General features: G+C 33.5%; 10 protein-coding genes, 1 long non-coding RNA gene and 1 other non-coding gene across 25 annotated transcripts in view; 4 read left to right on the forward strand and 8 right to left on the reverse strand.

Moving 5' to 3' along the window:
* Positions 1–25,534: 25,534 nt before the first annotated feature.
* LOC102613045 (plastidal glycolate/glycerate translocator 1, chloroplastic) lies at positions 25,535–33,630 on the reverse strand. Of its 2 annotated transcripts, XM_052442708.1 has the most exons (8): positions 32,917–33,630; positions 31,730–31,991; positions 31,482–31,597; positions 30,572–30,681; positions 26,673–26,850; positions 26,282–26,411; positions 25,634–25,831; positions 25,535–25,603 (listed from the first exon to the last, which is right to left on the reverse strand). In XM_052442708.1, the coding sequence occupies exons 1-7, from the start codon at positions 33,539–33,541 to the stop codon at positions 25,681–25,683; spliced, it is 1,572 nt and encodes a 523-aa protein (XP_052298668.1). In that variant the 5' UTR covers positions 33,542–33,630; the 3' UTR covers positions 25,535–25,603; positions 25,634–25,680. The 2 variants fall into 2 exon arrangements, with proteins under 2 accessions (XP_052298668.1, XP_052298667.1); XM_052442707.1 differs by having other exon boundaries at positions 25,535–25,831; positions 32,917–33,629.
* Positions 33,631–46,341: 12,711 nt separating this feature from the next.
* Positions 46,342–49,682, forward strand: LOC102613925 (4-coumarate--CoA ligase-like 6). Its single transcript, XM_006471394.4, has 6 exons — positions 46,342–47,635; positions 47,729–47,918; positions 48,633–48,778; positions 49,040–49,107; positions 49,234–49,336; positions 49,431–49,682. The coding sequence occupies exons 1-6, from the start codon at positions 46,574–46,576 to the stop codon at positions 49,542–49,544; spliced, it is 1,683 nt and encodes a 560-aa protein (XP_006471457.2). The 5' UTR covers positions 46,342–46,573; the 3' UTR covers positions 49,545–49,682.
* Positions 49,683–49,731: 49 nt separating this feature from the next.
* On the reverse strand, positions 49,732–56,620 carry LOC102613628 (CSC1-like protein At1g32090). Its single transcript, XM_006471393.4, has 11 exons — positions 56,003–56,620; positions 54,769–54,921; positions 54,359–54,494; positions 53,669–53,770; positions 53,420–53,539; positions 53,200–53,280; positions 52,650–52,990; positions 52,167–52,412; positions 51,340–51,664; positions 50,723–50,956; positions 49,732–50,267 (listed from the first exon to the last, which is right to left on the reverse strand). Exons 1-11 carry the CDS (start codon positions 56,314–56,316, stop codon positions 49,896–49,898), a joined length of 2,424 nt encoding a protein of 807 aa, XP_006471456.2. The 5' UTR covers positions 56,317–56,620; the 3' UTR covers positions 49,732–49,895.
* A 3,666-nt stretch (positions 56,621–60,286) lies between these two features.
* Positions 60,287–64,036, reverse strand: LOC102614228 (hypothetical protein). Its single transcript, XM_006471395.4, has 7 exons — positions 63,811–64,036; positions 63,536–63,679; positions 62,628–62,695; positions 62,478–62,528; positions 62,335–62,394; positions 61,830–62,255; positions 60,287–60,664 (listed from the first exon to the last, which is right to left on the reverse strand). The coding sequence occupies exons 1-7, from the start codon at positions 63,935–63,937 to the stop codon at positions 60,626–60,628; spliced, it is 915 nt and encodes a 304-aa protein (XP_006471458.2). The 5' UTR covers positions 63,938–64,036; the 3' UTR covers positions 60,287–60,625.
* Positions 64,037–74,310: 10,274 nt separating this feature from the next.
* Positions 74,311–81,676, forward strand: LOC102614699 (DEAD-box ATP-dependent RNA helicase 5). Its single transcript, XM_052441825.1, has 13 exons — positions 74,311–75,039; positions 75,113–75,240; positions 75,827–75,934; positions 76,802–76,882; positions 77,560–77,638; positions 78,231–78,316; positions 78,417–78,473; positions 78,567–78,634; positions 79,629–79,697; positions 79,859–79,952; positions 80,253–80,417; positions 81,061–81,153; positions 81,313–81,676. Exons 1-13 carry the CDS (start codon positions 74,427–74,429, stop codon positions 81,406–81,408), a joined length of 1,737 nt encoding a protein of 578 aa, XP_052297785.1. The 5' UTR covers positions 74,311–74,426; the 3' UTR covers positions 81,409–81,676.
* An 845-nt stretch (positions 81,677–82,521) lies between these two features.
* On the reverse strand, positions 82,522–85,972 carry LOC102615001 (calcium-transporting ATPase 12, plasma membrane-type-like). Its single transcript, XM_052441822.1, has one exon. It carries the CDS (start codon positions 85,751–85,753, stop codon positions 82,679–82,681), a length of 3,075 nt encoding a protein of 1,024 aa, XP_052297782.1. The 5' UTR covers positions 85,754–85,972; the 3' UTR covers positions 82,522–82,678.
* Positions 85,973–95,868: 9,896 nt separating this feature from the next.
* LOC127902916 (small nucleolar RNA snoR109) lies at positions 95,869–95,950 on the reverse strand. Its single transcript, XR_008055553.1, has one exon. It is a non-coding gene; the product is annotated as a small nucleolar RNA snoR109 (small nucleolar RNA).
* A 1,099-nt stretch (positions 95,951–97,049) lies between these two features.
* On the reverse strand, positions 97,050–101,654 carry LOC112497505 (ubiquitin-like-specific protease 1A). Of its 13 annotated transcripts, none has more exons than XR_008054896.1 (13): positions 101,204–101,654; positions 100,856–100,982; positions 100,681–100,732; positions 99,828–100,589; positions 99,594–99,731; positions 98,993–99,506; positions 98,659–98,896; positions 98,477–98,561; positions 98,312–98,404; positions 98,113–98,208; positions 97,891–98,028; positions 97,611–97,796; positions 97,050–97,515 (listed from the first exon to the last, which is right to left on the reverse strand). XR_008054896.1 is itself a non-coding variant. In XM_052441834.1 (12 exons), exons 6-12 carry the CDS (start codon positions 98,694–98,696, stop codon positions 97,470–97,472), a joined length of 675 nt encoding a protein of 224 aa, XP_052297794.1. In that variant the 5' UTR covers positions 98,697–99,506; positions 99,594–99,731; positions 99,828–100,589; positions 100,681–100,732; positions 100,856–100,982; positions 101,204–101,637; the 3' UTR covers positions 97,050–97,469. The 13 variants fall into 13 exon arrangements, 9 of the variants coding, with proteins under 9 accessions (XP_052297794.1, XP_052297792.1, XP_052297791.1 ...); XR_008054895.1 differs by having other exon boundaries at positions 98,990–99,506; XR_008054897.1 differs by having other exon boundaries at positions 97,618–97,796; positions 98,659–99,506.
* Positions 101,655–115,285: 13,631 nt separating this feature from the next.
* LOC127902534 (zinc finger BED domain-containing protein RICESLEEPER 2-like) lies at positions 115,286–118,278 on the reverse strand. Its single transcript, XM_052441823.1, has 3 exons — positions 118,173–118,278; positions 115,602–117,687; positions 115,286–115,496 (listed from the first exon to the last, which is right to left on the reverse strand). The coding sequence occupies exons 2-3, from the start codon at positions 117,685–117,687 to the stop codon at positions 115,453–115,455; spliced, it is 2,130 nt and encodes a 709-aa protein (XP_052297783.1). The 5' UTR covers positions 118,173–118,278; the 3' UTR covers positions 115,286–115,452.
* Positions 118,279–122,817: 4,539 nt separating this feature from the next.
* On the forward strand, positions 122,818–123,540 carry LOC127902319 (secreted RxLR effector protein 161-like). Its single transcript, XM_052441183.1, has one exon. It carries the CDS (start codon positions 122,818–122,820, stop codon positions 123,538–123,540), a length of 723 nt encoding a protein of 240 aa, XP_052297143.1.
* A 7,508-nt stretch (positions 123,541–131,048) lies between these two features.
* Positions 131,049–133,701, forward strand: LOC102615298 (uncharacterized). The gene is made up of 3 exons (XR_008054898.1): positions 131,049–131,718; positions 132,310–132,364; positions 133,056–133,701. It is a non-coding gene; the product is annotated as an uncharacterized LOC102615298 (long non-coding RNA).
* Positions 133,702–143,683: 9,982 nt separating this feature from the next.
* Positions 143,684–144,179, reverse strand: part of LOC102615877 (calcium-transporting ATPase 12, plasma membrane-type-like) — a 3,476-nt gene continuing 2,980 nt past the window's right edge. The window contains exon 1 of the mRNA XM_006471401.4: positions 143,684–144,179. This exon is cut by the window's right edge and continues 2,980 nt beyond it. Coding sequence (XP_006471464.2) covers positions 143,828–144,179 — 352 coding nt within the window. The 3' untranslated portion in view covers positions 143,684–143,827.

Raw genomic sequence — 144,179 nt, forward strand, 5'->3', positions numbered from 1 at the left:
CACTCTCTTTACAAGAATAATGAATTTGGAGTTAGCAAAGTGTATATGAGACTATCTTAAGAAGGAATACCAAGACAATGAAATAACAAAAAATATGCAAGCACTCAATTTGATTAAGGAGTTTGAAATGATGAAAATGAAGGAGACAAAAACCATCAAAGATTACTTTGACAAGTTGCAAAGTATAGCAAATAAGGTGAGGTTGCTTGGTAAGGACTTTTCTAATGAATGAATTGTGAAAAAAATTGTTGTCACTATGCTTGAAATATATGAGTCTAAAATTTCTTCACTAGAAAAATCTAAAGATTTGTTAAGAATATCCTTGGCAAAATTGGTGACTGCATTACAGGTACTAGAGCAAAAGAGAATGATGAGAAAAGAAGAAACGATGGAGGGTGCTCTTTAAGTAAAGGTAGAAAGTTCAGGAGGAGGTAAAGACAGGAACAACAATAATAAGAAAGAAAAGACTGGTAACAATAACAACAGAAACAAGGGTGAGATCTATCTAGCATGCCCACACTGCAAAAAGATAAATCATTCACAAAAGGAAGTGTTGGTGGAGACCTGATGTCAAGCGTAAAAAATGTGGTAAGAATGGACCCATGGAGCGGATTTGCAAGTCTCAACAACATGAACAGGTAAACCCTTCTACAGAGCAACGTGAAGAGGACCAACGTTCTGTTACAACATGCTTCACGACAAGCAATAACTCTAGGGATTCCTGGTTGATTGACAATGGCTGCACAAACCACATGACTAATGACCATGAGCTCTTCAATGAGCTTGATAAAACAATTGTTTCCAAAGTTAAAATTGGAAATGGTGAATTTATTTCAGCCAAAGGGAAAAGAACTGTGGCTATAGAAAACTTAACAGGTTTGAAGTATATTACTGATATTCTATATGTGCCTAATATTGACCAGAACCTGCTTAGTGTTGGCCAACTGATTGAAAAAGGATTCAAAGTTATATTTGAAGACATATGGTGCTTGATCAAAGACGTGGAAGGTAGAGACGTATTCAAGTTGAAAATAAAAGAAAAATGCTTTGCCTTAAATCTATCAGAGGAGGAGCAAATAACATTTTCAAGCACTGTAACTAATGCAGAATTATGGCACAAGAGGCTCGGGTATTTCCACCATGATGGACTTCTATATATGCAGCAATATAATTTGATGAAAGGTGTTCCTTTGCTGGAAGACAAGCTAGCTAATTTTGTGGCTTGTTAATATGGCAAGCAAGCTAGAAAACCTTTCCTTCAAACAATATGGAAATCAACACACAAGCTGCAACTCGTACACACAGATGTTGGAGGACCTCAGAAAACATCATCTTTAAATGGTAGTAAATATTATATTGTATTTATTGGTGATTATACCAGATTTTGCTGGATTTATTTTCTCAAGTTCAAATTTGAGGTTGCTAATATATTTTGGAAATATAAAGCTTTAGTGGAGAATCAAAATGGTTGCAAGATACAAAAGATAAGGTCTGATAATAGGAAAGGATACACAAATGACACTTTTGACAAGTTTTGCGAGGAAGCTGGCATTGAACACCAACTCACAGCTCCTTACACACCACAATAAAATGGTGTAAGTGAGAGAAAAAAATCAAACTATTATGGAAATGACAAGGTGTATGCTGCATGAGAAGGAGTTGCCAAAGAAGTTGTGGACAGAGGCTGCAAACACTATAGATATTTTGTTGAATAGGCTGCCAACAAGGGTTTTGCAAAAAAAAAAAAAAAAACTCCATTTGACGTATGGTTTGGTTACAAACCAAATTTGTAGAACCTAAAGACTTTTGGTTGTCTTTGTTTCTCTTATATGCCACAGGTAAAGAGAGATAAACTCAATAAAAACGCAAAACTAGGAGTTTTTATTGGATACAATGATTCTTCAAAGGCTTACAGAATTTTCCAACTACAAAATGAAAAAAAGTTTTGTAAGCAGAGATGTCAAGTTTATAGAAGATAAATAATGGAACTAGGAGCAGTGTATAAAGAAGCAATTGACAGAGTCATCGCAATATTTTGATGACGACATAGATAATGTCCCAGTTAGAGGTACAAGGCCTTTATTTGATGTCTATGAAAGAAGCAATGTTGCTATTTTTTAGCCTGTTGAATTTAAAAGAACTAGAGAAGGACAACAAGTGGATTGAAGCAATGAAAGAGGAGCTCATAATGATTGCAAAAAATGACACTTGGGAGTTGGTGAATAGGCCTCAACACATAAAGATTGTTTGAGTCAAATGGGTTTACATAACCAAGCTTAATGCAGATGGTTCTATAAATAAATACAAGGCCAGATTAGTAGTGAAGGGGTATAGTCAGGTGTTTGGAGTATATTTCTCAGAAACGTTTTCTCCAACGGCATGCTTGGATACAACCATGATGTTGCTTGCTTTGGCATCACAAAAATGATGGAAGACTTATCAGTTAGATGTAAAATCTACTTTTTTAAATGGTTATCTTCAAGAAGAGATTTTTGTAGAGCAGCTTGAAGGATTTCAAGTCAAAGGACATGAGGAGAAGGTCTACTTGTTGAAGAAGACCTTATATGGTTTGAAACAAGCTTCTAGGGCTTGGTACAACAAGATTGATGAACACTTTCAAAGTCTTGGATTTATTAAAAGTCTAAGTGAAGCTACATTATATGTAAAAGGAACAGATGCTAACTCAATTATAGTTTCTGTTTATGTTGATAATCTCCTTGTTGCAAGAAGTAATGAGAAACTGGTAAAATAGTTTAAAGCTGAAATGTTCAAAGTATTTGAGATGACAGACTTTGGCTTGATGTCCTATTTTTTGGGTATGGAAGTGAAGCAAGATCATGATGGAGTCTTCATAAGCCAAAAGAAGTACACAAGGGAAATACTTAAAAAACTTCACATGGAAGATTGCAAAAGTACTAGCACACCAATGAATCAGAAGGAGAAATTTAGCAAAGATGATGGAGCATAAAAAATTGATGAAAGCAAATATAGAAGCATGATTGGTTGCTTGATGTATCTTACAGCCACCAGACTAGACATAATGTTTGCAGTAAGCTTGCTCTCAATATTCATGCATTATGCGAGTGAAGTGCATTTTCAAGCTGCCAAAAGGATTGTAAGATATATTAAAGGCACAACAAATTATGGCATTAAATATTCTTACTGTCAGAATTTTAAGCTTCATGATTTTTTTGATAGTGATTGGGCAGGCTCTATTGATGATATGAGAAGTACAACTGGTTTTTGTTTCAGTTTTGGATTAGGAATTTTTTCATGGTCTTCAAAGAAGCAAGATGTAATAGCTCAAAGTATAGCAGAGGCAAAATATGTAGTAGCAAATGCTATGGTAAATCAAGGAATTTGGATTAGAAAAATACTTGCAGATTTACATATGGAACAAAATGAGCCAATGCAAATTCATGTAGATAACCAAGCTGCAATTGCAATCTCAAATGATCCTGTTTTTCATGGCAAGACTAAGCATTTCAAGATCAAGTATCACTTGAGAGAAGTACAAAAGAGTGTCAAAATTAAATTGCTTTATTGCAAGACTGAGGAACATGTTGCATATATCTTTACCAAGGCTCTGCCAAAAACTAAATTTGAAATGTTAAGAAACAAATTAGGCCTCTGTAACTACTAAGACAAGGAGGAGTGTTAGAAACGTGTCTTAGTTGCTTCAGTAATAGATTTGCTAAATAATTAGTTGATAGACCAAGTCCTTACGAATATTTGGCTAGATGTGGTATGATATTAGGAATATATTTTGTTTTTCTATAATGTTTTTCAAATCAATATAAAAGAGTATTGTAGTGAATAACAAAATAATTCTAATAAAATCTCTTTCCCTTTCTTTACTTTCAAATATTTTTCTTTTATTGTTATAAATTTTCTGGATTGTTTAGTATAACCTCTATATATAAATAATGTCGGGACCATAGAAATTTATTAATTTAGAGAGATATTAATTAATCGATAAATTAATAATTTATTAATTTATAGAGTGTGTTCACAGTACAAAAAACTAACATTTAATTGACTGAAAATTCATTGTATTTTACAAATATAATCAATAGAATTTAAATAAATTCATCAAATAAATAATTCGAAGGTCCAAAGTTTAGAATAAATTGTTGCTAACATCACTGAAGATCTTGCTGAAGATGAAGTTGAGAATGACACAGTACCTTTAGAGCCTATTTCGCACACTAAAGCACTCAAGTCATCAACAACAATTCATAATCTTTTATTGCAGTACGAGAATTCAACCCCAGAACTTTTAGATGCAATAAGAAAAATTGAAGATGAGATTCAACTATATTTAAACTTCAAGAAAAAAACAAGCTACAATAGACTCATATTTTAATAAATTGACATAGTTAGTTACATTTGTAATTTCACAGTATTTGTAATTTCTACAATTATTAATTTATGCTACAAATGGGACCACAAAGTTATATATGAGTTCTCAGAAAAATTAATATCTTATTAATTTATCGAAATTATTAATTTAGCTTCAGGGTCCAAGTCGGGGCTGCAAAAAAAATTATATTATGGAGATTATTAATTTATCGAATATTAATTTATAGAGGTTATACTGTTCTTTGCAATATATCTACATAAAATTATAAATTGTTGCCAATTACCTACAACTTGCTAGTCAGTACCTTTGTGAGTTGCACCAGTATTCAGATAGCTTAGATTGTTGGTGATAATGTTAGTTGCACCGCTGACCAAATACCAGGCATGAGCATCAGCATTTTTAGTTGCAACAATGTATGTAGACCTCTGACTGTTGTTTGTAGGATTTTGAGGTGGTCCCCTCCGAGGTAGATTATTGTTGTTGTTGTTATTAGTGCTCTTCCTCTGGTTGATGTTGTTTCTGAGTTGCTGAGTAGGGTTGGCAAAATCTGGATTCGGATTCAGATCCGGATTAATAGTTTTACATCCGGATCTGCAAAAAACGATGCAGATCCGGAAGCGAGTAATATCCGCTACAGATGCGGGCGGATATTCTGGATATCCGGATCCGCAAAAAATAAATTTTAATAATTTAATATATAATTAAAATTCAATAATTTACCTAATAATATCAAATAAAATTTAATCATAGTTTAATAATTAATAATTCAACATGAATAACATACAAATTATCTCATAAATTTACAAATAAAATTTAATTTTTTTATTTAATTTTTAATGTATATTTTTAATTTAAAATAAAATTTAATAATTTACCAAATAAAATCACATCAAATTCAATCATAATCCAACAATTAATAATTCAATATGAATAAGATACAACATCATAAATCCAAAAATAAAATTTAATTTTTAATTTTTAATTTAGTTGAATTTAATTTTTAATTTAAAACAAAATTCAATAATTTACCTAATAATATCAAATAAAATTAACTCATAATCCAACAATTAATAATTCAACATAAATAATATACAACAACATCATAAATCCATAAATAAAATTTATTTTTTAATTTTAATTTTTCATTTAATTTTAATATTTATTTTTAATTTAATTTGTAATTTAAAATAAAATTTATCCGGATCCGGATATCCGGTTTTCCGGATGCAAGTGCATCCGGATCCGGATCCGTGCGGATCCCCATCTTTCACATCCGGATCCGGATCTTCCGGATATTTGCGGATCCGAGCCACATCCGGATTTATTTGACATCCCTATTGCTGAGTGTTGAAGTCCTATTGTAGTAATTCCAGCAATCAAAGGCTACATGTCCAAAACCGCTGACAAATCTGACACTATGGTTTGGGCTCATTTTCAGTGGCTTCTCCTCTCCTTTAATCTTGATTTGCACCATTCCCAGCATTTGAGTTCATGCCTCTCTCTGTGTTATTCCAACTTTGATTGTTGCTTGATGGCACTTTCCTAATTCAGCAACATGGAGGTAGACTTCTTGGAGTGTTGAAGTCTCAACTCTTGTTGTAATGTTAACAACAACAGAGTCATATCCTGGGCCTAAACCTACAAGCAAAAGGAAAGTTAGATCTTCATTAGTAACTTCACTGCCAGAGACTTGAGTTCATCTTCTAAAGCTTTGATTTTGTTGCAAAACTCAGTAATGCTGGAGGCTCCTTTTCTTGTGATTTGAATGAGGGTTTTGAGTTGCAAGACTCGACTTGGTTCTTACTGACAGGAGTCTTTATAAGGAATCCCACACTTCTATTGAAGTTAATGCAATCTGTTACTGAGGTTAGAATACCTTCAGTGAATGATGAGAGTAGCCAAGTCATGAGTAATTGGTCTTGTCTGAGCCATGGAAAATATTTAGGGTTGTCAGTTGTGGTGACAGTGCCACCATCGCCCACTGAGATGTGCTTTTTATTTAGGTATGGTCTTGTTCCATTGGGAAAACCTTCTAGGTCATTAGCTCTTACTGTTGGCAGGATTTGAAACCTCTAGATAAATAGTTAGAGTTGTTCAGCTTGACACGAGCTGTAAATACAAATAAAAAGTTATTCTGGAAGTGGGTTGATTTGAAGTGCAAGGATATTTTGAACAGGGTTTGAGAGAGGGTTGTTGCTGGATGAAAGAAGGTTGGTTTGAGTAGTGTTTGGATTATTTTCTGCCATTGAAATGGCTCTAATACCAAGTTAGAATTTTGAATGTTGAGATGATGACAGACCTTTGTTTCTGAAGATTCATTTATGTTATTTCATTCATTAGTATGAATTTATATAAAAGGTTTTTCTGCTCTCCATGAAACTTAAACTGTTAATTTAGCCATAGGTTTGTGTAGCCCTAGCATCAAAGAGCTTACAATATTTATCTGTGCATTGTACTATGTATGTAGAGCGTATTTTGTCTTCATATAACCAGCTGTCCACGTCACCTCCAGCAACATGGTTATTATAGCTTACTTGACAGGTTTCTTCAATTAAGGAGACAATAGCATATGCTGGGCTTCATTGTTTTGGTTAATAAGCTGCACATTGGGCAGAGAATTAGAGTGACCCATTGAGCTATTTCTTACAATCACACTTATAATAGTTGGTTGTATTGCCTCAGACGTGCCATAGACGTTCTCCTTTTACTAATGAGAATATTGAACTTCCACAATTGGGCCAGGTTCACCTTCTCCACACCTCCAATTTCTTCATATTGTGTGATATCATATCAGTGTATATAGACCTGGACAAAGTCTTCATATTGCAATGGCTCTAATACCAAGTTAGAATTTTGAATGTTGAGATGATGACAGACCTTTGTTTTTGAAGATTCATTTATGTTATATCATTACATTAGTATGAATTTATATACAAAGTTTTTCTGCTCTCCATGAAACTTAAACTGTTAATTTAGCCATAGGTTTGTGTAGCCCTAGCATCAAAGAGCTTACAATATTTATCTGTGCATTGTACTATGTATGTAGAGAGTATTTTGTCTTCATATAACCAGCTGTCCACGTCACCTCCAGCAACATGGTTATTATAGCTTATTTGACAGGTTTCTTCAATTAAGGAGACAATAGCATAGTGCTGGGCTTCATTGTTTTGGTTAATAAGCTGCACATTGGGCAGAGAATTAGAGTGACCCATTGAGCTATTTCTTACAATCACACTTATAATAGTTGGTTGTATTGCCTTAGACGTGCCATAGACGTTCTCTATTTACAGGCCAGGTTCACCTTCTCCACGCCTCCAATTTCTTCATATTGTGTGATATCATATCAGTGTATATAGACCTGGACAAAGTCTTGGGTTTGACGGAAATTATGGATGGATTTGCTGGAAATATAGTGTCGCGGATGGATTCTTCTCCAAATGCTGTTGATGCCTTTAACGTTGCTTCTGAAGAGTGGGAAATACTCCCATATCCCTCTTTGAATGTAACGAATTACTTGATTGAGTCTAATGGAATCATCTTATTCTGTGATCTTTGTTGGCAAATTAGTAGATTTTGCCCTTTCTTCCAAATTTAATCGGTCACGGGAAGTGAATTAGCAAACACAATGCATTGGTTTGATTGTAATGGCCGTGATGCACTCACTGAATTTATCCGGAAGCCTCTTGCAAGTGATTCATCAAAATTGGCCCACAACTTCGTGATTATGATAATTTCGAGATGAAGGAGCCCTTATAGAAAATTTGGATCCAGCCTCCAGAAATAAGATCTGTAAATTTTAATTAATTCCTTCTAGATTTATGATTACGATGGAAAGGAAAAAGAAAACTCCTGGAAATATGGATTCTATGGTTATTTATTTAATTATTTTATGTCAAGTCAAAAAATGTACAATTATAATTTATAATGAGAGGCGTTTGTCCTTGATGAGATAGGCCATGCGGTAACTGTGCGTTCGGTCAATTGATACACCGAGGTCATGAATCTAAAACACTATTCAAAATTTTTTGTTTTGGTTTTATCTATTCTTATTCTCAAAAGTTTTTGAACGTATTCTTTGGTTATGACCTAGGCAGGAAAACATCCTAATTGCTGATTGAAAATGGATGGGCAGGAAGTGAATTCTAGAATCTCTTAGATCAATTAAAGTATAATTCAGACTTAGGGCTAGTTTAATAATACTATAACTTTTGAAGTAATTATCATTAACTGTGTTATAAGAATAATCTGCTGTGATTAGTTAAACGATTAGTAGAAATTATTTTTAAGTGTTATGTGTTTTAAAAGTATTTATATGTGTTTGGTAAATCTTATTATTAAGACATTATGAGAATATATATGATTGAAATGGATATAATATTGAATAAACTTTATATACACATTTATATACATACATATATATATATATATATATATATATATAACTATGGCCAATGGGCCGTGCCGTGCCTACTTTTTTTTCAGTTGAGCCCAGCGTGCCGTGCCGTGCCGTGGGCCGTGCCCAAAAAACGCCCACCAACTTTTTTTTTTTAACGTGCTTAAAAAAGCCCACGTGCCTAACGTGCTTTTTTAAGCCCACTAACATTATAATAATAATAATAATATTATTATTATTATTATTATTATTCATAATCATAATCATATTAATTTTTATTAAGAGAGCAATTAACATTTTATTATTAGTTTATCACAATTTCACAACTATATATTTTATTTCACAATAATCAATCATAATTCATAACACAACAATACATAAATTTAATTAAATTTAATTCCATAGATCATAATAATAATTAATTAAAATTAAAATGAAAAATATTTGATATGAAAAATATTCCATTCACAAATGAAACGTATCTCTATTAAATATTAACTAAGTTACGATTTAATATTAATATGAAAATATTTCATATGAAAAATATTTTATTATTAATTTTGTAAAAAAAATTATTTTTTATTTATAATTTATAAATTTATGATATTTATAATTTTATTTATTAAAATCATGATATTTAGTTATTTACTTATTCATTTAATAAATTATAAACATAAATAAATATCATAAATAAAATTAAATATCATAAATAACATTATTCATTCAATAAATATCATAAATAAAATTATGATATTTATAATTTTATTTATTAAAATCATGATATTTACTTATTCATTTAATAAATTATAAACATAAAAATTAGAATATTTATTTAAACTAAGATTTAATGATTTAAATTAATTTTTAAAAGTCTATGCTAAAAAATATATTAAAACATTTAATTTCAAGATATTTTACTTTAATTTCATAACATTTTATATTTACTTTTTGTTAAAAAAATTTACTTAGATATATTTTGGCCCACGTGCTATTGATGACTCACGGGCCGCGTGCTAGCCCACCAATAAACCGTGCTTATTATGTGCTTTTTTGCGTGCCGTGTTTTGGCCCATCTCTAATCGTGCCGTGCTTTAAGGCCCGCGTGCCTAAAATTCTAGGCCCGGTACGGCCCACGTGCGTGCCGTGCCGTGCCTCGTGCCTCACCGAAACGTGCTCGTGTCGTGCCGTACGGACACGTGCTGTGCCACGTGCCGCCCGGCCCATTGGCCATCTTTATATATATATAATATTTTTACTGTATATATATATATATATATATATATATATATATATAATAATTGATAACTAAAATAAATCTTCATTTTATTAATTTTGTTTTTTATTTTGTTATCTCGATATAACTAGTGAAAATAATAATCATTTTTTTACTTCCTAACTGAATAAGGATAATTTTAGATTTTTATAATATATGTAAAGAAATATATAATTATATTAAGTATAAAATTGATTCTCAAATATCATATCCAGATTTGCTTAAATGATTACATAGAACCCTTGGTTTTACAAATGATCACACATACCACTTTTTAATAATTATATCCTTAGATTATAGTCAAAACTTTTATGATAAATATAAATATAATAGTAAAATAAGAAAAATAAATAAAATAACATATAAATACAAATAAAATTTTAAAATAAATATAATTGATAAAACAACATATATATTTGTCATGTAAATTGTTTTTAGTATTATGCTACTATCAGTATGTCTTGATAGATTTCATTAATACTTAAATCGATCCATTAGTCCAAAAACTAATTTCAAATTTATGCTAACATAGACATAATATAGAAAAATGTAAAATAATACTATTAGGGAAAATGACATTTACACCTCCAAAGTTTGAGGAAATGGTTATGTAAATTCTTAAGTTTTCAGTAAGGGACACCAAAACTTGTTTTGAATAAAATACCCTTAGTAGATAGTAATTTAAAAAAATTAATTTAATTTTTTAATAAATATAAATATAATATAAATATTTTAATTTTTCTAGTAAAAATATTAGAACTTTTAATATAGAAAATAATTTTTTAAATATATTATTATATCTATTTGAATAATATATTTGTATTTATTAAGAAAATTTTAAAATAAATCTTTGGATTAAATAGATTTTAAAATTAATAAAATATATCTCATGTATTGATAATATTAAATTATCTTATATAATATTGAAAATAATTTTAAACTTTTATATATTTATTTTAATATTTTGTTTGTATTTATTATAAAATTTAGTTTAACGTAATATAAGATTATAAAGTATTAAAATGTTTTTAAATATTGAAATTATTTTAAATGTATATATTGTTACATTTATTTTAATACTATATGTCTATCTATTAGAAAAAATTGGAATTAAGGTTTTTGGATTAATAGATCCAAAGGGTATTTTAGAGGTTTTGGCCTTATTGAGAATATGAGTGTTTACATGACCAGTTCTAAACCTTATAGGTGTAAGTGTCATTTTCCCAAAATATTGTACATAAAAGGCATAATATCAATTTTGTAAGTTACTTCGAGTGTTAAATACAATTATTTTATATCATTAATCTACGAAACAAAGACAAATTAATAGTATTAAAAATAATTTATTAAATTTTATGTGTTAGGCTTGTATTTTTTATAGTATTTTATATAAAGTCTTTTTGTATTGTTATAATTTAAGGGTTTAATTGTAAAAAAAGAGTCAGTGCGACCATTTATGAAACTAAGGAGTTTATATGACCATTTAAGCAAACTTTAGTATGTGGGTGGCTTATTCACTAAGTTAAAATATCATAACCCATAACTTAAAACCAAACAAGAAAAAAAAAGTAACAAAAATAAGGGAGATTGCCAATTTTTCCCTTACTGTAATCAATATATACCACTTGCCCCTTTACTGTATTTATAATATTACCCTTATTTTCAAATACACTTTTATTCAGATTTATTATAGGTTAAATAAATCACATTAATAGAATTTAAAATAAAAAAATTAAGTATTAAAAACTAGAAATATTTGTTTGATGTGAACAAAAAATTTATTATAAAATATTTTCTTGTACTTTTTTATTTTATAATAAATATATAAGAAAATTATTATAAAATAAATAATAATAAAAATTTCTTGTAGTTTTTACATTTAATTTTAAAATATTTATTAGAAGAAAATGTTTACAAAATAAAAAAAGTACAAGAAAATTTTTTATTATTAATTTTTTTGTTCACATCAAAACATACATTTCTTGTTTTTAATACTTATTTTTTTATTTTATTTTTTGTTCATATGATTTATTTAATTTATAATAACTATAAATAAAAATGTATTTGAAAATCTAGGTAATATTGTAAACGAATATTGTTAATGGTGTTATTGGCTATTATAAAAATAGTAAGAGAGTAAATGGTATATATTAAGTAGAGGAGAAATTGGTAATCTCTCAGAAAATTAGTTATAGCCACCTAAGAAAAGGAGTCCATAAATACAACTCCCAAAGTTTAGTTGAAATCCTATTAGAAAAAGATGTCGCTAGTAATTCTAAATCTTATCAACTTACTTATAGAAAATAAAAATAAATAAAGAAATTTAATCCTACTCATACACTAATTACTAAAATACACATACTACAAGACTTTTAAAAGCTAAGAGCTTACGTGAAAATAAATCTAAATACATACGTGTGTTTGTGCGTACATATATTATGACGACGACTTATCAAAGAATCAATTGCAATGGAAGCGAAAAGGAAGATTGAAAGGCACCAGTCATCATCATTGTTTGATCTTCCATCTGATGTCATAGATATGATTGCCAACCGTCTCTATGGCGTTGATCAATTACGTTTCCGGGAAGTTTGGCAAGAGCTTTCAGGCGGTAAGTATCTTCCGATATGCGGCTAAATTCCCGTGGTTGATGGCCTGTGATTCACAGTCGTGTCATCTCTACGACCCCTCTCTCAAACAAAAGTACACGTTGTCACGTAGTGCTCATACGTGCAGTGAAAATTTTCTTAATGCAAGACCACTTGATTCAAAACAAGATTGGGTTCTTTACTTAAGAAACAAGAACAGAGTTAGTACTTATGCTTCCCTATTCTTCTACTCAGCTTTCGCTAACAAGATCCTTGAACTTCCCGAGTTTCAAAATCGTGGACGCACTAATGCAGCCTTCTCAACGACTCCAATTTCATCAAACTCTGTGGTGTTTGCTACTTCATCAGTAGGTTCCCAAAAGTTTTCTATCAGGATATGTAAACTCGGAGATATAACTTGGACCGTGTTTTTGTATGATAGAAACAATGGACTGGTTGACAGAGTGGTATATGCGGATGGATCAGTTCTTTCACTGATCGGCAAGTGATAGGTGCCTTTAATGTTGTCTCACAAGAGTGGAAAATTCTCCCCTTTGGGCCCTATTCACGTATGAACGATTTCTTGATTGAGTCTGATGGAAACCTTTTGATTGTTACTAGAGGTGGCAGTGATGAGAACATTTCTAGATTTCGGATTCTCAGGCTTAATTGGTCACAAATGGAGTGGATAGAAATTGAAAGCTTGGACGATAGAACTTTGTTCTTCAGTCGAAGTGGTCCATGCATGTCGGTTAGTGTAGACAAGGAGAGTGAATTTGCAAGCACCATACATTGGTTCGATTGCCGCTCCTATAAAGACCTCTCTTATAATGTCCGAAATCGTCTGAACGGTGAGTGCTCATCACGGTTTGGTCCTGAGATTCATGATTATGATGGTTGCATTGAAAAGAACCTGAGGAAAATTTGGATTCAGCCTCCTTTGCTTCAACAGTCACAGGAGGCAATAGAGAGCTAGGAATCCAAGCATGCATATGATTGTGTTGTGAAAAGAATGATCTTCGTTTTCCGAAGTTACATACTTATTTTTTTGTTTTCCTATTTTGAAGTTTTAATCAAGAGCGATGATACAGTCACAAACTCTTGTATAAATTTATTTTGTATAAATTGATTTGGCATTAATTCATTGGTTGAATAAAAATAAAAAATAATAAAAACAAATAATGTTGAGTAAAAGATATTTAATCAAACCAATTTAATCATGCCATATCAATTTGTACAAAAATTATGTATACAAGAGTTTGTAACTATATTATTACTATTTAATGATCAATTGTGTGTATGCTTGCTGATTTTGGTATATATGCATGATGAGTGATGATACAGCTACAAACTTTTGTACAAACTAATGTGACATTAATTCATTGGTTGAATGAAAATATAAAATAATAGAAATAAATCCTGTGGGTCAAGAGATATTTAATTCAACCAATGAATTAACGTCACATCAGTTTGTACAAAATAAGTTTGTACAAGAGTTTGTGGTTATATCATTACTCATGTCTGATAGCTTTTCTTTTTTCTTTGTTGTCTTTTTTCCTTGTGCATGCTTATAAAAATTAACGAAAAGTAACGAGCAAGAGTAGAAATTTGAGAATTCTTGATGAAGGCTGAAAATAGATAACCGCCAAAAATGTCACCTACGATCTTACAAGCAAAAATATCAAACAAACAATAAATAAAAAAATAGATGCAGAATAAAATCAATCATATAACATAAGAATTTACAAGGAAAATTCCTATATTGAAGAAAAACCACGGTTGCCAAGGATGACGAGAGAAAAATCTATTATGTGAAAAATCATTACAATCACTCTAGTATTTTTTCTCATGCCCAAAACCTCAATAACACTCAATTTCTCAATAGACCTATTGTTTCTCTCACACTAAAAATTGTCTGCTTGCAGAGAACTGATTACTATGTGTTATACAAACAAGTGAACCTAACCTCCCTATATATAGTGATTATTTCTTGTAGGAGAAGTATTCTTTTTTTATACTAACAGTATTCATCCTTGAATAAGTCAAGTCCCAAAGGGGAATTACTTATTTTTTAAATGGGAATCCTACAAAAGAAGAAAATATTCTAGGAAATCTATATTAAAAAATAAGACATATTTCTTAAAAATCTCCATCTTGGCGAGTTCTTTAATTAGGCGACAAAGCATAATCTACTGTGCATCCACACAACCATGTCCTCTCCACCAAAACTACACTCACATAGGGCTTACGAGAATCACTACACCACAAATAAAATCTTCTCGTTTATTCAGCAGTTACAATTCTCTACACTAAGAATCATCATATTCCACCTTATCTAAATTACACATATTCGGCACATGTCGATTGTCTTACAGAAAAACCCACTCTCATGTTTGGCTTCCTTGAGAGTCCTCAACCATCAACATAAAAAATTCCACCACACGCCTTGCATAAATGCCAAACCATGCCTCGCGTACAAATCTTGTGGACTGGGTAATAGTAGCATATCCTCTTTCATGGCACTAGTGGCTTGCCATGAGGATGTCTTCATCATCTATTAAAGGGCACCATTGTCTCCCACAATGATGAGAGACTTTCCACTAGTAATTCTATCAGTATCTTCATATACTGACTTGAAGCCACTTGTCGAGCTTGCTCCATTTGCTTTTTGACAATCCTTTTTAAGGTGCCTAATTGTCTACACACCTAGCAAACTCCTTTTTTTTAGAGTTATTTTTCTCCCAATTACCAACTGTCAATGCCGAATCATCAGAAGCTTGATTACTTCCATCACTCAGCTTTCTTTCTTTTGAAAATAAAGTACTAGTAACTCTTCAAGATCCACAATCTCTTTCCCATACATTAAGAGACCACAATAGCATAAACGCCTTGTCTTTGTCTTCAATTTTAACTTAAATTGTTTCTAGTTCTAACACAATGCCATTGAGAACACTAAGATGGTCAGAAACTTTTGTACCTTCAATCATTCTTAGTGTGTGAAAACACTCCTTAAGGTACAAACAATTAGAGATACCCATTGTCTGATACAAATTTTCTAGCCTCTTCCAAAGTTCTTTCGCTGAAAGAAATTTTTCTACATTTGTGAGAACATTCTCTACAAGACAGAATCGTATAGCACTTACAACTCTTTCATCTAATTTTTTCTAATCTTCATCGCTCATAATAGATTTTTCAGAGTTATTGCTAGAAGCAGAGGATGGGTTGCCCTTCAAAGTCTTGTGTAGCCCAAATTGAATCAATACATCCTTGACTTGAATTTGCCACAAGCCAAAATGGATTCTTCTATCAAACTTTTCAACCTCAATCCTCACAGGATTTGAAAATTTATTTGCAAAAATAATTGCTTTTCAGAACAACTTTTAGCTCTGGTACTAATTGTTAGGGGGGCTTGGCCTAGGATATTTAGGTATCCGACCCAAAAAATTAGTCTATTAGGTAGAGTGACTTATTGTGCTTTTAAACCCAAGTGTCTCCCCTTTACTAGCCAATGTGGGACACAACTCAACAAACTCTTTGGATGAAACCATTGTCACACTGGTATTAGAGCTAAACCCTAGTAGCCATACTATGGTGGTAGAACAAATCGAGTTTGTTAGATGAAAAGACTGAGATCCTGTGGTGATTTCATCGGGAGGGGAGGGTGGAGATTGTTGAGTTGTGTTCACATTGGTTAGTAAAGGAGAGATACTTGGGTTTATAAGGCGGATAAGTCACTTTACCTAATAGACTAGTCATTTAGGTTGTATACCTAGATATCCTAGGCCAAGCCCCTCCCAACATCTTAATGATATATTTTAGGGTTTAAGGTGAGAGTGGCATGATTTGAGACAAATCTTTTAATGTCTTCTTATATCTTCTTCATATTGAAAACACTGCAGCGGTTGAAAGAGAACATAGATCTCATTAAGTGTGAAATCACTATAAACATCTTTTCATTGCTTGTTTACAGTTATTAATTATGATGATTTTTTTGTTAAAAATCATGAATAATATTTTTAATGTAAATTTCTCTAAAACCATGCTACAAAGTTAATCTTATAACTGGGAAATGGATATTAAAAAAAAAACGAATCAATTTTTCTCATTCTTAACATTCTTAACTTTAATAGTTAAAACCACCCAAAAAAATCATACACTTCGAATTTGTGTGATTTGTTTTAGCTTACCATTGTATTGCGGGCCACTCGAAAAGACTCATCCCATGACAATTAGCTGTCATTTGACATAAATTTAAATTGGTTAGCAGACAATATATAGTGGGCAAAGTTTCTGCATAAGTTTTCATCTATCAGCTAGTAACAACTAACATCTTACACAAATATCATTGTAAAGAACTACCAAATAAAAGTAAATAATATTTCGCAAGATTCTTTTACATTTCTTATAATTTTGAGACATTTCTTATAATCTTTTAATTGTTTAATTTTTCTGTCTTATTATATATTGAGATATTCGAGGAAACTAGTTGGGGCTATAAAAATTATTTTGAAATTCCACTTTCTGCTACATGGAGAAATTGAGATCTTGCAAATTAAGACCATTCAGTTTAATTAATGCAACTATTTGGATGTTATCAATTTACTTGAAAGGACAAAGGCACATTACAATCCCTATTAAGTGTAACTTTATCTTTTATAATGGATGGACTGGTTGAACCGATTGAATTACTCACAAAAGCACATTTTTTACTTAAGACAAAAAAAAAATTATGGTAGCTAGTAAAAGAAAATTATGATAAAGAGGAAATTAAGCATCATGTGATTCAGTTCTATTCATCCATGTATTCTTGCGACTCGCCAAATTTCCGGGCATATCCGCATCCGAACTCTTTTCCTATTATTGATGATGAGGAGATTCAATATCTTCAGGGGAATGTGGATGATGATGAAATTAAAAGAACTATCTTTGGCATGCACCCTCTCAAGGCCCCGGGTCCAGATGGCCTCCATGCCATTTTCTATCAAACACAGTGGGATACGGTTGGCTCATCTCTTTGCTGCTTAGTGAAAGATGTATTTCAGCATAAACGATTGCCGGGGATTTAAATGCTACATTGCTTGCGCTCATTCCAAAGATTGAGAATCCCACTTCTTTGAAGTTGTACCGTCCCATCTCTCTCTGCAATGTAGCTTACAAGACTATCACCAAGATTATTGCCAATCGGCTCCAATTGATTTTACCTCAACTGATTGGCCCCCACCAAACTAGCTTTGTTCCCGGTCGTCACATAATGGAAAATATTGTGATCGCTCAAGAAGTCATCCATTCCACGAGGAAAAAGACTGGTGCAAAGGTTTTTATGGCGATCAAGGTGGATCTTGAGAAGGCGTATGATCGCCTTAGTTGGGAATTCATCAATGATACTTTGTGCGAAGCTTAAATTCCCCCCGACCTCATTCAGACTATTATGGCTTGTATTACCTCAGTCAAAATGCGGGTTTTGTGGAATGGTGAAGTGACGGATGAGTTCATACCTTCCCGTGGAATTCGCCAGGGTGATCCGTTGTCTCCTTATCTTTTTCTTCTCTGCGTCGAACGCTTGAGCCATGGGATTCATAATGCCGTGACTGCTGGTAAGTGGAAACCGATTCATTTGGCTCGCAATGGTATCCCCCTCTCTCATCTTTTCTTTGCGGATGATCTCCTGTTGTTGGATGCTTATTGTTACGGTTCAGAAGCTAAAGTTAATGTTAACAAGACTATGTTATACTTTTCCAAGAATGTAGGGGGTATAGATGTGGCCAGGATCTCAGGTATTCTTGGTTATTCAGTCACGCAGGATCTTGGGAAGTATCTTGGGGTCCCTCTTTACCACACACAGGTCACCAATAACATGTTCCAGGATATTATTGATAAAGTTGAGATGCGGCTCTCTGGCTGGAACGCTTCCCATTTGTCTCTGGCTGGCCGCATTACCCTGGCTCAGTCGGTCCTTCAGGCTATTCCCATTTACGTCATGCAAACTGTTTCTATTCCGGCTGGGATTCGAGAGAAGATTGATAGGGCATGCAGGCGCTTTATTTGGAGTGGCTCTTCACCTCATCAAAGCCTTAGCATGATCAGCTGGAAGAATATTTGTAAACCAAAGTCAGCCGGGGGGTTGGTGCTTAAATCTTTAGCTATCATGAACCGTACCCTTCATATGAAACTTGCTTGGGGTCTCCTTTCTTCCCCAAACAGCCTATGGGTTCAGGTCCTTGTTTCTAAATATGGGGTTGACATTCGCAATCCGCCTCTTATGCTTCCAACGCGCTATGGTTCACATTTGTAGAAATCTATCAGAAATGTGTGGAGGGATGTTTTGGCAAGTCAACGCTGGTGTTTGGGAGATGGTAAATTCGTTTGGTTTTGGTGGGATCTTTGGGTAACTAGGGATGTCTCCCTTGCAGCTTATACAACCAACAATCTTCCTAGCAATATTTTAAACGGTAAAGTGGCTGATTTTGTCATAGAAGATGGTTCTTGGTACTGGGAGCGTTTTGAACAGTTTCTTCCTGCTAACATCATTATTCAGATTGCGGCTTTTCATCCCCTATCCCCTGATAAGGGCACAGATTCTTTGTTTTGGACTCACTCCAAATCTGGGCGTTTCTCTACTCATTCGGCTTACTTGGCTTTTTCGAATGATACTCCCATGCATGATGACAGGCTTTGGCGTACGGTTTGGAGTTGGAAGGGTCCCCAAAGTGTGAGGATCTTCTTATGGCAAGCGTTTCACGATCGTTTGAAAAGAAAGGCCGAATTAGTTCGTCGTCACATCCCGGTATCAACCTCCTGCGACCGGTGTGGGGCTGCGACTAAGGATGCTATGCATGTCTTGCAGGACTGTGTTTTGGTTAAGCGTTTTTTGGCTCCTGATTCTCCCAGAAAATACACGACAGCAATTCTTTAATTGGCGGCTCCATGATTGGCTTCGTACGAATCTGGGAATCGTCGGAGGGCTAGGGAGTGTATCTAATTGGGCCATCTTCTTTAGTATTGCTCTCTGGAGACTTTGGTTTTGGAGGAACTAATTCATCTTTAATCAAGTTTCTATGGATCCGAATATTGTTTTAATGGATGTTTTTATGCGCACTACGGAAATGCATAAGATTCATTCTCATCCGCTTACCTCAGGACATACAAGGGTGATGAGATGGATCTCTTGGAAACCTCCAGATTGGCCTTGGTGCTCTTTGAACACGGATGGTGCCCATAACAAGGAGGGAATTTCTACTGCTGGGGGATTGATTCGCGATCACATGGGTCGCTGGATTAGTGGTTTTGGGATGATGATTGGTTCCTGCTCTGTTATAGTAGCGGAGCTTTGGGGTTTGTATCAAGGGTTGCAGCTAGCTTGGAATTCTGGTATAAGAAAGCTTAAAGTGGAAATAGATAGTCGTTGTGTGCTGCAATTGGTGACCAAGCCAACATTAGAAATCAATCACTATGCTCCTCTGATTCGAGCTATCAAAGATTATCTAAAGATGGATTGGCAAGTTTCTGTTTCCCATATTTACAGAGAAGCTAACTTCGCAGCGGATTATATGGCGAGCCTATAGCTTTCTCCATCCCTCTTGGTCCTACTATTTACCATACTCCCCCGTTAGGAGCTAGCCCCTTTTTGTTTAAGGATGCTTATGGGGTTGCTCATTCTCGCTCGGTTATTCTTTAGCTCTGCTTAGAGCCCCTTTTTACCTAAAAAAAAAAGTAAAAGAAAATTATGGTAGTAACACGTCCCTAAATTAAATTACTAGTATAGACAAAGCATATACACTCAAATGACAAAAATTTACTCTCATCTTTGAACTATGTAAATCTATTTCATGACACCCTTTAATAAGAAGAAGATTGAACAAAAGTTATATATTAAAAATTTAGATTAATAGTTTATATTCGATTTCACCAAGAAGTTATTCCTAGTCAACCTTCTTTGAATTCGAGCAAAAATTTCTCTCTCCTTTCTTTGTCAGACTCTCTGAATAAATGAATGTGAAAATAAATATTTGTGCTAAAATGTGCAATTTTAATTGCTTAAATTATGTCATTTAGCTTAATTACAAAGACTATATACCTATGGTACGTTTGCTTATAAGGATTCGGAATGAATAAAGTATTTATTTGTGAATTTAAAGATAGGATCCAAATTAAAATATCTGTACAGCCCACAATTTTAGGAATCATTATTGTAGTTTTGATTCCTAAGGAGATTTGGAATCGGAACTCCATTCCTAAGTTTGAATTTCTAACCCTACTGAATTTTCATAATTCTCATTTTATCCATAATTAAAAAAAAAAGATTCCTAGATAGTTGTCACTGCTACTGCTGGACATCATCGATTTTGTTTCTATCGGTCATTGTCGCTTTTGCGTTGCCGGTTGTTGCTACTACTATTATTGGTCATTGCTGCTGCCGTTACTATGTATCCACTGTTGCTATGTTGTTGTTCTTACTGCTATTGTGCCGTTGGTCATGCTGCCGCTGACAGTCAGTTTTTATTTATTTAATTAATTAATTATTGTTGTTGTTGCTGTGATTATCAATAATTTTATTGTTTTTACTAATAATAACTTTTTTAATAATAACTTTTTTAATAATAATGTGACAAATATTATAATAAATGACAATAACAATTACAATAATGAACTATGGGTATTTTAATAACTTGTAATAATTAATTTTGATTTGAAAACAAAATAAATACATCAATGGTAATATGGTTCATTTCAATTCTGATTCTTACACCTTGAGTAACTAAAAAGGATGAAATATCTGTGTGTGAGACCTTAACCAAAAAAAAAAAATTGATAGTAATTGAGAAAGGACTATAGAGAAGAAAAAAGAACGGCTGAAAAAAGTTGGGAAGTTAGAGGGGGTAATTTTTAGGGACCTCCTTTGATGTTTGGTGTGTTGACAAGTTGATTGAATTCATGCGATTGCAGGCCTCTCTTGTCGTTAGTATACAGTTAACTTGACTGTTAGTAGATTGATAAAAAGTCAAAAACGCCCTTAGCTCTAAACATGCTATGATAGCTACAACTTATAATGAATAGTAACTACAATTTGACGCTAAACATCATACTAGAGCACTAAAAAGTCTAAAATAGGGTGGGTAAAAAAGCCCAACCCAGGCCCGCGGGCTTTGGCCCACTATTTTTTAAAAAAATAAATTTATAAATTAGAATAATATAATTAAAATTGAAAAGTAACTTAAAAATAAATTAAAAAAACTTAAATTCTTAATTTATAAATTAATAATGATTCAAAAAAGCTAAAATTATTATACTAAATTCTCTCTTAATTAAAGAAAATTAAATTTATGAGCTTTTATTTGTTTTATTTATTATTTTACTTTGAAATATTCATTTTCTTTAATTTATTTATGATTATAATAACTTGTTGATCATTAATTTATTTCAAATTTATAATAATTTTAAAAAAATTTTAAAATAAATAAAGTTCAAGCCTGACCCAAGCCCTTATGCTAAACTTAAAGTGGGCCCCCAGGCCCAAGCTCGCTTTTTGCCATCGCTTGTCTAAAACATGGAAAACAAATCATTGACATTACATAACATTAAAAAAAGTAATATATATATAAATTAAAAAATCAACAAAGCTACTAATGTATTGAGTATTTACAGCAACAATGGGTATATATACAACCATTGCCAAGCTAAAAAATCACCGTTACAGCCACTGGTTCTTCAACTTTCTTCTCACGATTTTTTCCTTCATCATTCAACACATCTCACAAGCTCAATAATTAGTAAATTTCCATTACAGCTACTGGTTCTTCAACGTTCTTCTCATAATTTCTTCCTTCATCATTCAACGCATTTCAAAAGGTCAATAATTAGTAAACTATTTCAATAAGACAATAAACAATTAATAATTCACTCTTCAATACATTCAAAATAAACAACCAACACAATAGAATCAAATACACACACCTCTGCTAAAAAGAGAACGGAATTCTCATTGATGGTAAAACCACTATTAAAATATCTATTACACTTTTCTCATATAATTTTGACGATTTTCTTTTTAAAAATAGGGGGAAAGCCCTTCTCATCCCTAGGGCTTCATGCAATAACTCATTTCATCCTTACTTTTTAAATAATAGCTCAAAACATCCTTTCGTTAACTTACCGATAATTGAATGTCGTTTGTTATTAATTCATTAAGGATAAAAAAAGGAATTTTCATCAAAGAGAAAATTAGAAAAATAAATAAAGTTAACATATAACTAAAAATGATTTTTATCTAATCTCATTAAATAGGAAATACCGAAAAAGATGAAAAACTTCTATTTCAAGCAATTCTTTTTTCACTTCTTTCTATTTTGGCGGCATGAAAGCCCAATAAACCCTAGATCTAAGTACCAAAAATATCATAATTTTCTTATTCATATAAGTATACTCTCTAATTGCACTGTAAAATGGCTTGAATTGAGTTAAAGATAAAGAAGATATTCAGCACATGCAATAAAATTGGTGGTACTTTTGAGTTTTTCTTCCAATGATTTAAAGATAGGGAAATTATCATTCGTATACCCTATATTTACTCTGTTATAAAAAATACTACAACATTTTGAGGGTGTATCAATCGTCCACCCTAAGTTGACAAAATGTATCAACCGACCACCAAACCGTTAATTGCCATTTGAAAGTTAACGGAATTACAGTGAATTGACGATTTTACCCTTGAAAATTATCACTTGTATACCCTTAAATTCTCTTTTTATCACTTGTATACCCTTAAATTATCACTTGTATCATATGAAAAGACCAGATTACCCTTCTAACGTTATCATATTTAAACGGCAACTAACAGTTTGGTGGTCGGCTGATACATTTTGTCAACTTAGGGTGGACGATTGATACACCCTTAAAGTGTTGTAGTATTTTTGATAATGGAGTAAATTAAGGGTATACAAATGATAATTTTCCTTTAAAGATATTGTGTTAATTACAATTTGTTCCTTATGACAATTATTCAATGGCTATAACAAATTATATCATCGTCGATTTCATTTAAGAAAAAATTAATGAATTTTGCATACTTTGTAGTGTTATTTAATTGTGTAAAAAACTTATTTTAATATAGTTTGTATCACTTTAATGAAAATCATATTTTGCCTTCAATAAATTACTAATTAACAGTTTTACACTAATGGTGAGTTAACGGAAGAACATTTTAGGTTATTATTTGAAAAGTAAAGATGAAATGAGCTATTGCATTAAACTTTATGGATGAAAAAGGCTTTTTCCCTTAAAAATATAAACCATTTTTTTTAATCTGTAAATTTCTCCAAAAGCGTGCTACAAAGTTAATCTTAGATGGAAAAGGGTAAACAAATCAAATTTTCTCACACTTTCTTGGTGTCCTTAATTTTAGTAGTTAAAACCACCAAAAAGAACTATATACTTCGAATTTGTGTGATTTATTTTAGCTGACCATTGGCTGCCATTTGGCGTGCATTAATTCGTTAGACAACAGACTTGAGTATTGTCCCATTGTAGAGTTTCTCCATTAAAATTTCATCTATCTTGATCACAGTTTGTAACAACTTCTCACTTCTCACAGAAACAAATTCATAATTGCAAAAAAACTACTACATAAAAATATATTTCTCAAGTTTCATTTCTTAACTTTTTATTTACATTATATATCTAGAAACATTATATTTATAATATTAAGAAATTCGAGGAAACTAATTATAGTTATATAATTCATTTTGAAATTAACCCAACCAAAGATTTTATTTACTTCATCTACTGCCTTTCCTTTGTTACTTCGCATCTTTGCCTAAAATTTGCTTTGTTTCTAAAATTTTCTCTTGAAACTCATGTATCATGCGCCATGCGCCTGCTGGTTACCATCAAAGCGTGTGGGCAAAGATAGGGAGGACTATCAATCCGCTTGTTTATCGTTATGCACCATTCTTGAACACTCCTACTTCCGCTATTCCTATTTCCGTTATTCTTGTTTTAGATAGAAGTATTGAGGTGAGCAAGTAGGGTCACAAAAGGAAAGATTCCCAAGGAATTTACTTGATTACAATTTTTGTAAGAAAAGCGGAATTTAGAATTTAGATATATGATGAAGTAGCCATCTTGACCGTAGGTGGATCCTTCGATTAATTATTTCATTCTGCCTTTCTTTTATTCTGTATTTTTACTAGATATGTCGTGTTTGATCCTGGAAAGCGGCTTCCTCAAATTTTTGTGGTGACCCTGCTCTGTTTTTAATTTTATTGATGAAAGCCGTATCAAACCGAAATATTTATCATTGATGATCTATTGCAAACAATTATTATTCTCCTTTTTGTTGAAAAAAAAACAAAAAAAAAAAAATTAACCCAACCACATACAGTTACCATCATTGTCGATCAGCGCAAATTTACATGACTCGTGCATGTGCTTTTTGTTCTTCGAGTTCAATAGCCGAATTGAGATCATTAGTTGTTCAAGATAATGACAAGACTCTTTGCTTTGCCTACAATGTTGTCATAAATTTTGACAGGAGCAACTATTGAGTCTTCCATGATGTATCCGCTAGAGAGCTACTTATGCAATCACAAACATCAGTGGCTAGTCAATTTCATTTTTTCATATATACATATATATATTATCCTCAAATATTGTATAAAAATGTTGAAGAAATACATAAAAATAAAGTAATTATAGTGTAACTAAATATTTAAATTTTAATTAAAATTTTAAAATTTTTATTTAATCTAGATCTCTAAATCGATTAATGTTTCATTTGAAATTCGGACTCAGGAGACACTAGTGTTTCCGGCTAAGCTTCTCCAGCTAACAGTGGTAACTTTAACTTAGCACCACTTGATGGAATAAGGAATGCAGATATTTCAAAAAAAAAAAGAATGCTATGACAATAAATATTCCTAATCTAAAAACAAGAATAATGAATAAATGATCAAATATGATGCATTCTTGTAGTTTGCTAGTGTCATTAAAAGCTTATATATGTACAAGTAGCTGATAAGATCCTTATATATGTACAAGTAGCTGATAAGATCAACCAGCTGATGATGATTCAACCAGCGATTGCTAGCAAACTTTGCCTGACTGCCGGAACTGAGCAAATCAAAGAGCCAAATATTCCGGTGAGAGCATAAGCAATGGCACAAAATGGGAGAGCCTCAGGTTCCTTGGCTGACAAAGCTGCTGTTCCCAGTCCATGAGCACTGAAACAATTGGACTACGTCAACTTGAAGCATTCTGAGTAATAAGAAACTATATTTCCTAGATTTTGGACCACCCAAAAGATAAGCATATCTTAGAAATATGACCATACAACTCTATGAATGTGGTCATATGAAACTCGTTTTCACCATGATAGAATGATAAAGAAAAGGCCATATTTCAACACTGTAAAACCAAGTTGATAAATATGTTGAAAGTACTCGAATTACAATAATGCAATTGGCATGTTACGAAGCATTAATGTTAATTGAGACAATATACAAACCAGAAAACACACAAGTCTGATGATTGTACTAATGAGATAAATGCTTGATTATAGAGAAAAAGTTTATAAAATAACCTAATTATCCAAAGGGATTAGAAGTAGAAACTCAGGCAGAAAAGTAATAAGCTTTAAGTTTTCACTGATTCAACAACTGCAGAAGTAATACCTTGATGCGGTTGCTATTCCTCGAGCAATAGGATCACGAAACCGTAATTTGTCAAGTGTTGCTTGCACAAAATTTGCTCCAATCAAGCCAGTTACTACCACAACCGCAGCCGTGAGAGATGAATTGGCACCTACAAACAATACGGCAAATGAATGTTCCTTCAAAGACAGCTCAGAGTTACATAGATATAATTTGTGTACTTATATTACTCTGAATATTGTGTGTAAATGAGAGCTGTAAGAAGTAGATATTATTACCTGGCAGCAGATTAGTATGTCATTTAAAAAAATCATAATAAATAAAGCATTTTGTGGTTGTCTGTATAGAACATATGGACACAACTAAGAAATGATTGCCTACGTAAAACTGCAGAATATAAATGTAATTATACCTTCAAACAATGATACGATGCTAAGGGCTAATGCCACGGTTATACATCTGGGTAGAATAGAAACTGTCAAAGTCGGCTCTAAACCAACAAGACGGCCAGCAAGTGCAGTTGAATACAGTGAGAATAGTGTTGATAGAATGACAGACGTGAAAATTTCAGCCGCGTGCCTTTTAACGAGCTGAAAAAATAGAAAAACCACGTCATTTTGTGAATATATATATAATCATGAATCACAACAAACATAATGTACATGTTGCAAAAGGTATGGCAACCAATTGTTTAAATGTTGCGCAGAATTTAGTGCACAATTTTTGCTGTAGGATAGAATGCATATATACAGTGTACTATGCCAGAAGCTTTACAGTCCAAATTTAGGACCCTCTTGCGTCTAGATGAAGCTGTCTTGAAGATTGTTTCAATTCATTTTCTGCCTTTTCTACTACAGTATGTTCCTTTCAAATAATGAATAAAAAAGTCAACATATTATCGTGTCATGACATGAACAAATTCTGATTGTTGAATTAAAAGATACTCCACTTGAGATATGCTCTGGTTGAGAAAGGCAACAGGTCAGCACTCTCACTCAAAGTTAGCCCAGTGATGGTCCTATGTAACACTACTAGCCATCCATTGAGTAATTACTACTGCCAATGCCGAATAGCAACATCCTCAGATCACAAAATGTGTTGAAAGGTTGACCAAATCAAATTGATTTGGTTTTCCTTATATATTTAGGTGTATATTTGGTGTAAATATAGAGTTATTGCTTCCTAGAAATAGTGTGTAATATTCTGCTTTAATTTTTTCTTTCCTTTTTTAGTCTCTTGTATCCCTATATTAAGATTGTGTACAGTCTCATGAAGATATGAAAAAGAGAATTATTCCATAAACTTTTTCTCTACCTATTTTCACAAGGTATCAGAGCTAGGCTCCCTTTTCTTTCTGATCTCTTCCCTACCATGTCTGACCAATCTTCTGAAACCACAGTCACCTCAAAAACACTAGAACCAAAAATTTCCCATTATGAATCTCATTCTGTCCAGATTACAACTATCCGGCTGAATGAAGGAAATTTTCAAAGATGGTCTCAGTCGGTTAGAATGTATAGTAGGGGAAGAGGGAAGATTGGTTATCTTACCGGAGATATTAAGGCTCCTGAAATATCTTATTCCTCTTATGGTGTTTGGGATGCCGAAAACTCCATGATTATGGCATGGTTAGTCAACTCCATGGATGAAGACATTGGTGCAAATTATATGTGCTACTCTACTGCAAAAGAACTCTAGGATAATGTGAGTCAGATGTACTCTGACTATGGAAATCAGTCCCAGATCTATGAGTTGCAGCTTGCCCTTGGAGATATCCATCAAGGAGATTATAGTATAACAAATACTTCAATACTCTAAAGAGATTGTGGCAAGATCTGGACTTATTCAACGACTACGAGTGGAAGAGCACGGAAGATTTTAAACACCACAAACAAACTGTCAATAATGAGCGAATCTTCAAGTTCCTGGCTGGGCTCAATGTTGAATTTGATGAGGTAAGAGGAAGAATTATTGGGAGAAAGTCACTTCCTGCTCTTGAGGATGTTTCTCTGAAGTAAGGAGAGAAGAAAGTCGTCGATGTATTATGTTGGGAAAAAAGAACTCCATTGTCTCTGTGGAAAAATCTACCCTTGTTACAGCAGATGCTAATGCTACCCGATCCATCACTCAACAGCAATAAAAACCTCGAGTATGGTGTGATTACTGTAATAAACCACGCCATACTCGGGAGGGTTGCTGGAAACTCCACGGAAAGCCTGCAGACTGGAAAAACAGCAAGCATAGCCGTGCGTCTGCCAATGAACTGGAGAATCTGGAAAAAAATCTCAGCAAGGAGCAAATTGACCATCTCATAAAGCTGCAGACTTCTAATCCTCCACCTAATACTCCTAGCCGTTCACTAGCCCAAACAGGTAGTATTATTAATGCCCTATTTAGCCACTCAACTACTGCACCATGGATTATTGATTCGGGTGCTTCTGATCATATGACTAGCATTTCTAGTTTATTTGATTCCTATTATCCTTGCCCTGGTAACAAAAAGGTAAGAGTTGCTGATGGAAGCTTATCTTCCATAGCTGGAAAATGATCAATAAAAATCTCTGGAACCATTGAGCTTAAAAATTTTCTACATGTCCCTAAACTTTCTGCAATTTGTTATATGTCAGTAAATTAACCAAAGATTCTAATTGTTGTGCTGTCTTTTTTGACTCCCATTGTGAATTTCAGGACAGGGACTTGGGGACGATGATTGGCAGTGCTAGTTTGCGAGAAGGTCTTTACTATTTTGATGACTACTTATCAAGGAATAAACAAGCTCAAGGTTTGAGCAGTAGTATTAGTTCAAACTCTGCTAGGGATCAAATAATGCTTTGGCACCTTAGACTAGGACACCCTAGCTTTCCTTATTTGAAATATCTGTTTCCAGATTTATTTAAAAATGTTGATTGTACTACTTTTCAGTGTGAAAGTTGTTTTTTATCTAAAAGTCATCGAGTTTCATATAAAGTACTTACTTATCGTGCCTCAAAACCTTTTTATTTAATTCATAGTGATGTTTGGGGACCCTCAAAAATCAATACTTTAACTGGAAAAAAATGATTTGTAACATTCATAGATGATCATACTCGGCTTTGTTGGGTTTATTTAATGAGAGAAAAATCTGAAGTTGAGGGGTTATTCAAAGATTTTTATAACATGGTTGAAAATCAATTTCAAACAAAAATAAGCCTACTCCATACAGATAATGGTACTGAATATTTTAATAATTATCTAGAGGTGTTTTGTAAGGAAAAGGGTATAATTCACACATACACTTGTCATGATACTCCACAACCAATGGAATTGCGAAACGAAAAAACCGCCATTTACTTGAAGTTAGTCGGGCTATCATGCTCTCTATGCATGTTCCTAAATATGGTACCAACGCCTTGTAGGTAGATTAATCTACTTTTCACATACACGCCCGGACATAACCTTTACAGTGAGCTTAGTCAGCCAGTTTATGCATGCTCCAGGACCAGAACACTTTGAAACTGTATACAGAATCCTTAGATACTTAAAAGGATCTCCGGGTAAAGGTCTTTTGTTTAGAAAAAACAGGCACCTACAAGTAGAAGTCTACACAGATGCTGACTGGGCTGGTAGTGTAACCGATAGAAGAGCCACTTCTGGTTACTGCACCTTTGTTGGAGGAAATTTGGTCACTTGGCACAACAAGAAACAAATTGTGGTAGCAAGAAGTAGTGCAGAGGCAGAATATAGAGCAGTAGCTCTAGGAATTTGTGAGGTTCTTTGGATCAAAAATATTCTTGAAGAAGTTAAGGCAAGTAATTCTCTACCTATGAAAGTATATTGTGACAACAAATCTGCCATTGCAATAGCACATAATCCAGTACTCCACGACCGAACTAAACATGTTGAAGTGGACAAACACTTCATAAAAGAAAAACTGGACAGTGCTTTGGTTTGCATGCCCTACATTCCTACAGATGAGCAGATTGCTGATATACTCACCGAGGGACTACCTAAGAAACATTTCGAGAAATTGGTTTGCAAGCTGGCCATGAAAGACATTTTTAGACTAGCTTGAGGGGGAGTGTTGAAAGGTTGACCAAATCAAATTGATTTGGTTTTCCTTATATATTTAGGTGTATATTTGGTGTAAATATAGAGTTATTGCTTCCTAGAAATCAGTGTGCAATATTCTGCTTTAATTTTTTCTTTCCTTTCTTAGTCTCTTGTATCCCTATATTAAGACTATGTACAGTCTCATGAAGATATGAAAAAGAGAATTATTCCATAAACTTTTTCTCTACCTATTTTCACAAAATGTAAAGAATTGGAAGGTACCTTTCTCTGTTTGAACATTGAGAAGGCAAATGAGAAAATAACAGAACCCAAAAATCCCATCAGGATATCACCAGCTCCCGGGTTAGATGACACCTTTGTCAGGTAATTGCCTGTGTTGATTCGAAGAAAATGACAATATCAGCCGGTAAAAACTACAGATACTCCAAGCCAAAACAACCTTGCTGGTTTACATTCTGGTGAAATCAAGGAAATATTATTTATGACCATGTAATTTCAAATACAGAGCATGATTCTGTCTTAGAATTTCCAATTCATGCCACCACATGTATATAACAAAGAGCATTATGAATTTACCAAAAGGATGCTGTCCAATGTCCATGGATCCAATTATCTTCTTCAATAGATTTCACTTATCATTGATTGAAGCTCTTACATTCTAAGAAGTGAAAAACAGTAGCAGAGTTGAGCATAATAAGTCTACATGCAGGGAGCATTCTCCCCTTTAGATAACTGAATTAAAGTTCTTCCGTTTCTGAGAGGTAGAAATGTTATATTCTTTGCCAAGATTATGAGATGATCCGAGTCTCAACATCTTTCATTGTAATACTCGGTAATTTTTACACGTTTCTTGCTTTGATAATCACTAGGGAAATGAAAAACTGTACAAAGCTTCAATGAGATTTACAAAGAACACCAGTTAACAATTATAAAGCAGCCTGTAAAACCACTACCAATTCAGATGGGTGAAGGAAAAAGGTGTTTCTTGGGACTCTTCGGAGACAGAAGACAGAACAGAATCATACAAAGCATTTAAGGTCAATCTAACTGTTGCAGCTTGTAATGATATCTTTTTCGTTTGAAGTGCAATCCCAAAGATAATAATTTGCTTTCACCATGAGGGAGACCTACTAAATGATGGATACCAAGAGTTTAAATAATAGAATGTTACCTAGAACAGGATCAAGCCCAGATTTTGACAGGTAGCCAAAGGCCAGTGCCGCCAAATCTGCAGATAGCGCGCAGCAAATAATTGGATGGAAAACCTTCTTCACATCAGACGGTAATCTGGATAGCCAAATAGTAACAAACAGATGAATTTTTCAATGAAGAATCACAAAACCTGAAACCTGTACTACAAATTTTTTTTAAAATTAAAAGAATGATTCTAATTTAAGTAGAGGGAAAATGAAATTATACCCAGAACCAACCATGTAGCCTAACACAGTGGAGGCAAGTAGGAATGGGAGGCATGTTCGAGCACTTGTCCCCAAGGCTGTTGGATAAAACAATGCAGCGACAAATGAAATAAGAAAGACCCCACTCCATGCCCACACTTCTGTAGGAGAAAAAGGCGAAGGTTTTGCCATAGGCTCAGCATCTATCATTTCTGTTTTTACAATTTTCCTCACCGCAATAGCTGTAAAACCTGCAACACAAAGTGAAGCAAACCAGCCCCCAACTGCAGAGAATGAATAAACATTTAGTGCTCCATCAAGCCCCCAAAAGGTAAGATAAAAATGAAAAGGGTTCACAAGCAACCATGCATATGGACCATGAGGCTTAGCAAGAATTTATATCTCAATAACCATTCCCTGAACATAAAGAAACGTGTTACTGTCAGGTTTATGATCATTTCATAATCAAAATCTGAGAGAGAACATTGGTTAAACAGTGCTTCTTTGAATTGCTCAGTAGCTTCATATATATAAATTAAAAATTTATCATTAGCAGATTTAACATTCTTCTAGCATTTACAAGAACAGGAAATCTCAAACATCTCAGTACAAGTGCAAAATAGGAATAAAATTGAACATACAATATGCATAAACTCTAAAGTAAAATTAACAGGGATGGAGAAAACATAATGCAGGAAGCATGTGATCCCCGGTAGTTCCATGTTTACAAGTCCAAAATAGATGCCCCATATGACAACAACATACAAGTTGCAAGTGATCCACAAACTAGGTCAGCAGCTAGGATGAGATTCATAACTCAGGGGACTATGAAACTAATCCTAGTTGATCTTTGTATTTCAATCTCTCATTTATAATTTCAAATCATAGGGCTCGTTCAACTTGCCATCAAAGTCCTAAGTATGTGTGAAGTTTAAATCAACTAAATTTATTCAACTTCTCTGAAGAACGCACTGGGAAAAGAAATCATATTTTAATCAACTGCAAATTGCAAATCTAGAATATCTTATCAGTTAAAACTTGAATGGTGCTCATAATTGCTAAAGCCCGACCGTAAGAGCCTCTCAGATTATATATACCCAAAAACATATAAGTTCTTAATGGCCTACTCATCTATAACCATTATTTCAAAAATTTACAAATCCAAATCAGTTGCTTAAACTTCTCATAAAAAAGGAAACAATCACTTACAGATAATGTAGCAAATCTTGAGGCCCGAAGCAGCAGGGATATCACGAACAGAGAGCGGCAAAATCACCAAAGATGGAACATAAAACAACGGAAGCCATCTTTGAATGAACAAAAGCGCAGGTTCAAAGAAGCTCATCAAACTTGTTGCTGCATCGGGGATTGTAGAATCAAGAATCATCAAAATTGAGAATATGCAAAACATTCCAAATAAAGCACTGGGAAACTTTATAGCCGCGGCCACAAATGCCTTTTTCAACAACTTTTCCACCACAAGAATTATCCCAAGTGATACAACCAAGTGCGCAATCCCCAACACTCTTTTGGATAGTGTTGCTGAAGTGCTGCCACTGTCGGAAGCCATGGATTTAATTGAAAGATTTTGAGTTTCCTGAGAACCCATTTGCAGGAACTTAGAGTTGTGTCCAAGAACTGTGATCGGTTTGCTGAATTTCTTGAAACTAGAGAATTTATGAGGGGCCGAGACGCCGTTGGGAGCAACAAGTGTCGATCTTGGATGGATTCTGTGATGACTTTGCTTCAAATTGACGCAATTTGCGAAAGAGAAATGTGACTGTGAATGATGTGATGATAAATTTTGGGGAACGGCCAAAGGGGTAGCAGCCATTGCAACTTGGACGAGTGTTCAAGTGGCACAGAACTCAAAAGAGAAGCCATTTTTATTTTTTTTTTTCCTTTGGATTGTAAAATTTTTGAGGGGGAAAATTTTGTATGGACACAAAAGAACGTTGAGTTCGTTAAAGATGAGATTCTATTTTCATTGTTATTCATATTTTTATTTAATAGTGAAAAAGAATAATTGTATGGGTCCACTGGCAATTTGGTCATGAGCCCAAATGATAGGTCCAATAGGATGGCAGTGATTGGACCAATAAGTACCATTTTCATTTTGGTAATATCACAATACAAATTACAATAATATTATAATCAGAATTCTGCCACGACTTTTCCAACTTTTTTTTTAAAATTGAGAAGGACCCATCCAACGTAAAAGTCTGCCAAGATAATCAGATTATTTGGGTCTAGGTTGTTTGTTAAACGTCTGAAATTTAAAATTTTATTAATTTTAGATATTTTTTAAAATATACTTATTTATTTTTTGAAATTTATGTCTAATTTTCAAATATTTACATCTGAATAAAAAAAAGTAAATTTTTATAACTTTTATTTAAATAGAAAAAGGTCTGAATGACAAGTAAAGATTATATTCCAAAAATATCTCTGTAAAATAACTTATTTCATAAACTATAAAATATAGTCCTCTTTTTGTTTTAATTTACAAGGACATAAATGTCAAATAACTAAATTTAAGATGTTTTTTATTGTAAAAACAAATAAGATACTACTTATATTCATATATTTAAAAAAGAAAAACAAACATGTCATTTAGATTATCGTATTCAGACCTATTCAGATTTTAGAAAAATTTAGACCCACTTAGATTTCAGACAAAAAAACAAACGTTACCTTAATGAGAATTACACCCACAAGTCCACAACCTCAAGAGAAGATTTGAATCTATTATTTATTATTTAAAAAAAAGATAATCAGGTGTCAGGTACTGATTGAAAACTAATTAACGTACCATATTTTTAAGATTAAATAATTTTTTTTTTGGTTGAGATAATGGTACTATTTAGAAATAGGACTTTAGATTGGACATAAGATTATAAGAGAACATGTATGTCTAGATGCTTTAAAATAAAATTAAAGATAAATTTTAATTAGAATAAAATCGATACAAATTTTAATTAGAATAAAATCGATACCAGGGTTTAATAAAATAAAAAAGTAGTTCAAACCTCAAATAGCTTCCTTCGGGTGGAAATATATTTCATTGTACAATTTGTGTAAATTCTATTAGAAAAATTTTCAAAATAAATGGTGTTTTATTGTAAAGGCATATCTAAATAAATGATTCTTATTATAGAGACATGTCCAATTAATTGTGTCTTATAGAAAAATATATTTTCATTTAAGGATATAACTTTTCATGGTGACATTTCACTTGAAGATGCATCATTTCATGTTGATATTTCATTTGAAATGGTGATAGTTCAATTTGGACCATTGATTAAAATTAAATCTTGATCCAATGGCCATAAATGAAAGAGTATCATGAAAGATGACAACCGAAATGAAGAAGCACAAGTATGTTTATAAATAGAGGTCATGTTCAAGCCATTTAAAATTAAAATAATGATCTCACACCACTCTTGTGTCAACCCTCTTTTCTAAAACGAATTTCAACATAAAACTCTTATTCTTGTGCATTAAATATCCAATATATTGTTGTCTGTAAGAACAATATATTGTTTCTTGACAGGCTTGCAACATTCAAGAGTATTCTGTTTTGTTTTTGTCGATGCGTAATGCAACAAACAAACAAGTGCTTGATTGTATCTTGGAGACGTATTTGCTTAACCGATATGTATCTCTCAATTGGTGGGGGCAAATAACGTCTTAAGGAAAGCGACATTTGTAACGTGTCTTGAAGTACATATTATTTTCTATAGTTTACTTATTACTATTATTTTCTTCCTACATACAAATTTGTAAACACATTACTTTACACAATAAAGTTCCGTCATTTTTATTGTAATTTTTTACATTTGCCATTCTCCACAAGTACATATCACCAACAATCTTAAGACATTATTCGTGCAACAATAAAACCAAGTTTATCTCTTCAACAATTCGCAGTGAATTTTGTCAAATTGGAGCAATTTGATGGTGGCAACCTTATTTATTGGTAGAAAATGTTGTATTTCTTGTTGACAAGCCTCAATATGGCTTATGTTCTCACAACACCAAAACCTCAAGAATGTGAGGAAGAGATATTAGCGGAAACCAGAGTGCGGCAGAAATGGGAGCAAGATGATTACGCGTGCAAGGGACACATTTGCAATGCCATGTTTAATACTTTGTTTGATCAATACCACAATAAAGCTACAACAAAAGAAATGTGGGACTCATTAGAAGCTAAATACATGATGGAAGATGCCACAAATAAAAAATTCTTAGCTTTTAAATTTTTTTAATTATAAAATGGTTGATAATAGACTTATGGTTGAACAATATAATGAGATTTTGTATATTCTTGATCAATTCAACCAACACAATATGAAAATGGATGAGTCTATTATTGTCTCTTCAATTATTGATAAACTTTCTCCCTCTTGGAAAGACTATAAGAAAAGTCTTAAACATAACAAAGAGGAAATTAATCTGTAAGGCTTAGGCCAAAGTCTTTATATTGAAGAGGAACTCAAGCTTAATAGTCTTGAAGACCAAGCCGCTATATCCTCTAAAATTAATGTCATGGAGGAGGAGAAGGAGTTTAAGCACTCTAATCACCCTAAAAATAACCAAAAGAAAAAGTTTGCTTTAAAAGAGAATCAAAACAATAAGAAGACAAAGAATGATACATGCCACCATTGCAGAAAACCTAGCCACTTCAAAAGAGATTGTCGACTTCTTAAAAAGAAAAAAGAACACAAATTTTATGGCCATGATATCTGAGATTAATGTTCTCGAAGATGATAATGCATAGTGTATAGATTCTAGTGCAATCAAGCATGTATGCAAGGATCGTAGCCTTTTCAAATCTTATAAAGCAATAGATGATGGAAGTGTTCTTTACATGAGAAATTCCTCCACTGTCAATAATTGAAGGAAAAGTCAATGTGCAACTAGAGTTCATTTCTGGAAAAACTTTAACTCTTACTGATGTTTAGCATGTATTTGATGTTAGGAAAAATCTTGTATCTGGTAGCCTTCTTAATAAGTTTGCTTCAAACTTGTTTTTGAGTCAAACAAATTTATATTATCTAAGGGTGGTACCTTTATTGGGAAATGATACATGTATGAGGGAATGTTTAAACTTAATATAATAATATGAATGTTTCTTCTGCTTATATGGTTGACTCATTATCTTTGTGGCATAATCGTTTTGGACATGTGAATATTAAAAGATTAATTGATATGGCTAATTTAGAATTAATTCCTAAGCATGAAAATGATATGTATGAAAAATGTAAAGTATGTGCACAGAATAAAATCACAAGAATTCTTTTTCCAAAAATTGAAAAACACCTTCTTTATTGCATTCAATTCATAGTGATGTATGTGATATGCATAGTAATCCTACTAAAAGTGGTAAAAAATATTTTTTAACATTTATTGATGATTTTTCAAAATATTGTTATGTGTATTTATTACATTCTAAAGATCAAATGTTAGATAAATTTAAAATTTATAAAAATAAAGTAGAGAATTTTTGTGACATTAAAATTAAATGCCTTAGAAGAGATAAAGGAGGTGAATATGTATTTACTGAATTTTGTGAATTTGTTAGCATCGTACATGAAACTAGCACTGCATATACACCACAGCAAAATGGTGTAGCTGGAAGGAAAAATAGGACATTAATAAAAATGGTTAATGTTATGCTTTTTAATGTTAGGATTGGTAAAAGTTTTTGGAATGAAGCAATTTTGACTATATGTTATATCTTAAACAAAGTGCCTAATAAGAAAAACAAAAGTGACCCCTTTATGAATTATGCAAAAAAAAAAATCTAATATTTCTTATTTAAGAGTTTGGGATTGTCGAGCCATTATAAAACTACATGAACCTAAGATAAAGAAATTAGGAGAATGTGGCATTAAATGCATATTCTTGGGATATGCTGAGCATAGTAAAGCTTATAGGTTTCTTATAACAAAACCTAATAACTTTGTTGAGATCAATACTGTACTGGAATCTAAAGATGCAATATTCTATGAAAATAGATTTTTGACTATCCTGAAAAGTATTAATTCTCAAAAGAATGATAAATCAATAGAAATTGGTTAAAAGCGTAATGCTAATAATGAGCAAAATCAATTGAAAAGAAGTAAAAGAATAAGGAATATAAAATCCTTCGGACCAGATTTTATAGTCTATTTAGTTGAAGGGAAAAGAGACTCACAATCTAAACAGACCATGATTACACCTATTATAGAGTCTGATCCTCTCACCTATGAAAAGGCAATGAAGTGTCAAGATGCTGCCTTTTGGAAAGAGACCATTAATGATGAAATTGACTCTATTATGGGTAATAAGACTTGGAAGTTAGTTAATTTATCACCTAGCTCTAATCCTATAGGTTATAAATGGATTTTCAAAAAGAGTAAGAAAGTTGATGGAACAATTGAAAGATTTAAAGGAAGACTAGTAACGAAAGGTTTTACACAAAAAGAAGGCCTTGATTATTTCGATACGTATGCATCTGTTGCAAGAATTGCTACTATTAGAGTCTTGATTACTTTGGCTTCAATTTATCATTTTGAAATCAATCAAATGGATATAAAAATAGCTTTCTTAAATAAAGAATTAGATGAAAAATTTTACATGAAACAACCATAGGGGTTTATTATGCCAGGACAAAAACATAAAGTTTATAAACTAGTCAAGTCCTTATATGGTCTTAAACAAGCTCCAAAGTAGCGGCATGAAAAGTTTGACAAAGTGATTATTTCAAATGCATTTAATATTCATGAATTTAATAAATGTGTATATAGCATATTCAATGGAAATAAAGATGTGATTATTTGTTTATATATATATAACATGTTAATTTTTGGTATTGATAGTGAGAGCATTAAACTCACTAAATCATTATTGCCATCTAATTTTGATATGAAAGACATGGGGCTTGCAAATATGATTTTGGGGATTAAAATTATCAAAAATGAGCATGGCCTAATATTGACCCAATCATAATATATTGAGAAAATTTAAAGAAATTTAATTATTATGATTGTAAGCCTATGTCAACACATTTTGATTCAAACACAAGATTGTACCCTAACACTAACAAAGCATGTCCCAATTAGAATATGCATGTGTTATTGGATGTCTTATATATGCAATGACTTGTACTAAGCTTGACATTGCTTTCGCTGTTAGAAAGCTGAGTAAATATACTAGTGATCCAAGCCAAGCACACTGGCAAGCAGTGTACAAAATTCTAAAATATTTAAAATATATAATGGATTATGGTATATATAATACACTAGATATCCTTCAGTTTTAGAAGGATTTTCGGATTCTAGTTAGATTACTGATCGAGATGATCATACATCGGCAAGTGGTTGGATTTTTAATCTTGGTGGAGGAGCTATTTCATTGGGTTCAAAGAAGCAAACTTGTATAGCAAACTCCACCATGGCCGCATAATTTATAGTTTTGGCTTCATGTTTTAAGGAAGCTGAATGGTTAAGGAATTTGCTTATAGAAATTTCTATTTAACCTAAACCAATGCCTTCTGTGTCCGTTCATTGTGATAGTGAAGCAACTTTATCAAGGGTATACATTAAATCTATAATGGAAAGTTTAGGCATATTGATCTAAGACATAGTTATGTGAGATAATTACTTACAATTGGAGTAATCACAATTGACTTTATGAAATCATGCCAAAATTTGGCAGACCTCTTAATTAAAGGTCATACAAGGGATATTGTATCAAAAACTTCTAAGAGGATAGGACTAAAGCCAATATCGTCTGATCACCAATGATGGAAACTCAACCTAACACTTGAAATATCAACAGCTTGGGTTCAATGAACAAAGTACATTATATGTTGTGATAGCAAGCACTATAATATTTTAAGACGCATCCCAAAGTTCAGTACTTGATACATGTAACATATGGGAAATGTTAAACTACTTAGCTTTTAATAGACTTATAAATATTTTAGCTACATGGACATTCTAGATAAGTCTACCTATATAAGTGTAGGAGGTGGTGCCGCTTCCTATGTAACTTAGTTGGTTACTAAAGCTCTCATAAAAATAGGATATAAACACAAGGCCAATCCACGTGTCGGTTAAAGAATACTTGAGAATTTAAAAACTTATATGTAAGATATATCCGATTAGTCTAATAAGGTCGTTGGTTCAAAGCTTGACTACCATATTACCTTGATTAACTTTGATGTGTTGTCACTAAGTGAAGATCCAAAAGACACTTTTATCTATGCATAAGTTTTTCAAGTCTGTGCGAGATAACTTTTTAAAATTCATTTATTTTGAAAATGGTAGGGGATTGTTGGAAAAATTTTCAAAATAAATGGTATCTTATTATAAAGACATAACTAAATAAATGGTGTCTTATTGTAAAGACATATCCAATTAATTGTGTCTTACATAAAATGTATCTTTTCACTTAAGAATATAATTTTCTTAGTGATATTTCACTTGGAGATGCATCATTTCATGGTGATATTTCATTTAAAATGTTATAGAAAAAGTATCTTTTCACTTAAGAATATAACTTTTCATGGTGACATTTTCACTTGGAGATGCATCATTTCATAGTAACATTTCATTTGAAATGGTGATGGTTCAATTTGGACCATTGATTAAAATCAAATCTTAATCCAATGATCATGAATGAAGGGGTATCATGAAAGATAACAACCCAAATGAAAAGACATAAGTATGTCTATAAATAGAGATCATGTTCAAGTCATTTAGAAAGGAAAATAATGATCTCACACCACTCTTTTCTCAGCCCTCTTTTTTAAAACGAATTTTTACATAAAACTCTTATTCATGTGCATTAAATATCCAATATATTATTTTCTGTGGGACAATATATTATTTCTTAGCAGGCTTGCAACATTCAAGAGTATTTTGGTTTGCTTTTGTCGATGCACAACACAAGCAAACAAACAAGTGCTTCATTGCATCCTAGAGACGTATTTACTTAACCCATGTATATCACTCAATTGATAGGGGAAAATAACATCTTAAGAAAAGCGACATTTGTAACATGCCTTCAAGTACACATTATTTTCTGTAGTTCACCTATTACTATTATTTTCTTTTTACATACAGATTTGTAAACACATTACTTTACACAATAAAGTTTCAACATTATTATTGTAATTATCTACATTTGTCATTCCCCACAAGTACCTACCACCAATAAATTCACCCCACTTTAAAGAATTATTTACAAACACTTCACATTATTTTTTAAAAGTTAAAACAAAGAAAAAGTTTAAACACTTAATCAATTAAACCATTTTATTTACATTAGTCGTTTGACTATTGTTGATCATTAATCTTGTTTTAATATAATTTTAATTTAATTATGGAAAATTCTATGATGTCATGATTAAAATTACGGCATCCATGTTGTGATAAATATAAATTTTATAAACCACACATAAGATTAGTAAATGAAAGATAAAATAAATTAATTAATATAAGAGCAGTGAATTGGTATTTTAAAATTACAAAAAAAAATAAACACTTTTAAAAATAACATAAAAATTTAATTGAAAAAGTAGTTTATTTATTTAATTTATTTAAGCAAAAAAAAATACTCATCAATTGATATAAAAAATTTGTTTGGAAACAATTGGAATAAGTTTTATTAAATTGGTCGAACCATAAATTCTATATTCGTGTTGGGACATTTATAAATTTTTGTATTTTCTATCATAATATTTGTTTACTATATAAGTTAATTAAACAAAATTATTTTTCTTGATGTGGATCAAAGCAAAACAAAATAAAATGACATTATTATATTATTAGATATATATGAAATATCAATTAAATTTAACCTAATTTTTAGTTTTATATATATTTTATGTAGTTTCAAACTTCACTTCTTACTTATAGTAAATGATCATCTGAGGTTGCTATCGAGGAGGTTTAGAAGGATGCAAAATCACTGATCTTACAAACAATTTTGAAAAATACAAAAAAAAAGTTTTCAAAATTTAATTTTGAGGATAAGTACTATCTTTAATAAAATTTCAAATATATCATCACATGTATTATATAAACCAAAAATTATTATTATTCAATTTAGAAATAAAAATAGTAAATATATAAGGTAATCATTATTGCAGTGAGTTTTTATTTTACATTTGTAAGTTTTTTTAATTTTTTTCATTAACTATTATAATATTTACTTGTTTTACATTTCATTTATAAGTCTTCTATTTCATTTATACGATTCACATGTTATTTTACACTCAATGTTAATTTACAAGTTTTATGTTATATATGTAAATTACATCTGTAAGTTTTTGTTTTATTTGCCAATTATAAATCATTTTATCACTCTTATGTTAATTTACTTATTTTATCTTCTATTTACAAGTATTATGTTTTATTTATTTAATTTATGTTTTATTTTATACTTAATGTTAATTTACAAGTTTTATGTTATATTGATAATTTGTTGTTTTATTTACCAATGATATATCAATTTACCACTCCTATATTTATTTACTTGTTTTATCTTTCATTTATAAGTTTTATGTTCCATTTACATTATTTATGTTTTATTTTACACTTAATATTGATTTACAAGTTTTATGTTAAATTTACATGTCTTATATTTCATTGCACAAATTTTTTTTTATGGTATTGATGATGTAATTTTAATCACGGTGTTATAGAATGATCTATTTAATTATTTTACCTCATAACATAAATAAAATAATTGTCCAAAACGTATGGTTTTGCATCATAAGTTTAAACAATTAACAAGGATTTAATTAATATTTTACTTAAATTTCTTCTTTACTTGAAATTATTAAAAATAATATGAATTTTTTATAATTTATTATTTTAAAATAGGGTCGATTTACAAATTGGAGGGTTGGAAATATCATCACCATTTTAAATTATTAATTACATATATATATATATATATATGTAAATGTAGGGTCTTGACGAGTGAAAATTCAAAATAGACGTTCAATAGATTCATAGTTCTTTCAAAATAATATACGATAAAATGATAAATGAATAAAATAGCTAACACCTAAATTTAGATTTAAATCTTCTAGCCCAAAGGCTACTGGGCCTGAAAATGCCATCATTTGCCCGCGAAGAGCAAACGTCTTGTCGTTTTACTTTTACCGCCATTTCTCTAAGCTAAAATAAGTTATTAAGCTGAAAGCCAGTCCCCCTATTTTATAGTTTATTCTACGATGGATTATATTTATATTATGAATCTTTTCTTAATTATTAGATAAAGATGTATATGGAATTAAGCCTCAATCAGAAATTATTATATACTTACGTGGCATACATTGGATAATTATCAAATTCATAATGAAAATATTACTTCATATTATAATACTACAATAAATGTCTAGCGTCAACTCCTGCTAGCAATTGTGATACAAAATTTAGATAATACTAGATATGCAAAGTTACGATATAAAATTTGAATTTCAACGAATATAATATATGATATATTATATTACGGACGATATTATTATAAACAGACATACATCAAGATGTACTTATCTAATCATTTTGTTCTATCATAATATAATATACCTATATAAGTGCGGAGTATATATATTACTCTAAAATAATTTTGCATTATCAAAGAGGATTTTGTGGAGCAAGAAAAGGAACGTTTTTAGTACCCTTGCCCAACTGAGTAGATCACCGGCCGAGCCCAAATCCTTAATTGAAAATTCAGTAAAAAGAATGGCATCGAAAACTTAGAAACCAAAATCAGAATAAATTCATGATGTGATCGGAGCAGCACAAGTGACTACTGAATTATGTATTTGTGGATCTATCACATCATAAACCAAGACTTTTCTCCTTGTAGTTTTCAAATCTCTAGCCATAGGTCTATCTTTGATGATGAAATCAAGTGCCTGAAGGGAAGAGACGATGAGGCTGAACGCAAAAGTGGGAGTTTTGGCGTTATGATATTATTATTCGAATAAGATGTTGGCAAAGATTAAACAAAATTAAAAAAGGAAATAAATAACTCAGTTATTATTAGTTTTTATTGCGAATAATTCATTGGTCACGGATACTTTCATTAAACAAATTGATTGATGGGGTTATTTTTACTCTAAAATTTAGGGGTAGGTATTTAATTCGATTCAATTCGCTTCAGTTCGGTTCAAGCAATAAAAATAAAGTGATTCAGAAATCTATGAACCAATTAGTTTTTGTTTGTTTTTCTTTAAAACTGAACTGAATTACGGAACCAAATGATTAAAAAAAATTAAAAATAGAATTTATGAAAATAAAAATTAAAAATTAAAAAACTTAGCCTAAACTAGATCATTATAGAAAGTTTTTGACTCCTAATATGGTTGAACTTTGATACTAACATAAAATTAGTTGCGGCCTTCTTTTATTTTGGATATGACAACAAACCTTAATCAATTAGTTCAATAAAATGGGTTTGTGGATGAACTTTCAAAAGGTAGGTCTTCTCAAATTTAAATTTAAGTTTATTTTAAATAGATTGCACAATTTTAATTTGTTTAATCATATGATTCAATATGAAGAATACTTAGGTAATGAAGCTAATATTTTTATTTGTTAGTTAATACATATAATTATCAATGTGATATTATACACTCTATTTTACGTTGTTTAATTATTTGTGCAATATTATACACTCTATTTTACTTTGTTTAATTATTTGTGCTTGATTAATAGCTCACTTTGAGAGATAATGAAAGTATTGTGGATATAGAAGTTAAAGGATCAAGAAGTGGTGACCGAAAGAGTGCTCAATGGAAATAAAACTTTGATGTGAAGTTTCATTCATCCTAATTTGTAGTGGAATTATGACTTTATTATTTTTTTATTATTTTTGGATTTACGAAATCAAGATTACTGGTATAGTGATAGTATATTACTATTATGTTGATTTTTGTAAAATACATAGGGTAAAATTACTCGAACCAAACTAAACTATAGAACGAAACCAAATCAAATTGCATTAATTTGATTCAATTCAGTTCAGTTCTAGTGTTTGGCTCATGTTGGTTCACAAAATCATGAATTAATTAGTTTAGGCTTGATTCATTTGAAGTCTAAACTGAACAAATCCAAAGAGTGCCCACCCTAACTCTAAATGACTCTGAATACTTTAATTTTAATAAAAATATGTATTACAAAAACACCTCTCATATGAATTATTATTAATAGCAATTTATTGTAAGTTAATATCTTATAATTACTTTGAACATCCATATAGCGCACTCATTATTTAATTTATAATTTTCATACCTTAAATCCTAATATTTTATTTCCAACATCTCAATTAATATTTAAATGACAATGAGGAAATCAATTTTGAGAAATTTTTTTACTATAAAGTATGTATGACACTTTTTATTTAAAAAAAAAAATGAAACAAAGAGTACTATAAAAGAAACTTTTTTTTTTCCTTCGGTCCTTCTTCTTCATCTTCTTCATCTCTTTTGTCTCCTTCTTCTCCTTCCTCTTTTTTTGGGCAGTATTTGAGGAATATTTTTTATTATTATGTTCCCATTGCAAGTTATTTCAGGTGCAAATTTCAATGTTGAACATAATAAACAAAACTTAATAACCAAAATTATGTTAAATAATTTGTTTACAACTTGACTTAATTATATTGTTGTAAGTATATGTTAAATCTCTTAAAATTCATGTGCTGAATAGTTTTATTAGTATTTTAAATAAATAAACTTAAGCAACTTAAAATGCTTAAGTAAGGATATTTTTGAAATTTTAAAGAGTGTATAAAATAAAACTACAAAACTTAATTTTTTATAATTTGTGTATGAGTATGCAGAGTAATAGAATGTTCAAAGTAATATTTAGAATGTAAATAACCTTACCCTAAATAAATTTATGTGTGGTAGGGCGCAATACCTCATATTATTATTCTAAAAAAAATATTGGTAAAAAAATTATTTTTAACTTAGATATTATTATTTTTCATTGCAAATACTGATTTGAAAGTATACTAACAAGTAAAGTTGATATTAGAGAAACTTGTGTGGGCTATGAGCACTTTGTCAGCATGTGTTTGGTTGATAAGTCTTTTGATGAATTTTCCACGTATTAGAATTACACTAACAACAAGAAAGCAAGAACTTAAATAAGTAGTTTGGAATCGACTTGAAGATTTAGATAAAGAATGTCTTATTTGAGATATGCGTAAAAGAAAAAAAGATTTTAATTGTGTAATGATAAGAATATGTTTTTAAAAAGATAAAAACATGTTTATCTAGTTGATATTATAACATTTAAAAAAAAATCATGGAATCCACTATGAAACATGAAATCTGTCACATAATAAGTCTTTAGTAGGCGACCATCCTACATAATTTTTCCCCCTATGTAAATTTATACATAATATTTTTTATTATGTATATATAAATATTATATATATATTAAACCCTAAAGATGTGGTTGAGTGATTTTTAAGTAATTTTATTTGACAGATCACCTAAATTTAAATTTAAGAAAAATAATAGGTTAAAAAATGAATTTAAACGTTGTGCGCTTCCAATATATGTATATATATAATACTTATAAAGAGTACAAGTGAATTGTTCACGTATAAAGAATTGTTCAACCACAACAGTGTTGTGTTGTGGATGTAAATAGCAAGTATATGCACAAACAGTAGAGAAAAAAAAGGAAAAAAATCCCCGACGTCGGTATTTTCAAAACGAAAAGCTCTGCCGCTTCGTTGGCCGTTTTGCTTTCTATATATGAAGATGGCGTCCACGTTGCAGTTGTATCTCACCATCATTATTACCAATTCTGCAGACTCTTGAGTCTGTTTCGCAAAACACCCCAAGACGATGGAGAAATTTTTACAAACATTTTCGTCAGAAAGAATAAACACTTCCCAATGGTATTCACCTGAAACAGGCATTTATCACAGCAAGCATCCCTCTGTTAACCTTCCCGCGAATGACTCACTTCTTGACGTTGACTCCTTCATTTTCTCTCACAAACACAATGGCCGCACGGCTCTCGTTGATTCCTTATCTGGGTACTCAATCTCTTACCCGCAGCTCTTCCCTTTGGTGCAGTCTGTGGCCTCTGGTCTCCGCCACCACTTTGGCATTTCACAAGGTGATGCCGTTTTGCTCCTTTTGCCCAATTCCATTTACTTTCCTGTAATTTTCTTGGCTCTTTTGTACTTGGGTGCTATTGTAATTCCAATGAATCCATTGCTTAGTGTTTCAGAAATCAAGAAACAGGTCACTTTGTGTAAGACCAAGATAAGTCTTGCATTTACTATATATGAAAATGTTGATAAGTTAAGGTCCTGGGGTACTACTCCTGTTGTTGCTGTGCCTGAAAATCTTGTTAATGATTTTAAAGAAGGTAGATTTTCTGATTTTCATAAGCTCATTGCTGGAAAGTTTGATTTAGTTGAAAGACCAGTGATTAGGCAGCAAGATACAGCTGCAATTTTGTATTCATCTGGTACCACGGGTGCAAGCAAAGGTGCTGAGTTGACCCATGGGAATTTTATAGCTGCGGTTGAGCTTTTTGTGAGGTTTGAGGCTTCGCAGTATGAGTATTTGAGTTCTGAGGCTGTGTTTTTAGCAGTACTACCAATGTTCCATATATACGGGCTCTCACTTTTTGCTTTAGGATTGTTGTCGTTGGGGCCTAGTGTTGTTGTGATGAGGAGGTTTGAAGCCAGTGAGATGTTAAAAGTGATAGATAAATATGGAGTTACTCATTTTCCAGTTGTTCCACCAATATTGATGGCGTTGACAAAAGCAGCAAAGGGTCTTTGTGGAAATAGCTTGAAGAGTTTGAAGCAGGTTTCTTCTGGGGCAGCTCCTGCAAATAACAAGATCATTGAGGACTTTGTTGGGGCTTTTCCTCATGTTGATTTTATTCAGGTAAAATGAGTCCTCTTTTTTTCATTTTTTGGGTTGATGATGCTGGTATCTTATTATTCAAAAATATTTAGGTGTGATTATGTTTGTTTGCAGGGTTATGGCATGACTGAGTCAACTGCAGTAGGAACTCGAGGCTTCAATACTAAAAAGTTCAGTAAATACTTTTCAGTTGGACTTCTGGCTCCCAACATACAAGCGAAAGTGGTAGATTGGGTTAATGGCTGCTTCTTGCCTCCTGGTTCTACTGGTGAACTTTGGCTACGAGGACCTGGAACCATGAAAGGTGGTGATAAATATTTCTTTGGTTTTCACAAAGTTTTACTACTTGATGTGCTTACAAGTTTTCTGATAAAATTGCCTGATCCTTCTTGTCCCCATTTTTTCAGAACATTACTTACAATTGTCATCGCTATTGGTTTTCTGAGATTTTTGTCTTAGATAGCTCCTATGTTATTTTATCTGACAACCATACCAATTCAATAAAGGAACTTTAAAACCTTTCATGCAGGCTATCCAGTTTGATTCCCTCTCCCCACCCTCCCCCACCCCCCCCAAAAAAAAGAGTTTTTAATGGTGAGTTATTGTCCTCAAGATGAACTTTTGCAATGCTTCAGCTATTCTTCATGGCCTTAATTTGGTTGTGAACTATTAGTTGGTGTTGCTTAAAGTTTCATCATGGCAGCTTCAATGGTTTGAAACCTTCACATATATATTCGTGTCTAGTTTGTGCTGTTCTATTTTCCTTTTTTGAATTTCATTCTTATCCATGCTTTCTTTCTGCGCTACAAATAACCTATCCATCATGAAGGCTTTTCTATATCAAACGTTGTGTATCATCAAGATATAACTTCTATAATGTTCTAAGATCATAAAATATTTACATGGTGAATATAGTTATCGCTAGTTTGCATTATGTTTTCTTGCAGCTGAAGTCTTGGCTGCCTTCTTAATTCCTAATGCAAGTAGAAATTTGATAACTTTTCCACCTACTCTACAGGGTACATTAATAATGCTGACGCAACTATGTCAACAATTGATAAAGAAGGTTGGCTGCATACTGGAGACATTGCTTATTTTGATGAAGACGGATACCTATATATAGTTGACCGCTTAAAGGAGGTTATCAAATACAATGGCTATCAGGTCTAATATTTTTATATCCATGGAATTTAATTTTGCACCACGCATTTGTGTGGCATAATGTAAATAATCAAGAGTGAATTGTGTGTTTGAATTGGTGCGTGTTTTTGAAATTTTATATGGCGGACAAGATTACATAAACTGAGTGCATTAACATGTCGGATATTCCCGGAGTCATTGCTGAGCTAAGCCGATTTTGTGAATGTAATTTTGAGATGGAATTGTATTAGTCTATTCCTGCTTGACAATGTGACTTTTCTGCAGATTTCTCCTGCTGATCTAGAAACTGTGCTGATTTGCCATCCTGAGATTCTTGATGTTGCTGTAACTGGGTAAGCATCAGTGCATGCTACATTTTATTATTGAGCAGAGACCATTTGAAGATGTTAAGAAATGCATACTGTGTCCAAATTCTCTGTTATTGATTACATCCAGTCTCTTCATTTTCTACAATTTAGAGCCATGGATAAAGTGCTTGGGGAGATACCGGTGGCATTTGTAGTGAGAAGAGATGGAAGCACACTAACTGAGGCTGCTGTTATCGACTATCTTGCTCAACGGGTTTCTTTTGACTAAACAATTTTCATTGTTTTACTAAATAAACATGAGGAGCAAACTAATAAAGCATTCAAATCTCTGTCTCTCTCTTCGGCAGGTTGCTCCATACAAAAAGGTGAGGAGGGTGGTTTTTACAAAGTCGATACCCAAGTCTGCTGCTGGGAAGGTCCTCCGGAGAGAACTTAGGAAATTTTTAACTTCTAAACTTTAGGAATGAATTAGATTGTAGGCATTGTTAACTCAATGCTATATGTCAGGGTCAAATTCGTTTATCTTTCTGCTACCATAAGATATGTATTGTAATTAATTTGATATACAGAGAAATGGCATCTCATTTTCAGTTTGCGGATAGACAGGCTTCAGCCTTTTGTTTCAAATATGATGGGAAAGTAACAAAATTGAGTAAAATAATTTTCAAACACCATGGCATTGATCACCAGCCAGAAAAGTTGGAACTTCTAAGTTAACAGCATAGCCTAATTAACTTCACATTGAAACAGGGAAAAAAAAAACTAGATTGGTTAGGAATACTTGTTGGCAGATTAGCACCTCCGACATTGACTTAACTTTCATAATGATAGGCATAATGGGACGGCGATGATGGAGGAAAAATGTAGTCAGATGGGTAGGTGGGATTATAGACATGCTGAGGAGGAGAAGAGGGATGATAAACATGATGTTGAGGGGAAGTGGGACGATAAACATTTTGAGGCCGGGAGGTGGGATGATCAACATGCTGGGATGGCGAAGGGGAACTTAGTTCGCTGGTTATGGGGCTTGCAGTGCAAACTTGTTGTTTGTCCACTCTAACCTCCACCAATTCCTCTTCCTCAAACGACTGGAAAATCGGATGCAGGTATGCATCTGCCAAGTATGCCTTTAAGTTTATTTCAGGTTCTGTAGTTCGATCCAGTCTGTCTTTAGCCATTGCCTCCTGAAGAAGAAAATAGAGGAACATAAAGTCATTGATAGGCATAATCATGTTCACCTATGCTTTCAGAATCAGAAGATTTTTGTAACTTAGGCAAACAGTGTGGATGTTAAATCTGTAAGTAGCCTTAAAATCGGGGATGTAAAAATGCAAAATTTTAATCTTTCCTACTTCTCATAACCTACACAACTAAGTTGGAATTTTAACGTTAAAATTTCCTTTATACTTTAAGGCTAACAGGAAAACTTGAAACTAAATACAGGATATGGCCAACTTTACGACTAGGGCTCAAGACATCTGCCAAAAGAAAAAGCTGGGTGCTGAACATGGAGTAACGATGAAATGTGCTATGCAGAAGTGAATAATGTAATCAGGACAACCACTGGGTATCTTATAAGAGCAGTTATCAGAAAGATTTGTTTGGCATTAATCAACCGATTTTAAAGCATGGAGCTTACCTCAATTGGGTACTTTCTAAATGCAGGTTCAAAGCGACTTTTGCAGTACTTGTGGAATGCTAATGTCAATATTGGCAATACAACAAGAAATGGAGTGGAATTAGCTGCCTCTTTTGTACTCAGCAGACCCAACAACAGCAGTTGAGATAGCAATAAGCTTGCTATTATGCGGCTATGAACATGCGGCCAGAATGCACCAGCACTCTCATATTGTTGATTGTAGACATTGATTATCTGCACAATTGGGGTAGCATTTCAATGTTGTATGTAGAACAATGCTTACAAATTCACCTTTTATACAAAGCAATTACATAATGCAGGAAACAATCCTACAAACATATATTGTACTTGATGACAACAAAAGATTTCTTTAAATTATTTTTCATATTGATTAATTGCAGACAACCTTAAATTTAGGATTGATATTCTGAGTTCTGTATTGGGTATTACAACTAATATTTGGTTGTAAAGAATGCTAGATCATTAAGCTTAAGACATTCCAATTGTTCTGTTCAATTTATATACATTGTGAATAACATGCTTCAAGAAATTCATGAGCACAAGTCAGACAACCAATATACATCTTCTAAACAAAAATAATAAGCAAATAAACTGACCTGGTGACGATAAACCAAGTATGCTAAGCCAAAGAACACTAGCGTAAAAGGAAGAAGGATTGGTGTAATCACGGCATACACAATCCCCAAAAGAAAGTAAAGTTGGAGACTGGGGATGGTTTCAGGGAAATCCACGCTACCAGGATCCATAGCCTTTTCTCTGTCTCTCTCTGTCTTGACCAGAAACAGGTTCTTGAGATGAAAGATGACCAATGGCTTCAGTCGGAGAATCTCACTAGCAATGCCAGCCCATCCATCAACCATTATATATGTAATAAAGAATGTGGCCTTCATTGGTATGGACACCCCTATGGTTCTTGGAATCCTGCAAAAGGAAAAAAGAAAATTAACACACATTTAAACTGCTAAAGAAGCATAATAGCTGAAGTTTTACAAAAAAGAAAACAAATAAAATATGCTTATATTTATTTAGTCAAGAATAATATTGCGTAAATGACATCAGATAAACTTTGAGTTCTACTAAAACCACTAGGTGTGTAATAAAGCTCTATACGACATTGCGACTTTACACTACAAAGAAATCCAAAAATGATACAATTTGTTCATATGAAGGAAAAATCAAAAGCCGACTAAAATTTCTCATCCTCTCATGAATTAGTTATCTCTCATATGCCAATAATTCCCCCATGCTTATGCAATACATCAAGTATGATGAAGCCACTCTCAATTTAATTTCCTGTATAGGACTAACTTAAAACAATTGATCATTCCTTTAACCTACCGTGGAAGTTGAGGAAACTGTTATATCAACATACAACAGCATAATATGTAACATAAATTTTCAAACATGGAATATAAAACGTTACTGGGTGGGTGATTGATGAAGGAAAGAGTCCAATTGCTCGAATGCTGTTCCAGTTGCAATACTTCCCAAGAAGACGTTCACCAGCATAAAATAATAGTACTTAGCTGACGTCCTCCGTTCCAAATTTGATAAAGCTATATGTCCTTCAATCTTTGACATGATCATCAAAATTGTAGGAAGTATGTACAAAAAGATTTTAAGAGCAAGACCAGGAACAAAACCCTGAAGGAATGATTTGATGAATTTCCTGCAAAATAGTGGCAGTTATTTGTCTTTTTTTTTTTTAATTAACAGGAAAAAAAAAAATCAAAGACACATTATCTATATAGCCACTATGAAGGTGTAACATATGAAAAAGCCATACCACCACAATACAGCCTTTAATGAAATTAGCACAAGAAACCTTTTCGCATCAGCAAGTTAATCTTTCACAAAAAAAAAAAAAAAATGTAATAGAAAATTAGGATTAAGATTAGTTACTTACAATTCTATTACTGGCCTGAGGAATGGAGCAACTCTTTCAAGCCCCTCCAGATTTGCAAGAGATTGCACAAAAGCAATGGGTATCATATAGAAAAAAACTAAGGCAAACACGGAGACTGATATTATACATTTCCGGATGGTTAATGAAACAAACGGTATAGCCAAATTTCTCCAATAAATATCACGAGGTTCTGGAGCCCAACTTGTTAACCATAGAGTGGGATTCTTGCATTGTTGTGTCTGTGCACAAACAGCAGCCCCCCAACGTGATTTAAATGAAACAAAAGCAACTGGAAGAATAGATTTTGAGTCTTTCAGAATTTTTTGCCGCTCCACTGACATCTGAACGGGTACAAATGAACAACATACCTCTATTAGTACTAGTGAACCAAAACATGGGGGCAAGAAGCTATGTGTTGCACAGAGTTGATTAAACTAAAATTCAATGAAATTTTCAGATTTTCATTCATTTCAGAGTTTTCCTTCAAGTGATCCATGTATAAGATCAAGAAAATTGAGTAGTTGTAGACAAAATAGAAGTAATAACTTACTCTTTTCTCAAGCTCCTTCATTTGCTGCTTGTAGTAGTCAATTGCATCAACTTTTTTGCCCCAAAGGCCCAAAAATCCCATCTGAAAATGAGAAGCATTTGAAGCATCAAAACTAATAAGTACTAACAAATCGATTGGTAGCTTAGGGTTATCAAACAGCCCAAGGAATTATACAAGTTATATCCAAGTGACTGTACCATCATGTTTATAAAATTACTACCTTTGTAGTTGGCTTCTTCTCTGGATGTCTCTCAAACTTTAGTTGGTTATAATCCAACCAATTCTGAAGCCTCTCTCTCTTTCTCACCAACTTGGCAAATTTGTTTGCATTGTAGACAGCCTGAAGTAAGAAAGAATACCATCATGAATGAAGACAAGACAAATTATTTTAATATAAAAGAAACTAATAAAAGGACTTTTAATGAGAAATCATTTCAATAAGAAAGGAACTTAATGAAAGTTCTATAACCTGGTGACAAAGATAATGATCAGGATGATTTGTTTGAAAGAAATGGTCTATAGTTTCTGATAACGATTGACCAGAAACATGTGGAACATTCCTGACCACCACCTGCAAGGAAATAAACAATCCAGACACTTTAAAGCACTTGTCAAAAATTATTGTGATAAACACTAAATAGATTTCAGTTTGAAGAGAATGTTCGGACATTAGTACTCAGATACAATCATAACCAAAACTGAAAATATGTAGAACCTATTTCTTTAATAAAACTTCCATTCGATTGTACACAAAATAAAAAGAGAAAAAAGCATTGAACGTAGTAGCTGACTATAAAATTTGAACATTATAAACTTAGAAAACACTTTAGCTCAAGCAAATGGAAACGTTAACAGAGTAGGCTACCTTTTCCACTGCTGGTAACTAACAATTTGCCGGTAAGTCTAAGAGTGAAAATCCTAGATCCTTATTTGGCATCCATTTGCCTAAATGTATTAAAAGGTTAAACTCCAAAAGGTACAAACTTCCAAAATGCAGATCATAGATGCATAATAAGATCTCTAAAGATATGAAAACAACAACGTGCAATTTTGACCGTCAAACATACATGATGAACAATCATATGACAGTTGGATCTTGATTTCTAGCATTCATTAAAAGCTCTTCTTGGGTCAATTAAGAAGCAATAGGTCAACTCACGGTGAACTGTTCTGCACGCCTTGCTTGTGAAGCCAAGAAGCGCAGCCTCATTGATGCTACGATATCATATTCTTTGTAAAGCATGAAACAAATCCATATGGTGAACAGGTATTCCAATCCTATATGGACAAAAAACCTGAAATTCAAACATAATGCTTCTTTAGAAAATTGATATGGTATACAGCAATAATTTATTGAAACTTAAATGGCAAGGAAAATGATACCAGCATAAAACAATATTGTTCCCGCATTTTAAACTAGAAACGTGTCAACAAGAAGAGTTTTTCTTCCACAAAATGGTGATTTGACAAGTTCAGATTGTAAGAGTAAATGATAATAACGCATCAGGTAAATAAATTTTGGTTCTACATACTGTACAATTATGTTTGATTTGGGAGAATCAAAGTTACCTTATGGATTTAGGGCGAACATTAGATATTGAAAGCTTGTCAATATCACTCACAACCAATTCTTTCCTCAAAAAGAATAGCGTTCCACTTGATACATTGACTGGAATAAGGACAAGGAGTGCCACTATTGTCATTGGTACAAAAATCTTTAGGCTGTCAGACCAAACAGAAAAGACTAATTATAACAACGAACAATGACAATTAAAGCCTCAGGCTACTCTTAAGTTACAGAGTAACAGCCAAGTTTACAATGTAATAGACAATATAAAAAATTGTCAAGAATGGGCCAACACTTGATTCAGGTCCTGTAAATTCACTTTTAAACTCATTCCTCAACTAAATTTAGCTCCAATTTGAATTAATGCTCCCACTAAAAGGAAATGCAAACAGAAATAGTAGACATGGAAGCCACAACCAGATTGATCAATGTACTCATACGGAGTATTTGTGCCGTCTCATCCTCAGGTTCTATAGAACTGGCTAGTTTAGCAATTCCAATTTACAATAAAATTTCCTAACTAACATAGCCACCAGGTGAGACAACACTTTAGTAGAAAGCATCCTTTGATGATTTTTTTTTTGGGGGTTTTAAATCCATCCTCCAAGATTATAAGTACACATCATCTAATAAGCGCTCATAAAAAATTAAAGAGGATACACATAGTAATAGGAGAAAGAAACAGCAAACTGAACAGTGGATTAAAACAAAGACATCGCGCCAAACTTTTAGCATGACTTTAATCATTCCAAGTTATAATTTTTTTTTCTTTTTGGTTACAAAGGTAAAACGGAGCACTTGAAACCCTACAGATTAAAGGAAATAAATAATAGAGGGAACAGAGGCTGTCCATAATTCATAGGAGGACAAACTATCACAACACAAAGATTCAGCAGAGGTTTCCAATTAAACCCATTCCAGAGTACAAAAGCAGCAGAAGTAATAATATTATACCCATATTGCATTAAATAGCATGAACAATTGTACACTTGCTAGGATGGATACTGAAGATTACCAAAAAGTTCTTCAATTTTGTGAAGAATCAACCAATATCCAGACCAAAAACGTACTAAAACAGAGTAAGAAAATTAAGTTTCCCACAGTGTTTTAAGCTACTAAAAAAGTTGAAAAATTATATTTTGTTAACAAAAAGAGAAGACACCCGGAAAGTGAAAAGGCAATGAGAATCGAATTATAACAAATGCAGGAAAAGAGAGAGAGAGAGAGAGAGAGTACCCAAGAGTGTAAATTCTCAAGAAAACAGCAGAGTCGAGGCCAGCATGATTGATAATCTCAGACTCAGTCATCTTTAAAGCCTGAGGCATCCAGTTCAAGAAAGTAAGATATGTCTTGAATTCCAAATTAACGAACTTGCCCACAAAGTTTCTAGACCTCCTCGGGCTGCTTCTAGCCCCATTGATGTACCACTTGGGAAAGTAAATTCTGTCATTGATGGGTTGAATTCTCAGCAAAGCAAAAGCCAACAAGAATGCAAAAGCAGATAGTATGTTGATCAATGCAGACACCCCAATATCACCAAGAGTAGCCATTGGAACAAACAGAAACAACAAAGAAAGAAGAAACTAGAGGTTATCTGAAGAATGGTTTGAAGTAACACAGAAAGGAAAGAATATTTTTTCTGTTTTTCTTTTTTTAATTTTTAGTTTTTTATTACAAGAAATTGACAAAGTTGGGGTGCAGTGGCCCTTACTGCCTAATGGAGTTTGATATGTTAAAAGGGTGTTACCCACTTTCCATTCTTTTTTCATTACACCACAAGTGATGTGTTTTTTGTTTAATGAAAAATGTTTTGTTGTGTTGTCTCGTTCTGGTTTCCTTCGGGATTTGGAAGTATTTTGACTAGCAGAGTTGTTCATGACATGTGCATGTGAAAAGTGAAGTCATTTGTTATTAATTTTTTTGTTCTTTTTGGGATGAGAGAGAAAGGAGGCGGTGGACCTGCGGGTAACTGGTATTGCTTATTGTGCTTGCCGATGCTGGTAATCTTTTGTTCCCTGTTGAAGCCATGTGGCCAAAGAATGGATTGATTGCAATGAATCCCCTGAAATGTATCATAATGCTAGAAGGATTCAAAAGGTTGATATATATTGCAATTTAGATGGATTGCATGGAAATACTCTTAAATTTAACTTAAAAATAGATTATTCAAATTGAAATTTTGAACTCCAGTTGTTTAAGTTTAATGAAATATTTCAAGTACAACCATCTAACCATGAGTTTAAGCTGTAAAATTTTAAATTCTCAATCCTACGCTAATATTTTTACTATTTTTAATTACTTTTACTCTCGTTATAAATAGTTTTGGATATTATATATAGATTATGTATATTATAAAATCTTTTAAATTAATATTAGTGTTAACCAACTTTTTTTTCTCTGTTTGAGAGTTAAGTTTATCAAATTTTAACTATCTTTTTTTTTATTAATGTGACGTCATTTTCATATGTATATATACAAAAAATAAACACATAATAATTTTTTTAATTCAACATGAAAAAGATATATAACAAGGTCGATGGGTAGTAAGTAGATAATGTTTAATATTTGACACCACATAACTTGATTATCTCAAAGAAAGAGTGGATTCAAATGCACCAATCAATTCTTAGTTTATAAATATAATATCCTTATATCTTGTTCTGATATTATTACAGATTCAGGGGATCTCGATGAAATTATTCCTTCGTACAATGATTCCAGCAATCTTTCACCTCCATCTTTTGCACGCGGTGGAAAGCTGGATGTAATCATGAAAGCATGCCTACGTTACCGCCTTAAAATCAGCAGATCCTTTTAATATTTAAATGCCGTTTTTGTTTTAATTTTACTTTGCATGAAAAGATTTCTCCCTTAATCTCTCCTTAATTAATTATGATTAGATTCTTTTCTACGAAAACAATGCGGAACCCAATTCATAAAACAATCTTAATATTTATTGCCACAGTATCATTTATTAGGTTTATTTAAAAAAAATATTTTTATGTTATGCAAAAAGCCAAATGCGGTGTTTTCCGTACTTGAAGTAATAATAATAAACAATATGATGCTAATTTTATTGGGTTTAAATCTGGAAAATTTACGAAAATAACTATAAATATTTTGTTATTTTCACAACTAACCCTCTCAATTTTTTTTTTCAACATTAGCCAAACACAAACTTTTCTCCCCAAATTATCCTTTTTTACAGACCAAAAGCAACAATATTTCTCCCATATCGTCAAACCAAACGCAACTTTCCACTCTTGAATCATCAACCAATGACGACGGTAAAAGACAACGGTAAAAGTGAAATCTGATCATAATCTATCCGAATTCAACACTAATCGACATCACTTAGTGATATGATTTATTTTCTGAACTTGCTGAACTGAGTCGTGGGTGAATCTGGCGACAGGCACCTGTCGCACCAAGCCTTGGAGATTCATTAAAACTGTATTAATTTGATCCAGATCCAAATAATTTTTTTTTTATAATTTCAGGCTTAATGGATTCAGTTGTACTTGGATTGTGTTACGATGGTTGGTGAGAGACATTAGAGGATGGGCGTATGGAGTATGTGAATGGTAAAAATCGACCTTTTTTTGTTGGGAAAAATTTTCTGTTTGATCAGTTATTGGCAAGAGTATACGAGGTGTTACAAATAAACCCTAATGAATATAGTATCCCAATGAAGACAACTTTAAGGTCTAGTAACACATTATATCGTATATGTGCACTGCCCATTGATATATTTGATGATGAAATGGTGAGGGTTGTGTTGCATATTGCATCCGACGTAGCCAATTTTGGATGCATTCCTATGTTCGTGACCACATCACCTCGAGTTCCGAGCGAAGGTATTGAGCCACATGTCGATACAGAAATTTCATTTAGAGCAAATATGTCTGGCCTCGATAATGATGAAGAGGTGTTGCCAAGGACAATATCGCTACAGCAATATTACTCTCCAATCCACGACAATTATGACAACATTGATGATAACGGCGTTACGTTAGAGGATGTTGGAGCAACGATATTTCCAATAATGACGTCGTTGGAGCAACGGTATTCTCCGTATCACAACAATGATTTTCGGGACAATGATGATTTTCATCATGAGACAGAGGGGGATAATGTTTGTGCAAAACCTTCTAATAATACAAGGGGCACTCGTTTCAATAATGATGGTGATGATGGAGGAGCTGGTCCTTCGAATGTTCCGTCGTTTCAGCACGACGATGAGTGTGAAGACAAATGAAAATAAGAAAAATGACTATTATTATTCTAAAATCTCATTTTAAATTAATGAAAATAAGAAAAATGACTAACTTAGGTTTTGTTGAAGGTTGTAGATCATAGATCGGATGCCGGTGAGAGATGGAGCCACCGCCGATGAGGGTTGATGTCGCCGCCGATGATGGGAGTTGGATCGGTTTGGGAGAGATGAGTGAAAGGGAGTGTTGGGGGAGAGATGAGGGAGGGGTATTTTGGTCTCAAAAGTTGTTTTATGGTTAATGTTGATAGAAATATTTTTGGGGGGTTAAGATGAAAAAAATCAAAACTTTAATGGTTATTACTGTAAATTTCCCTTTAAATCCTATATTAAATAAGTGCAAGAAAGGATAGTGTATAAATAAATAGACTCACACACACTAATCTATATAATTTAGTTAAAAGAATTACTTACATGGATTAAACTGTTCTTCTAAACCGTTTAAATAATTAAAATAGTAAACAGTTTTGTGAATAAATTAAGCTAGGGTTGATATTTTGTTAGGAGTATATAAAACGCAAACAAAAAAATTTGGTCTCCATTTTGGCTATCTGCCAACTAATAAGACAAGACTCATAAAATGTCCATATTATGTCTTATGCTTCAATTTGTCAATTTTTTTTTTAATATCATTTCTTTATTTCGAATAGATATTGTTAGTTAGTTATTTATGCCATAACACAGCAGCGAAATTGAATCATCGAATGAAGCATTATTATTAAGCTACAGCTTTTAGTAGTGGTACATGACTTTAGAATTAGAAAACACTAATTATCGTTTCATTGTAATATGTCTATGACTGTATAATGTTATGCTTGGGCTATAATCTTGTTATGAATCTATCAATTTACATAACTTGATAACTTGACAACACGTAACCCACATAGGCTTGTCATGACTCATGATAAGATAAAATTATTTTTAACAGCATCTAAAGATTTCATTGAGTGGTTTTAAATAGTTTTATTTAATTAGTCACTCAAATTTTAAATCTTAAAGAAATAGGGACTTAAAAAAAATGATTTAGGCAGGTAAATCAAATAATGGGCAGTTTTTAAAGTTTATAGTAATCACAAATTGACAAACAAGTTGTTGCAATAGGATGTGGGAAAGCTCAGCGTCCTTATCATTGGTGAATGGTGTGACTACAGATTCTATATATCCGTGACAAAAAGTTAAAACTATATCTTTGTTTCTTCTAAAGCCATTTCCAGCATGTTCCATCAACATGTGATGACAGTCTGTCAGCATTTCCAAATAGTCGAAATTATTCGATCAATCAAAGATAAGTTCACAAATACATTCTCAAATTTTTACAAGTTTCTACGTTTCTTACAATTTATTCCATACAATTGCATTACAGTCAACCAACAAAAAAAAAAATAAAGAATACTTGATACAACAAGGACACCACTAGCATGAGATATAAAAGAAAACAAAATATGAACCAGATTTAGTCTTGATTGCTATTCAAGACGCGCTAAATGGTACAATCTGGAAATGAAAATGGTAACTGCTGGGTGCCACTAAAACTAATATCACAGATACAATAATGTACACTACTCCGAAGAGCCGATGGAACAACCTCACGATGGCTTCAGTCCTTTCACCGCCGCAGCAAAAATCTAAAATGTCACAAACAGATACATCATATAATGCAATTCATATAGCAAGATTGTCCAACCAACTTCATAGTGATATGTTTGAATTTATAAGGAAGAAGTGAAGAGAAAGAAGAGATGATTTGGTTTTCTTAATTTCCCCCTTTTTTATTGAAACACTTCCGACTATATATAATAGTCTTTACAATACTGAAAATTAACAAACAATGCCAAAAAAAATAGGAAACCAACTTCCCACTTCGCTGAAAATCAGCACATCATGGGATTATTGAACAAAACCCACAACTAAATGTAACACGTGCATGCATGGCTCCATGAAGGATGGCGTGAATAATGGCTTGCATGGCTCCATGAGTAATGGCACGTATCACATAGTTAAAGAGATACCACTTGGTGAGAGTGTACATACCCTTGATCATTGATATTAGTTCAGTTATGCAAGAAATACCGTTTGCTATGTTTAGCAACTATTAAACACTCCACATAGCAAACATTAAATGTAGAATGCAAAACATGATTCAAAAACAACATATATATTACATTAAAAAATAACGTACATAACCCACACATACCACTTATTCTAAGATATAACCAATAGGCTAATCAAGCATTATACACTTACAACACTAGGTGAAGTAAGGACTACAACTTTGCTTCAATTCACAGTAGAATAGCTATTAGCTTTGCAAAAGTTCATATGGCATGAAACAAAGCAGCCTTGAAAGATTATTGAATAAAATAGGAATCCTTCCATATGTTTAGAAGAAGAGTTCTGGAGCAGTTGCAATCATCCAGTTGTTCCATCATGCATGGAGGTCCTACAATTGTTCTGATAAATCCTATGAGGTTTTTAGTAGAGACAGAGCACATTTTCAAGAACTTAGATAACCCACATAGGGATCAAGGCTACAGGACCTAAAATGTGAGATCAGCATCAATAATGATCTGAATCAAATTGGATTGATGTTAGATACTTTGATGGACTAAAAGGTTGTTGAACTCACTGCCACATAAAATCCATGTTAAGGAATCACCATGTCTATTCCAATTTTTTTTTTTTTTTGGGTTTTAATCTCATATATGTGTGTTTTTGCTCAAATGAACAAGTTTTCCCAAATAACCAAACAAAGATTAGAAAAATGATAGACAAATAGGAAAAGCTACATACTCTGGACGGCGCTCCAGGATCCTGTTTCAACTGTCCACGGGGTTGATCGTGGCTACTGCTTTCCTCATGCTCGATGAGATTCCTTTCTCCGTTCTCAGCCAATGCTGAAGTTCCCTGGTTAAAGGCATCACCATCTGAAGATTTTTTCTTTGATCCACTTCTTAAGGCATAAGGTTTTTCATCTTGCATAACATTAGTGAGGAGATCTTGGTTCTTTTTATTGAACTGTGTTGCTGCTGCTCGTGCACCAGCGATGGCTGCATTGAGAGTGGATGATTTCTCCACTGCAGTTGATTTATTTTCGGGGAAATTTGTACACATAGATCCTGGCTTCAAAGAAAAAGGATCTTGTGCATCTGGAAGTGGAAACTTCACAGGCAGTGGACCTTTAACAGGGGTAAGACCCCTAACAGCAGCTTCATACACCTGTGACAGGAATAGAAGTCAGTCCCTGTTTAAACAAAATGCAAGAGACACAGGCACCGAATTTTTGCATCTCATGTACCTTCTTTTCCAAGTTATAAACACCCTGATACCCTCGCATTTCAAATGGAACTAATAGTTTCTGCATTTGTTTGAGTCAGAAACGATTCATCAAAAGTTCAATGTTCATCAAATGGTAATCTATAGCAGGGTGAAAGCACTCACTTGAGGATTTTCACAAAGCCAGCAAAAATCTGTTTGTGCTTCTAACCTCACCTGTCCCACAAAATTGGTATAAATTAGTCAGCATACTCATTGTACATTATTAAGTTGATAATATAGGGAACAAAATGATCAGGGGAGTAAATAGCTAACCCCTTCAGGTACCACTTCCCAGCTTGCTAGTTCTTCGCAGCGAACGCAGCCGACTACTTCAACACACCCTACATATTTAGATATGTCAAAAATTGGAAAAAAAAAAAAAGCAATACTATTGTCTCTATAATTTCTCCAACGTGATTTCCATTCTAGCTTAATATTAAGAGGAGCCATAAAACACTCAGGACCGTCTCTCACTTGAAATTGGAAAGAACTTCAATAATTTGGTAAAACAACTACATTACACATTTCCACTCACCTCATACTCCATCCAATTTCTCTCTGCAAGCAATGTCCTGACTTACCGTGACTTTTGCATATAGACCATCAGAAGGATACACACATAACACAACATAGAGAGTGAAAGCTTGTGTGAGATTATAAATGAAAATGAAAAGCAGCTAAGTGGACCCAATAGTCCACCAAATTCAAGTCAAACTTGAATCTGAGCTTCAAAGCTTTGTTTAAGACCAGATATTGTTAATTTTCACATCTTTTGCAAAGCTAGTGGCATCAATACGATAATTAGGTGACAACTAAGAATCCGTTTGACTTAGCAGTTTGGCAAGCCGCGGGTCTAAAAGTGTTTGGTAAACTTGCAGATAGCTTAGAAGTTAAAGTGATTCCCACAGTCATTTGACTAAAAAAATCACTAAAATTCTAAAAATCTGCTAAGGAATGGAGCCTCGGGAGCTCGAACAACGAGGGCGTGAATTCACCACTTGGCGACCGTGATGAAAAACTCAATATCTTTACTATTTTCATCAAAACTGTTTATTTTCATCCAAATTTTTCACATTTTATTTTGCAGCAGCTGTGGCTCGAAGTCTAAAGCCTACCTACATTTATTCTCGAATATTTGTAAATTTGTAACATGAAGAAAAAATTAGCAAAATAACGAGTACCTAAAAGTCTTGAAACTGGATAATGTTGGGGAAACTGAAGATCAGTGATCCCATTGACTGCATAAATTTCCCTGTAAAATTCTTCCATTGCTTTGATGGTAGCTTCTTCGGGAATCTTGCTAGCAGCATGAATCCATAGACGGCCTTCACAGTCACAAAGACAATATAAATTAATTATTTAATGCCGCTACTATTTAAACAAGTCTTAACAACAATTAAATAATTAATTACTTAATTAATTATTAAGAGTATGAGAGCAAATTATATTTATATACCTCGAAGAGGAGCAGGCCAAGACCTGCCTTCAACGCGCTTGATCCCGTAAACGAGGAGTGAAGCCCATGGTTGATGCATCGTCAAACATGGGTTCGTGTAGTTCCCTTGCTTTCTTACTCCTCTCATCTCTTTCTCTGTGTTTGGTTCCCGGGAGAATCACTCGGAAAATTTCACACTACTTGTCTCCCAGAAGGAATCTGTTCTTTTTCCTTTAAACTCGCAAGGCTTATACATTGTTTAAATAGTCACGTGCAATAGTCACGTGCAATAACAGACGTACACGTGCTAGCCCCAATCATAATTAGAGCGGATAAAATTTGAAATTTTGGTAAGAATAAATGAGTTTGAGTCAAAAACATTAGAAAAAAACTCTTCACTAAAAAAAAGCTCTTTTTATTCATGAGGTTTGATATAATAGTTTATTTCATTTTTATTTTTTTAAATAATAACCTATTTTATCATTCTTTTTCAAACAATAGACAAAATGGTCTTTTGTAAATTTATAATTAGTTTACTTTACAATTAACTGAGGACAAAATAAAATTTTTCAGTTAAATAAATACAAACTATTTTAAAATAAAAATCTCAAGAAAAATAAATAATATCTAACTTTCTATATAAATTTAAAGTTCACATAAAACTTAATAAAACAAAAATAACACTAAAAAACATGCAATATATTTGTGTGTATGTGCATTCATTAAATATTTTTAATGAAGTCAATTAAATTTTTGAATAATAATTTTTTAAAATTAAGAATCGTTATCCCTATTAAGGTTAATGATAAGCTAAAAGACCAAAAAAAAAAACCATACACTCTAATGTAGTATGTTCTATTCTATAATATTTGTAAATATGTGTTTTTATGTATTTAGTGTGTATTTTTAAAACTAAATAAAGGAGTGTGTGTTCATTTTTTATAGAATAACAGTATAATTGATTATTTATTTATTATCTTGATCATATTAAAATGAAGGACAAACTAAAGGATTAAAAAAAAAAAAAACTCATTCTAGTGCTTGTGAAATCTATGTTTTTCTCCTTTCAAAAAAAAAAAAGAAATCTATGTTTTTCTTTTTTAATTTTGTCTTAGATATATATTTTACGGATTTCATATTATTTAGTGTTATTATTGTTTAGTCATTAAGTTATCCTCATATTTTAAATTTACACCCAAAGGCAGATATTTTTTAATTATATTTGAGAGTTTTATTTTAAAATAGTTTGTATATCCTTATTTGAAAATTTAATTTTGTTTTCAATGAATTATATAGTATACTAACAATAAATTGACCGAAGAGTGTTTTGAAGAAAGACTTTGTAAATTAATTTTAAATTGAAAACACAAGTATAATTTAGATTCTGCCAACATGAATTAGTTTTGGTTAACTGCTTAATAATTATATCATTAATCAAGTAAATGAATCAAGAAATTAAACCCTTACTCGACAAAATAAAAAAAAATCATGTTGACCAAATCAAACTCATATAATAATTGTGTCAACTTTTATGGGAAAAAACACCTTTTTCACTTCTAAGGTTTGATGTAATAATCAATTTCATCTTTATTATTTAAATAATAGCTCATTTCATTCTTATTTTACAAGATTTGATGTAAATAATATTAAATAGGTATTAAGTGAATTATTAAGTTGTATTATATTGGGTGATACAATTACATGATTATTAAATGAGTGTATTAGATCACTCATTTATTTTTTATATAGTGTTTCAATTTTAATATTTTGACACGAATATAAAATGAGCTGAATTTGAGTCCGCTTAAAGGTGAACTCGCTTCAAAATGAGTTTTGTCGTGGTACTGATTCTTCATCTTTTCTGGTAACAGATTTGAATAAATAGAGCAGTGGACCAAGAAAAGAGTTTTAACTCCAAGGAATTCCTTATGTCAAACTCACAAAATTGACACGATACGAGCAGAACCAGTGACCTATTTTGCCACCACTAGTTATAATAAGGTAATTTATTGTGTATAATTTATTTATTAAATGGCTAACCCTATGTTACGATGGATGTAACATACACTCAAAAGTAAAAATATCTGTTAGCACCCCTACATTTTTATGGAAACTACATTAATCGAATTAAAAGAAATACTTTTAAATCTTAAAGAAGAAATGAGAGAAATTAAACAAGAAATAGGAAAGATAAAAATAGAATTATCAACAATTCAGATAAGCCGAAAGAAAAATAAAAAAGTTGAGAAACTTGAAATAATAAAATCAGGAATAATAGGGACAAGCATTGAAAAACATATGACAAAACCTCAACCAGAAAGTTATGATGACTGGTTTATAAAAACCCAGTATCCAAAAATATTAGAGGAATCAGAAAAGTTAAAAGCAGAGTTAAAAAGAGAAGAAAAGGGAAAAGAAAAATTAGAGATAAAAGAAAATACACCTAGTGACACAGAATAATGGAAAATACATTAGAAGAATTAACAGAAAAATTTAGTGATATTAACTTTAGTGATTTAGAAGAATTTGAAAAAGAATACCAAATAAAGATGAATGTCGCTGGAGGTCCAGAATTAAAACCTGATATTGGAGAACCTAGTCATAGATATGAAATAAATAAAAAGAAAAATAGACCTTTTTATGAATATCATCCGCCCGTTAAAAATACCCCTTGGAAAAAAGATTACCAACCTAATAATGACCATTTGATGCCAATAAGCAATGCAGGTGCATTTTTAGACTTGGATTGTAAAATAGACTCCCGAAAAGCTTTAGTAGAATGGGGAATGCAAATGAAATTATTCTTTATATTCAATGGATCCAAAGATGATTGGAATGTAGATACTGAAGAAGAAAAAATAAATATATTAACAGATATACTAATAGCAAGTTTTACAGGAAATGTATTTAATTGGTGGAAAGGATTAAGTGACGATACACAAAAATTAATAAAAGACTCAACCAAAATAGCATTAGGAAAAGATAAAGGATTAGGTATAGAAAGAATAATCGAATATATTGCTAGTGAATTCTTAGGAGAAGATTGGTTACAAAATACAGAAAATGAAGCAAAACATGATAAATTAAATGCTAGAATGAAATTAATAAACCTGACAATCTGTAATATGTGTTTTGTAAAAGAATATACATGTGAATTTAGTAAATATTATTATACACAATTCATGAGTCATGAAGACCAAAACATTTATAAAAATTTGTATTATTCTAAATTACCTTATCCATGGAATGGATATTTTATAAATGAATATGAGAAATATAATAATAAAAGTGATAGTAGAATCCCAGATACATTAGGATTTAGGATCAGATTTTTAAATACAAGATTAAGTGAAATTTGTATCCAAAGAAGTTTAATAAAAAAGAGTAAAAATATAACAAAAATATGTTGTGAAAAGACAGAAATGCCTACCCAATGGGGATGTTATGTACCTCATAAAAAACGCAGGAAATCTTATAATAAAGAAAAGAGATATAAAAAATATAATAATTTTAAGAAAAAATATAAAAAATCAGGAAGAAAATATTATAAAAGAAAATATAAAAACCAGAGAAAAATATTAGATAAGTCCAAATGTAAATGTTGGAATTGTGGAGAAATAGGGCATATAAGTACAGATTGTACAAGAAAGAAAAAAGTTAAACTCTTAAAAGAAGATTTTGAAAATATAGAAAGTGACTTAGAGGAAATAAATAACTTATCTGACTATATAGGAGAGGAAGTTTATATGGCTGAAGAATCTGAAAATGAATCAGAATAAAGAAGAGTTATTAGATAATGAAAAAATAGAAGAGATAGAAGAAATAGAAAAAGAAGAAAACAAAAGTGGATACAGCCTTGTTGCTACTTTTAACAAAGAAAAATATAATAAACTTTTAAAATTAAATATGGAAAAACCAGAATATGGAATAATCCATAGATTTAGAGATATGTTTAAAAGAAAACGAATAATATTACACGAATATTATGAACAAGAAAAAGCTGTGATAATTACACAAGCCAAAGGAAACATTAGATTTAGTTTAATAAATAAAAGATCCATAGATTTAGCACTGAGAAAAATAAAAAATGAGTCAACTAAAGAAAAAATTCAATATGTATATCTTGCTGAAATACAAATCTTAATAAAATCTCTTTTTAAAGAAGGAATAGATAGCCCAATAGTTTTATCATTGCATGATCAAAGATTTACAGATCCTAAGATAGGACATCTTGGAACAATAGAAGGAAATTTATGTTATACTAAATTATTATTTACTTGTCACCCTAGATATTGTGTACACATTAAAGATAAGAACATAGACGAAACATTAAGCTTACATTTTAAGTTATTAAAGAAAAATTTAATGAAAGAAGGTAATAGAATAATGACAATACATTACTCAGCTTTATATAGTTTCTGTAATTCAAATTACGGAGAAATATATGGTAATAAACCTTACATCGAGATAAATAAAGATTGTGAAGATATCATAACATTTATAGAACCAGTAATCCATGATTACAAAATCCCTATAAATTATGAATTAAATATCGATGATAAAAAACAATTTTTAGATAATAGTAATGAAAACTCCATTATTCCTATAAGCTTTGCTGGAAGAACCTTAATAAGAGGAAGTTCTTCTAGAAGATTAAACACTGATAAGCAAATAATTAAATCGGTACCAACAAATAATGTGGTAAAAATACTTGGACAATACTTTAATGGAATAGATTATACAACAAAAGTACCTATACTATTAGACACTGGCACAAGCCATAATTATATGAATCACACAAAAAATAAAGGACTCTTAGTAAAAGAAAAGGAAGTTCCGTATGAGTATACTGACTTCAATGGGAATAAACATATTTGTAAACAAGAAGTTAAAGTCCCTATAATAATAGAAGGACTTAGAATAATAGTAGCCTGCTATATAGATTCATTCATGACTACAGACCCTGAAAAACATATAGTACTAGGAAATAGTTTTTTAAATGATTTAGAATATTACAAAATTGAACCTAATAAGATAACTTTCTTAATCCAAGGACAAACAATAATTTGTTACACATGTTAAAACAAGCTTATGTAAAATACCCTATGTCTGTATATATACAAATAAATATAACCGAAAAAGATATAGATACTTGTGCTTTGTTAGACACTGGTAGTGAAATAACTATTATGAAATCCTTTTTATCTAATAAATGGGAATCTAACGGAAAATTAAAAATTATTGGTATTACAGGAGATAAACAACATGTCAATCAATCTATTTTAAATTTTGAAATCTTACTAGGAAGTAAAGTAGTACGTATTAACCAAATATTCCAATACAATAATATGGATTGTGATATCCTTTTAGGAAATGACTTCATCCAACAGTTCCAATATTATCAACAAACACCTTATATGATCACTTTAAAAACCCCTTGTAATCATATTCTCCGCATACCTCGCGAATTTAAACCCTACAGAGTTCAGCCAGCCCAGCGTGGTGATAAGTATATTTATGAAAAACATTATTTAATACAAAAAGGACAAAGTTATAATATACAACTAGAAACAATAAAATCACAGCTTGAGCAAGTTTATAAAGAGAATCCCTTAGCATTATGGAAACCAGATCATCCTAGAGCAAAAATTGAATTAATTGAAAATAGGATTATAAGACTTAAACCTATGATGTATACAGAAGAAGATAGAGAAGAATTTAAAATTCAAATAAAAGAATTATTAAATTTAAAACTTATTAGAAATAGTAATAGCCCGCATAATAGTCCAGCTTTTATGGTTAGGAAAAGAGCAGAACAGGTTAGAGGAAAAGCGAGAATGGTAATAAACTACAAAGAACTAAATAAATATACAAAATTTGATGGATATTTTCTCCCAAATAAGGAAGTACTGATAAATCTTGTAAAAAATAAAACATATTATTCAAAATTTGATTGTAAGTCAGGATTTTGGCAAATAAAGATGGAAAATGATAGTATCCCCTACACAGCTTTTAGTACCCCACAATGTCATTATGAATGGTTAGTAATGCCCTTTGGATTAAAAAATACTCCACAAATTTTTCAAAGTAGGATGGATAAAATATTTAAAGACTACAATTACATTATAGTCTATGTTGATGATATATTGATAGCTTCAGAAACAATAGAAGAACATAGACACCATTTGAAAGAATTTGCTAATACATGTATTAGAGAAGGGATAGTATTGTCTAGTAAAAAAGCAGTAATAGAGCATAAGAAAATAGAATTTTTAGGAATGATACTTGACAAACAAGGAATCAAACTCCAGAGCCATATAGGAAGAAAAATAATAGAGTTTCCAGATAAATTAGAAAATAAACAACAAATACAAAAATTCTTGGGATGTTTAAATTATGCAGAAGGATTTATAAAAGACCTATCAAAAAAGAGAAATATACTCCAAAAATTATTAAGAAAAAATAATACTAGGGGATGGAATGAGGAACATACAGAAACTGTAAAAAATTTAAAAGAAGAATGTAAAAACCTTCCGACTTTAAGATTACCAGATGAAAAAGATAGATTAGTAATACAAACAGATGCGCCTGACTTATATTGGGGAGCAATACTTAAAACAGATATAAATGAAATTTGTCGATACACTAGTGGAACGTTTAACCAAGCTCAGGTTAATTATCCTGTACATGAAAAAGAACTCCTTGCAATATACAAAGGAATTAAAAAATTCTCATTATTTTTGCTCCAAAAACAATTTACTGTAGAAACTGATAATTCTCAGGTAAACTCTCTTATTAATAGGATTTTACCAAATGAACCCTAGTATAGAAGACTGCATAGATGGCAAGTTTATCTGTCATATTATAATTTCAAAATTGTCCATATAAAAGGAATTAACAATTTTCTTGCAGATTTCCTAAGCAGGAACATAGAATTTGGAGAATGAATCCCGAAGTTAATAGAATCATTGGGAAAATAGAAGCTGAAGTACAAAGGCTCAAAACAGAAGCATCTGATATAATTGATGCAATAAACTATTTGAAAGAAGCTTCTGAGGCTCATGAAAAAGGAGTAAATTTGTTAGAGTCATACATAGACGACCTAACAAAAGCTCTCTCTATAAACACGAGCCCAATAAACATTAACCCAATAAATATCGGAAGCAGTAGTGGACCCTTCAGAGAAGATAAACCAATCTCTGACCCAGTTCCAAATAAAGTCATATCTATAGAAGTCCAGTCTCCAAAATCAGATCCTCCAAAAAAGTTCATAGAAATAAACAATCCTTATACAGAAGAAGAGGAGAAACCCCTGAATCCAAAAGAAGAAGAATATAAACAATTCTCCACATGGGTGTACTCCACTTGTTCATACAAGAATACAATTTTCAAAGCACCAGGAAAAAATATGTATCCAAGAATGATTGCTACAAAAGGAGCAGACCCACTCCTTGTTGGAAAGATAGCAAAATACGGGTATTTAGATCTAGTATATCCAGATATAAATCTTCAGGAAATAGCTAGCCTTGATGACTTATTAATAAAAGAAGTATCAAGGTTCGCCCAAAAAAGGCCCATATACTTAAAATTCTACACCATAAGTCCAGAATACTATCAGAACGTAGAATACCAAGCCTTTTATATGATCTCTATAGGTCATCTCACTAAGAATTTCAAGGTCGAAGTTGGGACAGACTACACAAATGTTCCACACATAAATGAACCTTGGATCAGAACAAGAAGAGCCAGAGGAATAAAAGCCATATGGAGCATAGCCAAGGATCTATACAAAAGAAATTTCAGAACCATCATCAAATTTCAGAATTATATTCTCATAACCTCTGAAGACAGTCATACACCATCAAACCTGTTATTAGATTTCATCAATGAAATAAGCACTATGCGTTTTCCAAGTAGCAGTAAAACTATGGATCAAGCATATCAACTCATGGAAGTGGCAGACAACATAAAGAAGATGCTCGACAAAATAAAGCAGACAGCATAGACAAAGATGGCCGACAAAGAAAAGAAAGGAAAATGGCAGGTAGCAAAAAGAAAGATGCTAAAGTTAAGAATAAGTGATATGTAACGCCAGCAGTGACGTAACAAGCCCAATTATAGAGGGGCAGTAATGTAATAAAACGTAGAATAAGTGATATGTAACGCCAACAGTGACGTAACAAGCCCAATTATAGAGGGGCAGTAATGTAATAAAACGTAGGCAATAATGTAAAAAGCCCAAACATAAGAGGGCAAGAATGTAATCTTTTTCTATATAAATAAGAGAAAAAAGAAGAAAGGCTCTCAGAGCTTGAATCACGAAATCTCTTCCAAAAAACTCTCTGAAAAATGAATAACTAAACAACTCTTCAGCTCAGAATCCAGAATCAAACCATCAGACATCATAAACAAAACAACACCTAAGAAAGGAAAGAGAAACCTAAATTTGTTCAAAGTTTCTAAGCACAACGATCAAAATCCATACAGTAAAGCCGCTCAAGTCCGCTGATCCCGTTAAAGCAAGGAGGCTGTTGAGGGAATAAGGACAACCAGGCTGCAGGTCACTGGAAGAGGATCGAAAGGCAAAGAAATAAGAGCAATTCAGGTAATAATTCTCAAACCTTATCTTTTGGTGGAAGTTTGTTGATGATTAATGATGAGGAGATTTATGGAGGAAGAGCTAATTTAAAAACATGAATAACGATATTTTACTTGGGAATTCTAAAGAATATATGATAAATTCTACAACTAGAATAACATATAATGACTATATGATGATAATAGACTTTAACTTAGGATCTTTTAAACAAAGTTCATATCTTTTAAGCAAAGAAGAGCTAGTTAGAACAGAAGATCTACAAGCAGTATATGCTCTTAATTTACCAAAAGAAATAAAAAGAAAAATTATAAACCATATCGAAATAGATAATTTAAAACATAATATAATTATGTTGACAATAGATCAAGGAATTGACATAGCTTTAGCATATATAGAACATGAAATTCGAGAAATTGGACCATCGTACATAAATTACGTAGAAAATTCGGATAATGAAGAACTTGAAATATAGGCATTTAGTAAAATAAAACAAACAAATAAACTGATTTTAAGGTATATCGGCAAGCAACCCATGACGTAAATTGGATAGACGATCCCTATTGGCCGTTAGTATCCTCTGCACTTTGGGATAATAAGCCACGTACCTATAATCAGAATATTTTGTAAATATAGATACTCAAAGGGAAATTAGATACTATTTTAGTATAGTAAATAATAATATATACTTTATACAGATCGAATTATTTTATGAGATGACTAATAATCCTGCATATATTTTGGAAACTAATAGTAATTATTATGACTTTTATTTTCCTAATCTTCTGAATAATATACCTAGGGTAATAGAAGGAGAACAAGTTATTGCTTTATATGTAAGAAATAATAATAATAGAAGTTATGACATGTATACCTTATAAAAATAAAAATTTCTTAAAAATATTGTTTATTGTTTTAGTTTTCTGCATTTCTTTATTCTATTATTTTGATTTTTCTGTTGTTTATATTTTAGTTTTTTAGTTTTTTTTTTAGCACATAGTGCAAGATGGTATCAGAGCCAGGTTAACAAAATTATGGACCCAATACAGTCAATAGTTAATAGTTTGTATACATTAAAGGTATATAATAAAGAAGAAATAAAGAATTTGGTAAAAGCTTTAAAAACTGATAAAAATAATATAAGAAATATAGAAATTGAACTAACTGAAGAACTTAGAGAAAGAAACATAGATACTTCAGGAGGAGAAATATTGATAGAAAAGAAAATGAAATTTATTGATAAATTTATACAATTTTTAATATATTGGTATAAAACTGAAACATTATGAACCAAGCAGTTAATACAATACAGGAATTAATAAACAGCACGGAACATATGCATTTAGGATGGGAAAATATAGTAAATACATATATAAATTTAATAAATCAAAAAATAGATTTATTAGAGCAAGAAAGAATAGGTTTAATAAATTTAGGACCAGAAATATATTCTGAATTCATAGATCTATATGAGTTTGATAACCATTTGTTGTTATTAAAAGAAATAAATACAACTCTGGAAAGGATAAAAAATAGGTGTAGAAGAGATGGAAGGAGACAAATACTCCCTCAATTATAGAAAATAAATAAACATTAAGGGACTCAAATGAGATCTACCAAGCAGAATAAAACAAAAAACATAAGGTACATTGATCGTAACTTAGGCGCTCCCTTATTAAATATACTTAAAAAGAATGAATTTGTTTATAAAATCTGTTCTGTATTTCAAATTGCAGAAGGCAGAGTAATCTGTTCTTTCTTTTTTAAAGGGTATTTTGGACTTTTCAAGAAAAATTTATCGTATTCATGAAACAAATGAGTATGGTGGCATATTTTGTTAAATTCACCCACGTCCACGGCATATTCCATCCAAATTCGTCCACGTAACAGTCGTAAAACCCTAAAGAGTTAAAACTATAAAACCCTTTTAGTGCCCAAAATTTGAAAGGCGGTTCTGCAATTTCGCATTAGCAGTTGGTTGAGCACGAGCTCGAGCTTCGTCTTCTACTTCACTTCTTCTTCTTCTTCATTCAATTCAGCAATGGGTGGAAAAATGAAAGATGCAACACTGCTCAGCGAACCCACAAACAACAACGCCACCACCCAACAAATCGAAAGCAATAAGAAAAAGAAGAACAAGAAGAACAAACACAAAGAGATTGAAGCAGAAGAAGAAGAAGAACAACAAAATGAACTGAATCTAAAACGAAAGCTTGAAGCAATTGAAACTGCCAATGGAGCTGAAAAGAAAAATAATAAGGAGAAGAAGGAGAAGAGGAAGCAGGAGAAAGAGCTCGAAGAAATTGAGATATCAGAACAGAGCCACGATGATGATGATGGTGGGCATAAGAAGAAGCAAAAGAAGAAGAAGAACAAGGAAGATAGAGATAAGGCAAATGGTAAAGAAAGTGAAAATGGTGACGATGAAACGATTAGCTTTTTTAAAGAAGAGGATGATGGGCAAGTAGTGGTTACTGGAAAGGATGTGAAAGAAGCTAAATATAAGGCATTGAAATCGTTTACTGAGTCTAAGCTTCCTGATGACGTATTGGGTTGCTGCAAGAATTTTAAGAATCCATCTCCGATTCAGTCTCATGCGTGGCCTTTCTTATTGAACGGTCGTGATTTTATAGGGATTGCAAAGACCGGCTCTGGTGGGTATATTGATTTGATTTTTTTTTTCCCCGGGTGGGTCGTGGATTTATGGTGTAATTTTTGGTTATTTAGGTAAGACAATAGCATTTGGGGTGCCGGCAATGATGCATGTGTTGAGTAACCGAAAGGGGAAGCCGGTGGGGAAGAGGGTGAATCCGCTTTGCCTTGTGCTTTCACCCACCAGAGAATTGGCTGACCAAGTATGTACCTATATGCCACTGTTCTGCTTTTAGGAATTGTGACTGCAGATGACTATTTGTGCTGAAGTTTTAGCTTTTAGATTACAAACGGAATGATACATTTTGAATGGTTGAAAGACTGCATCTTGGAATGCATAGTTTTGTGATTTTCATGGCAGAGTGTAGCACGAGGATTTTCTGGGAGTTGAGCCATTGTATTATTTTTCCAGTCCAGGCATGCAGTAACATAGATACTTGTTGAGTAGCAATAAGAGTAATCAAGCCACTTATCCTTATCTTTCAAAGGAAAAAAATGCTGCTTCTATCTTGCAATTATAATTGAATGTTAAAAAAATATATCCATCAGAAGCTATGGAGAGTTTATAAGTAGTAAAATGTTTGTTTGTGCTGTATTTCTGTTACCGCAGTATGAAACAAGCATGATCTTTTAGATTGTACCTATCTCATTTGTTTACAGGTTTTTTTGTGATGTTATTTTTCTTTTCATCCCTGTGTATGTTATCTCATACTTGTCTTGTTAGTTGATGCTATGAGAAACACTCCTCAAAGCCTGAACTCAATTATTGACTTTCATTGCTGGTGGCAGATTTATGATGTTTTGAACGATGCTGGGAAACCTTGTGGTGTGAAGTCTGTTTGTGTGTATGGAGGAACCTCGAAACAACCTCAGATTACAGCCTTACAGTCTGGTGTTGTAAGTTAGTGTATTTCTTCTTTCTAATCGTTAGTGTATTTCTTCTTTCTAATTGTTTTTGGCTAGCTTCACTTAGTTTTCTCTGTTCGGTTGTATATTAGGGATTCTAGACCCCTACTGTATGTGTCCTAACAGATATGAAGTTTGCATGATGTCTTTTATAGTCTTAGGTCTGAATCAGTTCTTAATTTGGATTGTTAGTTATGCGTAATTGATGCTTTGTTATTTATATTTATGTAATTACTCTAGATTGTGGTCCTCTGAGAAGTTAAGGTATAATTCAAGTCTCTTAATGCCAGTTTGATCTTTGCATATAATAAGATACAGAGTATTAGAGTCTGGCAGTTGTTTGGTCTCTTATGAGGCATGTTTCCCTAGTTTTCCTTCTGATCTTATCCATCACTTTTATGGTTCTTCATAGTTGAATTCTCATTTGTCAGATCTGTGTATTGCTTGTTTCTTAAAATAGCTCATTGAGACAGCTCTAACAACTCTAATTCTTAATTCTACTGTAACTACATACATCCCTATCAAAAGTTATGTACACCTATCTTTACATTTCTTATGCTAGAAAGGTAATGAAAATGAAGACATCAAGGTTGGCTATCATTCATTTGATGCTTTTAGATTGTGTGGCACACAGAGATAGATTTCTGTTGTCTTAATTTTATTGGTCATGTGGAGATCTAGTTGAGTCTTTCTGATAGCATGGGGATAATTTGTCCCTTTTGTTTTCATTGGAAGCATATAGCTATTTTCTTGATTGCACCTATATATTATTCTATGATGTGGTAGCTGGAACTTGCCATATGCAAGATTTTCATATAATTACCTAGTAAGATGACATTCTCTTTCTTATGTGCACAGGACATTGTGATTGGAACACCTGGTCGTTTGATAGATTTGATTGAAATGAATGTCTGCCACCTTTCGGAGGTTTCTTTTGTGGTAAGGACAGTCGTTTAGAATATTGGTCTTCTAATTACCATCTCTATGTATTGATTTAATTATAAATAGCACTGGTGCTTTTTTCCCCTCCCCCCTCCCGATGTTGGAATTTCTTGTTTTGATTTGAGTGTGGGTTTAATGGGGGTTTATGTCTGGCCTATTACGTGGGAGATGAAGTTTGCAAAGTTATTAAAATTATTACAAGATGGGATGAATAAAGTGGATGAGAAAAGGTAGAAAACCTCAAGAATCTCTTAAGCCCTCTAGGTGTTTCAACTAGAGTATTTTCAAGGGAGTTTTTTAAAGGAAAGATAAGTAGAAGTTCTAATACAGTTTGTAAATGGCTTTGCCATCAGTAAATTGACTCCTTAACTCCTAACTTTGTAAGGGAAAGTGGATTCCTTAGCAAGATTTCCTAAATTCCTAAACAGAATCCAAATGAAACCGAGCAAGATTAAAAGTAGAAGAAAGAGCAATACATTTTAAGAGGAGTGCAGAAAATAAGTAATAGTGCTTTGTATGAGTGGAGCTTGTAAAATACTTTATTTTATAAAAATAAGGAGTGCAGAAAATAAGTAATAGTGCTTTGTATGAGTGGAGCTTGTAAAATACTTTATTTTATAAAAATAAGTATTCAATATATTCTGAAATGACTTGATGTTTAAAACTTTCTGTAGGTCCTTGATGAAGCAGATCGGATGCTTGATATGGGATTCGAAGAGCCAGTTCGCTTTATATTAAGCAAGATATCTTTGGGTATATGTTATTTATGATTTTGTTTCGTCTCTTCCTTATAATTATCACCTGAAATCTTTTTGAACTGGAACAAGGTGTAGAGGCAGAATATTTTATTTGTAAGGGCCAACATGTAAAAACTATTAACATCAGATAATGAAATTTAAGCGGCCAAATACTTATGAGCCCTTTAATTTTCATTCCAAAACCTTTTTCTTTTTTTTTAACCATTCTATTATTTACTTTTATTTTTTTTTCTTTTTTGGTAATAGAAGTATAAGTATAGAGTGAGAGAAACATAATCTAAAAAGATGTACAATAAGTTAAGAAGCTACCCTGGAAATCTTCTGTAATGATGTGTAAAAGTCTTCATCTTTTAATCATTGTTGCAGTGTCAATTGTAGTTGTATTTGGGCTTTTGTATCTTATATATGTGAATTTGTTTGGATACATTTCTTCATCTTTTAATCATTGTTGCAGTGTCAATTGTAGTTGTATTTGGGCTTTTGTATCTTATATATGTGAATTTGTTTGGATACATTTTCAATCCAAATTAAATATGTTCATGACAGACATTTCCCTGACTTGGGAAAAAATTCTTAAAATTGTTCAGCTCGCCAGATGGTAATGTTCAGTGCTACGTGGCCTATAGAAGTTCATAAGTTAGCTCAAGAGTACATGGATCCTAATCCTGTTAAGGTGCGGATCTTCATTCATAAAGACATATTGGTCATTTATTTATTTATTTCAAATTCTTTTAAACCCTTGCCTTTCTTGAAAATAATTGGTTTTGTTTCAGGTGGTAGTTGGTTCAGAGGATTTGGCTGCCAACCATGATGTTATGCAAATTGTTGAGGTCAGGTTTTTCCCATGGGTGACCCATTTTGCCATCAGATATTTTTTTTTTTTCTCATAGGTGTATTTACAAACATTTCTCCTGCAAATGTAGGTCTTAGATGATCGTTCACGTGATCAGCGTTTGCTTGCATTGCTAGAAAAATATCACAAATCACAAAGGTATTATTTGGTAACTTCTTGCAATTTTATTTTAATTTCTGATACATTTTGGGATCACTTGCACATCTTCTACTGATTTATTGTATTGCTAAAATAGAAATTGGAATTTCGTGTTCAATCTGTTAGGTTGTGTGATTATCTAAATTAGTGAGGCGGAAGAAAAAGTACGGGGGAAAATGAAGAAAGAGAGGGGAGTTATGATCAAAATGAATTTGAAAAAACATAACCTTTATTCACCATTAATAGATTTCTTAAGGATAAACCTAACTGAAGAAGTAAGAGTAATATCCTTAAATTTTTAAAATCAGCATATTCTAGAACCTTTCTTCTTCAATGTAAAAGACTTGTGGGCAAGCAAATTCTGGATCTGCTTTTTTGAAATGGATCAATTCAGATATTGCTTCAGATAATTTAGGTTCCAAATATGTATTCTGGGAAACACTTTAGAACTGGGATAAGGCAACATATCAACTGTTGAACTAGCCCAAAACAGTGGAAGCCTGCTGGGGTTTGCGTATTTTGTGTATTATGGCTGGAAGCACTTTGGAACATTTTTTTTTTTATAGTTTATTTTATTTTGTTTTTTATAATAGCCAAACTTGGGGATGAAAAATTAGAAAACATAAAGTACTAGTTGGGGATAGAAAACAGCACAGATAGAGATAAAGAAAGTATAAAGAGCGGACTAGAGGGGAAGAAATAGAATACAAAATAGGGAGGACAAAAGTAAGATGCAGACAAAGAAGCAGAAGGAGAGGAGATATGTCATCGTGACTAAAATTATGTATATATTCATTCTCTTTGCCTGGGAACAGTAATAAACCTAATACATTATTACAAAATTCATAATATAATTCAAATCAAGATTCTTCTCAAATAGGAAAACAAAGAGTAATATTCTTGCATTTCTAAATTTAAAATATTTTCTTGAAAATGTCTTTTGGTGTTTACTGGTACTACATCCTTTTGATATGGAACTTATACTTGTGTTCAGGAACAGAGTATTAGTTTTTGCCTTGTACCAGCTGGAAGCTGATCGTCTTGAAAATATGCTGCGGCGAAGGTAAATTTTTGTTATCTTGGTGCTATAGTTTTTGGTGTATCAAGCAGCTTCGTTCTGCCTATGGCATCAAGCAGCTGGAGGTAGAACTGTGTTGATGAATCCCATTTGCCTCTAAGTTTTGAGTTTTAATTTATTTATTTTTCTTTTTCTTTTGCTCTCAGTGGTTGGAAGGTCGTTGCAATACATGGTAAGAAAGCACAGCATGAACGTACAAAGTCACTGTCATTATTCAAGGAGGGAACTTGTCCATTGATGGTATGCATCTGCAAATCAGTATTTTGACTACAATAGTGGAAGCATTGTGGTGTAGTAATTCTCTGGGATTTCTGCAAACTAAAAGGAAATGAAATTGTTAAAAAAAAAAAAAAAAATTACAGTGATATGCGGATCCAAACTGGTAAATCTGTTTCTGATTGTCTAAATATGGTGTAAGAAAGGCACAACATGATTATTGCAATTAATGATTGGGTGTAATATTAATTCTAAATTTTTGTCATCTCTTTTATATTTGCAAGAACTTGATTGTCGTAGTATTGACAATGAATGTATTTGCAGGTTGCTACTGACGTTGCTGCTCGAGGATTGGATATTCCAGATGTTGAAGTAGTTATTAACTATTCTTTCCCTTTAACCACGGAGGATTATGTTCACAGAATTGGTAGGACTGGCCGGGCCGGTAAGAAGGGTGTCTCTCACACATTCTTCACAAATCATAATAAGGTAGCATATCAAACTTTTTTATGTTATCTTTGCTTGAATTCTGGAGTCAAAAATATTATATCGGATAAAAGCTCGTTTCATCCCTATATTTTAAAATTAGTGCCCATTTAGTCCCTGTATTTTTTAAAATGCCTCAAAACATCCCTACCCTTTAAATTATTGACATCCCTACTGTTACTTTTTTATTTCTTTTGACTTGCTTTTATAATATTACCCTCTTACAATAATGTTTCTTTTTATAAAATTAATAAAAAGAAAAAAATTAAATTATCTTTTTTTTGGACATTGGTAATAAAAAAATTAATATATTAATTCCTCAGCAGTGTATTCCAAAAAAGTAACATATATTAATTTTGTTTCTATTTTATTTTTTGAGATTAAATTGATAATTAATTTTTTTTTTTACTAATGTCCAAAAAAAATAATGTAAGAGGGTAATATTGTAAAATTTAAGCCAAAAGCAACAAAAAGTGAGAGGAAATGTGATAATAATTTAATGTCGGGGATGTTTTGAGGTATTTTTAAAAATGTAGGGACTGAACGAGTACTACCTCAAAATATAGGAACTAAACGAGATTTTACCTTATTATATCCTTGTGTTATGCCAAATATCTTGTTTTAGCTAATGACATTGCTATTTCAGGCACTTGCTGGGGAGCTGGTGAATGTTCTCAGAGAAGCTAGACAAGTTGTGCCAGATGCTCTTCTGAAATTTGGCACTCATGTAAAGAAGAAGGTGTACATTTCTATCCTTTTTGATACCTTTTTCTTTTTTTCATTCGATTTGCTGTGTATCCACTTGCTTGGCACATTTGTTTGGAAATGTTTTGCAAACATGCATGGTCATCTGTTTTCTGCTCTGAATTAGTTTACACTGTGCCACATTGCATTGCAGGAGTCCAAGCTGTATGGAGCTCACTTCAGAGAAATTTCGGCTGATGCTCCCAAGGCTAAAAAAATAACATTTAACAACTCTGATGATGAAGACTGATTCATGTATTGTTGCCCCTGAAACTCATGTCGGGCTAGCGGCAAGATATATAGGAATATAAGATTAGCTATTATTGAAATTGAGAAACAAATTTCTAAGTTGCTATGGTCTATTTTTGGTAAGCTAATCCATTTTTTACATTTACAAACAGCTGCAAGATAGACATTGAACACGCATCAATCTGCCGATACGTAAACTTCATGCTTGTACAAGCTTTCCAAGCTTCTTTTGGTTATATATACAAGTTATTCGTTGGTACTTTCCTACATGTGTATCGCTGCTTTGTCCCATAAGGGTAATTTACTCATTTCTAACTCAGCAGGTTAAGAATCGTGACTTAAGCGTGTTGACGACTTATTTTGTTAGACAGCATCTTTTGAATTGGCCCTTTTGTTGTAGTGATGGTGAAAATGCACCAAATAATTTTGTAACTTGTTAAACTCAGGTACATTAAACACAAGTGCAGAAACTTCTAATCATCTTTTCCGTCATTATTTTGTGGACTAAAAATTGTGGAGTAGAGTTAGCAAAATGAAAGCTCAATGGAAAGTGCCTTTCGATCAAAATCAAATATGCAGGCAGTCTTAAAATTTAAAAGAAGGAAGCAATCAATATAAGAGTAGAAAGTTTAGGTACGAAAAGTGCAGCATTTCTCTAGAAATTATTGTACAAACTGGGCTTGTACAAGCATTAACGCTGGTTTCCATTGAACTAGACATTTTCCGCAAGGGATATTAGGGAATCGCTTTGTAATTTCTCATTACATCTTTAGTCTTTACAAACTAATTCTATGGCTGGGGTTAAATGCATCCAGCGGCTGCTGCATGTAATACTTACACATTGCAGCTTTCACTTGTTTTTATTCCATTGCACGTGTTTGTTGAAAGCAATGAAGTGTGATATTGCTCCGGAGCTTCACTGGGACATTTCAACAAACACTTAGTACTTTTAACGGACTTATCACTTCTAACAAACACCTGCTCGACTAACATTTCTTACTTCTTTTATAGTAAAGGAATCCTCTTCTCCAAGTTTAATGTTTAGTACATGCTAAAGATATATGTATTCTATAACTATATATTTAATTGGTCAAATGAAATTCTAAGGACCTGATGAAGCAATAGACTTTTCCCTTTTATTCAAAATAAATTTCATTATGAACTAATTAGCTATTAGACTTATATTTACAGATCGAGCTAAGAAACTTATGAAACTAAACAAAGATAAAAGAAAATATTAACAGATAGAGAATTGATTATGGATTTGTGATTCATGAAGCTCTTTGCTTGAAAAGCAGCTGCGTGCCAGAAACGGGAATGCACTTGAAGAGAAAACCAATTGGCCAAGACATAGCTGCAATGCCAATACAAGCTGCCCATTGCCCCCAGTTCAGCCTCTCAGTATCAGCAAACTTCTTCAGAAACTCTACCATTATGAGTTGAAGAACAATGGTAATTCCAATGATTGCTAGAAACAACTTGTTCTTGTGTATCCCTTTGAATATATTCTTCTTCTCAAGTTTCCTAGCATTGAACTCATTGAAGATTTGGCAGAAGACAAAAGTATTGAAAATCATGGTATCTTTAACACTTTCATTCACGCTGAAGATTGATCTTCCTTTAAATTGCAGAGTCAGTAAGATGGTCACCTGATAAATGGCCTGAGGGATGAGATTCCTCCACATGAGTTTTGTTATCAGAGGCTCGGATCGGCCAACGGGAGGCTTTGACATGAGATCATTGGCGGGCTGCTCAGTGGCCAATGCCAATGCTCCTAGTGTATCCATTATCAGGTTCACCCAGAGCAGCTGAACAGCAGTTAGTGGGACTTTTCCTGAAGAAACAGCAGCAACAAAGTTGATGACAAGAGCAGCAACATTGACTGTGAGCTGAAATTGAAGGAATTTCTGAATGTTGTTGTAGACACATCGTCCCCATCTCAGAACTGTCACTACAGAGGTGAAGTTATCATCCATAATGACGATATCTGAGCTCTCCTTTGCCACTTCAGTTCCTTGAATTCCCATCGAGAGTCCTATATCTGCTGCCTTTAGAGCAGGAGCATCATTTGTGCCATCGCCAGTCACTGCTACAACATGGCCTTTCTGCTTCAAGCTTTGAACCATCAGAAGCTTGTCTAGTGGGGAAGACCTTGCCATCACTCTGATACTTTCAATCTTTGCCACTCTTTCTTCAGCTGAGAGACTTCTAAATTTCACACCTTCGATTACTGCATCATCATTGTTTAAACCCACATCAGGGTTCAGGATTCCACATTCAATAGCTATGGCTCTAGCCGTGTGCACATTGTCTCCAGTTACCATCTTGACATTCACCCCTGCATTTCTACAACATTCAACTGCTGCTCTGACACCTGGACGACAAGGATCCTTCAAACCCACAAGCCCCAACAAGGTCAGTCCAGTTTCTTCAAGCTTCTCCTGGACTTGCCCATCAGCTTCTGCAACTTTAGAGTGAGCAAAAGCAATGCATCTTAAGCTCTTGGCTGCCATGTCCTTGATAACTATCTCAATTTGCTTTCTCGCTTCACCATCCAAGACTCTGATTGTCCCACTTTTGACATAATAATGAGAACACATGGCCAGTATCATCTCTGCAGCTCCCTTCCAGTGTATGTGAACCGTCTTTTCACAGATCCTCTTCACCAAAACTCCACTTCTCTTTTTCTCTGAATTGAAGGCCTCCACGTTGATTACTTTACAGCACTGTTTCGGTTCATCAACATTCATCCCCAAATCAAGCACAGCCCAAGAAAGAATTGCCTTCTCAGTTGGGCTACCAGTAATCTCAGGAGTCGATTCAGAATTCGATTTGTAAACATTACCAATGGTGTTTAAACCAACTGCATCTTGCAGCAACTCGTAGAGATTATGTGCTAATCCTGAGGAACTAGCATTGCCCGTCATTGCTTCTTTTCCAATCCAGAATTCCGTAACCTTCATTTGATTTAAAGTGAGAGTGCCTGTTTTGTCGGTGCAAATGGTTGTTGCAGAGCCCATAGTCTCACAAGCAGAGAGCTTTCTTACCATAGCATGTTCCTTCATCATTCTCTTCATCGAAAAAGCCAGCGTAAGAGTAACAGCAAGAGGCAAGCCTTCAGGAATTGCCACAACAATAATGGTGACAGCAGCAGCAATAATGTTGATCACAGAATTCATCACATCATCGACCTTCGTCTTCCTCCCGAGAAATTCTCTTTTTCCTGTCTCATCTCTTGTGTTTCCTGTGAAGTACCGAATCAACATAACCGCAAGCACAAGAACAGCCACTGTTAACCCAATCTTCCCAATGCAAGAAGTCAGCTTGTTGAGCCGAGCTTGCAATGGCGTCTCCTCATTCAACTCGTGGCTAATAGAGCTCATCATCTCACCCCAAGCAGTGCTCATTCCAACAGAAGTGACCAGCATGAAGCCATAGCCATCGGTCACTTTAGTACCCGAAAGCAAGAAAGGACTCTTCTCATCAACTTCAACATGATCACTTTCCCCAGTCATGCTAGACTCATCAACCTTCAGAGAATGGCCGTTCAAGAACAACCCATCAGCCGGAATTTGATCACCAGTCTTCAAACAAACAATTTCACCAACAACAACATCAAAGATTGACAAACCCTGGCGCCTGCCATCTCTCACAACTTCAATTCTTATATCACTGCTCTCATCAGCAAGAGCCTGAAATTGTCTACTCTGCTTAAAATTACTCACAGCAGAGACGATGACAACTAAAAATACAGCAAATATGATACTACCGCCATCGAACCAGCCTTCTTTCAAGCCTTCTTGTTTAATGCCAAAACCCAGAGAGAGTAAAGCACAAACCAAGAGTATGATAATAGTTGTATCTTTAAGTGCCTCAAAAACAAAAGTTATAAAGCTTTTTGCTTTTGGTCTTTTGTACCTGTTTGCTCCGAAAACATTGATCCTGTGACCAAGATCAGCTTTATTGCCACTGATGCCACGTTTGGTATCACTTTCAAGAATCGCAGCAACTTGATTAACTCCTCCAAGATTACTCAAGGACTCAAAACTCTTCTCTTTCACCATCTTCGAGAGCATCTGCTTGTTGACCCCGACAAAGGGAACTTCATGGTCGTCACTGGTACTAATGTCGACGGCAACGTAAGAGAGGGAGCGAAGCAAGATTTGGTTGTTGTTTTGAAGACACTTTCTGGACATTGAAACAAGAGCTCTGGTGAAGCATATGACTCTAAAGGCCATTCGCCACCTTCTTTGGTGGCGTTTTGAAAGCACCAAGAGGTCAAGTTCTAATTCATTGATCGGCATTGTATTTTCAATTGGTTTCCGAGACCTAAGAGTTAAAGACATGGCTAAAAAACAATAACAAGAACAAAGATCAAGAATTTGTAACAATGGAACGAGTATGTAATTTGTAACAATGGAACGAGTATGTAACTCTGTGAATGGGTTCACTTTTTATATGTAACAATCGTCCCAGAGGATTTCTCTGTGACCGTTACACAGGAAGCTACAGTGCAGGTTCTTGGCTCCTTCCTAGGTCATTTATTTCGAATACGAGACGTTAGAAATAGAATAAATTTTACTAAATTTGGAATATACACTTGTAAGCTATGCAGGCTTTTGCATTCAAGCGATAAAAGAAGAAATCTTGTTTTTCTTCATTTTTATTGATTACCTTATAAGAAACGACGTGGTGTGTCATTTATCCAGGGGTAATTAAAGACTTTCGCAAGTTATAAGTGAATTAATTACATTATGACACCTTGTTGAATGTCATTCTATTCGAAATAAAATATTTGAGATACAATTTTAAGAAATGTATCCAGAAAAAAATTTGTATCTTGAAAATTTCTCATAAATTAACAACCTTACAGCGCAAGGATTCTCTTGCCTAACAGCCTAAGTAAAGCATAAATTTTCCTCCAAAGCTGTATGATTTCATATTCTTTAGCCGCTCCATGAAGTAATTGATGATGTTTGCTGTATATATTCGAATTGATTTTCACAAAAAGGAGTTACTTTCTGCGGAAACTACTCTTTTGCCCCCCGTAGATTGAGTCATTCATCAATTACTACATAAAGTTTTAAACATTACCCAGAAAATCTCTGTCGTTACTTCTGTAGTTATTGGATACAATGAGTAGATTTTAACGGAAACAAATACATAGCAAAAACCTATTTATTCTTTTTTCATTTTAAAGTATATAGACTAACTGAGTAATTCGCTCCAAGTCTCAAATTATAGGGAGGAAACGGACATTTACTTTCATATTCACAAACTTTTCTTTCCATATACTTAGCTTCTTGCCTGAAAATCTCGATGGCTTCTTTGAGATGCTACGCGCACAAGCACAATCAAGTGAAAACCCTCTTTGAAGTCACGCATGGGATCGGATATCAATTTAGTACTGACTTTTACTGTAAATGGGACAAACAATTGCACACGGAATGTAAAGGGTGATTTTCCTTGTTCTGACATTGAAGTGGTTTTCAAGCAAAGACCGTGGGTCAAGAAAACTTATGAATGGGGACAAAGTCATGAGTTGGCTCAGTTGATTAACTATATACGATTCGATTTTTTTTCCTAAATTGTAGAAGATTTTTACACACATAACCAATTTTCTCTTATTAGGCACGAGTTTCTTCGGAGTACAACTTCAGGCGGTGATAGTGATTTAGGTTTGAAAATATTGTTTTAAGTATTTCTGTAAGTAGAATTTTTTCCCCCTCAAGTTGATTAGATAGAGAATTTAGCTAAAAATAATAAAGAAAAAAAATGCTTTCGTGGAAATTGGATGGTCTTTCTTTTGTTCAATGAATAATGAATGCATTTTAATTTGGCAGTTAGGGAATTCGAGAAAATTTCAATATTTATTCATTCACTCTGTGTTTATCTGTATTATTCACTCTAATATGTCAAAGCGTACGCATTAATTCATTTCTATTTTAAAACATGATAACTAGTGTGACCTAACTGTGAATGTGATTTAATACATTATTTCATTTTTGAAATCAGCAGTTTAGCGTTTAGTATGACTTTTAATTTCTTATTGACGGGTGTTTGGTAAGGCAATTAAAATGATATGATCCTTTTATTATTATGGAAAAGGACACCTATAATTTTAAGGATTGAGAAAATGGTCGAGTAAACTTCCAAATTTTCAATAAGAATACCAAGACCTCCTTTCGATTATAATATCCTTTAACTCTTTTAACCCAAAAACATGAATTAGTTTCCAATTTAGTGTTTGGTTTTATGGGAATTCCAAAAAGAAGTGTAATGATTCTAAGGTATTTACCGGAATTAATTACTTGGTCTATTTTATTTAAAGCATATGTAGATAATTTCAAAATTATCGTGGCATGTGTAGATAATTAAAATAATCGTAGTCACACTAAAAGGCTAAAATCAAAAGATCCGTCTTGCATAGTCATATGATCATCGTCGAGGGGAAATAATCCCTATCTTGTAAGCTAGGTTTTCATGTTATATCTATCTCCTTAAGCCATAAGAATTAGGGTTTAACCCTTTCGGAAGTCGCCATCTGTTTAAGAAAATAATCTCCGCGGACCCTCAAAAACCATTATTTGTTCGGATTTGTATCCTATATTTTTTGCTCAGCTTCGTAAGGATCTTACGACATGTGTTAGAATTGCTTTTAAGGGCTATATATATTTTCTTTCTTTTTTTTTTAGTAGTATAAAACGCTCTATTATTCCCTTGAATTTTTTATTTTTTTGGTAGTGATTATTATAGGATGGGCTGAAATTTCCCAATTTCGTCAAGCTCTTGTCCTTCTTCTTCTTACATTTCTTTCTTTTCGTTATTTTTTTATTTAAAATATTCTGGGCAGCTAATTTCTTCCTTCTTCTCCTTCTTCCAATCTCACGAACATTGGACCATTACAAATCCTTGATTTATGTGGAGAAAACAAAAGTTAAAATTTTCCTACTAACAAAAAAAGAAAAAATTAGAGAAAGAGAGAAGAAAATATAAAACTAAATCAAGATTTCACTATAAAAATCGAATCCAATCTAAGTCAAATTCCTTGTATATATATGAAAATTTAATATCTTCATGAATCGGTTCCTACAATTGTTTTTATTCTTTATATCTACTATTGTTGAAAATTTTGAGCTTGAATAGAGTTATTGTGAATTTTCCCAAAAAAAAAAAAAGAGTGAGAAAAGAGAGAGAGAGAAACAAAGACAAAGATGTTTTAGAAGAAAGTGAGATTAAAAAAAATAGTTAATAAAAATCGTTCAAGTTGTAAAAAATAAAAAAAAAATATATGGTGAACAGTAACACGGTTTGCACACGGTGAATAGTAACACAGTTTGACCACGCAAATTAAACAGTAACACGACATGAACAGTAACACTACGTACCAAGTTTGAAGAAAAATCTCAGCTCATGAAGAGTCCTAGAATCTCAAGGGCTTACAATCACTCTGAGAGATAGATTTTTAAAAGTATTTATTTCTTTATATCCACTATTATTGTTGAAATTTTGAGCTTGAATAGAGTTATTGTGAATTTTGCCCAAAAAAAAAAATGAGTGAGAAGAGAGAGAGAGAGATTTTTAGAAGAAAGTGAGATTAAAAAAAATCAGTTAATAAAACGTGTTCAAGTAAATAATTTTTCTTTTTAAAAAATTGTTTTGAGAAAATCATAGGCCGTTAAGGCTTGTTAACAAAATGCCTGTAATGAGGAAAAAAAAATCTCAGACATTGAAAATAATTATAACACGTCAGGGGATCCCACAGGCCACAAACACAAAGCTTAGTAAAAACTCAACTAAGCATAGGAATCAAATCCGATTCGTTTATCCTGTAGCCTCAAGTACATGGTTTCTCCACTTCATATATATTTTACTATGAGTTTCCGAAATTTAAATCTCTTTTTTATTGCTTTTGTTTTGGTGTTTATCTTAATTGCAGGTCAGCTAAGAACATTGTTCACCAGCCGGTGAGATTTTCTTATTTTCTTTCTATAATATTTCGGTTTTCATTTTTCAAAGATTTTCTATGTAATTTACTAATTTATGTAACGGAAATTTATGAATGTTCTTTTTTTGGGGTATTAGATTGTTAGTAAATTGAGTTGAAGCAAAAGCTATGCTGCTAAAGACATTAAATTTAGTCGATGTATGCGTTGCATAAATTAGCAAGTATACTGGTAAATACAAGTAATATAATGAAGAATAGAGTATCGTTCACAGAGATTGTATATCCAATTAGCTACTAAAATTATTTAACCTAAATTTATTTGAACAATTGAATAAATGAATTTAGATTAAAAAATAAAATGAAATAAAGCAACTAAAAATTAAATAAAGATGGCACTAGTAGTAAAAATTACCAAGAGATTATAAGATACCAGGACATCCGAATTCACCATAATCAATCTAATTTAATCATTTATCTATGCTATTGAAGATTAATTATTATTCATGTTGACAGTTGAATAACCCTAATTCCTTAGATACCCTTTCTCATATATTCCGGTTTACTAATACACCACATCTCAATGTGCAATACAATATATGAAAACTCATTTACTTTTATGGTATTCTTAGATTAACTGTATGGATCAAGTTAGTACATCTGTATTTCCCATATAATTCACGACATCCATTACATAGAGAAAAAAAAAATACATAAATCTCCTCTTAGTCTCATTACTTGCACTATGCTGATAATTTGGCAATTGTGGAAAAATTGAGAAATTGTGAATGTTATTATTAAAAAAAAAAGTTAAATGGCTGCCCCCATTTAGCCGTTCGGTCAGTGGAAAAAAGTGGAAAAAAAAGGAAAAAAAAAAGGATTGCTACCACTGCATCTTCTAATGGGCTAGATAGTGCTACAAATATAGGTCCTTTTGTATATGGAACCGCCATATTACTATAGGGAATAAGATTACCATGCAATAAATAAGGTTTCATTCATCATATCACTTACTCTCTCTTTGAGTTCACTGGAGGATAGGAATAGAGGATTCAATTGAATTACTTTAGCTGATTGTGATTTTGTTTACTTATTACCCTTGCATGCTGGTAAAGCAACAAAATGCAACTGTTCGATGGACTTTTGACTTTGCTAATTTGCATGTCCCATGACCTTGAAATTGATTTTTGAGATTGGTTTGTGTTTCTTTCATTAATTTCTCATTCTGAATTTGTTTAGGGTAGGTGCATTTGACCGTTACATGTGGCTTCAAATGGATGCTCTGTCAAGATTTTTTATTTATAAGATTAATCATTTGCAGATATTAACATGCCAAAACAGTATACGAATGATGTCTCCAAACGACATCAAGCTAAGAGGGATAACTAAGTGTAAAAATCATATTGCTATCACTACCTGAAACTTAGAGCATCTCCAAAAGGCTCTATAAATTTTACTCTTTAAATATTCATTTGCTTACTTATATGGCAAATAGATGAGTGAAAAAAGATATTGTTTTCCAAAAGACTCTTCAAATAGAAATGAGTTAATATTATTTTAATTAAATAACTATTTTTTTAAAGGAAAAGTCAATAGTAATTAAAGCACATTTCTCTTTTTCTTCAACAAAAAGTAATAAAATATAAATTGAAGAGGGAGAAACTAACTCTTCAAATTTGAAGAGAGATGATCATTTCTTATTTGAAGAATCTTAATTGGAGTGTCTTTTGGAGCCTTAAATGTTGATGTAACTCTTCAAATAAGTAATAAAATCTTATTTGAAGAGTTTTTTGGTGATGCTCTTAGCTAGCTAGCTGATCTTGTGATTCACTTACAAATCGATAGCATATTCAAGTCCGTTACATACAAATTAAAATTTTATATCATGCTGGCATAAAGGGCAAACACTCCCCTTCTTATTCAGCCGTGAGTCCACGCAGCTTGCATGAAACACTGCAAATAGATAATTAGACGAAAGAAATTAACTTAATTAGGAGATAGTAAATGAGTTAATTTCCCAATTGTACATAATTACCAGAATGAACAGCCATATTGACATAATCCCAATTTATCTAGTCCCAACATGCAAGTTTACCCAAACGAGGTACTAATTCATTTGATTATTATGTAAATGTAGGAAATGTTATTAGAATATTTCAAAATAAATAAAAGATCGTAAAAATTGAAAGTATAACACAAACAAAAATTCATACCACATTTTTGGGGGCGGCTACAGTACATGCATGTATGTGATACATGCAAGCAATACAAAAAGGCAAAAAGTAGAGCAATGGTTTGGCTGCCAAGTGGCAGCCAAACACCCAAAAAAAAAAAAAAAACTGGGAGCAACCGGTTGCCCCTTGAATAAATTAAATAATAATAAAAATAATAATATTTAATTATAAGAAATAAAATAATAATAAAATATCCATTATTTTAATATTAAAGGACAAGACAAAAAAATAATTTTTATAATAATAAAAAAGAAGTTTCAAGATTAATGGTATAAATATTAAGTTAATGGTCCTGATTTTATGTTTATTGGTCCATTAATTTAATTATTTTCATGTTTACAAGTTAATGATCTCCCATTTCATGTCTATTGCCCTAAGTTTTAATTTCCTTCAGTTTCACGTTTAATGGTCAAGGTATCAGCTTAATGGTCACGGTTTCATGTTCATTAGTCCATTAATTTAACGATTTTCATGGTTGCAAGTTAATGATAACATATTGCATGTTTATTGCCCTCTATTTTATGTTCCTTTGGTTACATATTTAATGGTTCGGGTATCAAGTTAATAGTGATGGTTTCATGTTTATTGATTCATTAATTAAATAATTTTAATAGTTGCAAGTTAATGATCTCATATTTCAGGTTTATTACCCTAAGTTTCAAGTTCACTGGTTTCAAGTTTATTGGTTTTGGTTTCACGTTAATGGTCATGATTCCATGTTTATTGGTCCATTAATTATATAATTTTTTAGGTTGCAAGTTAATGATTCGATATTTCATGTTCATTGCCCTAAGTTCCAAGTTCATTAATTTAATTATTTTTATGGTTGCAAGTTAATGATCTCATATTTCAGGTTTATTGTCCTAAGTTTCAAGTTCACTGGTTTCAAGTTTATTGGTTTAGATATCACGTTAATGGTCATGATTTCATGTTTATTGGTCCATTAATTATATAATTTTTTAGGTTGCAAGTTAATGATTCGATATTTCATGTTCATTGCCCTAAGTTTCAATTTCATTAATTTAATCATTTTTATAGTTGCAAGTTAATGATCTCATATTTCAGGTTTATTGCCTTAAGTTTTAAGTTCACTGGTTTCAAGTTTATTGGTTTAGATATCACGTTAATGGTCATGATTTCATGTTTATTGGTCCATTAATTATATAATTTTTTAGGTTGCAAGTTAATGATTCGATATTTCATGTTCATTGCCTTAAGTTTTATGTTCATTAATTTAATCATTTTTATGGTTGCAAGTTAATGATTTCATATTTCAGGTTTATTGCCCTAAGTTTCAAGTTCATTGGTTTCAAGTTTATTGGTTTTGGTTTCACGTTAATGGTCATGATTTCATGTTTATTGGTCCATTAATTATATAATTTTTTAGGTTGCAAGTTAATGATTCGATATTTCATGTTCATTGCCCTAAGTTTCAGGTTTCTTCTGTTTCAAGTTTAATGGACCCGGTATCAAGTTAATGGTGCTGATCTCATGTTTATTGGTCCAATAACTGTATGATTTCCATAGTGCAAGTTGATGATTGCATGTTCGAAATTAATGATTTAATGTTCATTTAGTTTCCTTTGCTTCCGCTGAATAACAAATATTGTGTTTTAGGTGAAGATGAACCGATTAAATAGGATGCAAAATGGTTTGAAATCAATGTGCGTGATTAATTATGCCAGCAGTTGCAGCTACTAATGGCCCTGCTGGTAATGCTTATTTTGGGGATTTTAGTTGCTGCTGCTGTTGGCATAAGCAGCCGGCAACTGCAGCTGCAGCTGGACCAGCAACAGCAGCAGCCACCAGCTGCAGAACCAGCAACAGCAGTAGCCACCAGCTGGTGCTTATGCAGGCAGCAGCTGCTACAAAAGCAGCCAGCAGTTGTTGCTGCATAAGCAGCAGTCAGCAGCTGTTGCTGCTTATGCATCAGCAGCTGTTGCTGCTTATGCAGCAACAACAACAACACCGGCAGTAGATGCTGCTGCTTGTAGCTGCCAGCAGCTGCTGCTTATGCAGCAACAGCAGCAGCTGTTCGCTGCTGCTTATGCAGCAGCTGTTCGCTGCTGCTTATGCAGCAGCTGTTCGCTGCTGCTTATGCAGCAGCTGTTCGCTGCTGCTTATGCAGCAACAGCAGCAGCTGTTCGCTGCTGCTGGAATGCCAGCAGCTGTTACTGCATAAGCAGCAGCTGCAGTAACAACACCAGCAGCAGCTGCTGCTTATGCCAGCTGCCAACAACTGCTGCTTACGCAACAACAGCAGCAGCTGCTGCATCCAACTGCAGCTGGTAGCAATTGCTATAATACGCAGCAGCCATGGTGGCATATAAAACAAATTTCCGAACATGTAAAACATACTTCCGAACACGTAAAACAGCCATCCAAACATATAAAACAAATTTCCGAACATATAAAAGAAACTTCCGAACTTGTCAAATAAAATTTCCGAACATATAAAACAACCATCCGAACATATAAAACAATCATCCGAACATAAAACAAACATCCAAACATACATAATGGCATAAAGAAATGAAAACTACTGAGGCGGTGGGGATGGTGGTGCTGGAGGTGGAAACGGATAAGGAATGCCAAAGTGCTCGAACATGAGGCGTTGTCTGTGAAGGAGCTGCTGATGCTGCTCTGACAAACGTCGGTGCTCCTCCAGAACATGATGCTGAAAGTTAGTCTGCTGTACAAAAAGTGTCCTCACCTCGTCTATAAGTTGTTGAAGAGTAACTTCGCCAGAGTCATGTGGATCTGCAAGTGGAACGGTAGATGCAGAAGCATCATGATCAGGTTCACAGGTAGGAGGGTCCTCACGTCTACGCTGACCCCGGAAAGGAAGTGAAAAATCAGGCAGCTGATCAGCAAGAACCATAGAATTCAAAGGACGATCATCACTCGGAGCAAGCATTGTGTACTTAGCTTCAGTATACTTCACTCATGCTCCATTACGCCACTCAAATCCTAAGGCATACACGACCTCATCTCCTATACTCCTACAGAGTTTACAAGGCGGTTCGTTTATGGGCACCCTAAAGTATTTAAGGATTTGCGTGATGAAATTTTCATATGGATGAGCACGACTGATTAAGTTAGGTATGGAAAGCATGGTGCGTATAATAGTGTATCTGAGGCTAACCGGACGATGCCTGAGGATAGAATCAATCAAAGCAACATCCATGTGGGTAACATCATCTAAGTGGCCCGATCGAGGATGTACAATATTCTGAATTATACGATGTAAAATACGCGATTGAAGGCATAGACATTGAGCACATAAATGGATTGTACAGACCTCATCAGAAAGATCAATGCGCCTACAAATGTTTCTAATGGCATCAACATGAACAAAGTTATCAATCGTAGGAACTTTCCTAGCAGAGTATATTTCTAACCCATCTTCGGAGGTTTGTAGGATAGAGTTCAATTTGGTATCATCAAGTTCAATCAAAACTCCTCCAACATTGGTGATTACTCGATTCTCTTTCTTCGCGGAAGTATCCATATTTGAGTAAAAAACTTTCACCAAGTCAGGATACACATTCTCATTAATCGTAAGGGCATTAATCCAATCAACTTCCTCCAACAATTGCAACAAATTTCCATTGCTAATACTAAGGCTACGAAGCCAATCAGGCACAATATAGAATGTATCAAGTACCTTACGCGCCATGAATCTTTGGCGAAAATGGGTGGCCAAACGCTTGTCCGGGAAGTGTCTTGATTCGAAATCAGGTTGTTCTACAGGGCCCCCGTCCTTCCGTGTCCGTTTGGGTGGTGGAATCAGCTCTTTCCCTTTGTCTTTCGCTCTACGTGGCCTTGAAGTCGACATTATGATTTTGAACCGATTTAAAGAGAAATAAACCGATTAGATGGAAGATAACGATGTTTAAAAGGGATATGTGGGTTCAATTTCAGCAAACATTAACCGAAGTTTCAAATATTGGACCTAGGGTTTACAACCTTGGGGTTTTCGGTTTTGACGGTTAATGATAGCAAGAGCAAATGGTGGGTTGTGATTTTTAAGATTGAATATGGGCTATGAATTGATTATAAACATGGGATATTTTGATTGAGAACGTGGGAGAGAGGATTCGGTTTGTGAAGATGAAGATGAACAGTTTCAATGCTTTGAACCCGGCTAACCGTTACAAAATAATAGGGTGACCGTTCATGTTCCAGAAACTGTAGTAAGCGAAAACGGCTAACATTTTGTTTTTCAAGGCTAGCCGTTTAATGTCCAGAGACCAACAAAAGTGAAAACGGCTAGCCTCTTAAATTTAAGAGGCTAGCTGTTTAAATGTCCAGAGAGCACCAAAACACAAAACGGCCAGCCTCTAAATTTAACAGGCTAGCCGTTTTCGCTTTTGGTGCTCTCCAAAATAAAACAAGGCTAGCCTCTTAAATTTAAGAGGCTAGCCGTTTTCCTTCTAGTGAACACCCATACTCAAACGGCTAGCCTCTTAAATTTAAAAGGCTGGCCTTTATCGATTTGATGCTCATTGGAAGGGAAACGGCTAACCTCTTAAATTTAAGAGGCTAGCCATTTCCCGTCCAGTGAGCACCCATACTCAAACGGCTAGCCTCTTAAATTTAAGAGGTTAGCCTTTATCGATTTGATGCTCACTGGAAGGGAAACGACTAACCTCTTAAATTTAAGAGGCTAGCCGTTTCCCGTCCAGTGAGCACTCATACTCAAACGGCTAGCCTTTATAGGTAATAGGCTAGCCGTTTAAAAGATGTAGCCGCCAACCTAAACACCAACCAAACCCCATCATTTAATGAAGACATTGAATGTTAAACAAACATAACCCACGCAGTACTCTTCTAAGTCTTCAAGTATGTCCTTTTGATGGTATTGAAATGGTAGAATCTTGAGAGAAGATAACCAGATAGCATGACAGCATCTTCAGATGTGGGAAGCATTTCTGCATGGGTGTTAGACCTCAATGACATGTAGCCTAATGACCTTCATTGCAGCGTTGGCGGTACTGGTTGTGTTTTGGCTGACGATCAGCCAAGGCATTGTTCTTATAATGTGTTAACACCGCCTGTTTCGATGGAATCAGGCTCGCCAAGTTCCCCAACATTTAGGTTCGAGACAACTTGTCCTTGGAGGCATGACATCTCAGAAGGAATTGACGGCCATTACGACAGCAGTAACACATTTGGTATAACTTATGAAACTGATGCAAACACATACTATAATTGGTGGCCTCATAATAACTTGTAAGTGATATCCCATGATATATGAATTTGCTTGGCAAACTTTCTTAAGTTGTTTAACTAACTCGGATTTACATTATGCTTAGTTGACGACGGTACACATACTTGGAGAATGGGGGATGATCGCTAATGATGCACTTTTTGGATCTGAACTGAGGGGGCTTTTTTGGAAAACATTGAGTTATATTATCATATACGAAGTGAACAATGGCAATGTAATAACATATTTTGCGTACTTAGGGATAATAGCAACATTTACAACAATTCTCTTCCTTTCAACATGTATTAATTAAGACAACCGGTTGACGAAGGAAAAAATCATAATTGCCCCATTAATTCGTCTATGGCTTCGGATCATCAAAACAATTTACATGACTCGTACGTCAACGCCAGTTACAAGGTAAATTTAACAAAAGTTTAGAGTTGTGAATGAAGTCAGCCAAAAATTATTATAATCTATATTCACAACAACTCAGCCCTTCTGCCTGAAACGACATTTTGTGCAACTGTTCTTATGACCTTTTCTGGTGGACACATTACGAGACTTCACTGTTGATGCAAGCTTTGATTCATTTATTAACGTTGTAGCGTTACTGTAGTGTGCATTAGCCAACGCCAATAATTGATCGCGTTGTTCGTTGAACGGAGAGTCTATAAGTTGTAACGCAAGTTGCGCCCGAACATTCTGTGAGTCATACTGCGGAAAAAATCATGCACTCTCGTCATGTAAGTGGCCCAACGACAATAGTAAAATCAACCAAGAAGCCACATAAGGCGAATAACAGAGCGTACCACATACGATTTGTTGGTGATGATTCCAGGAGTATCCATAAATTTGATGACGTAAACTCCACAATCAAAACCGTTAGGTTGCCGTGGAACTCCTTCCCCATAGGTCACTACAAATGACAAGAAACTCCAAGCTACTGAATATGTAGCATCCACGACGCCATGAAGTATAGCATCCAACGAGTGTAACTATTTTCAAGTGCAAAAATACACCACAAGTATTAATAACACAGTACTCAGAAAACTAAACTTAAAATTTTTATCAAAAATTAGTTGGACTTACAATACTATTCACTTGGATTTCTCGATCTCGTGTCCGTCGTGCATCTGGTAGTGGATCCCAAATCTCCGCTTGTTTGTCTTTAATTTTAACCAACACCATAAACCAATGGTGGCCACCATCATGCATGGGAACAAAGATCTATTCAAGAACAACTTGGGGTCACTTTTACCGTACATAATATCGATCATAACGAAAAACCATTTCAACAAACACACACGCTACCTGATGACACCGGTGCAGGTCATACATGTAATGTTTGCGGTATTGGGAGGCAGCTTTGAAACCATCTAAATGTGCATTTGGCATTGTAGCAAATTGCTACATATTCATCACATCAAATTCATATAAAACACAATTGAAATTACCATAGTTAATGATGAGAAAAAGGATATGAAAAAAAAGAAGGGAACGAATCAGTAACTGCATATCTTGTTGGTAGGAACCAGCTGATTGGTTGCCCGTGGCTTTTGCACGACTCACGTCGTGTAAGGTAATCACTCATCATGCAAATAATCTAAACACAAAAAAAATTATAATTGGTTTTATTAACTACAATTTCATCATTAAAGTCAAATTACGAACAAACCTCATCGTCAAGTGATGCATCGGGCAAAAGTGATAACAAGCCTCGCCGAGTGATATCATCATGACTTGATCGCACAATTATTTCACTGTATGTTAATCATATGATATATTAACAAAATCAAATAACTATGACAACATATTAAACGAAAAGAGCTTGATGAGTGAGCATGAAGGTATTGTTACTCTAGGCTAGCGCTTTTGTCAAATCCATACTGGAGCATCTTCAATTGATCGAGGGTCAACGGCTTATTCACGAAAAAAGGGCCGCTCGATATTTTGGCTTTGGACCACGTGAGACTTGATCATACGGGGACAACTGGTACCGCCCCGGCTTTCGATTTCTGTATGGCTGAGGAGGGCCTAAAGACAGCGAATTAAAATCTTGCGGCTGTTGACATTTCTTCTCTTGTTGCGCAGAAGACTACATATTTATTCAAGACAAAGAAAGAAGAAAGATTAGACTAAATCATATATAGTTTAGACAAAAGTTAACAAATTATTAATCTATGTAAACCACGTCTTGAAGTTCCGGGACCAATTTAGGCTTCATCGCGTCTTGCAATACTTCTGCCAACTTTTCTTTTAGGACAACCTCTTCATCAGTGGATGTGCTGAGGTACACAGCTTTTCGTTCTTTAACTTCGATGGGCATACACTTTTCCCGTACTAGATCTGAAAGCGTGACAACTGCAGGGATATGTGGGTGCATCTCCATATTCGGAGAAGAAAAGATTGGACCATTAGTTGCCTCGGCACCAGTATATGTAGGAGGTGATTGACTATCATCAGCGACATTCGCTCCTTCTTGACGAAAATAAGCTCGTTCCAACTTTTCAACCTTTTCAGTAAGAGAATCCATTTTCAAGCCCATTTTTTTGTAGTAAATCATTATTTCTTCTCATATGTTCCTCCATTCTATCCATTACTGCTAATATAGCATGAAATGGATGCTGCCTTGCGGCATCACCATCGTCAATTTGTCCTTCACTTTGACCACCTGATGACCCGCAACTGATTTCTCGCATCGGAACCTACATTAACTACAAATATCCATAAATAATCTATTCAATTTAATAACATAACTACAAAACACTATATAATTATGGAAGGGAACAAACCTCATTGCTCTCAAAGTCACCATACTTTTGTCGCCACTTGAGGAATCTTTTTATTTCACTATCAGTCCATGCACTAAGAGGACATCCATTCTCAGCAACAGAAGAAAGCTGAAACTTAGTTGATGACATGTAGAACAGCTGCAAACAACAACAAATTGGTTAATACGGAAATAATTATCAATACTACCCTAATCGTTTAACTAACGAGAATACAAATTATTAAATAAATCATACCATTAAAAATATAACGCATCCGCTCATTGAGGAAATTTTATTTTCGTTGAACTTTGAAACTTCTTCCCATAAAAAATTGAAAGACCAGCTGGCCCAATTTTTGTCGCGAATGTTACTCACGTCTTTTAAAGCATAAAGGTATGATGGGTTGATGTATGTAGCTGTAGTTGGACACAAAATAGTTCCAATCGCAAATAGACTAAATAGAATACAGAAATCTTCATCTGCATAACTATTTGTCTTTAATTTTTCATCTAAACTACCTGTTGGGATGCCTTTCTTTCCTGAGCAATACTTGGCTCGTAAGTCAGTAATTTCACTATCTTCACCACCAAGCACAATCGGTGTTCCTCCGTCACCAACATCCATCACGCTTGTAAAAGTTTCCGTAGTAAGCTTGTATTCCATTCCATGGACTGTTATCGACCGCTTATCTACGTTACATTGCTTAACTAACAATCTACATAAATCTTTCCTAAGTCGCCCACATTTTAAACCTAACAAGCTTCCGAAACCAATTTTTCTCACAGCATCTTGCTGTTCAATAGATAATGAAGAAACAATGTTGGAGAACCGCAAAACACTACATCGAGATAGGTGATTACCGTTATCAGAATTGTTCTCCACTGTTGGATTCGGTTCACTTAACAATCCACTGGCCAATCTCGAGTTCATTTCAACCTTTTCATTATAACTGTTGATGAATTCGACTTTATCTTTCGCGCTGAGTTTCAACCATTTGTCGTGTATACGCCCCTTAACCTACACTCAAAAAAATAAATTATATTCATTGGCCAATCATCAACCAAACTATTAGTTAGTAGGTTGCAACATAGAAAAGTTGTTTACAAACCGTTTCATCCACCTTCACACCTTCCTCCTTTAACTTTTGGGATTCTATCTTGCTGTAGATAGAAAAATAATATCAAATATCAGTTCCTTATATGTCAATTAAAATTATCGCACTGTTAAAGTGAAATGACTACAGAATGTTAATAATAAAATTCAACAATGAATTAGTTTCTTACAAGTAGTATATGTACGAATGCTTGCCCGGCCTTGGAGGATCCACCCTCTAAGATTGAATATTAATGTCATCTGCGACATTGGCCTTACGCTTACCCATTATACTGTGTACACTAAAAATTATGTCCCCTGTCAATACACACTGATAATGTCATCAAACTCTCTCCACGAATTCTAAATCCATGTAAATTATTACATTACCCAACAATACGCACTAATAAACTTACATGATAAAAGCTGTAATTTTTAAATATGAGAGGCGAATGATTATTCTTACCACATCAAATAAAGCACTCAATCAAAAAATATAATGATACCAAACAAAACTCATGATACCCATGTCTCATTACCATAGGTGGACTGCAGAGATGGCCTGACAACGACTCATAATGGGCTGACGGGAACTGAGTGGGTTGTGAATCTGTAGCTGCAGATCCTTACCGCAAATAGAGATCAACCTCCGTGTGTCGTCGCCGGATAGTGCCGTCGTTGGTGGCCCTGATGAGGCGTCTCGTGAGGGACTGCAGGCGAGAGAGTAAATGATGAGGGAGAGGGAGCCGTGAGGGTGAGTGAAGAGGGAGAGGGAAAGGGAGTCGTGAGCCGTGAGTGAGGAGGGAGGGAAAAAGAAATTGATTTCCCGCGTGAGGTGAGAGCATTTTGTTTTTTTGTTTTTTTCCCAACAAATATATATGCCTGGGTTTGATGTGTGATGAGGGGGTTTGGTGTGTGTTGAGACCGATTCTATAGGTTTCAAGTTTTTTATATTTTTTTAATTATTTATTGTTTAAATTCATTTATGGCCGTTGGATTCAATACAATGAATCCAACGGCCATAAAACCTGCATGTATCTGATACATGCAGGTATTGTAGCATCAGCCGTGAGTCCACGCAAACAATCCCCTTATTATTCAGCCGTGAGTCCACGCAGCTTGCATGAAACACTGCAAATAGATAATTAGACGAAAGAAATTAACTTAATCAGGAGATAGTAAATGAGTTAATTTCCCAATTGTACATAATTACCAGAATGAACAGCCATATTGACATAATCCCAATTTATCTAGTCCCAACATGCAAGTTTACCCAAACGAGGTACTAATTCATTTGATTATTATGTAAATGTAGGAAATGTTATTAGAATATTTCAAAATAAATAAAAGATCGTAAAAATTGAAAGTATAACACAAACAAAAAATCATACCAAATTTTTTAATTCATTTTTAAGTCTGAAATGTTCAATATTCTTTCATTGCTAGCTGGTATCACTAACTTTGATCTGTCATTAAGTCACAAACTAGTAAGAAATTAAGATACAAAATCACATATATAAATAGAATTTTGTTTAAGTATTGTCAATGCTCACCAACTTTAATAGAAGGATGATTCGCAATATTCATTTTAGTTTGATTTGGATACTACTAATGGCGGACCTAAAAAAATAATTTATCGGGGGCTAAATTAGATAATCGTAAAATTTAAAAATTAAAACTTTGAATATATAAAATATTTAATACATTTATAATTGTTCTCGACGCAATTTCATATTTTGAAAATCTTATGCAATAAGTTCATTATCAATATTATTAAATATATCATTTCCTATACAAACAACTAAACTATACGTCTAGTTCCAAAGGCGATTCTTCACAAATTTTGTTATCTCTACTACTACTATCGAAACTAGAAGAATTAATTCTATTTTTGAGAATAGAAAAATGTTTTGTGTGATAGGTTATTATTATTTTTACTTGAAGAAAAGACTTTAAAATTCTTAAAATTTAAATTTTGTGGGTTCATAAATTTATCAGAACTATTCTAATAGATTTAATAGGGTTAATTAGAAATCTAAAATGTATTTTTCTTTTATTCTTAGATTTTTTTGGGGGGAGGGGGGGGGGGGGGGGGGGGGGGAGGGGATTGTTGCCCCCACAGGTCACATGCGAATCCGCCACTGGATACTACTCTTATCTCCTTCGTAGGTTCTGCGAAAGAAGTAAAAGAAAAAACAAAACAACAAGAGTCAATGAACAAAAGAAAAAACAAAATAACAAGTAAAGTGTCAATGAACAAAAGAAAAAACAAAATGACAAGTAAAGAGTCAATGAACAGCTTCAGTAATTAGGTCCCCTCATTATGAGCAGTGGCGGATTTTGCATGTGACTCCCGCTGGCACAAAAAAAGAAAAAAAAGAAAATTTAAGAATTAAAGAAAAACATATTTTAGGTTTTCCAATTATCTATATTAAATCTATTAGAATAGTTCCAATAAATTTATAAACCCATAAAATTTAAACTTTAAGAATTATAAAAGTCTATGCTTCAATTAAAAATAATAATAACCTATCACACAAAACATTTTTCTATTCTCAAAAATAGGATTAATTCTTCCAATTTCCCTAGTAATACTAGAGATGACGAAATTTGTGAAGAATTATCTTTGAAACTAGATGTATGAATAATAGTTTAGTTTTTTGTATAAAAAATGATATATTTAATAATATTGATAATGAACTTAATTCATAAGATTTTTAAAATATGAAAATGCGTCGAGAACAATTATAAATGTATTAGTAAATATTTTGTATATTCAAAGTTTTAATTTTTTTAATTTTATTATTATCTAATTTAGCCTCCGATAAATTATTTTTCTTAATCCACCACTGATTATGAGCATATCTAAATATGGAACCAAGTCGAAAATATTGAGAAATGGAATCATTTGACTTGATTTGTTCTCAATAGCCATGAGATGGTTGTCTTAGAGGATGATCCTTTTGTCGAAGGATGTACTGGTAAATTTGTCATATATACAGCATCAACAATAACCATATCAACAAAGAATTAAACACAGATTCGCTACATTTAATTAATAGCTGAAAAATTTTATCATCTTCATTGAGCACAATGTTGTGCGAGTTTTGCTCCTTTATTTTCAAGAATGTGAGAGTTAGAGAAAATAAGAACAACAATTGATGAAAGATCTGCACTGCAAATTAAGAAGGTGTGCGCGCGCTCGCACACTCACAACACAAACATATTTATATATACATACATATATGTATGTGTAGAGGAGGAATGAACAAGGGATTGAAGCCTGTGGCGTGCGATGTGGGTCCTTCTCCTTGATGCCCACCAAATTCCTCGAAGTTGAGAGAAATTTTATACCAAAATGATCAAAACAATACTTTTATTTTTCTTTTTCCTCTCCTTTTTACATTGGGAAAATTGCCAGCTAGAACACATTCAAATTCAATCTATCAGTAATTGATGATGCGATGTGGGTCCATAAAGTGAGAGATTGAGAATGAATGGATCTCATAAGCTAAGGTAACCTTGATTTTCATATTCTGCTTCCTGACTGCTTAATTGCTCATCCACCAATCACTTAATCGAAACAGACAACTGGACAAGGACAACTTGGGGTGAAAACGATTGCCATGTTCTTTCACCATACATTTTCTCCAGAAACAAAGACAATAATGTTTGTTTAGCTAAACAAAGAAACGATGCCCAACTTCCGGTCGTGAGATTCTATTTTATATAAAATGAATCATCTTCATTAGTAAATGGTTGTAAATTTATCATGATGGTATAAACTTCTTGAGTCAAACGTCAAGTTCACTGTTTGCACAAGTAGCTAGTCATCATTATAAGTCGGGTCAAGTTCATACTTTAGCTAATGGGCAAAACTTGGTCTTTAAAATTAATCGGGCACATATACTCAGAAAAATAAATTAAATAAAATGCTAAAGATCCGGCTGAGTTTATGTACTTAATTTATAAAGCAGTAACCCGGAAGGGTGTATAATGTGTCTACACTATTTTTTTAAGAGTTTTATCTCTTTTATTTTATTTTATTATTTAAAATATAAATCTATTGTGTGTACTGGTCAATTGGAAGTTGGATAGCACATGTTAACATTTTAATCTCGAGAAATTCTAGAACTCATCAAAGGTAATACAACCAATTGATGCATGTATGACATGTGCAAATAAGTTTAATATAACCATCACTTGCATAATTATTTTTTTAAAATAAATACAAATGTGTTATAGCATTATTTGTTCGTTTTATAACTGCCATGATATCTTTGATGTATTTTAGAATTCTCATTAATCTCTCAATTCTTTAGTATCAAGCGTTTCAAATGGTTTTGGATTGATATGGAAAATGGCAAATATCAACAAACTTAATTATTGTTAAGTTATTTCAGTGGTTTCTAATCTTTACACCTAGTGTTTTGAAGAAATACTTGATTTCCGGATTTCCGCATTAAATAAAAGAGATTTATTTATTTATTTTTGAACACAATTAAGTAAAAAAGCTAACGATTCACACGCACACAAGTCTTTCCTTCAAAATCTGCATCAAATATTATTTGTGAAACTCTTTCAATTCCCCATTTCCTTATATGAGGTGATAAACGTCCTCATAGAGCAAGAACTTTGTCTAGGACAATATGTCACTTTTGGCCATTCTAAAACTCACAAACTGGCCTTATGAATCCACATAAAATTAACAATCTTATAGTTAATATTTGTTATATAGAGGAGATAATTAATATGAACATTGTCAAGGCCAATATGTCACTTTGCTTTGCTTTTGTTTTTCACTCATCACCAACTAAATCACTGGTTAAGAATGTATTTGTTCAGCTCAACAAAGAAATGGTACCCACAGTCTAGATACTGCTTTTAAATGCTGAAATTATGGGTGCTATATTATTGCTTATTGAGTTTGCTGCTTCCGAAGGATGGAAAGTGACTTGCAGTTTGTTTGTGCTTTTGTTTATAAATCCTCATTTGGACCCCCTTGGGTTTTGCGTAACCGTTGGCTCAATTGTCGTTTATTGGTTAAGTCAATGAATTTTTCATCTATTGCGGTGACTAGTCGATTATGTAGTTTTTGTATGCACTGTACTCTTTGACTTTGAGAAAAATTTGCACGAAACAGCTTGTGAAGGAAGCAAGCCTATCTAATGGTGTTTTGTTCTATGACAGAAAAATATGTTCAGAAGCGAAATTTAAAATTTTGTATTTAAAAATTAATGGGATCCACAATAATCTTTACAGTTTATTAAATGACAGAGTACAATTAGTCAGACTCACTAGCATGTCTCATGCAAGTTTTTCTCGCGTAAAATAGTTGCAGTGCATACTTCTACTATTCTGTCTAATGTATTTCTCTACTTTTATTTGGTAAGAGGAACGTTTATCACAAATTTTTGAGTTTCACTTTCTAGGCATGGAAAGGGTTTTTCGACAAACTGTTTTGCTTTCTCTTTTGTGTTGTATTTCCGTAATTTATTAGCCTAGGATTTTAGGTGTTTTGTTTTTTACAAATTTGTATTCATGCACTCAGAGGTAGGGGTACAAGAATAAGGGTAAGTGAACAAAATACAACTTGGATATGATGTGAAACCAAAAACAGAACACTAGCAATTAACCTAGCCAATGTCTCATTAATCATTAACGGCAGGTCGCATCAAAAAGAACCACGCATGCTCTTTTGATTCATTAGTGTGCTCTTTGAAGGCCTATTTTTTATTGGTGTGATATTTTTGTTTCTCAAACACTAAAAACGTAAGGTGAAGATAAATTACGGAAGTATAACACACTCGTGTACCCATTTTCAAATATGTTAGAGCATTAGTGTTTTTGCTTTTTAAACATGGGTAAGAAACAAGAAACAAGGGGACCATTCATATTCAATATACCATTATTCTTAAATGTTTTGTGTAAAAAGATTAATTTATTGATAATTTGAGTGTTAATATGATTATAAAAGTAGATCCAATCAAAATAGCACGGTATATTTCTATATTAGAGATGGCCAATGGGTTGGGCCAACAAGGAAGGTCCATGTGAGTTTGTGCTCACGCCGTGCCATGCCCACTATGTGTTTTGTGTCGTGTTGTGCCATATCTATTCTTTTTTCTTTTTTGGCTTAGGCCTAGTGCCATGGGCTGTGCCTAAGAAGAAAAGCACGGTAAATTTTTTCTTTCCTTTTTATTATTTTTATTTTTTTAAGAGGACATGCTAAGCTTTTAGCATCGTTTTTTTAAGCCCATGCATTTTTCTTTTGGGTCCACGTGCCCTTATGTAAATTCGATAGAATCAAAAAGTTCAAAACTCATGTCTATATTCAATAATAATAAACTAATAATAGTAAGAGAATGTAATACTAACTACCAAGTTAGACCCTATGGTATGAGAATTCTTTTTTAATACTTGACAATAACAACAACAACAACAACAACAACAACAACAATAAATGTTCTTAGGAGTTAACTTAGTTGTTAACTTGAACTTAAATAGAGTCATAAATCATAGTCCATAATGACATTAATACATATATGATATTTTTATTTTTATTTTGTTAAAAGCATGCTATCATCTATTTATTTGATAAATTATAAATGTAAAACCATTAAAATATTTTTTTAAACTAAGAATTAAATGAATATAGAAAATTTATGGCAATAAAATAAATTAAAATACTCAATTTCAAGTTACTTATAAAATCGTAAAATTTTAAGTTTACTTTCACTAAAAAGTTTCATTAAAAAGTGATGCATGCTCATTACTAGCCTTTTTACAAGTCATGTTTTAGCCCATCTCTAATCGTACGATACTTTTAAGGCCCATGTGACTAAAATTATCAGCCCAGCCTAGTTCTCTTATGTGACGTGCCATGTCGCATACCCTACCAAAACATAATCATATTGTGCCATACTATACAGATAAATGTTGTGCTCGTGCTGTGCAACGTGCTGTCTAGGCTGTTGGCCTCTCTATTCTAGACTAATAGCTAGCCGTGAGCATTCATCATCAAATTCATCTACTGCTTTATGAAGGAAATTGAAGCATGTGGGTACATGAAATAAGATTGAGAATGAATGATTTTAATAAGCTAAGTTAACGTTGATTTCAATATTTTGTTTGATTACAGCTTAGTTTGTTGCTGACCCACTAATCACTCAGCTCCTATCTTCCCAAAAAACAAAACAGATAAAATATGAGTTGGAGAGAGACAAAAACCACAAAAATAAAGAAAAATGAATGGAAAAAAGTAGGCTAATTAAAGTGGACGGAAAGGATTACAATGGAGAGATAGCTATTTAAGGAAATTTGAAGATAATGGACATGTGATCCTCTAAAGCAAAGTTTAATTCCAATGATGACTCATTGTTTCCTAATTGATAACAAGTTTAAAAATTTACAACGTGATTGAAGCCTGCCTGTCGCTTTAGCTCAATTGAGAAATATAGCCCAATCAAGATTGATAATAATTATGGATTGGATTATTGAATTGATTGGTAGAACCATTAACCAACAAATTAAATGCTGTGCTTGAGAGAAAAGAGGCTCAAATTATTGATTAATTAATTTTGCAATAAATTTTCTCCTCTCTTTGATTCCATTACAATATTGCTGCAGTTGAATTTGAAGTTTGAATATTCTATTAATGAACAAGAATATATAATGTTCGAACAAGGAATTCAAATATGCAGTTTGTGAGTAGTAATAAAAAACTCTCCTTGTAATTGTCCCTTTCATGTCTTTGACAGAAAGGTGTTGAAAAGTCAAATGGTCAGCTTACCAATTTCAACAAAAGCAAAGTTAGGTTTTGAAAATATGCAAATTGAATAAATGGCATGGGACGGCTAGCATGCATTGCATGACAAATTTGGCACCCATTGCCAAATTTGTCAATTTAGCCAATTAAAGTCAAATTGAAGCCATGTGGTCGGTGAGCATCCTTTGCCTATAAATAGAGACGCAAAATGCATTTGTAAATCATCCCAATTTGAGAGAAGTAGAGAGCAATTGCAAGTGAGTTCTTTGAGAGAATTTGAGAGAGCTTCCACTTGAGTGTTCTAGTGAGATTCCATTTGGGTGTATCGTGGTTGTGGGTTTTGTGAGTTTTTCTCACTTTTGTAAATTTCCATTGTTAGTAACATTATCTTTCAGTTTTTGCCCGTGGATGTAGGCATTACGCCGAACCACGTAAATCATTATGTTATATTTTCTTTACATTTGTTTAACACTACATTTATATTTCTCCAGAAGTTGCAGTATTAGTAATTGCTCAACCCACGTTTCTGCAACAAGTGGTATCAGAGCCGACGGTTCGTACTTGTGGGGCTACGATACTGTTCACGTATACGGTACTATTTCCATATACAGTACTGTTCACGAATACGGTGGAGATGACCATTTATACTTGTGAGACAATCTATTGTAAGTAGTGTGTATTTTTGCATGTTTAGGAAAGTTCTGTTAGAAAAGGCGATAAGAGTCTAAGGATTCTGATTTTTAATTGGGACCTAGTTCCCGTCCAGTTTTCTGGGAACTTTCCTGGTGCATTTATTCACGCGAAATAAACATCATAAAGGCTGTTTTTTAAGTGTAAATAGTTGTTGAAGAAACTGATCGTTTGAGATAAAAATGATGGCAGAGGTATCGTCGTTGTCTTCATCAGCGAGAACTAATGTGACTAATGCAAAGTTTGAAGTGGAGAAATTCGATGGTACAAATAATTTTGGTATATGGTAATGTGAGGTGTTGGATGTCTTATGTCAACAAGAGTTGGACGTTGCTCTTGAAGAAAAGCCTGACGTGATGGATGACAAGGAGTGGATAAAAATCAATAGATAGGCATGTGGTACTATTCGCCTATGTCTGGTTAAAGATCAGAAATATTTTGTCATGAGGGAGACATTGGCAAAGAAATTGTGGGAGACACTGGAAGAAAAATATATGAAGAAAGCCTTGAAAATAGGCTTTATATGAAAAAGATACTCTATCGATTTACATATACACATGGCATGTCAATGAATGACCATGTGAACTCATTCAACAAGATATTGGCGGATTTGCTAAATCTGGATGAGAGATTTGAAGATAAAGATAAGGCACTGTTGTTGTTGAATTCCCTTCCTGATGAATATGATCATCTCACCACTACTTTGCTTTATGGGAAGGACAATGTCACATTCGATGCTGTATGCCATGCATTGTACAACTCTGAGACCAAAAAGAAAGACAGAAAGGATCACAGAAATACAGTTACAGAAGTATTAACAGTGAGAGGTCGTTCGCAAAAACACAAACCTGGAAAAAGGAACAAGTCTAAAGGGAGACGTGCCAAATATGAATGTGCTTTTTGTCACGAGAAAGGGCATTGGAAAAAGAATTGTCCTAAGTTACAAAAGGGCAAGGCTACTTCTGATGCATGTGTAGCAGAGCATGATGAGGAGTCGGACTTTAGTCTGTTTGGCATAACATTGATATGTCACTCAGATGAGTGGATTTTAGATTCGGGTTGTACTTATCATATGTGTCTTAAGAATGGCTGGTTTTCTAACTTCAAGGAGCTAGACGGTGGAGTTATTTTTATGGGCAATGACAATGCTTGTAAAACTATGGGAATAAGTACAATCCAATTAAAGAATCATGATGACTCAATCCAAGTTTTGACAGATGTTCGCTATGTACCAAGCTTGAAGAAAAATCTCATCTCATTAGGAGTCCTAGAATCTAAAGGGCTCACAATCACTTTAAGAGATGGATTGTTGAAGGTAGTAGCTGGGGCGCTGACGGTGATGAAAGACACAAGAAGAAATAACTTTTAATATTTCCAAAGAAGTACAATTATTGGATCAGCATTAACAGTTTCTGGAAAAGATGCAGATTCAGAAGCAACCGAATTGTGGCATATGCGTTTGGGACATGTTGGTGAAAAATCTTTGCAGACTTTAGCGAAGCAAGGCTTATTGAAAGGTACAAATTCTTGCAAATTAGAATTTTGTGAACATTGTGTTCTGGGCATGACAAACAAGGGTAAAGTTTGGTTCAGCAATTCACGATACAAAACGAATTCTGGACTATGTTCACAGTGATGTGTGGGGACCTACCAAAATAGCTTCTTTGGGAGGTATGTACTATTTTGTTACTTTTGTTGATGATTATTCAAGAAAAGTATGGGTGTATTTGATGAAGAAAAAAAAATGAAGTTTTGGGCATATTTCTGAAATGGAAGAAAATGGTCGATACTCAGACTAGTCGAAAGGTCAAAAGACTTCGCTCAGATAATGGTGGTGAGTACAAGAATGATCCATTTCTTCAAATATGCCAAGATGAAGGTATTGTGCGACATTTCACTGTTCGAGATACACCACAACAGAATGGGGTGGCAAAACGCATGAACCAGACTATACTGGAGAAAGTTCGGTATATGTTGTCTAATGCTGGATCGGGCAAAGAGTTTTAGGCTGACCCAATTGTATATGCGTGCCATCTGATCAACCATTTGCCATCAACTGCAATTGAGGGCAAAACACCCATAGAGATGTGGACTAGTAAACCTACTACTGATTATAATTCTTTATATATTTTTAGTTCTATTGCTTATTATCATGTAAAAGAATCTAAGTTAGACCCAAGAGTAAAGAAAGCATTGTTCATGGGTATAATTGGTGGAGTAAAAGGATACTGTCTCGGTGTCATGTTACGAAGAAGATTATTTTCAGCAGAGATGTAACTTTTGATGAATCAACCATGTTGAAACAAAAAGATTCTCAAGAAGATGACAAGACCAATAGCACTTTGCAGCAGGTAGAGTTTGAAAAAGTTAAAGCTGATCCAGCTGGTGTCAACGAGATGGATAATGATTCTTCATCGATCGAAAATGATGAAGAGGTTCTGACCCAGGAACCTTCACAACAACAAGATTCAATTGCATATAGAAGGCCACGTAGAGGATTCGCAGACATACTCGCTTTGTTGATATGGTGGCCTATGCACTTCTAATTGCAGATGATGATGTTCCTTCCACTTACAGAGAAGCAGTAAGTAATCCAGAAAGTATACAGTGGAAGAAAAAAATGAACGAAGAAATGCAGTCTCTTCATAAAAATGAAACTTGGGAGTTAGTTACACTGTCTAAGGAAAAAAAGGCAATTAGGTGCAAATGAGTATATACAAAAAAGGAAGGATTTTCTCGTAAAAATGAAATTCGATATAAGGCTAGATTGGTAGCAAAGGGTTACGCTCAGAAGGAAGGAATAGACTACAATGAGGTATTTTCTCCAATTATGAAACACTCGTCTATTCGAATTTTGCTAGCCATGGTTGTGCAATTTGATCTTGAACTAGTTCAACTTAATGTAAAAACTGTATTTTTACACGGTGATTTAGAAGAGGAAATCTACATGACTCAGCCAGATGGATTTAAGGTTGCTAGAAAAGAAAATTGGGTTTGCAAATTGACAAAGTCACTTTATGGGTTGAAACAATCTCCGATGCAATAGTACAAGTGATTTGATCAATTTATGAAAGGGCAAAGGTACACAAGAAACAAATTTGATCATTGTGTGTATTTTCGCAAGCTACAAGAAGGATCTTTCATTTACTTGCTATTGTATGTCGATGATATGCTAATAGCATCAAAGAGCAAAGATGAGATAAAGAAGTTGAAAACTCAACTCAACCAAGAGTTTGAGATTAAAGATCTGGGTGAAGCTAAGAAAATTCTTTGCATGGAGATATGTAGAGATAGAGCTCGTGGCAAAGTAAGCTTGTCTCAGAAGCAATATTTGAAGAAGGTACTACAGTAGTTTGGTATGACTGAGCAGGCAAAACCTGTAAGTACCCCGTTGGCTTCTCATTTCAAGCTTTCTGCACAATTATCTCCTTCAACAGATGCAGAATGAGCATGCATGTTACAAGTTCCGTATTCAAATGCAATGGGTAGTTTGATGTATGCAATTGTATGTACAAGGCCTGACATTTCACATGCAGTTGGTATAGTGAGCAGATATATGCATAATCCTGGTAAAGGACATTGGCAAGCTATAAAATGGATTCTATAGTACATTCAGAAGACCTTAGATGTTGGTTTACTGTTTGAAAGAGATGATACACTTGGTCAAGGTATGATCGGGTACGTTGATTATGATTATACTGGTGATTTGGACAAACTATGGTCAACTACCGGATATGTATTTACTTTTGCTGGAGGGCCAATTAGTAGGAAGTCTACACTACAGTCTACAGTTGCACTGTCGACCACAGAGGCCGAGTACATGGCAATTACAGGGGCTGTTAAAGAGGCTATTTGGTTACAAGGTTTGCTTGAAAACTTGGGATTGGCACAGGAGCACATTAATGTGTATTGCGATAGTTAGAGTGCTATTCACTTAACGAAGAACCAAGTTTATCATGCGTGTACGAAGCACATCGATGTACAATTTCACTTTGTGCGGGAAACTGTTGATGAGGGGAAGATTCTTTTTTAGAAAATTAAAACTGCAGATAATCCCACAGATATGTTGACCAAGGTAGTGACGGCGATCAAGTTTGAGCATTATCTAAACTTGATTAATATCCTACAAGTTTAAAAGCAGTCGGAGAAGGCAAAGACTGGAGGATGATTTATTGATAATCGGCTCAGATTTACTAAATCTTCGCTGAGGTGAAGAATTGTTGAAAAGTCAGATGGTCAGCTTACCAATTTCAAAAAAAGCAAAGTAAGGTTTTGAAAATATGCAAAATGAATAAATGGCATGCGACAGCTAGCATGCATTGCATGACAAATTTGGCACCAATTGCCAAATTTGTCAATTTAGCCAATTAAAGTCAAATTGAAGCAGTGTGGTAGGTGAGCATGCTTTGCCTATAAATAGAGACGCAAAATGCATTTGTAAATCATCCCAATTTGAGAGAAGTAGAGAGTAATTGCAAGTGAGTTCTTTGAGAGAATTTGAGAGAGCTTCCACTTGAGTGTTCTAGTGAGATTCCATTTGGGTGTATCGTGGTTGTGGGTTTTGTGAGTTTTTCTCACTTTTGTAAATTTCCATTGTTAGTAAAATTATCTTTCAGCTTTTACCCGTGGATGTAGGCATTACGCCGAACCACGTAAATCATTGTGTTATATTTCCTTTACATTTGTTTAACACCACATTTATATTTCTTCAGAAGTTGCAGTATTAGTAATTGCTCAACCCACGTTTCCGCAACAAAAGGGAAATTGAGTTATTGCATTTCTTTGAATTTATGCTGTAAAATAATTTTTACTTAAACTCAAGCCGAGCCCACCTCTTGTTGCTTATATATCCTTTATCGGATTCAATTACTAATCACAAATTATCACTCTATTTAAATTCTAACCACTAATTTTTGTATTTTAATCCTCCTTTCAAAAAATAATAAATAAATAAAATAAAATAAACCACTAATTTTAGTGCTTATTCAAAATTCTTTTTCCCAAAATAGAAACTAGGCTTTCGTTTTTCCTCCTTTTTGTCCTTTTCCTAGGATCAAAATCTTATACTTTGAAACAGCTATTGAGTTATCTGCAATAAATAATAATAAATAAGATGGAAAATTTTACATTGGAAATCATTAAAATTTGTAATGTCATAATCTTAATCTTATACGTAATATTTGGAAAACGTGTTGGAGATGAACCTAACCAAATGCATCTGCATGATCCCAATTACAGAACTCTCTCTTGTAACCTAAAGCTTTTCTAGCTCTTAGCCTCAGGGTCAAATTCGTAGACAAATGTCAACGGAAACACAAATTAAAAGTAAATGACTCCTTACGGTTTTTGGTCATTAGTGGTTAACTAGCGTTGAAGTGGGATGTTTTTGAAAGTATTGCCAATTATCTTAATTAGAGACAATTAATACGAATAATAATTATATTTTTATTGTTGCTGAATTGAGATCATGATATTTTTGTTAAGTCAAATGCAACCGTTTGGTATGGTAGGTGATACTTCACGACATCAAGTTCTATTTGGTATGGTGGGTGAAATTTTTGTTATTAAAGGTATCTTTGTTATTATCATTGAATTTACTTACCTTTCTATTTTACACCTGGATATAAAAGTGATTTTGCCGGCCCTATGATATCAATCGGTAAGGAATAATTTTACTGGTAAAAATAAAATAAAATAAAACGTACAACAAAATACAACTGAATAAAATGATAACAATTAGATCTATGAGTAATTTTGTTTTGACAAATAAGGAGTAACTTTGTCTTTTGCTCGAGGACTATCGGTAGGGTTAGCCAATAAAACTCATCAATCGAATAAATTGTAATTCAAACTAGGGGTGGGCACGGGTCGGGTTGGGTCGGGTTGATAGCCAACCCGACCCAACCCGCATATAGAACGGGTTGAAAAAATTCAACCCAACCCAACCCATTACATTTTTCAACCCAACCCGACCCAACCCGCAACTCTGCGGGTTGGGTCGGGTTGGGTTGATTGGGTTGGGCTTTTGAAAAAACCCATTTTTATTGTCTAAATAAAAATAAAAAAATAATTAAAAAAAATTAAAAGAAACACAAATACTAAAATTCTTACAACAAATCCAATATTTCAAAATTTAGCAATCAAATTATTAGTACATAACTAATGAAAAAAAAGTACATAAATTTAAAATCTTGTTTAATACAAAACATTAAAGTCCAAAGAGTGAAATTATAAGTCTTCCATACATAGGAAGAGAGTTTTCCCGAAACCATTGCTACACCAACCAATAGGAGTGTAATGAAGATCAGTCCAATGACATCAAAATCCAGATCAATCCAAATTAATGACATCAAAATCTGATGCCAATCTTGAATCTATATAACAATAAAAATAAAAATATTAGGCATATATGATATAACAAATAAATACAAGGAAAATATAAATAGAATAAAAATAAAAATCATAATATAAATATTTACCTGATGTAATTGATTCATAAAATGCCATATCTTCAACCGAAGATGTATCCTCTTCTACGGCAATACGAGAAGAACAAAGCCAATTTTGCCCACATATTAAGCTCTCTACCATTTTAGGACTCAAAGAAGCTCGAAATGGATCAAGAATGCGTCCTCCTGTACTGAATGCAGACTCAGAAGCAACTGTAGATATTGGGATTGAAAGAATGTCTTTGGCTATATTAGACAAAACTTTATACTTCCCACCATTTACCTTCCACCAGTTCAACAAATCAAATGAATCATCAAAGCAATTTTCACAATCATCTAATAAATATTTGTCCACTTCATTTTTCAACTCTACACCATCCTCTTCCAGCTGCTTCTTTTTCCATTTTGAAAGTTTTGCTACCTTGGCTAGTCTATAATCAATAATATCACTTTTTTTCTCTAACTCGGATGGACAAATGACAGCATTAACAGATTGGTTTTGGCTACCACTATCACATCTAGAGTTATTATTTGTGTAAAAATCATACAAAGAAGATAATAAGCCCTTAATCACTTTTATGAGCTCACACACAACATTTTCATCATACAACTCCTCAAAACAAAATTTCACAAAACTCAATTTATAACGCGGATCAAGCACAACAGCAACAATTAACAACTTATTTAGAGTGTTGAGGGAACCCCAATATTTGTCATACTTCTCTTTCATCTTCTTGGCCATTGCACTGAAATAAGAATCATCACTTACTATCAATCCTTTTAAATTTGACTCTATAGAATGCATCTCATGAAAATACAAATGTGATGTAACAGACAAAGAAGCACTAAATTTTTTTGTAATTTCATAGAAATTCTCCAAAAAATTATTCAACACACTTGCATTCACCCAATCTATATGTTCCGGTGGCCCAATCCTTTTTTTTCCACCCTCTTTCTCTTCAAAATAGGATCTATAAAATCCATCATCATCCTCCAATCGTTCAAAAGCTTTTTGATATACAAGAGCACTCTCTAACATCAAATAGGTGGAATTCCACCTAGTAGGAACATCCATCACAACAATACGTTTAGAATCAAGTTTTTCATGCTCAACACATTTTCTAAACCTTACTAATCTAGCCGGTGATGATCTTACATATTTCACAGCATTGCGAATGCTAGAAACAGAATTATTCATCTCTTTCAACCCCTCAGTCACAATCAAATTTATAATATGTGCACAACATCTAACATGAAGGTAATCACCATTCAACACAAGCCCACCCCAATTATTTAGCTTCTTTTTTAAATAAGAAATGACCAAATCATTCGAACTTGCATTATCAACAGTAATTGTAAACACTCTATCAATACCCCATTCAAGCAAGCAAGACTCAATCAATTTTCCAATTGTATCTCCTTTATGATCATCGATCTGGCAAAAGTTTAATATCCTTTTATGAAGTTGCCACTCATCATCAATAAAATGGGCTGTAATAACCATGTAATTCAAATTTTGTATTGAAGTCCAACAATCAGTTGTTATACAAACCCTATACTTATTACGAGCAAACACTTTTTTCAAATTATTCTTCTCATTTAAGTACAACTGATACACATCTCTAGCAACAGTTCTCCTAGAAAAACGATCAAGTTTTGGACAAGCTTTGCTCATAAATTTCCGAAACCCTTCTTTTTCAACAAAACTAAAGGGCAATTCATCAATAATTATCATCTCAATGCATGCTTTTCTAATGTCCTCTTTGCTACAAGATATTGCCACAAGATTACTGCCACCACCAGTTGTGTTATCCTCAAACACCAAGGTTTTTTGTTTTAAATCAACTTTCCTATCAGCATAGGCTGTGCATGCTGCCAAGTGATTCCATAAAGTACGGGTCCCAATAAATCTAGAATGATACGCATACACTTTAGAACAGTAGTTACACTTACATTTTGTATCATTCTCTAATTTTGTGTAATGTTCCCATACTTTTGACGCTTTTCCACCTTTTCCATTGCCTGCATTTGTATTAATAGCACTATCAGTTGTACTTTGAGTTGTTGAAGGTGTAGAGATATTAACTCCTGGATTACTGGATGAATTTGCTTCCATCTACAAGGAAAAAATTCCAGGCCAAGAATATTGTTATTATCCTATTAATAATTAACAAATAATCAAAAAAATAACAAATAGTGGTCACAGCAAGCTTAAAGCTCTTTTATTAATACATTTAACCATGTTTGGATACTACAATAAATAAATATGATTAAAATAATTTTATGAAAAAAAAATCCATCGGAGATAGAATACATATGTGAATTTGAGAGCATGACTAGTTAATAGTAATACTGAATATATTTCTGCAGAACAATGCCCAGGAGATGTTTGTCGAAAAGCTTTTTCCCTAAGATTGTAATAATAACAATTATTTTATTTATGTTAATCCGATTGTTGATTAAGCTTGACACCATCATAACAACCAAAATTTGACCAACTTTTATCAATAAAAAAATATTATAAAGCACCAAATCATGAAATCAAATGACCAACTTGTTTCAAAATAATAATAAATTAGTAAAATAGAAAGAAGAAAGAACCTAAGCATGTGACGATGTGTAGTTTGAGCAATTTGAGCAGCTTTTCAAGAAACGTTGAGTTGTGATGTTGTTGTGTTCTATGCGCGAGCAGATGAGCAGCTGCAGCTGTTCTTTAAACAAGAAAATTTGAGTTTAGGGTTCAGAGAAGTTGCTAAATATATATTCATATATACGGGTTGACGGGTCGGGTTGGGTTAAAAATTTACAACCCGACCCAACCCGCAAACAGTGCGGGTTGAAAATTTAACAACCCAACCCGACCCGTAAATTTTATCAACCCAACCCAACCCGCAAAAATTCATACGGGTTGGGTCGGGTTCACGGGTTGGGCGGGTTGGTGCCCACCCCTAATTCAAACTGCCGGTTTGATTCAGTTTTATAAATGAGAAAACTGATTGATTCGATTTTTGATAAACCAATAAACATATCTTTTTTTTTTTGTTCAGTCCATTGAATTTGAAACCAGTAACGGAAAGAACCAGGCTAAGGCCAAAGCTCCAGTCATTTCCCAATAAGGCAGCGTCTCCACGATTTAACTGCGCTCGCATACTCGTGTCTAAACTCTCCGAGTCTAGCAACGATGGGAATTAAAACCTTGGATTGGATGAGTTCTTAAAATTGAGAAATCTTTTTTTTAGAGAAATGGTTTTCTCCGCTATTTGAAGAATTTCGTTTGCAGATGCGACCATGAATCGAACCAGATCGAAACATTCAGCTGTCGACGCATTGGAGCCCGTTTCAATGGAACATGCATTTTAATAAATTAAGGTAACCACATAGATATCTACAATAAAGTTCAATATACATTAAAGCTTTCAATTTTTTTGTATCAAGTGTTTGACATGGTTTTGGGCTGATGGAAACTAACAAATATCAGTAAACTTAATCATTGTTAAGCTAATTTTAAAGTTAATTCTGTGGTTTCTAATCTCTAAACACTGTATTTTGAAGAAATACTTGATTTCTGCACTAAATAAAAAAGAATTCTTTTTTTTTTTTCGGAACACCATTAAATAAAAATGCTAACCATACATATATGTCTTTCCTTCAAAATCTGTGTCAAATATTACTTGTCGAACTCTTTCAATTCCCCATTTCCCTATATGGGGATGATAAAGGATAAAAGCCCATTTAGTCCCTGCATTTTAAGATTAGTGTCTATTTAGTCTTTATATTTTCAAAAATGCCTCGAAACATCTCTGCCGTTAAAGTATTGATACCCCTACCGTTATTTTTATTTCTTTTGGTTTACTTTTATAATATTACCCTTTTATAATAATTTTTTTGTTTGGAAATTAATAAAAAATAATAATTAAATTACCAATTTAACCCTAAAAAATAAAAAAATTATATTCATTTTTTTGCAAGCATCATTTGCACACTTGGTAGTTTGCATACAATTTTTGACAATTAAATTTTTGATAATTAAAAATTAATAGAATTTTTAGGGTTAAATTGGTAATTTAATTTTTTTATTAATGTCCAAAAAACAATTATTATAAAAGGGTAATATTGTAAAAGTAAGCCAAAATAAATAAAAAGTAATGGTAGGAGTATCAATACTTTAAAGACAGGGATGTTTTAAGATATTTTTAGAAATATAGAGACTAAATGGATATTAATCTTAAAATATAGGGACTAAATGAGCTTTTACCCGATGATAAATGCACTTATAGAGCAAGAACATTGTCCGGTAATATACCACTTTTGGCCATTCTTTAACTTACAAACTGAATGCATGAAAAAAAATCTTGGCCATTTTTCAATTTTAATGGCTTCATTGTTGACTTTGGTGAAAAGCAAGAAATTTCATGCTAGCACATGCAATTACAGTTAAAAAGTTGCTAGCCATATGCTGTGCTTCCATTGAAAAGCAAGAAATTTCATGTAGATTTCCTTTTCCAAATCACCCTCATTGTAGTCTATTCATTCATTCTGAGTGTAACCATTCACTACCAATCTAGCCTTGTATGAATTTTAATCTTATGAGGAAATCCTTCCTTCTTTGTATATGCCTATTTGCACCCAATTGACTTGTAACCAACTCCTAAATTCCATTTTTATGAAGAGACTGCATTTCTTCATTCATTGTTAGCTTCCATTGTATACTTTCAGGGCTACTTACTACTTTTCTATAAGTGAAAGAAACATCATCATCTGCAATTAAAAGTACATAGGCCACCATATCAACAAAGCGAGCAGGTCTGTGAATCTCCATTTGTGGCCTTCTATATGTAATTGAATTTTGTTGTTGTGAAGGTTCCTGGGTCAGGACCTCTTCTTCATCCTTAGTCGATAAAGAATCATTTTCCGTCTCATTGACACCAACTAGATCAGCTTTAAGCTTTTCAAAATCGACCTGTTACACAGTACCATTAGTTTTGTCATCCTTTTGTGAATCTTTTTGTTTCAACATGGCTGATTCATCAAAAGTCACATCTTTGCTGAAAATAATCTTATTTGTAACAGGACACTAGAGACGATATCCTTTTACTCCATTAGTTATACCCATGAACAATGATTTCTTTACTCTTGGGTCTAACTTAGATTCGTTTACATGATAATAAGCAGTGGAACTAAAAACTTGTAAAGAATCATAATCAGTAGTAGGTCTACCAGTCCACATCTCCATGGGTATTTTACCCTCAATTGCAGCTAATGGAAAATAGTTAATCAGATGGCACACATATACAACTGCCTCAGCCCAAAATTTCTTGCCCGATCTAGTATTGGACAACATATACTGAACTTTCTCCAGTATAGTCCGGTTCATGTATTCTACTACCTCATTATGTTGTAGTATATCCCAAACAGTGAAGTGTCGTACAATGCCCTCATCTCGGCATATTTGTAGAAATGGATCATTCTTGCACTCACCACCACTATCTGAGCAAACTCTTTTCACATTTCGACTAGTTTGAGTCTCCTTTTATTCCATTTAAAAAATGTGCTGAAACTTCATTCTTGTTTTTCATCAAATACACCCACATTTTTCTTGAATAATCTCAACAAAAGTAACAAAATAGTACACACCTCCCAAAGAAGTTGTTTTGGTAGGTCCTCATATGTCACTGTGAACATAGTCTAGAATCCCTTTTGTATCGTAAATTGTTGAACCAAACTTTACCCTTGCCTGCCTGCCTGCCTGCCTGCCTATAATACAATGTTCATAAAATTCCAATTTGCAAGAATATGCACTTTCAATAAGCCCTGTTTTACCAAAGTTTGCAATGCTTGTTCACCAGCGTGTCCCAAACGCATATGCCACAACCTAGTTGCTTTTGAATTTGCATTTTTTCCATAAATTGTTGATGCTGATCCAATAACTGTACTTCCTTAGAAATAGTATAAGTTATTTCTTCTTGTGCTTTTTATCACTGTCAGTACACAAGCTACTAGTTTTAAAAATCTATTTAGCTCACGTTTTGCAAAAGAAAAATAAATAAAAGAGTTTCAGCCATCAAATACAGCCCCATAATTAAAGAGTAAACAAGTAAACTAGAAAGATTAAGAATAACTGCTTTTCCGATTGATCTCTGCAAATTTTCTCTTCTAATGCAGCCCCAAATCTTGCTCTTCAATTCTATTTTCCTCTTGTTTATTTTCGGTTCTTCTTCTTTGTTGACGGCTCTTCTTTTCTTTTGCTTGTGTGCTTCTTTTATAATTGAAAATTAGGACAACCGCAAGTCTAGGGCACGTATCTTCTAGATTTGGAAACTGCAAATCGTAATCTTATAAGTATCTCACACGAAATCTTCTCTGTCAATGCTCTAGGATTACTACAGCAATGGTTGCTGTAGTAATGGGTACAACATCTGTACTGTTCCAGACTTGTTTCAATTCTTCTGTAACTAAGTTCTTTCCTTATTTTTTCAAGCCTATTACAGCAACATTCCTTCTTTGAAATTTGAGCCTTCGATCACCTACAACTATGCACACAATCTAAGCACACAAATTATTATAAAACAACATAGTTTATTAAAAATAAACTAAAATAGATATTCATGCAAAATACAACTAGAATGCAATAAGAATATGTCATTTACTCTCTAAGTAATCTTGATTTAAGTCTAAAAGTGTCATGATAACTCTCATTTCATAGAGTTATCAATGAGGCATTTACTGCTGTAGCTTGACTTGAAGTTATTAGGCTTATTATTTCTTTGGCTGCTCGGAAAAAATGGAAGGTTTTTCAAATAGATGTGAAGTCTGCCTTCTTAAATGGATTCTTCGAAGAAGAAGTTTATATAGAACAACCATTAGGCTATGTGGTGAAAGGACATGAAGACAAAGTTCTAAAATTGAAGAAAACTCTTTATGGGTTAAAGCAAACACTAAGGGCACGAAATAGCAGAATTGATAAGTATTTTCAAGAAAATGGCTTCACCGAATGCCCATATGAACATGCTCTCTACATTACAAAAAAAGATGGAGATATTTTGATTGTATGTTTGTACTTGGATGATCTCATCTTCACTGAAAGTAATCCAAGCTTATTTGAAGATTTCAAGAGAGTGATTGATGACATATTACCTTAGCATTGAAGTCAGGTATCATGAAGATGACATTTTCATTTCTACAGAAAGTTATGCAAATGAGATATTTAAAAAGTTCAAGATGTGATTGCAATCCAATAAGCACACCAATGGAGTGTAGAGTCAAGTTATCCAAGTATGATGAAGGAGAAGAAGTAGATCCAATTTTTTTCAAAAGCCTTGTTGGAAGTCTGCATTACTTGACATGTATGAGACCCGACATCCTTTATGCTGTTGAACTTGTAAGTCGATACATGGAGAATCCAAATATCACTCATTTTAAGACTGTAAAAAGAATCCTTCGCTATATCAAAGGTACAATTGATTTTGGCTTGTTACATTCATTGTCTAATGACTACAAGCTTGTTAGATATAACGACAACGATTTGGGTAGAGATGTACATGATCGAAAGAGCACTACCAGATTTGTGTTCTTTATAGGAAATACTGCTTTCACATGGATGTCAAAGAAGCAACCAATTGTCATACTTTCCACTTGTGAAACCAAGTACGTAACTGCTACATCAAGTGTTTGCCATGCAATTTGGCTCAGAAATTTAATGAAGGAGTTGGATTTACCACAAGTAGAGCCAACCAAGATTTGTGTAGATAACAAGTCAGCAATTGCTCTATTCAAGAATCCAGTCTTCCATGATCGAAGTAAACATATCGATACTCGCTATCATTATATAAGAGAATGCATCACAAGAAAGGATGTACAAGTTGATTGGGTGATGTCAAAAGATCAATCAATTGATATTTTCACCAAACCACTCAAGCTAGAAGATTTTATCAGATTCAGAAATATACTTGGTGTCATAAAACAAGTTTAAGGGAGAGTGTTGAAAACAATAAACTTGTTTTACACAAATAATTCATTCAAGTGGAATGAGGTGTTGAGTTGCACATGGCTCCTCATCATGCTTCATCATCATGGTCCTACAATATTATGCCCATAAAGCATTCAATTGAGTAGAGATTAGCTTTACACTTTAGATGCCATTAAAGGATTCCTTTAGAACATGTTAGGTGAGTGTAATATGTTTGGTGCTATGATGAAAACTTGGTGGAACATGTTAGGTGATGTGTATTGTTATGATTATGTTTGTGTTTCATTCACTATAAATACCTATGCCATTTGTGTTGTATGCATCAAGTGGAAGAAGAAGAAAGCATAAGAAGCAAACCAGCTTTAAAGAGTGATTTTTGTAGAGTGTGTGAATTGTTCTTATAATGTTTTTGAGCTTTCTCTAATAAAATTTGTGTTTTATTCTTCAAATTCTCCAACAATTTGAGCATTAGCAGGGATATAAAATTACATCAAATCAAAATAGCACAATATATTTGTAGACTAATAGCTAGCTGTACATGAGAGTTCATCATGAAATTCATCTATTGCTTTATAAACCAAATTGCATCTATGTGATGTGGGTCCATGAAATGAGATTGAGAATTAATGAATCTATTAAGCTAAGGTAACTTTGATTTAATGAGATTGAGAATTAATGAATCAAATAAGCTGAGGTAACTATGATTTTGATATTTTGTTTGCTTATTGCTTAGTTCATGACTGACCCACTAATCAGTAAGCCCGAACCCCCCCAAACAAAAAAAAATGAGTTGGAGACAGCCAGAAACCACAAAAATAAAGAAAAATGAATGGAAAAAGAATAGGCTAATTAATGTGGATAAAAATGATGACAATGAAGAGATAGCCATTTCGGAATTTTGAAGATGAACTTGCGATCCTAGAAAGCAAAGTTTAATTTTAATGATGAGTCTGTCAATATTGGCATTCATCTAGAAGCTTTGAATGCATCTAGAAGCTTTGAATAAACAAGTTTTTTGCACACGGCTTTGAAGATTGAAAATGCTGAAATTGTTGAGGAAGAAAGAAGACTTTGGCAGCTGCAAAAGAGGAAGAAGAATGAAGAAAAATCAAAGGCGGTTTAAAATATAATAATATTTTATAAGCCAATTTTGGCTATATAAAGGGAGCTCTTCATTTGGTTTTAATTATTCAATTCCATTTTGAGAGGCATTCAATTTTGTAGAGAGAGTCGAGAGTTGTGAGAAATAATTCTTGCAGAGCAGAGAGTCTAGTGAGTGAGAGATTGGGTGTATTGGGGTTTTGGGTTGTGAGCCAAAATATTACAATACTTGTAATCCTTATTTCACTAGTAAAATATTTCCTTCTGTTTTCGCCCGTGGACGTAGGCTAAAAGCCGAACCACGTAATTTCTGGTGTCCTCTATTGTGCTTGTTCTTTATTTTATTTCCAATTTCATTTTAGCTGCAGTCCTGCTTCACCCACCAATTTCCTAACAGTGGTATCAGAGCTATTGGTTGTATTTTTAGAGTCAGGAATTGTTCACGTATTCACGTATACGGTGTACGGCACTATTCACGTATACGGCATACGATACTATTCACGTATACGGTGTACGGCACTATTCACGTATACGGCGTACGGCACTATTCACGTATACGGCGTACGGCACTATTCACGTATACGGTGTACGGTACTATTCATGTATACGGTACTATTCACGTGAAACGGTGGAAGCGATCCAAGAATTTTGCGGTGCAAAGCAGGGAATAGTGGTGTGAGTAAAGCAACTGTGTGATTCTGTACATGTCTAGGAAAGTTCTGTCACAAAGGCGATAAGAGCTTAAGGAGTCTGGGTTTTAAGTGGGACCATTGTGACCCCTCCAGTCTTTCCTGGGAACTTTCCTGGTGTGCATTCTTACACATACTCACAACTATTCAAGGTGGTACACTAGTTTGTGTACAGTATTTATCAATAAAATGGCGGCAAAGTATGAAATTGAGAAATTTAACGGAAATAATTTTTCGTTGTGGAAAATGAAGATGAAAGCTGTATTGAGGAAAAATAATTGCCTGGCAGCAATTGAAGAAAGGCCCATGGAGATAACTGATGACAAGTGGAACGAGGTAGACGGCAATGCCATTTCTGATCTACACTTGGCACTTGCGGATGGAGTATTATCCAGTGTGGCAGAGAAAAATACGGCGAAGGAAATATGGGATACTCTCACAAAATTGTACGAGGCCAAGTCACTACACAATAAAATCTTCTTGAAGAGGAAACTCTATACTCTTCGAATGGCGGAATCTACAATGGTGACCGACCACATCAACACATTGAAGACTCTATTTTCACAACTCACAACGTTGGGTCATAATATAGAGGAAAATGAACGTGCAGAGCTTCTACTTCAAAGTCTACCAGATTCGTATGATCAACTCATCATCAACCTGACGAACAACAATCCAGTGGAGGGTCTAGTTTTCGACGATGTTGCAGCCTCCGTATTAAATGAGGAGAGCAGGCGAAAAAACAAGGAAAACAGACAAGCAAGTTCGCAGCAAGCGGAGGCGCTATCGGTGACGAGAGGAAGATCAACAGAACGTGGCCCCAGTGGGAGTCAAAATCATGGTAGATCAAAATCCAGAAGTAAGAAGAATGTTAAATGCTACAACTGTGGCAAGAAAGGGCACGTCAAAAAGGAGTGTTGGAGTAACCAGAAGAAAAGAGAGGGCAAAGAACCTGAGTCATCAAATGCTCAGGGGTGTGTAGCAAGTACCTCGGATGATGGCGAAATTCTCTACAGTGAGGCAACAACTGTTTCAGAAGGCAGAAAACGACTTTCTGATGTCTGGCTTATAGACTCGGGAGCTACCTGGCACATGACCTCTAGGAGAGAATGGTTCCACACATATGAACCTATCTCAGGAGGATCTGTATATATGGGTAACGATCATGCCTTGGAGATCGCTGGTATTGGTACTATCAAAATAAAAATGTTTGATGGTACAATTCGCACAATTGAGGAGGTACGACATGTCAACGGCCTAAAGAAAAATCTATTGTCTTTGGGACAAATGGATAGTCATGGGTGCAAAACTCATGTGGAGAATGGAATTATGAAGATCGTTAAAGGCGCGCTTGTATTGATGAAGGCAGAAAAGATCTGTGCTAATCTATTCATGCTTAAAGGAGAAACACTACAGGAGGCTGATGCGTGTGTCGCGTCAAATGGAGAAGAATCAACGATGATGTGGCATCTCAAACTTGGCCACATGTCAGAACAAGGCTTGAAGATTCTCTCTGAGCGAAAATTGCTTCCGGGGCTCAAATCGGTAAGTTTACCATTTTGCGAGCATTGTGTTACAAGTAAGCAGCATAGATTAAAATTCAGTAGATCTATTGCTAGAAGTAAATGCATTCTCGACTTGATTCATTCTGATGTTTGGGAATCACCGGATATATCCATGGGAGGTGCAAAGTACATGGTGACTTTCATTGATGATTATTCCAGAAGATGTTGGGTGTATCCAATTAAGAAAAAGTCAGATGTATTTCTAGTGTTTAAAGAATACAAAGCGCGATTGGAACTTGAATCTGGTAAAAAGATCAAGTGCTTAAGGACGGATAATGGTGGAGAGTATACAGACGGTGAGTTTCTTGCTTTCTGTAAGCAAGAAGGTATTCAGAGGCAGTTCACGGTGGCATACACTCCTCAACAAAACGGAGTGGCAGAACGGATGAACAGAACTCTTACAGAAAGAATAAGAGCTATGTTGAGGACTGCTGGTCTACCCAATTCATTCTGGGCAGAAGCAGCCAAAACTGCCTGTTATATAGTAAATCGGTCGCCATCTACAGCTATTGGGTTGAAGACGGCGATGGAGATGTGGACTGGAAAGCCAGCTGATTATTCCTATCTACATGCATTTGGATGTCCTGTGTACGTGATGTACAATGCCCAAGAAAGAACAAAGCTGGATGCAAAATCTAGAAGATGTATCTTCTTGGGGTATGCTGATGGAGTAAAGGGGTATCGTTTGTGGGACCCCACTGCCCACAAGATCGTCATCAGCAGAGATGTTATTTTTGTAGAAGATCAACTGCAAAGAAAAGATGAAGATGATGGCACTGTAAAAGAAAAGTCAGAGACTGTGCCGGTATTTGTCGAAAATAATCCAGAAGATTCAGATTCTTCTGAAGCAGCATCAGAGCACGAGGAACAAGAACCAGTTGAGTCCGAGGCTCCAGAAGTTCGTCGGTCAACTCGTGAGACACGACCGCCAACGTGGCACTCGGAGTATGTCACAGAGATCAACGTTGCATACTGTCTTCTAACAGAGGATGGAGAGCCTTCAACTTTCCATGAAGCTTTAAACAGCTCAGATGTTGCTTTGTGGATGACAACAATGCAGGAAGAAATTGAAGCTCTACACAAGAACAAGACATGGGAACTTGTACCACTACCACGTGGAAGAAAAGCCATTGGAAACAAATGGGTCTACAAGATCAAACGTGATGGCAATGACCAAGTGGAGCGGTATCGTGCGAGACTGGTAGTGAAAGGATATGCTCAGAAAGAAGGTATTGACTTCAATGAGATATTTTCTCCGGTGGTTCGACTCACAACAGTCAGAATAGTCTTGGCAATGTGTGCTACATTTGACCTACATCTAGAGCAGTTAGATGTTAAAACTGCATTTCTTCATGGAGAACTTGAAGAAGAAATTTATATGCTCCAACCAGAAGGTTTTGCAGAAAAAGGAAAGGAGAACTTGGTTTGCAGGTTGAACAAATCTCTATACGGTCTCAAACAGGGGCCAAGGTGTTGGTATAAGAGATTTGATTCCTTCATCATGAGCCTTGGATACAACAGACTCAGTTCAGATCATTGTACATATTACAAGAGGTTTGAAGATAATGATTTCATCATTTTGCTGTTGTATGTGGATGACATGTTGGTAGCAGGTCCCAACAAAGATCGAATCCAAGAATTGAAGGCACAGTTGGCTAGGGAGTTTGAAATGAAGGACTTGGGACCAGCAAACAAGATTCTAGGGATGCAAATTCACCGAGACAGAAATAACAGGAAGATTTGGCTCTCACAGAAGAATTATTTGAAGAAAATCTTGCGGCGCTTCAACATGCAAGATTGTAAGTCAATTTCTACCCCACTTCCTGTTAATTTCAAATTTTCCTCAAGTATGTGTCCTAGCAATGAAGCAGAGAGGAATGAGATGTCTCGAGTACCGTATGCATCAGCAGTGGGAAGTTTAATGTTCGCTATGATATGTACAAGACCGGACATTGCACAAGCAGTGGGAGCAGTCAGTCGATACATGGCGAATCCTGGTGGAGAGCATTGGATAACTGTGAAGAGGATTCTGAGATACATCAGAGGAACCTCAGATGTTGCATTATGTTATGGAGGATCAGAGTTTACTGTCAGAGGTTATGTGGATTCAGATTTTGCAGGAGATCTTGATAAAAGGAAATCCACTACTGGTTATGTGTTTACACTTGCGGGAGCAGCTGTAAGCTGGGTTTCGAAACTGCAGACCGTTGTGGCTTTATCTACAACAGAAGCAGAGTACATGGCAGCTACACAAGCTTGCAAGGAAGCTATTTGGATACAAAGATTATTGGAGGAGCTCGGGCACAAACAACAGAAAATTCCTGTGTTTTGTGACAGTCAGAGTGCCTTGCACATTGCAAGGAATCCAGCCTTTCATTCCAGGACAAAACACATAGGAGTCCAGTATCACTTCGTTCGTGAAGTAGTGGAAGATGGAAGTGTGGATTTACAGAAAATCCATACGAAGGAGAACCTAGCAGATGTTTTGACCAAGCCGATAAATACTGATAAGTTTGTCTGGAGTAGATCCTCTTGTGGCCTAGCAGAAACGTAGGCAACATGATTATGGCGAAGCAGAAAGGATGGTGTGGAGATTGATTGATTTTCAATTTAATCTCCAAGTGGGAGAATGTCAATATTGGCATTCATCTAGAAGCTTTGAATGCATCTAGAAGCTTTGAATAAACAAGTTTTTTGCACACGGCTTTGAAGATTGAAAATGCTGAAATTGTTGAGGAAGAAAGAAGACTTTGGCAGCTGCAAAAGAGGAAGAAGAATGAAGAAAAATCAAAGGCGGTTTAAAATATAATAATATTTTATAAGCCAATTTTGGCTATATAAAGGGAGCTCTTCATTTGGTTTTAATTATTCAATTCCATTTTGAGAGGCATTCAATTTTGTAGAGAGAGTCGAGAGTTGTGAGAAATAATTCTTGCAGAGCAGAGAGTCTAGTGAGTGAGAGATTGGGTGTATTGGGGTTTTGGGTTGTGAGCCAAAATATTACAATACTTGTAATCCTTATTTCACTAGTAAAATATTTCCTTCTGTTTTCGCCCGTGGACGTAGGCTAAAAGCCGAACCACGTAATTTCTGGTGTCCTCTATTGTGCTTGTTCTTTATTTTATTTCCAATTTCATTTTAGCTGCAGTCCTGCTTCACCCACCAATTTCCTAACAGAGTCATTGTTCCCTAATTAATAAAAAGTTTCAAGGGAGAATTGAATTATTACAAATTGACAATGTGATTGAAGCATGCTTGTCACTTTAGCTCGATGGAATTATACAGTCCAATCAAGCTTGATAATAGTCACTAGTGTTTATTCAAAATAATTTTTCCCAAAATAGAAAATATGCTTTCCTTTTTCGTCCTTTTTAATTTGTCCTTATCATGGGACCAAATCTAATACTTTGAATGAACTATTGAGTTAATTGCAATAATAAATAAGATGGAAAATTTTACATTGGAAATCGTTAAAATTTACAAAATCATAGTCTTAATCTAATTTGTAATATTTGGAAAACGTGTTAGAGATTAACCCCAAAGCCTTTGTAACCTAAAGCCCTTCTAGCTCTCAGCCTCAGGCTCAAATTCATAGACAAATGTGACTGAAAACACAATTTAAAAGTAAATGATTCCTTAAGGTTTTGGACTTTGGTCATTGAGTGGTTAACTGGCTTTGAAGTGGGAATGTCTTTCAGCAACATGAATGACAATTATATTTTTATTGTTGCTGAATTAAGATCATGATATTTTTGTTAAGTCAAGTGCAACCATTTGGTATGGTATTGTGGGTGATACTTCACACTATCAAGTTGTAAGAAAGGTATCGTTCTTATATCATTGATCAATTTAATTACCTTTCTATTTTACACTTGGATACAAAAGTGATTTTGCAGGCCCTTTGAAAACAAACGGTAAGGAATGATTTTACTGGTAAAAATAAAATGTACAAGAACATAAAACTGAATAAAATGATAACAATTAGATCCATGAGTAATTATCTTTTGTAACTTTGTCTTTTGCTTGAAGACGATGGGTACCTGGGCAGGTGCTGGCAATAAAACTCAGGAACAGAATAATTAAATTGTGATTCGAACTGTCAGTTTGATTCAGTTTAATAATGGTTCATTTTCTATGAAACAATTTTTTGGCTTATTTTTTATTCAGGCCATTGAATTTGAAACCAAACTAAAAATCATAGATCGGAAAAAAAAAAAAAATCAACTGATAACAAAGACTCAGAGGACCAAAAATTCAATATACAAAAAGTCGAAGCAGAACCAGTCAATTTCCATTCGATTCATTCGCTTTTTCAATTCAATTCGATTACCATTTAAAGAGAACCGAACCGAAGCCAATTCAGCCCAATTGGATAAAAAACCGAATCAAACTTAATGGTGCCCAAACTAATGGGAATTTAGTGCTCCTCTAAGCATAGTTTACTAATAATAGTAAAATTATTGTAGTCTATAATTTTTTATTTTTCATTTTCAACTTAGACTGAGATGATGAAGTGGGCACACCACATGTGTGAGGAAATACATGTGTAAACTTCTTCGGTAGTGGTCTTGTTTTTGTGCTAACAACTACAAAATTATTACAAAAGCAAGGAAAATTATATATAACATTCTTCTCTCTCTCTCTCTCTCTATATTTATATATATAGAGTGCAGTGGTCATTTTTAATTAAGAGAGTCGAAAAGGAGTCATAAATTCCTCTTCTTGGGTTCATGACTGAAAATTCACATTGTTGGTTTTGAAGATTTGGAGGTGTGGTTTTGTGTTGATTTGGAGATGGGGAACCCAGAGGATTTTGAGAGAAGATGGTGATGCTTCATATTTCTTTTTGTTTTTGATTTTTCTGTTTTTTCAAATGGGCTTTCCATGCTTCATCTGCACTCATTGTCAAAAGTTTTGTTTTCAGCTTACATGGTTTTTTTGGCATATATTTTGGGAAAAGTGTTTTTATTTATTTTTGTTCAAGTATTTTTGGAAAACAATTTGTGTTTTTAGTATTTTACTAGATTTTGGATTTTTTTTTTCACGATTATTTAGGGAAAAGTGTTTTCATTTATTTTTGTTCAAGTATTTTCGGAAAACAATTGATTTTGGATTTTTTTTATTTGGTACTACTATCAATCCTTTTGGAAAACGATGCTGTGATTTTTTGATATATTTTGATCTGTTTTTGGTGTGGCCTTGGGCATTTCTCATCCTCAAAAACTAGCTGAAAAGGCAAGGATTTTCCTCAGAGTCATCACCAGCTTTTACCACAACCGATGTGGGATAACTCAACATTTTCATGTCCTAAGTATGTTCTGAAAATAAGTTAAGTAATTTCAATATTTTAGTTTTGCGCTTTTTAATTTCTATTCTGATTTAGTACTAAACTTATATTCTTTATATCTTCTATACAGGATTTGCGGATCATCCTTCTACTAAAGCTAATAGAATGCACGCGCATTCAAGCAGGTGAGTATTAACAATACTTAACAATTCTTTATTAAATGAAAAACCGAACCGAACTAATATATGTAGCAGAAAATTCGATGCCTAAACTATCGCTAATAAATTACATTTTTGCAAAATAATTATACTAGTGAAATGAACTGTGAATCACTTCAATGTCAAAAGAACACAACATCCAGATTCAGTACCCACAGTTTATCATTATGCTTAATTTTTTTTCACAATTATTAATGATTTTAAAGGACCAAAGTTTTAATAATTAAAAAAAAAAACACCAATTATAAATTTGAAATTATGCCTTGTTTCAAATGTCATAAAGCGAATGATAAAAAATATTGCTAGTTAGAATTAATCACAAATGGCATTGCAATTTGCAAAATAGATAAAATGTAACCATAAATTAAAATAATAAAAAAAAAAATCTAACTACAGAAGAAAGTCTTTATGTTCTATCAACTGGGCACAAACAAAAAGTTTTCTACCCACCAATTGTTAAAAGCTTTTTCTAGTACAACAAATTTTTATCTATTAAAAATCATTTTCTTTCAAGACAAACATTTTTTTAAAGTTAAAATATTCTTTATGTCTTGGCACTCCCACGGCATCAAGCAGCTGGAGGTAGAACTGTGTTGATGAATCCCATTTGCCAGTAACTTTTGAGATTTATTTATTTTTCTTTTTCTTCTGCTCTCAGTGGTTGGAAGGTCGTAAAATTTTAATATATTAGAAAGCACAGCATGAACGTACAAAGTCACTGTCATTATTCAAGGAAGGAACTTGTCCTTTGATGGTACGCATTTGCCAATCAGTATTTTGACTACAATAGCGGAAGCATTGTGGTGTAGTAATTCTGTGGAATTTCTGCAAACTAAAAGGAAATGAAATTGTTTAAAAAAAAAATACAGTGAGGTGCACATCCAAACTAATAAATCTGTTTCCGATTAACTAAATATGTTGTAAGAAAAGCACAACATGATTATTGCAATTAATGATTGGGTATCAATTCCAAATTTTTGTCATCTCTTTTATATTTCCAAGAACTTGATTGTTGTAGTATTGACGGTGAATGTATTTGCAAGTTGCTACTGACGTTGCTGCACGAGGATTGGATATTCCCGATGTTGAAGTAGTTATTAACTATTCTTTCCCTTTAACCACGGAGGATTATGTTCACAGAATTGGTAGGACTGGCCGGGCCGGTAAGAAGGGTGTCTCTCACCCATTCTTCACAAATCATAATAAGGTAGCATATCAAACTTTTTCATGTTATCTTTGCTTGAATTCTGGAGTCAAAACTATTGTATCCTTGTGTTATGCCAAATATCTTGTTTTAGCTAGTGACATTGTGATGGTTGTCGAAGCCAGCAAAAATAATACCTACTCTAAATAAATTGTGTATACTAATTGAGTAGGGTCGTGTCCATAGAGATCGGTAATTATTTAAATCTTTTTAAAATGTGAAATGCAAAATGGGGGAATTGTTGACAATAATAAAAATCAAATTAAAATAACAAGAATACAAATTAAAATTGTAATTCAAATTGGGGAAAGCTCTTGTTGAAGGAATTGACTCAGCTTGATTCGACTACTGGTCATTGATTCAAATATAAATCATTACTACTTATGAATAGACCGGTTATAGCTACTGAGATTCTCTAATAGCCAATCTCTCCTTAACTAGTCGATAACCAAGGTACGACCGTTGGTTATTTCCATAATCAATAGACAACCCTAGATACGATCATAGGATTTAATCAATTGACAGCCTGAAAAACCAGAGAGACCCAAATCCTTATCAGCAAACGCATACGATGGTTCATTTAAATTAAATTGTTTATTCTCATAACACAACACACTACTATGCTATTTATCACAAACATTAAAATCTTCATACGATGAATCTTTTAATTGACAAGAGATTAAGTTGATAATTAAATAGTGGCCAATTATCTAATTAACAAACATAATCATGACGATAATTCAGAGAATAAACAAATACCCAAAAAATAATAAAACAATTAAAGCATAAGAAAGATCTCACAATAGTGATAAATCAAAGCTTCATTAATCTTTAACCAGAATAATAAGTTTAGTTCTTCATAGAGAGAAGAGAAAAATTTAGATCTAGGGTTTCTTTTTTCCTCCCTCTTTGACAATAGATTCCTCCCTTAAATTCTCTTCTTCTCCTCTAGAGTTCTTTTTAAAATAAAATACTAATATCTAAAATATTATCTAAATATTAAATTCGTAATTACAAAAATAACCAAAAAGACAAAACACGTTAAACTAAAAACTGCAGGTCTGTAGTTGACAGCACGCGCCCACGCCTTATCAACAAAGTTCTTCTGAAGCTCAATTTTAGCACCAATCAATAGAATTACACCTACAGAAATAAAACACAAGTAAATCACTATTATTAATTGCAAAACATCGATATTAAAGGAAGTAAACAATGCAAAACTAGTGCATAAATTGCACTCTAACAAATTCCCCCACACCAAGATGATGCTTGTCCTCAAGCATCAGACTCAAGACTAATCCCAAATCTCCACTCAATTCTCATCTCAACTTATCCGAAAACAATCTTAAGCAAGCATACCTCAAGAATTTAAGTCGATCAACATTCGGAGATAAGGATTTTAAAGCATAAGATATCATAAGCTAATATAAAAGAAAAACATTTAACCACCAAGAAGATCCATTCAAAATTCAAGTGCAACAAGATTTAATAGCACTCTCATTGACTTCACTCCATGCACTCAAAGTGTTTAGGGCATCATTTATGCACCCAATCAAATCAAAGAATGCTATTACCATAAGCTTGCTCATATATCGCATCTCAATCCACAAAACATGAATTAAATGCAAAAATCTAAGGGTCTTAAAAAGGTTGTAACGGGGTTAAATGTGTTAAATGAAAAAAAGAAAGGTCTATGAAAGAAAAAGAGATCAAAATTAGAAGAATGAACTCATTGAATGAACCTTATGATATCAAAACACTTATTTATACTCAAGTCGCCAAGAATGTAAACATTTTTTTTCTCTTTTTTTTGTTTTTTTTTAATCAAACAAAAGAAATGAACCTTGCACAATTTAATTCAAGCATAATGCTTGTTGATCTAATTGAGAAATTTTAATTCAAGGTAGCAAGAGCAACAAAATATATCCAAACAATGAGTCCAAAAATCTCCTTAAATTGAGGCTCAAAAAGAAGGAAAATGAGTAAGTAGATGGAGAGAATTAGATGGGTAATGGTTAAGGCTCAAACAAAGATAACAAATAAAGGTCTTCGGGTGGAGAAAAAGAAGAAAAATGCGAAAATAGAAAAATGGAAAGTGGATTGCCCTTATCATTTTAATGCATAAAATCCCGTAATGCGGCTTCAACATGCATAACAAAGCAAGTTCTAGAATAAACAAACTAAGATTGATATTCACATAACAAAAATAATTAGAGCAAAGTGAATGCTCCATTTTCTCTAACTGAATGCTCAAAGGTGGTGCAGATGCAGAAGGAATAGTTGGTGGGGCGGCAGTTTCATCATCAAACTCGTCATCAGAGGTAGCACCACTTCTAACATAAAGCTTCTTTAGAAGTTGAGTGGGTCCTAGTTCAGTAAACAGAAATCTTCCCTCCTTGAATTCGACCACACCTGTTCTTTCAAACATAGACATATCTAAAAATTCCTTTTTGCAAGCAGGATGCAAATCATTATTGTCAGGATCAAGCACACATAAGTTTATAGCTAACAGAGTAATGTACGGACCAAGAAATAAAGTCATATACCGTTTAAGCACACTCTGAAATTGATCTACTAACCAAAAACCTAAATTAGGGCTCACATCATTTAACATGCACCAAATAAAATAAAACTCAGTTTTAGAGAAAACTCCCGAGTGATATTTCTTTCCTAAAAAATTATATGCTAAAAACCAATGCACACATTTCAAAACAGGATCACGTAAGAAAAAGCTCTTTGATTTACTCGGGTCATTGGCATTGTGATCAAAAGATAAATTACGCCAAAGACCATAAGGCTCAAAATTTTCGCTAAAGTCACAAGTTGTCCCTAAATATGCATCACTAGAAGAATAATCATTATCAATGAATCCTAAAGCTAGGTTAAAATCTGTGATAGATTGTGAAAAATTTCGTCCCATTACCCTAAACTTTATAACATCCGATGTATGCAAAGTAAAATCATTCGGTATATTAAATTGAAAAGTAGCATAGAACTCCCTAATCAACTCAACATAACCCAAACAATCAACATTAACAAACTTACGCAAACCAATCTTATCTGTCAAAGAATTAAAATTATCCTTAACATTTAATTTTTCAAGAGTCGGGTAATGAATATACTTAGTTGGAAGTATTTTTTGCTTGGAAATATCTTTGTACCTTTCTTTCTCTTGTTGAGTCGTGAATGTGAGGCACCCTCCGAGATCGGATTCAGTAAGTGGTAAAACACTCATGCCTTTTCCATGTTTCGATCTTTGCCTCACGGCTTGGTGTGAATATGAAATTGTGTTCCATGGGACCGTAGTGGGAGCGGTAATCTTGGATTTCTTTGCGACGAGTTTCTTTTTAGACATTGATGACTTGGAAGTTGATGCTTTTCTCTTCGGCATTGTTATAGTAATTTCACTCACGGATTTTGTTGAATGCGAAAAGCGGCGGTCCTTTGAACCGAGGAGTGTGAAGCTGTTTGTACGGCTGGAATGCAGGGGTTGGACTGCTTGCAGGGCTGGTTGCACTTGGCTGGAGCTGCGGGATGGAGCTGGTTGCAAGATGTTGACGCGCGGGATGCTGGGATGCTGGTCTGGTACTGCGCGCGGCTACTGGTGATGCTGGTACTGCGCTGGTTACGCGCGAATGCTGGGCTGGTGCAGCGTACTAGTTTGGTGCTTGCAACACGGGATGGTTGCTGCACTGGTGCTTGCAAAGCGGGATTGCTAGTGAGCGCGGGCTGGTTGCAAGATGGAGCGCACGACTAGAATGTGCTGGACACAGGCTGGAGCTACGGGATGGAACTGGTTGCGGGATGCAGACGCGCGGGATGCTGGTCTGGTGCTGCACGCGGGATGCTACGCGACTCGTTGCGGGATGGAGATGGGGTGCAGGGCTAGATGCGGCTACAGCTGCGCTAGGGATTAAAACCATAAAAAAAAGGATTTTTTTTATTTTTTTCAAATAAAATAAAAAAAAACTTTTTATTTTCGATTTTGTTTTCAAAATAAAAAAATAAAAATAATAGAAAAAAAACTTTTTATTTTCAAATTTTTTTTAACTAAAAACTAAAAGAGACACTTGAGACACTAAAAAATTACAGAAGTGCTTTTTTAATAAGCATATGGGCACGCCTTAAAACCATTTTACTTTAACAGAAGTACTTATTAGTTAAAACGTGAGCACGCCTAACCAAAAATTTTCTTCTGGCTAAAATAAGCAAAAACATTATTTAAGCAATCTGAATCAAAATTAAAAACAAAAGATATAACAAAAACCAAAATAAATAAATTCTTTGGGTTGCCTCCCAAAAAGCGCCTTTGTTTTATGCCCTTGGCTAGACACATTCATGCATCAATCTCCATAAAATGGGACTCTCGAGAGCCACTTCCTCCACAATATTCACCCAAAAACCTTCATAAAAAGGTTTTAAGCGATGATCATTAACCTTAAAAACTTTGTCAGAGGTCGGACTCCGAATCTCAACTGCACCATAAGGGAAAACATTAGTAACAATAAAAAGTCTTACCCAACGAGAACGTAATTTACCAAGAAAAATTTTAAGCTTAGAATGAAAAAGAAGAACTTTTTGACCAATAGAGAACTCCTTTCTCAAAATTTTTTGTCATGAAATATCTTCATCTTTTCCTTGTAAAATCGCGAACTCTCATAGGATTCGTTTCTAATCCCCTCCAGTAGTATTCTATGCATGCTCGTGGACGGACTTATCCCTTTAATATCAGCAATTGTCCACCCAATAGCCTTTTTGTAATCCTTCAGCACTTTAATAAGCTTTTCTCCCTCTAAAGTACTAAGGTTTGAAGAGATGATCACCGAAAGTGTCTCACCATCTCCTAAAAACATGTATTTTAGATGACTCGGCAACGGTTTAAGCTCTAATTTTTGGTGCCTGCAAAATAGATGGAAGAAGTTTTGTATGAGATGAAGGTAATTCAATATAAGGCATATGATGAGTTAAAGTTCTCAAAGAATTTAATTCATAAATTGTCTCTTGCAATACAGAATTTAAAACAAACTCATTTTCATCCTTTTGCAATCCTTTGAGGCCCAAACTGTTATTTAAAGCAGCTACCAACGAATCTTCAACATCCAAATAAAAAACTTCCTGCACTATAGAATTAATAACATCCACAGAAAATATTGAATGTTCCTCACTAGGATATTTCATGGCATCATTCATATTGAACTCTATAACCTCTCCATCAAACTCCATAGTGAGAGTCCTTTTATGTACATCCATTTTAGTCCTAGCAGTCTTAAGAAAATGTCTTCCTAGCAAAATTGGGACAGAATTAGAGGAGTTATCCTCTTCCATATCAAGTACATAAAAATCAGCAAGAAAAACTAACTCATTAACTTGTATTAAGACATCTCTAATACCCCATCAGGATATGTATTAGACCTATCAGCTAATTGAATTATTACGCCAGTTTCTTTTAATAGACCAACATTCAAAGATGAATAAATAGAACGAGGCATGACATTAATAGAAGCTCCTAGATCTAACATAGCCTTCTCAACTCTAACACTATCAATTTTGTAAGGGATAGTAAACATACCTGTATCCTTGCACTTAGGAGGTAGTTTCTTTTGGAGAACTACTGAAACATTCTCCCCTATGTGAACTCTTTCATCTTCTCTTAATTTTCTCTTGAAGGTGCACAGTTCCTTAAGGAATTTAGCATATCGAGGTATTTGTTTTATAGCATCTAATAAAGGAATATTTACCTCAACCTTGCGAAATGTCTCAAGGATGTCTTTCTCATGTTCCTCCTTCTTGGATTTTGCAAACCGGCTTGGAAAAGGAGGAGGTATCACCACAGGTAGGGGTTTCGCTCTGGTGGGTTGCGCATCTTGAGATTTAGGCATTAATTCATTCTTCTCAAGCTCATCTTCTACGTGCTTTGTCACTTTCTTACTAGGCTCTTGCAACTCCTTCCCACTTCTAAGGATCACTGCACTAACGTTTTGCTTTGGATTCACCTAAGATTGTGAAGGCAATCTCCCTAATACTTAAGACTCCAGACGGCTCACTGTAGTCGCCAATTGACTCATTTGGTTCTCCAAATTCTGAATGCTTGTTGTAGTTGCCTGCTGAAATTGTTGAGTGTTAGTTATAAGTGATTTAACAATTTCTTTAAGAGATATACCTGACTTAGAGTTTGACTGTGGAGGAGCTGGTTGTCTTGGTGTGTATTATTATGGGAATCCTGACGGCCTAACTCATAGCTGAAGTTGGGATGATCCTTCCATCCCGGATTGTATATTTGTGTATAAGGGTCATACTTCCTCTGAGGGATGCCTGGAAATCCTCCAACTGCATTGGCTTGTTTAACGGGTTCTTCCTAAAGTGTAGGACACATATCAGTTGAATCACCCATATTGGAACAAATGCCACAAGTCTTCATCTGTTGCACATTACCTACAACAAACTTTTTCACAAGAGAAGTAAGTTTATCTAAACGTTGTTCAATAGAAGAAATATTTACCTCATTCAATAGAAGAAATATTTACCTCATTCACCTTCCTTGAAGTGTGATCTTGCCTGCTGCCAAATTGTTGTGCATTGACAGCCATATTTGAGATCAACTCCCTTGCTTGAGTAGGGGTCTTGTTCACCAACACACCTCCACTAGCAGCATCCATCACACTCCTATCCATCAATAATAGTCCTTCATAAAAATATTGAATAAGAAGTTGATCAGAACTCTGATGCTGAGGATAGCTGGCACACAATTGTTTGAATCGCTCCCAATACTCATACAAAGTCTCCCCAGGAAGTTGTCTAATCCCACAAATGTCTTTTCTGATGTTGGTAGCTCTTGAAGCAGGAAAGTACTTCTCGAGGAACTGCTTCTTCAAACCATTCCACGTTGTAATCGATCCAGGAGGCAAGTAGTACAACTAATCTTTAGCTAGCCCATCTAAAGAGAAAGGAAAAGCACGCAGCTTAATCTACTCTTCAGTCACGCCTTGTGGCCTCATACTTGAACACACAACATGAAACTCTTTGAGATATTTATGAGGATCTTCACCTGCAAAACCATGAAACTTGGGTAACAAATGAATAAGATCAGACTTTAGTTCAAAATTTACCTCCAAGTTTACATATTGAATGCAGAGTGGTTGCTGATTTAAGTCTGATTCAGCTAACTCTCTAAGAGTTCTTTCTACAGGTGCAACTCTATCAATCACTTGTTCTTCTGAATCGCTAGATGATTCAACCAAATCAGACACTGTATCTGTTTTAGAAAGTAAAGGCGACGAGGATCATTGTTTAGCTCGCTTCGTCTGCTGTCTCAGCTGACGAGCTGTCTTCTCAATTTCAGGATTAAACGAAATTGTACCTGTACGAGAAGAACGAACCATACACCAAATAAAACGTAAAAAGGATTAAATAAACGACACCAATCCCCAGCAACGGCGCCAAAATTTGATGGTTGTCGAAGTCAGCAAAAATAAATACCTACTCTAAATAAATTGTGTATAGTGATTGAGCAGGATCGTGTCCACATAGATTGGTAATTATTTAAATCCTCTTAAAATGTGAAATGCAAAATGGGGGAATTGTTGACAATAATAAAAATCAAATTAAAATAATAAGAATGCAAATTAAAATTGTAATTCAAATTGGGGAAAGCTCTAGTTGAAGGAATTAACTCAGCTTTATTCGGCTACAGATCATTGATTCAAATATAAATCATTACTACTTATGAATAGACCGGTTATAGCTATTGAGACTCTCTAATAGCCAATCTCTCCTTAACTAGTCGATAACCAAGGTACGACCGTTGGTTATTTCCCTATCAATAGACAACCCTAGATACGATCATAGGATTTAATCAATTGACAGCCTGAAAAATTAGAGAGACTCAAGTCCTAATCAATAAACGCATAAGATGGTTCATTTAAATTATATTGTTTATTCTCATAACACAACGCACTGCTATGCTATTTGTCATAAACATTAAAATCTTCATACGATAAATCTTTTAATTGACAATAGATTAAGTTGATAATTAAATAGTGGCCAATTATCTAATTAACAAACATAATCATGACAATAATTCAGAGAATAAACAAATACCCAAAAAGCAATAAAACAATTAAAGTATAAGAAAGATCTCACAGTAGTGATGAATCAAAGCTTCATTAACCTTCAACCAGAATAATAGGTTTAGTTCTTCATAGAGAGAAGAGAAAAATTTAGATCTAGGGTTTCTTTTTTCCTCCCTCTTTGACAATAGATTCATCCCTTAAATTCTCTTCTTCTCCTCTAGAGTTCTTTTAAAAATAAAATACTAATATCTAAAATATTATCTAAATATTAAATTCGTAATTACAAAAATAACCAAAAAGAAAAAACACGTTAAACTAAAAACTGCAGGTCCGTAGTTGACAGCACACACCCACGCATTATCAACAAAGTTCTTCTAAAACTCAATTTTAGCACCAATCAATAGAATTGCACCTACAGAAATAAAACACAAGTAAATCACTATTATTAAGTGCAAAACATTGATATTAAAGGAAGTAAGCAATGCAAAACTAGTGCATAAATTACACTCTAACACATTGCTATTTCAGGCACCTGCTGGGGAGCTAGTGAATGTTCTCAGAGAAGCTAGACAAGTTGTGCCAGATGCTCTTTAGAAATTTGGCACTCATGTAAAGAAGAAGGTGTACAGTTCTATCCTTTTTGTTGCATTTTTTTTTTCATTCGATTTGCTGTTTATCCACTTGCTTGGCACATATGTTTGGAAATGTTGTGCAAGCATGCTTAGTCATCTGTTTTCTGCCCTGAATTAGTTTTCACTGTGCCTCATCGCATTACAGGAGTCCAAGCTGTATGGAGCTCACTTCAGAGAAATTTCGGCCGATGCTCCCAAGGCCAAAAAACACACTATTTAACAACTCTGATGATGAAGACTGATTCACGTATTGTTGCCCCTGAAACTCGTGTAGGGCTAGCGGCAAGATATATAGGAATATAGGATTAGCTATTATTGAAATTGAGAAACAAATTTCTGAGTTGCTACGGTCTACTTTTGGTAAGTTAATACATTTTTTACTTTTACAAAAAGCTGCAAGATAGTAGACATTGAACACGCATCAATCTGCTGATATGTAAACTTCACGCTTGTACAAGCTTTCCAAGCTTCTTTGGTTATATACAAGTTATTCGTTGCTACTTTGCTACAGGTGTATCGCTGCTTTGTCCCATAAGGGTAATTTACGCTTTTCTAACTCCGCAGGTTAAGAATTGTGAGTTAAGCGTGTTGACGACTTATTTTGTTATGCAGCATATTTTGAATTGGCCCTTTTGTAGTAGTGATGATGAAAATGCACCAAATAATTTATGTAACTTGTTAAACTAAGGTACTTTAAACTCAAGTGCAGATACTTCCTATCATCTTTTTCGTCATTGTTTTGTGGCCTCAAAATTGTGGAGTGGAGTTGGCAAAATGAAAGCTCAATGGAAAGCGCCTTTCGATCAAAATCAAATATGCAGGCAGTCTTAAAACTTATAAGAAGGAAGCAATCAATATAGAAGTAGAAAATTTCATAAATAGATAAATTTAAGCTGGAAAAGTGCAGCCTTACTCTAGAAATTATTGTGCAAACTAGGCTTGTATAAGCATTAAAGTTGGTTTCCGTTGAGCTAGACGTTTTCCGCAAGATATTTCAAAGGAATCGCTTTGTAATTTCTCATTACGTCTTTAATCTTTACAAACTAATCCTATGGCTGGGATTAAATGCATCCAACGGCTGCTGCATGTAGTACTTACACATCACAGCTTTCACTTATTTTTATTCCATTGCAGGTGTTTGTTAAAAGTAATGAAGTGTGATATTGCTCCCGAGCTTCACTGGGACATTTTAAAAAACACTTATTACTTTTCTTGTTACTTTTAACAAACACCTGCTCAACTAACGTTTCTTACTTCTTTTATAGTCAACGAATCCTCTTCTCCAAGTTTAATGTTTAGTACTTGCTAAAGATATATGTATTCTATAACTATATATTTAATTGGTCAAATGAAATTCTAAGGACCTGATGAAGCAATAAAATTTTCTCTTTTGTTCAAAATAAATTTCATTATGAACTAATTAGCTATTAGACTTATATTTACAAATTGAGCTAAGAAACTTATGAAACTAAACAAAGACAAAAGGCAATATTAACTGATAGAGAATTGATTATGAATTTGTGATTCATGGAGCTCTTTGCCTGAAAAGCAGCTGCTCGCCAGAAACGGGAATGCACTTGAAGAGAAAACCAATTGGCCAAGACATAGCTGCAATGCCAATACAAGCTGCCCATTGCCCCCAATTCAGCCTCTCAGTATCAGCAAACTTCTTCAGAAACTCTACCATTATGAGTTGAAGAACAATGGTAATTCCAATGATTGCTAGAAACAACTTGTTCTTGTGTATCCCTTTAAATATATTCTTCTTCTCAAGTTTCCTAGCATTGAACTCATTGAAGATTTGGCAGAAGACAAAAGTATTGAAAATCATGGTATCTTTAGCACTTTCCTGCACGCCGAAGATTGATCTTCCTTTA

Source organism: Citrus sinensis, chromosome 5 (genome assembly GCF_022201045.2).
Source record: "Citrus sinensis cultivar Valencia sweet orange chromosome 5, DVS_A1.0, whole genome shotgun sequence".
Taxonomy (NCBI): Eukaryota; Viridiplantae; Streptophyta; class Magnoliopsida; order Sapindales; family Rutaceae; genus Citrus; species Citrus sinensis.

Excerpts from the sequence above, each read along its gene's own strand:
- LOC102613045 (XM_052442708.1), bottom strand. The coding sequence starts at position 33,541 with ATGGCTGCTACCCCTTTGGCCGTTCCCCAAAATTTATCATCACATCAT. Across the intron at positions 31,598-31,729 it reads GGCTACATGGTTGGTTCTGG|ATTACCGTCTGATGTGAAGA; the intron begins GTATAATTTCAT and ends TTGGCTATCCAG. Across the intron at positions 26,851-30,571 it reads CAATGTTCAAACAGAGAAAG|CTCGTTAAAAGGCACGCGGC; the intron begins GTACCTTCCAAT and ends CTATTTTTTCAG.
- LOC102613925 (XM_006471394.4), top strand. The coding sequence starts at position 46,574 with ATGGAGAAATTTTTACAAACATTTTCGTCAGAAAGAATAAACACTTCC. Across the intron at positions 48,779-49,039 it reads TCAAATACAATGGCTATCAG|ATTTCTCCTGCTGATCTAGA; the intron begins GTCTAATATTTT and ends ACTTTTCTGCAG. Across the intron at positions 49,108-49,233 it reads CTTGATGTTGCTGTAACTGG|AGCCATGGATAAAGTGCTTG; the intron begins GTAAGCATCAGT and ends TCTACAATTTAG.
- LOC102613628 (XM_006471393.4), bottom strand. The coding sequence starts at position 56,316 with ATGGCTACTCTTGGTGATATTGGGGTGTCTGCATTGATCAACATACTA. Across the intron at positions 52,413-52,649 it reads CTCAGGCCAGTAATAGAATT|GAAATTCATCAAATCATTCC; the intron begins GTAAGTAACTAA and ends ACTATTTTGCAG. Across the intron at positions 51,665-52,166 it reads CTTCATCAATCACCCACCCA|GATTCCAAGAACCATAGGGG; the intron begins GTAACGTTTTAT and ends TTCCTTTTGCAG.
- LOC102614228 (XM_006471395.4), bottom strand. The coding sequence starts at position 63,937 with ATGAGAGGAGTAAGAAAGCAAGGGAACTACACGAACCCATGTTTGACG. Across the intron at positions 62,529-62,627 it reads GGGAAGTGGTACCTGAAGGG|GTGAGGTTAGAAGCACAAAC; the intron begins GTTAGCTATTTA and ends TTTGTGGGACAG. Across the intron at positions 60,665-61,829 it reads ATCCTGGAGCGCCGTCCAGA|ATTTTTGCTGCGGCGGTGAA; the intron begins GTATGTAGCTTT and ends GTGACATTTTAG.
- LOC102614699 (XM_052441825.1), top strand. The coding sequence starts at position 74,427 with ATGGGTGGAAAAATGAAAGATGCAACACTGCTCAGCGAACCCACAAAC. Across the intron at positions 78,317-78,416 it reads TGGATCCTAATCCTGTTAAG|GTGGTAGTTGGTTCAGAGGA; the intron begins GTGCGGATCTTC and ends GTTTTGTTTCAG. Across the intron at positions 78,635-79,628 it reads AAATATCACAAATCACAAAG|GAACAGAGTATTAGTTTTTG; the intron begins GTATTATTTGGT and ends ACTTGTGTTCAG.
- LOC102615001 (XM_052441822.1), bottom strand. The coding sequence starts at position 85,753 with ATGTCTTTAACTCTTAGGTCTCGGAAACCAATTGAAAATACAATGCCG.
- LOC112497505 (XM_052441830.1), bottom strand. The coding sequence starts at position 98,696 with ATGCTCCAGTATGGATTTGACAAAAGCGCTAGCCTAGA. Across the intron at positions 98,405-98,476 it reads ATGCATCACTTGACGATGAG|ATTATTTGCATGATGAGTGA; the intron begins GTTTGTTCGTAA and ends TTTTGTGTTTAG. Across the intron at positions 97,516-97,610 it reads TCACCAACAAATCGTATGTG|TATGACTCACAGAATGTTCG; the intron begins GTACGCTCTGTT and ends TTTTTTCCGCAG.
- LOC127902534 (XM_052441823.1), bottom strand. The coding sequence starts at position 117,687 with ATGGAAGCAAATTCATCCAGTAATCCAGGAGTTAATATCTCTACACCT. Across the intron at positions 115,497-115,601 it reads TTATGAATCAATTACATCAG|ATTCAAGATTGGCATCAGAT; the intron begins GTAAATATTTAT and ends ATTGTTATATAG.
- LOC127902319 (XM_052441183.1), top strand. The coding sequence starts at position 122,818 with ATGGAGTGTAGAGTCAAGTTATCCAAGTATGATGAAGGAGAAGAAGTA.